At 45.9% G+C, this 121896-nt stretch overlaps 1 protein-coding gene and 1 long non-coding RNA gene across 2 annotated transcripts; both read left to right on the top strand.

Moving 5' to 3' along the window:
• Positions 1–26818: 26818 nt before the first annotated feature.
• On the top strand, positions 26819–33599 carry LOC138747688 (uncharacterized). Its single transcript, XR_011347615.1, has 2 exons — positions 26819–27040; positions 28564–33599. It is a non-coding gene; the product is annotated as an uncharacterized lncRNA (long non-coding RNA).
• A 5056-nt stretch (positions 33600–38655) lies between these two features.
• On the top strand, positions 38656–121268 carry LOC138746668 (growth factor receptor-bound protein 7-like). The gene is made up of 20 exons (XM_069904959.1): positions 38656–38685; positions 39187–39316; positions 39445–39548; positions 39675–39827; positions 41058–41178; positions 43270–43377; positions 86163–86337; positions 88931–89054; positions 100252–100408; positions 102205–102326; positions 105699–105773; positions 105927–106064; positions 108761–108868; positions 112300–112398; positions 112745–112825; positions 115064–115180; positions 116335–116395; positions 117486–117573; positions 119145–119238; positions 119954–121268. Exons 1-20 carry the CDS (start codon positions 38656–38658, stop codon positions 120098–120100), a joined length of 2232 nt encoding a protein of 743 aa, XP_069761060.1. The 3' UTR covers positions 120101–121268.
• Positions 121269–121896: the final 628 nt, after the last annotated feature.

The raw sequence follows: 121896 nt of genomic DNA on the forward strand, positions 1-121896 counted from the left end.
ACAAGGAATATAAAATCAGTTTATTTGCAGATGACGTTATAGTATACTTAACAGAACCAGAAATATCAATAAAAGAATTACATAAGAAATTGAAGGAATATGGAGAAGTGTCGGAATACAAGATTAACGCAAATAAAAGTGAAGCAATGCCAATGAATAATGCGGATTTCTCAAAATTTAAGAAAGAATCACCATTCTGATGGCAAATGCAAGCAATACGATACCTAGGTATACAAATAAGTAAAAACCTCGGCCATCTATATAAACTCAATTATTATCCACTAATGAAAAAATTACAAGACGACTTAGAGCATTGGAAAGATTTACCACTAACACTAATAGGAAGGATAAACTGTATTAAAATGAACATTTTCCCAAGGATACAATACCTATTTCAGGCAATGCCAATACACTTGACAGAGAAATTCTTCAAGGAGTTAAAGAAAATAATAAGGAAATTTTTATGGAAGGGGGGGAAACCGAGGATAGCACTAGATAAATTAACAGAATGGTGTAAACAAGGAGGCTTACAACTGCCAAACTTTAAAAATTATTATAGAGCCGCACAATTAAGATACCTATCAGATTTTTATCAAACAAGGGAAAAGCCAGATTGGACTAAATTAGAACTAGATAAAATAGGAGAGAAGATACCCGAACATATATTATATAAATGGGATGAAAAATTGGTACAACGTAGGAATTCTCCAGTATTACATCATCTGCTCAATATATGGAAGAAGATTCATGTAGAAAGGAATAAAACAAATTACCAACTTCCAAAACTAATACTGACGCAAAATCAGCTAATCCCTTTTACAATAGATAACCTTTCCTTCAGAGAATGGGAGAAAAAAGGGATCAAAAGAATAGAAAATTGCTTTTCAGGAAATAAATTATTATCCTTTGAACAAATGAAGGATAAATATAATATAAATCATGATACAGTGTTGGCATACTACCAACTGAAATCCTACTTGAAGGACAAATTGGGAAGCAGTCTGAGGTTACCAGAGGGAAGTAATTTTGAATATGTGATTACAGACTCAATGATAATCAAAAAATTTATAACAAACATGTATATTAAACTACAAGAAAAGGAGAATGAGGAAACAAATGGTAAAACTAAACAAAAATGGGAACAAGATCTAAACATAAAGATAAAGAAGGAAACATGGGAGAAGTTATGCTCAGGAACTATGAGAAATACAATTAATACGAGGTTACATTTGATACAATATAACTGGATACACAGGCTATATATTATACCTCAAAAGTTAAATAAATGTGACCCAACAGTATCTGACAGATGTTTTCGCTGTAAAAAGGAAATGGGAACAACAATTCATGCAATCTGGACATGTGAGAAAGTGAAAAAATTTTGGGAAGATCTAAACCAGATATTAAATAAAATCACAAAAAGCAATATACCAAAAAACCCAGAGATCTTCCTCCTAAGTAATATAAAAAACAAAGAATTTGGACTTGATTTGGATGGTGCACAAAAAAGATTTGTTAGGATAGCCCTAGCTGTAGCAAAAAAATGTATTATGTCAGCCTGGAAATTAGCAGATAATTTGAGAATACAACAATGGTATATAGAAATGAATAAATGTATTCCATTAGAAAAAATAATGTATAATTTAAGAAATAATATTACAATATTTGAACAAATATGGGAGCCATACATGAAACACAATAGAGCAACCTACCGGGGACATCTACCACCTAAAATGACAGAAGGAGAAGGGAATGAAAAGAATTGACTCAGTGGAATTTCTTGTTTATATTTATTGAGTGACAACATTGTTTGACGGGTTTAATGTATCTTAGATTCTGAACTTTAAATGAATGGGAGGGGAGGTAGGGAGGGTGGGATGGGAAGAGGGAGGGGGGGAGAAAACGACACTGTATATATTTGAAAAGGAAAATATGTATCTTGATCAATGTGGTTTATAGTGTGAAAGAAAATTTTTAAAAAAAATCAGGTTTATTGCCATGAACATATCTTGAAATTTGTTGCAGCAGTAGTATGCTTTACAGGTGCAAAAATTGCTATAAATTATGGTTCTGTAAATACAATATTTAAAAAATAAATAATTTGTGCAAAAAGAGAAAAAAGTGAAGTAGTGTTTGTAGTTTCCTAAGCTGTTCAGAAATCTGATGATGGAGGGGAAGAACAGAGAAACACAGAAGTCTGCAGACACTGACTATAGTAAAAACACCGAAATGCTGGAGGAACTCAGCTAGTTTATTCGCCATCTCGGATCTTTTTGACAAAGATATATTGCCAACATTTCAGATTTGAGCCCTTCTTCAAGGAAAATTCAGGAGGGGAAGAAGCTGTTTCTGTAACTTTGGCTGTGTGTCCAGACTCCTGTAGCTCCTTCCTGATGGTAACTGAGAAGAGGGCATGGCCTAGGCGGTGAGGGTCTTTGATTATAGAGGAGCAGTCCTTAATGGAGTGAAGACTAATGCCTATAATGGCACTGGCCGAATTCACAACACTCTGTAGCCTTTTATTGTCCTGTGCACCTCCACACCAGACAGTAGCCCCTTTTACACTTGCATCTCACTAAGTTGTTCGGTGGCCTGGGATAAGAATGGAGGTTTGGCATTTCAAACTTGACCACTCCTAACTGGGTCACTGAACACTTTCATACTTGCAAGGAGCTATCCCCGGGGTTAGGACTGTTCTATCTTCTACCAGTGATGTCATGATGCATCGAGTGATGGTGGACCTGCCCTAAATCCTGATCAATGTATTATGATCTATTATGATGTATTTGAACAAAATTAATTATGCCTAATTATAACATAGTTAAGCTTTATGTACAGTACACGCCCTTCAGCCCATATTGTTGTGTCGATCTATATAAACCTTTCAAGGGACCATGGGAAAGTGCTAGCAATAAATAGTAATAGTGGACAATTTTCATACAGGGTGGGAAAGTTTGTAGCACTATAGCACGCAATTTATATAGCATGGGAAGTTGGTAGCACTATCATGTACAATTTATAAATACCGTGGGGAAAAAGTGATGAGGATCTGCTCTCCCAGAACGCCATATGGCAGAAAAAGGGCTGTATGCCCAGCTTCATGCTCGAAGCATTCATGGAGGGGTTTCTCTGGCGCTTGGCATTCTGGGAAGTCAGGTCTGCCATTGCTTTTTCCCATGGTCTTTATAAATTGTGCACTAAAGCACTACCAACTTTCACACACTGTTTAAAAATTGTCCACTATTGCTATTTATTTCCTCTCTCTCTCTCCTATTGCGACTTTCCCACAGCAAAGTTTAAATCTTAATTTTAATCTTTTCTTCCTTCAAGTTCCTGCACACACTTAGGGTCATTTCATTCCCACAATGCAATTTCCCATTTGCCTGATTGCAACGCCAGCATCTGCAGACGCCGAGAATTATACTAGGGGTTGAGGCCGTCAATCCCCGGCGTGATATGCTGTTATCTGATTCCAGTGTTTTTTTTTGTAATTCTTTATTTATTGCACAATGAACCATATCAACCAATATATTTGCAGATGCATCTCTGGATGCATTTTCTCTTTTTTTCCCCATCCCTCCCTTCCCCCTTCCCACCCCCCTCCAAAAACAGTAAATACTGAACATATAAAATACAATAAAACAATATCTTTATACAAAAGGAAAACAAACAAAAAAGACGTATCATCTACTTATATACATTAAATCTCATCGTGTTTATCTTCTTATCATTTTAGGTGGTGGTGGTCTGAGGCCTGCTCTTTCTGTTATGTTCCATATATGGTTCCCAGGTTTTTTCAAAAATTGTAACTTTTTCTTTTAAATTATATGTGATTTTTTTTTCTAACGGGATACACTTAAACTTGGTTATATATTCCATTTATGTTTATAGTCATATAGTCCAACGTGCCTATCTTATATCTTTATTTTCACTTCTTTTCCACCTCTTCACCACCTCCATCCCCTTTTTTTCCATTACTGTTTTTTTAAATTTTCCTTTTTAATCTCAATATATGACAACGCACTTAAGACATGAAATACCCCAACAATCCCCACAAGCAATAACCCTTTAACCCCAAATGAGCCTCTCTCCTTGGATTGCCCCTTGTCCCTTGACGGCATTTATAAAGGAAAAAAACCTTCATTTAAAAGGAACTGCTGGAGCTGCTCTCACAATATAGATAACATTAATGTTTAGAGCCAGATGCTTTGCTCAGCTGTAATTGTGCTTTAGTACTCCTTTAAAAACTCAGATCGACAATGAGATAGACAACAGACTCGCCAAGGCAAATAGCGCCTTTGGAAGACTACACAAAAGAGTCTGGAAAAACAACCAACTGAAAAACCTCACAAAGATAAGCGTATACAGAGCCGTTGTCATACCCACACTCCTGTTCGGCTCCGAATCATGGGTCCTCTACCGGCACCACCTACGGCTCCTAGAACGCTTCCACCAGCGTTGTCTCCGCTCCATCCTCAACATCTATTGGAGCGCTCACACCCCTAACGTCGAGGTACTCGAGATGGCAGAGGTCGACAGCATCGAGTCCACGCTGCTGAAGATCCAGCTGCGCTGGATGGGTCACGTCTCCAGAATGGAGGACCATCGCCTTCCCAAGATCGTATTATATGGCGAGCTCTCCACTGGCCACCGTGACAGAGGTGCACCAAAGAAAAGGTACAAGGACTGCCTAAAGAAATCTCTTGGTGCCTGCCACATTGACCACCGCCAGTGGGCTGATAACGCCTCAAACCGTGCATCTTGGCGCCTCACAGTTTGGCGGGCAGCAGCCTCCTTTGAAGAAGACCGCAGAGCCTACCTCACTGACAAAAGGCAAAGGAGGAAAAACCCAACACCCAACCCCAACCAACCAATTTTCCCTTGCAACCGCTGCAATCGTGTCTGCCTGTCCCGCATCGGACTGGTCAGCCACAAACGAGCCTGCAGCTGACGTGGACTTTTTACCCCCTCCATAAATCTTCGTCCGCGAAGCCAAGCCAAAGAAGAAAGAAAGAAAAGAAAGAAAAACTCAGAGTCAGTATTTTTCACAACTCCCCTTTCCATTTGGTTTGCGAACTCACTCGCAAGCGTCAATCGATTTCGCAGTGACCATTATTCTACCCCCCCAGAGAACACTATTTTCCTAAACATATAATAAAGCTCTCTCTTTTTTTTTCCCTTTCTTCCCCTTCTCTTATCCATCTTTAAATCTTTATGTATACATTATCTTTACTTTATATTTTTACATATTTTCGTATATTTTCTTGCCGGTCTTCCTTCTTGTCACTCCTCCTCCTCTCTTCTCCTTTCCTGCAAATATTCAGCAAATTCTTGGGCTTTCTTTGGGTCCGAAAACAGTCTATTCCGTTTCCCAGGAATAATTACTTTGAGTACTGCTGGATGTCTTAATATAAAGTTATAACCTTTCTTCCATAAGATTGTTTTCACTGTGTTGAATTCCTTCCTCTTCTTGAAAAGTTCGAAGCTTATGTCCGGGTAAAAAATATTTTTTGTCCCTTATATTCCAAAGACTTATTGTCTTCTCTAACCTTCTTTCTTGCCTGCTCCAGTATGTTCTCTCTTGTCGTATATCTTAGAAGTTTTACCAATATGGATCTTGGTTTTTGATGTGGTGGCGGTTTCGGTACTAGTGCTCTATGCACCCTTTCGATTTCATTTTGTTCATGTGAATCTGTCGTTCCCAACACTTTCGGGATCCATCCTTTTATAAATTCCTTCATATCTGACCCTTCTTTGCCTTCTTTCAGGCCCACTATTTTTATGTTGTTTCGCCTACTGTAGTTTTCCAATAAGTCAATTTTTTGTGACAATAAATCTTGTGTCTCTTTAATTTTTTTTCACTTTCTTCCAATTTCCCTCTTAAATCATTTATCTCCATTTCTACAGCAGCTTCTTGTTCCTCCACATTTTCTACTCTTTTCCCTAGTTCAGTCATGACCAACTCTAAGCTTTGCATTCTGTCTTCAGCTCAAAAATTTTCCTTCGCGCATGCGCAGTTGTGCACCTCTTCTTGGCTCTGAGAGCCATTTTTGAAGTCCGCCGGTCGGGAGGACACCGCTCCTCTGGGGACTCACCAACATCGGAGATCGGCCGCTCCTCTCCACGGGGGCTCTCTGCTCCGACGTGCAGATAAGGCCTTCTTTCTTCTCCAGTGATTTTCCTTCTTCCCTTTTCTCTGTTATTCTTACTTTCTCTTTTGGGTGCCATCTTCTGTCTCTTCTCTGTAACTTTATCTTTCTCTTCCTGTATATGTTCCCCTGACTTCCTCCTGAGATCAACAATCATGTTGGTTTTGCTGATGTTGAGCGCAAGGTTGTTGATGTGACACCATTCAACAAGCTGATCTATCTCCCTCCTGTTCGCTTCCTCATTGCCATTTGTGATTCTGTCAACAACTGTGGTGATGTTGGCAAACTTGTAGATGGCATTGGAATTGTGTCTGGCCACACGGTCATGGGTGGATTATAAGTAGACCAGTAGGTTAAGCACGCATTCTTGGGGTGTGCCTGTGTTGATAATCAGTGAGGAGGAGATGTTCTTTCCAGTTTGTACTGACTGTGGTCTTCCAATGAGAAAGTCAAGGATCCAGTTGCAGAGAGAGGTACAGAAGCCTAGAGTTTGTAGCTTCTTGACCAGGACTGAGGAAATAATGGAATTGAAGGCCTAGCTGAAGTCAATGAAGAGCAGCTGTATGTATGAATTGCTTTTTTTTCGAGCTGATTCAGAGCTGAGTGGAGATCCAGTGATATTGCATCTGCTGTGGAGCGATTGTGACGCTAGAAGAATTGCAATGGGTCCAGTTCTTTCCTTAGGTACATGTTAATTCTGGCCATGACCAGCCTCTCAAAGCATTTCATCACAGTAGAAGTTAGTGCTACTGGGCGATAGTTGTTGAGGCAGCTCACACTACTCTTCTTGGGCACCAGGTTGATTGACGCCCTTTTGAAGCCGGTGGGAACCTCTGACAGCTGCAATGAGAGGTTGAAAATGTCCGTGAACACTCCTGCTAGTTGGTTGGTGCAGATTTTCAGTACCCTGTCAGGAGGATGGAAGGGAGTGGAAGCCTCAGGTTCCACTGTCTCAATCTAACCTGTCACACCCCCTCCCCCCCTGTATTCACATGGTTGGGTTTTCTTTACCTGGCTCATGAGTCCGCTGCTGGTAGTTTCCATGGTGTTTAAATTGTCCGTGCACTGTCCCTTTATATCCTCAGCAATGTTTAAATGTGCTGACTCCCACGAAGTTTAAATGGCCTGATCCCTGGCTGTTTAAAACTCCTGCGGTGTTGTTGTTCTATTTGTGCGAGCTGTTTAAAGGTCCCTCCCGATGGAGATTACTGATTTTGCTGATTCCAAGGTCTGCTAGCGATCTTAGTAAGTTGATGTTGTTGGGTGATTTTATGTTTCTCGTTTTTTGTTTGATTTTTTAGAAGTCCTGAACAGGAATTTTTGATTATTCCCATCAGAGCTGTACACAAAGGATCGCTGCTGAGAGGCGCCATCTTGTCACACTTCATGCACTTCAACCCACCACATTTATGTGGTCAATCATGCCTATCTATTCTAACTCCATGCCTGCATTAACTCCATCTACTTCTGTCTCAAACTCATTCAAGGACTTGTCCAGGTGTCTCTTCAATGTTGTTCATCATCCTGCCTCCACAACATGCTTCTGCAGTTCATCCCAAATACCAGCCACTCTGTATGTGAAAAATGTACCCCTCAAATCCTTTTTAAACCTTCCTCTCGTTTTAAACCTATGTCCTTCCAACTGTTATGACTACCATCAAAATGATTCTTCTCTTTGGCACTTTAACTCGCGAACCAATCCTATTATATATCATGGTATCATGAACTGAAAAAATTAAGTTCACTGGTTAAAAGTACTCCCTCACATACACTTCAGACACATCCTGCCTTATATTCTCAGAAGAACTTGTAGCCTCTTCTCTCGTGGGACCAGCTATATTGTTTCAAAAAGTTCTGGAATGACAATATTAATACCAGTCAATATTAAGGAAGTTAAACCTGCTCCAACCCTATTATTCATCTACCTTTGATCTCCTGATATATTTTCCCCCCTGATCAGTAACTTGGGTATGCAGAGGAAATCGTGGGGTTTGGGCCCCGGTCCCAAGGCTCCAGGCCCACACATAGCCAATAGTGGTGGAGAGGAGAAGCCAGGGACCAGCAGAAGGTCAGTCCAGAGTGGAAAGACGCAGAGGTAAACGGTTTAAAAATAGGTCGAAGCCTATTTTTCAAACCACTCGGTGCGATAATGGCTAGCCGAGTATTTCAATACGAAATTCCTGCTCCCTCCCCAATGTGTCCTGAAATCAATGTATCTTTCCCTTAAATATGTTCAGCAACTTGGCCTCCACAACCATCTGAGGTGGAGAATTCCAGTGGTTCCTCATCCTTTGCATGAGGACATCTCTCTGATGAGAGCAGGGCACAGATGTTGTCCACAAGGCCTTTGACAAGGTTCTGCAATGATATGTTGGTCTGGAAGATTAGATCACCTGAATGGGACCCAAGGTGAGTAAACGAAGAGCGTTGTGGAAGAGAGAGGCCTAGGACCACAGATACATAGTTTCCTGAAAGTTGCAACTCAGGTGGGAAGAGTGGTGGTGTTTGGTACACTTAGTTTCATTTGGCTGTGGTACTGAGTACAAAAGCTGGACATCATGAGACCATCTGGAGCACTGTATGAAATTCTGGTTACTCAATTATTGAAAGGCTGTCGTAGATGAAAAGAGTGGAGAAGAGATTCATTAGGATGTTATTGAGACAGAAGGCTTTGAGTTAGAGGGAAAAGTTGTACAGGCTGGGTCTTTATTCCCTGGAATGTAGGAGATGGAGGGATATAAAATCATGAGAGACACAGTTAAGTGAATGTTCAGATCTTTTCCTCGGGTAGATGATTCTAGAACTAGAACGCATAAGTTAAGGTGAGAGGGGACAGATTTAGGAGGGAGCTGAAGGGAACAAGCTGCCAGAGGGGACTGTCGAAGTGGGTATGAAAACAACATTCAAAAGCTATTTGGACAGATAGGAAAGGTTTAGAACAGTGGTCCTCAACCTCTTCCACTCACATAGGATGCCATAGGTGCTCAGTGATTAGTAAGGGATTACTTAAAGTCATATGTGACTGAAAAAAAGGTTGAGAACCACTGGTTTAGAAGGATTTAGATCAAATTCAGGCAACTTGCTCAGATGCAGCTTGGACTATAAGATGTAGGACCATTCAGCCCAACAAATCTGTCCCACTATTTGAATCACGGCTGATGTACTTTTCTTCCCAACCTCATCCTTCTGCCTTTTCTCCATAACATGACACCTTTTCTAATCAACCTCTGCTTTAAATATAACCAATGATGGCCATCTCTGACAACGAATTCCCCAGATTCAGAACCGTCTGGCTGAAGAAATTTCTCCCTTTTTATTCTGAGGCTGTGCCCTCTGGTCCTTGACCCTCCCATGACTGGAAAGGCCTGTTCTGCGCTGTATTTCTCTACTCCTCCCTATGACTCCATATACCTGACCCTTGCTTTGACCAGCCAAGAGAACACCCGATATCAGAATTGTGTACATTTCAGTGAGATCTCCTCTCAGGGGTCAAAGCTTGAGTCAATACAGTTGTGCGCTAGTCTCTCCTCATGCTACCCTCTCGCCACCGCCTGTGGATCCCAGCAAATGGAAGTTCAGGACAGTCACAGCAAGGTGTCACTGGCACATCAAACTCCATGAAGGAGCTGGTGTCAGCACCCATGGCAAGCTGCTCTCTGAATTTCTGAGTTCACACATGTGTAGAAGTTTGAGTTACAGAGTGGGTCAACAAACATCAGTAGTTTTTCCCACAATCCATGCTGTGTATCAGCATCAGATTTGCAGCCAGAGGCAGATGATCCAGCCTGTGATGTTGAAGTTGTGGCCACACAACCTCAGATGGAGATTAGCATTTGTGTGTAGTGGAGGGGGTTTATATCAACACTGTGGAAAATGGATGCAACACTGAGAAGAAAATGACTGTAGGGGGAACTTGCATTTCCAGAGAATGTTCCTCTTCATGATTTTATTTTACGTGGACCAGCATGTGTCAACTAATGTGAGTTGTAAGAATGTTTGTTGATTTTTTTTTCATACAAATTGTATGAGAGCAAATTTTATTCCATATCTCAACTTTTTGGATAGTGATTTGTGAATTCTGGAAGAGTGAATTTCCCAAACCTGACTAGCCGTAACACAAGGTTAAACAGGAAAGTCTTAATGGATTATAATGCAATACACAAACCTGCTAGAGAAGTGAAGGGTAACCGATCGACATTTCGGGCCTAAGCCCTTCGTCAAGCCCTAACCTGCCTGCTCATTCAAAGCCAGGAGATGGCAGTGCTGTACTGCAGTTTGAAATTGGGTAGTGCTTTTTATTTAGTTTTGGTGATATACATCTCACAGGTTGTATATTTATTCCATAGTATGTACAACTTTCAGAACCCATGGCATCACCCTGAAGAGTTCTTGTCTCCCTGGTGGTTCAGTCCTACATTGTAGTGGTTTGATTTTTTTTCTCTCAGGAATATTTTTGCTTCTACTGTGACAGGCAAACACATGAACTGTCAATTAAGGATATATTTCTAATGCAGCCCAAAGTAGCAGGGGCTCCAAATGACCCCTGAGTAGCGCGAGAAGCCACAGGTTTTAATGCTGACAGGATTCAATAGACACTGTGCTTGCAGCATGTTTGAATGGAAGGAGAGTCCCAGGCCCCAAGCTTAGACTGTACCCTGAAACCTGGCAAATGAAGCCCAGAGCATAAAGTCAAGCAGACACCCTGAGCTTTGGTGTGCTGGTTGATTTCAATGGCCTGCTGTCAGCTAAGAGGAGAGGTACACCAGTAAGGGGGGAACACAAGAATGAGCTTATCTGAGGTGCTGGGCAGTGAGACTCAGACCCCAAAGGTTCAGCCTCAGCACAGTTAGGGACCGATGAATGGAGACTCAGGCGACTTGGGAGAGGAGGGGAGGCAAACGACAGGGTATTAAATGAACAAGGAAATTACCATATTAAATAGGCTTGATTTTATTTTAAAATTAAAGCAGCCCTGAGTAGACTGCAGTGTCACACTGGGCTGATCACAGAGTTGTCACATTGTGTGTTAAATTCAGAGGTGATTTGCATACAACAGCAAGGTCATGCTTTCACCTTGTGATCTACCTTGGGGAAGGGCAGAACACTGGAAACATTTCAAAATTAACTGGAATTTCCTGCAGAGATACCTGATCTTGAAATAAATCTAACCAGAACCGGAGTTCGGGAGGCATTTGCTTAATTTAGAATTTTGCATGTTTCCATGCAACATTCCAGGCTCATTTTGCGGTAAATCTGGAGTAAAATGTGCACTCCCGTGGTTTCTATTTTCCCTGAGTATTCGAAACGGAGTGTATTTGCATTACAGAGTAGTGAGAGGTTGAATGGGTCATTTCTGGGCAACCCCCAACCTTTTCTTCATCTCTCTCACCTCAGGCAACCCTGTACATAAACTGATGAGTAATTTGAGCTGATATCCACACCTGTGTTCCTGGGAATATTTTGTAGCTTTGTTCATTTTGAAGTACCAAAACTTGTAAGAGGAAATCATGATCGGACACTCAGCGATTGACCAGGATATTGATTCAAATCACTGCCCATCCTACCAATCACCAAAGTTAGTTGTAAAACTGTACAATTATTTATAAAGTTGTTGCGATTTCTCAACAAAAAACTTATTGATAAGTTAAACTTGAGAAAGAAAACTTCTGTGTAACCTCTTGGGCCTTTCATGTGACCTCTTCTTGAAGGTTATTCAGGAAATCCAAAGATACTGCATTATATCCCCATTACTCACCCTATTTGTTGCATCCTCTGGACATTAACAAATAGGTCACACATTATTTCTTTTCAAAAGATCCTTAATTTACATGTCTTGTGATCAGTTCGATGCTGTTGCGGAGTCCAGCATTTGCCAATGAGTAATGTGAGATAACCGGCCAGTGGGTTTCTGCTGTCAGAAAATGGATCAGCTCACGATTGAATGGCAAGGCAGACTGAATAGCCTATTTCTTCTCAAATGTCTTATGATCTTATTCCTTGAGCACCATCCACATGAGAAAAGCAGAGCTTTAGATATAAAAAAAAGTCTATTAATACCTGAGCCATTTGCAAGTATGATGAGATCAATCAGATCATAGCATTGACATGGAAGGTTGATGGGAGAGAATGGGATTCAGTTCAGAAGTTAGTGCCACCAGAAGGGTGAAAAAAATGTGTGTTCCTTTGGGATAAGCTTGACTTGAATTAGACAGGAGCTGGTATCTGATGAACTGGATGACTGGGCTGAATGTGGGACTTCAGGCTTCAGATATTTTTGTTATGTATGTCATCATATACAACCCTGAGATTCTTTTTTTTCCTGTAGGCGAGGCAGAATTACCACTTACTGGTAGTCCAATAAGGCTGTACTCAACATGCGTGCACATGTAAACAAATGAAGAAATGTAAACAAACTGACTGTGCAATGAGAAAATAAATCAATAAAGTGCAAAAGTAAAAGTCCTTAAGTAGGTCCCTGATTGAGTTTGTGGTTGATGAGTCTGATGACGGAGGGGTAGCAGCTGTTCCTGAACCTAGTGATGTGAGTCTTGTGGTACCTCTACCTCTTTCTTAATGGTAGCAGCGAGAACAGAGTGTGTGCTGGGTGGTGTGGATTCTTGATGATTCTGTTCTCGCTGCTGCCATCAGGAAAGTGGTAGAGGTGCCACAAGACTCCCACCACCAGGTTCAGGAACAGCTGCTACTCCTCTACCATCAGACTCCTCAACATCCAACTCAATCAGAGACTCATTTATTATTGAATATTTATTTTCTGTATTGCACAGTTTGTTTGCACTTCCTTCTTGTTTGCACTTCCTTCTTGTTTGCATTTCTCGCTTTTGTAGACGTATCTTTTCTTGAGTTCAGTTTTTAACCCTACTGCAAAATACAAATTCTGCCTGGCCTGCCAGAAAAAGAATCTCAGGGTTGTATGTGATGTCATGTATGTCCTCTGACAATAAATTTGAACTTTAAATAATAAAGAAGCAGAATCTTAACTTGGCATATCGAGAAACACTGCTTATGAAGAAGCCAAGAAACCATTGGTAGGAGTTTGTGGAAAACATTGGGAGGAGTTGTCCATGTGTCCCCGAACAGTGGTGATAATGTAGGAAGTAGTGTACATCAGGGAGTTAGAGGTGCTTTCCAACAAAAGAATAAATAGTCATCACAGAGAACAATAAGCAAATAAGCAGTATAAACATGAAAGGCTAACTCTTAGGGCATAAGACTCTTTGCCTTTAGGGGTTAGTTATATAATATGGAATCTTACTCAGAAACTATGGTCTCAATATGCAGGTATTGATCACTCAGCACTGGTGCATCTCAAGGCTGTGAGCTGTTCAAGCTACTGACCCACAACTGCATCACCAGGCCCAGTTCCAACACCGTCATCGAGTTTGCAGATGACACAGCAGTCGTCGGCCTCATCAGCAAAAACAGAGTGGCACTACAGAGAAGAGGTGGAAGATCTCGTGATATGGTGCAAGAGTAACAACCCAAGTCTCAATGCAGTCAAGATGAAGGAGATGATCGTTGTCTTCAGGTGGAGCAAGAACGACCACCCTCCACTACACATCAACAACTCTGTAGTAGAGAGAGTGGAGAGCACCAAGTTCCTTTGGAGTTCACTTAACTAGTGACCTATCGTGGACACTCAACATCTCCTCACTTGTCATGAAGCCACAATACTGGCTGCACTTGCTGAGAAGACTGAAGCAGGCAAGGCTACCAGCCACAACTGGGTCAACCTTCTATAAGAGCTCTATCCTGGCTGGCTGCATCACAGTGTGATATGGTTGCTGCAGAGAAATGGATCAGAGGTCAATCCACAGGACCATAACAATGGCAGAGAGGATCACTGGAGTCTTGATTTGACTTGGTCTCAAATCTGAATAAAAGCAAGAGGCCTGAGTTGGCTCTGGAGTATGGGGAATGCACATTAAAAGGTATGTGATATGCTATCAATAATATCAAAAGACTTGAGTTATTAGATGATAGGCTTTTATTACCATTTATGTCCATAAAGGACATGCTCCTGTTGCTGGCCCGATTCCAGGATTCGTATTGAGGGAGGGACTTGGGCGTAATCACCTTTATTGGGGAATTCCAGGGGGAAGAGTTACAGAGAGGAGGTGGGCCAGTCATTTTACAGGGATCCAGTACCAATAGCACCACAGCAATCACGAAGCAATAGCTATCATAGAAAAAAAAATTAAGTAATCTGTGAGGGAACTATAGTAAACATCCAGCAACGATTATCAAGAATGCTATTAAATTGAAGGGACATAAATAAAACATTGTCAAAAGACACACAGGCATGAGAATCCTGGAGATTTTGGAATTCAGCACAAGACCACGGCATTGAAAATGAAAGGGGAGGCAGTTAATGAGAACAGACAGTCAGGGATCAAGATACGGTGAAAACTTTGGTTTGTGTTCTACCCAAGAAAATCTGACAGTAAAGGCTCCTGTATACATATACAAAGTAAGAGGTTTACTAAAGTAATTGTGGTAAAGTGAATGGAAAAGCAAATTATGCAGAGGTTACGGAAAGTCTGCAGAGAGATAGAGATACTTAAAGTGAGCGAGGAAGAGTCTGGGAAATGGAGTGCAATGTTGGCAAATGTGAAGTTATCCACTTGGGAAAGAAAATGGAAAGTCAGATTATTACTTAAATGGCAAGCAATTGAAGCAGTATGCTGCTGTGTAGAAGGACATTGGAATGCTGGTGCATGAATCGCAAAAGGTTAGTTTGCAGGCTACCATGAAGGCAAATGGAACGCTGGCCTTCATTGCTGGAGGGATTGAATTTAGGACCAGGGAGGTCATTCTGCAAATGTACAAGGTACTGGTGAGGCCACATCTAGTGTAGTGCATGCAGTTCTGGTCTTACTTGAGGAAGGATATATTGGCCTTGAAGGCAGAGTAGAGGAGGTTCATTAAATTGATTCCAGAGATAAGGGGGTTAGCCTATGAGGAGAAGTTGTCGTCTAGGATTGTACTCAATGGAATTCAGAAGAATGAGAGGGGATCTTATAGAAATGTATAAAATTATGAGAGGAATAGATAAGATAGAGGTAGGTAAGTTTTGCTGCACTGGTAGGTGTGATGAGAACTAGGGACATAGCCTCGAGATTCAGGGAATGAATGATTCAGGGTAGAATGGAGATGAGGAGGAACTGCGTTTCCCAAAGGATGGTGAATCTATGGAATTCTCTGCCCATGGAGGCTACCTCAGCAAACATACTTAAGACGATTGGATAGATTTTTGCATAGTAGGGCAATTAAGGGATATGGGGGGAAAGGCAGGTAGTCAAAGATGAACCTCTCATCAGATAAGCTATGATCTCATTAAATGGTGGAGCAGGCTCAATGGGCCGGATGGCTGACTCCTCCTATTTCTTATGTTCTTACGCTCTAATACTTGGATTAAGGTGGTTCATGAACAGAAACTAAAATGTCAAAATAATTGCTTCATTTTCAGACTGCTAGGAAATGATTAGTAGATGCCACCGGGATCAAAGCAGAGGACCAATTGATCATCTATAAATCTATAAATTCTAAACCAATGATTTGAATAAGGAAATGAAGTTTATTAAATTCAAGCCTTCGGCTTCTACAAACCCAGGTGACAGTGGGCTATCAACAGGATATCAACAGGCTGAGTGAATGGACAAGGATGTGACAGATGCAATGTGATATGAAAATTGTGAGGTCATCCATTTTGGTAGAAAAGATAGAAGAGTGGACTCCTTCCCATTAACCTATGAAAAGATTGTCAAACTTTGCTGATGTTCATGTGTTTGAAACCCAGTGTCCAAATGTATTCCCTACCCTTCACTAGTTTGTGAAAGCTTGGTTAATGATGAGTTAAATTACACCCTTTGTTGTAATGAAATTTGTGAATGTTCTTTTGCATCACTACAAACTTTTCCATCTGCTACTTGCTTGACTGTTTAGCAAGCCTATCTGTGTCTCTTTGTTGTCCAACACTATTCTCCTCATTATTAACTAAACTTCTAAACTGTTGTTTGCAGATTTGGAAATCCTTCCCACCCACCCATCCATATCTGCCAACCTCATGCCCATACAGCCGCTCTTACCTCTGCTGTAGTTTCTTACTTGAAATCCATTTCCTATCCATCCTACCACTGAACCTTGTATGGTGGAGTTTGCACCTTATGGAGCTACAGTATGCTTGAGTTTCACTCTGCATCTGCACCACATTGTATGTGCTCTGGTAGTATTTGATGGGACACTCTTGGGAGGGAGAGATTTACTCTGAATCCATGTCAAAACTGTCCTTGGCTTGAAGTGATACTTGCAGAACAAAGTCTCATGCTGAATCACTGCATTAGAGAGAACAGTTAAAAGAAAATGGAAAACAGCCAGTGATTGTAATAAAAGTTCACTAGTTCCCATGGTATGATCTCATTGTTTATTTAATAGTTTCTTTCTCAGTTTTGTTTATATTTTTATTAATGATTACCTGTCTATTAACTAATTGGAAGTGTGGCCTTCGGAATGTTATCTGTGTGGTGTTGGAATGTCATGGGTGATGTGACACGGTCACATTCTTCACTCGACTACTGTCAGGCCAAATGTTTAGCATCAAGGAATCTGCTCTGGAGATTTCAGGGAGTGTCCAACACACCATCTCCTTTCCAAACCCCTGTCCTAAACTCACAGTCATCCAACCAGCAAGGTTTCACATGACAAACTCATTTTTCAGATGTTCCTGTTCAGTTTATTGCTTTTTCTGGACCAGACACATCCTTCATTTCTAAGAATGTCTCTTTAATGAAAGAAACCATCATAATTGTCGTATCTTGTCCATAAAAGTATTTCCTGTTATCCCTCAAACAGTGAGGCAGAAACTATGAGTGGAAAAGCCCGCAAGTTTTAGTAGAATATTGCTGTGTCTGCATTTTTGATCCGCGGTATCGTGGTTGAATTGTTAATGATCTGGATACTTGTATTTGCACTTAGCCATGAGAGTGGGGAAATCATTAGCCATGTGTTTTTATGAAGCAGTTTCGATAAAGGTAATCTACAAACTGAACCAGATCCAACATATTTGTGATTCCAAATCCACTTTACCATCAACTGCTTGAATAATCAACAGGGCACTCAATTGTACCAGTGAAACACGAAAGTCTGCAGACAATGGGAACTCAACTGGTTTCGCAGCATCCATAGGGGGTAAAAAAATACTGACATTTCAGGCCTGAGCCCTCCCTGGGCAATAAACGTATGTGTGAAAATATATGTTACGTCTAACACAGCCCTGTTTGTGAGCACACTGATTGCAGGGTTTGGCATTGGTTCAAGTCAAGGTTTCCTGCACTGTGAGCTTCATGTTAATGAGTTGAGGAAAGGTGGGTTTTGCACCCTCCCTCGGCCTGTCACGATGACAAGCCCGCCTTGATTAAAGTTGTACACAACTTTCTACTACAGGAATAATGCTTAAATGAAATTGTTCACCTTCTGCATAATAGAGTGAAATGAAATAGAGTGCCATCCTGTTGTGAGTCAAGTAAACATGTAGATCAACGTCACAGGATTCCTACACTAGCTCAGAGGTGTGTAAAATTCCCCTGCCCTAACACTGATAAATCTGATTTCAAAACTCCCTACGCTCCAAGGCCCTGGCCATTTTTTTTTGTTTAAAAGGGGATATTGCAGTTATAGAGAGAGAGTGACAGCCTAGGATCAGATCTCTCAGCTCCGCTCTCACCATCAACCACACCTTCACACTCATCAACATTAATATGATTTTTTATTTTCTTCATATTCCCATCATCTCCACCCAGGTTCCACTATTCCTCAACTGTAGTATGGAATGCCATGCGACCCCTCCGGCAGGAACCTGGTTGGAAGCCACCACATCTGTCAAGGTCACGACCACCCACAGCGAGAACACACCTTCCCATTGGACTCGTTAAAGGAATTCACACCTCACTACTGGGTCCTTTAATCACCTGCCCTATTTTGGACATATGTACTTGTGCTGGTTCCAACTGGCCAGCTGGGGGTATAAAGCCCAACACATAGAGCTGCTGGGTCTCTTTTCCCCTGAGGACGAACCCAAGCTTCACTCCAGGCCATGAGCCAAACAATGTTGGAGAGTCAATTACAAGGTGTGTGCCAGTGATGGGTTGGGGGGCTTATTGTGGTGCACCCGTGCTAATCAATCTTTGTAACTTCTTTCTTTCCAACTCATTGAGGTGCTGTACCGAAGGGTGGCAAGTACTCTTGTGGTGTCTTTCTGCTAGATTCTTTAGATCTTGGTGTTTTGTCGCAATCAACTTGTGGTCAGAATTTTTGCTTCTCACACCCGCTGACCTTGTTTCTCACACTGACACACTAGGGGCAATCCACAGTGGCCATTTACCGATCCATATTTCTTTGTGATGTTCTAGGGAGACCGGAGCAGCCGGGGAAACCCTTGCGGTTAGGAGGAGAATGCATAAATTCCACACAGGTATCATCGGAGGTCTAGGTTTAACCCCGATCTTTGGCTCTGTGAGACAGCAACTCTACCAGCTGCACCACTCTGTTTGCTGGATGTTAAAGCATTTGATTGAATGCACGTTGCTTCAGAGAACCAATGAATCTGTTAGTTGTATTTAAATCTGTGAGGTCCTTGGAATTAGAAAAGTTATGGCATTTCATTTAGATGTTCATTTTTTCATCCATTCAATTCATTTAGACCTATCCTGGACACACAGCATCTCCTCACTTGTCAGGAAGGTGCGACAGCAACTGCACTTCATGAGAAGATTGAGGCGGACAAGGCTACTGGCCACCATCTTGTCAACTTTCTACAGGAACTCTATCGAGAGCATTCTGGCTGTATCACAGTGTGGTACGATTGTTAGAGAGCATTGGATCAGACGTCAATCTACAGGAATATAAGAGCAGCAGAGAGGATCACTGGGGTCTCCCTCCCACCTCCTCCCCCCATCGATGTGATCTATCAAGACCATTATCTGAAGAGGGCTTGCACGATCAATAAGGGCCCCTACCACTCCACACATAGTATCTGTCAGCGATTCCCATCAGGAAAGAGATACAGAAGTATGAGTCAAAACCACCAAGCTGAGAAACAGCTTTTTCCCACAGGCAGTGAGACAACTGAATGACTGAAGAACTGCTCATACAATCCATAAGAGACTCTACTATTATTTAACCAATTTATTAATTTTTATATACATACTGCTTATCACTGTAAATCGCTTGTAAATATACTTTTTACACAGAGGACTGAAGAACACTGTTTTTCCCAGTTGTACTTTACAATTGTTTGATAATAATAAACTTAGATTACCATGAGACCAAAAGACAGAGGAGCAGAAATAAGTCATTCAGCCCATAGAGTCTGTGTCATCATTTAATCATGAACGGATCCATTTTCCCACTCAGCCCCACTGCCCAATCTTATCTCCATAACCTTTGATGCTCTAGCTAATCAAGAATCTATCAATCTTCCCTTTAAATACATACAATGACCTGGCTTCCACAACCACCTGTGGTAACACATTCCACAAATTCACCACCCTCTGGCTAAAGATACTTCTCCGCATCTCTATTCTAAGCAGACGCCCTTCAATCCTGACGTTGTGCCCTCTTATCCTAGGCTCTCCCACCATTGGAAACATCCTTTCTACATCTACTTCTGTCCATATCTTTCAGCATTTGAGATGTTTCAATGAGATTCCCACCTCATTATCCTAAATTCCAATGAGTACAAGCCAAGAGCCATTAAACACTCCTCATATGATAACCATTTAATTCCTGGAATCATCCTTGCAAACCTGTTCTGAGGTCTCTCCTTGATTTCTGATTACTGCCCCACATTTAAATGACATATTTTATCACTATGCATTCTCTCCACGGCCTGTAACATTCTTGAACCATTACCATTCACCCAATTGGTCTTCACCTATTCTCTGTTTAACCAGTTTGCCTTCAACTTCTCGTTGTCGGCACATTGCCCTGTTATGGTTTCTGAAACATACATCTCATCCCTTCCGACAGGACTTAATCTGGAGAGTGACAGAGATGATCTTGTTGGTCATGAAAGAGTTAAGGTAGCTATGGCTGGAGTTTGGAAACGTGCGCGGTGGGTGAGCGGAATTTGGCAGAGGGGCCGATTGTGGCAGATGTGGAACATTATGGAAGAATATCCAATAGCGAAGGCATGTGCCCTCGTTACACTGTGTGGCTTTCAAGCAGTCTGTAACTTTCTTTGTAGTTGTGTTTCTTCCAGCATTTAGAGTGAGAGAGAAGGATTAAATCAACTTGAAGGACTGGTTTTATGGTCAAGGGAATTTTATTTTTCCATTGAGGTTTTGACCCCACAGTAGTTTTCAATAAAACTGATGGTTGGGGATAATTGAATAACAGACACTCAGTCAATTCCTAGAAAGCGTTCCTGTTTCTTGGTACAATTAGATAATACACACGTGGGTGTGGGAGGAGACTGCCACTACCGTAATTTGCAAGTTATAAGGCTCTGCAAATATACTAAATTCATTGGATTTAATGTGCACTTCCTGTGACTTTTGTAAATGATGATCTTCATTTACATATTTACCAAGTTAGAAATATATATGAGGATTTAATGGGAGCCAATATAATGTAGGCTGATTATAGTGCCCTGGTTCTTGTCGATTCAGAATGACAGGTTAATGTGCATGTAGGGCGACTGGTTATTATACAGTCCAGGTGCTTGGTTACCATTGATAGGGTGATCCCAGTGGATATGCAGAGTGCCCTAAAATCTACTGCCCCATCTGTAACTCCTTTGTCCTCTCCTGCATTCTTCACTTTCACTTCTCAAATCCTTTTCTTCTCTTGCTGTAATTGGGTCTGTGGTTACTGGATACACCAACCATCTTTCCATGTTTCTCTTCTATTTTTAATCTACACACTGAATCTTGGCAACATTGCCTGAAGTACAACAGCACATTCAGGATGACCCTGATCATCTGATCTCTGATTGTTTGGCAACCCAGATGATTCAGCATGAGACTCATCAGGTAGAGCTTATTACATTCCCTTTAAACTCACCAGGAGCCGGATCTGATCTCCCTTTAAACTCAACAGGACCTGGATCCTGATCTTCCTTTAAACCCACCAGGCCCCAAGTTCATTCGTTATTCATCAACCGATTGTTCAAGTACAACCCGACGAAAGATCACATCAATGGAGGGAAGAGAGACCCCAGTGATCCTCTTTGCTGCTTTCATGGTCTTGTGGATTAACCTTCCAATCCATTTCTCTGCAGCAACTGTATCACACTGTGATGCTACTGGCCAGGACACTCTCCATAAAGCTGTAGAAAGTTGACATGCTGGTGGCCGGTAGCTGTGCCTGCTTCAGTCTTCTCAGAAAGTGCAGTCACTGTTGGTGCCTTCCTGAGAAGCAAGGAGATGATATGTGTGTCCAGGATAGGTCACTTCTTAAGTGGACACCAACAAACTTGGTGCTCTCTACTCTCTCCACTACCAAGCTATTAATGTGCAGTGGAGGGTGATTGTTGTCCCTGGTCCTCCTGAAGTTCACGATCATCTCCTTTGTCTTGTCCACTTTGTGACTCAGGTTGGTACTCTCGCACCATTTCACAGGACTTTCTACCTCTTCTCTGTAGTGTGACACTTCATTGTTGAGGACAACTACTGTTGTGTCATCTGAAAACTTGATGACACTGTTGGAGCTGGATCTAGCATTGCAGTTGTGGGTCAGTAGTGTGAACATAAGTAGGGTGAGCACACAGCCCTGAGGTGCATCAGTGCTCAGCGTGACGGAGCATGACGTTCTGCAGCCGACCTGGACAGACTGTCGACTTTCCATTTTTCATCCATTTTTTATGACCAGACAGTTATTCTAATGCTCTCTCCACCAACCTTGCAGCTGACCCCATCACAAACTCATGCTGCATCTGAGCCCTCAATCGCACCAACTGTTCATCCTTCACCCTTATGCTTCCTGACCTATGCTTTTTGTCAGAATCTCACCAGTCATCCGAAAATCTTCTGGCACTATTTCATTTTCTAATGAAATTTTGCAAACGTAAATGTTGCCCCTTCTCTCTTTATGCTAGCTTTTTATTAAGCTATACAGAGCAATCCATCTGGGGTAAAACACTAAAGTCCGAGGCATCACAATTAAAGTAAAAACACAAAGCTGGAGAAACTCAGCAGGTCAAACAGTGCACTAAATATAGCAAAGAAAAAGATACATAACCAACGTATTGGGCTTAAGCCTTTCATCAAACTATGAGCAAAATGTAGGCAGGGACCCGAACAAGATGGGGAGAGGAGGGCAGGGAGGAGGAGCACAGTCCCACAGCAAGAGGTAATAGGTGGATAAGGGAGGCAGGGCACACCAGCAAACACGGGGAGGGGGATGGCTCTGTGAATGGAGAGGGAAAGGGATGGAAACCTGGAGGAAAGATGACAGAGGGAAGGGAATGGAGAGGAGGCTAGCAAAATGGGAGAAGTCGACTTTAATGCCCAGATGGAAGATTAAATGTTGCTTCTCCAATTTAGGGTGGTCAATCCATCTGGACCAGGACTTTTTTTTTAAGTTTGTCTTTACTGACAACTACCAGTTGTAAAAGTCCTTTTTTTTATCTATTCTAATTCGTCCAACCTTGTGGTTGATACTGAGGCAAGTTCATTGCTCAGTAATTCTCTGTTTCGTTGTCCTAACTGAACATTTATATCTTGGAGTCACCCTATCCTTATCTTGGTTTTTCCTTTCATTGCCCTTAGTACTGTAGTAGATGTATTTTATACATTGATTGCTGACCTACATTCCTAATGTTTCTGTCTTTTCTAATCTTGTATTCCCTTTTCTCATTTTACTCTTCTTATTAATACAGATAGTGTTTACTGTTTTTTAGGTAAATTTTTGCCTTATTTTTATCATATGGACTAATCCTGTCTTTTACAACCCATCTCTTCTCATTATTGACATTTTAAATATTTCTCATTGCTGCTCCAATCCTTCTCTTAAAGTCAGTATGCGCTGCAAAACAGACAGCAAAAGACACCACAAAACCAAGTAAACAGATAGCAGCTTCTTTATTAATCCTTTGTTATACTAGCGGGGGTGAGGGGAATTCGAGAGAGAGTTCAGTGGGAAGAGGTCTTGTATGAGACCCGAACAAGTTTCACACCAGCTGCACTCTGTTTACCATTACATGTTATTACTGTCACCTTGTAATGTCCAGAATTGTCTGAGAAGATCCTTATCCTGAGCATATTGACATTCTTGTGGATAATACTATCTCACTTCAGCACAGATGTTAAAAAGCAATTATATTCCCTATATTCCCACATTTGTAGTAGCTGAAAGCCTTACCTAATGCATTAACCCTTTATTAGTGCATTCATTAAACGTCTTCTTCCACATTTCTCTTGCTTAATTTTAATTTTTTCACTGGATTCATTTTAATTCTGTGAACTGCAGCTATTTTGTCTTATCAATCTCTTGTTCACTGTCTCAGATTTCATGTATTGTGACTAATCTTTCTTGCCTTGAACACAAGTCCTTATTTGCTCTAGTTCTTGCCATGTGTGGATCCAGGTAATTATTCCCTTGCCATGGTACCAGAGTCATCAGTGAAAAGTGAAACCTTTGCACACTGTAAAAACCTCTCCCAATCACTCCACTTGCCATTTATTTTGGGGGATGGTTGTACTTGTCCGTCCTCTTGCCTTCTACTCTTCAGCAGGATTATTGATTTTTCCGATTTCAGATATATTGTTAGAGTACATATATGACATCACATACAACCCTGAGATTTCTTTTCCTGTGGGCAAGGTAGAATTTAAAAAAATATTTTATTTTGATTTCATAAGATTCAAACAAACAATATAATCTTTATTTCTTCTTTCTTTGGCTTGGCTTCGCGGACGAAGATTTATGGAGGGGTATGTCCACGTCTGCTGCAGGCTCGTTGGTGACTGACAAGTCCGATGCGGGACAGGCAGGCACACTCGGTTGCAGCGGTTGCAGTCATGTAACATACAGAGTCTGTATTTATCCCTGGTGGGGTCAAAGACCCCTATAGAAACCTAGGGAAAAAAAACCAATTAGAAAGGCTAAGTAACAAAGGATAAGAAATTAAAAAGAACTTAAATTAAATTAAAATAATTTAAATTAAAAAGAAATTTTAAAAACTTAAAACGAAACAGAAAAAACACGTCACCCGCATCATGTCCCACTTCCTTGATCACATTCATTTCCTTGCTGGGATGGATTGCTACATTACACCTATTTCGAGGGGGGGGGACTAATCAATCTGTGTGCCAATATATTTAAAGTAAGGTTGCCATACCTTAACAAATGTGTTGTGTTTCTTCCTTAGATTGTATGTGGTTTTCTCCAGGGGAATGCAACTCTGGATTTCCATATTCCATCGTGTGGTATTTAGATGGGAGTCCATCTTCCACGAAACTGCTATATACTTCCTGGCTATCACCAAGACGACCTTCACAAACAAAATTTGGGCATTCTAAAACTCAAGTCCCGTTGTCTGTGGGTGCGGCAGAAATACCACTTAATGGTAGTGCAAAAAAAACCGTACACAGCATAAACATGTAAACAAATAAAGAACTGCAAACAGATAATGAATGTAAACAAACTGACTGCAATACAGAGAGAATAAAAAAGAAAATCAATGAAGTGCACAAGTCAGAGTCCTTAAATGAGTCCCTGATTGAGTTTGTGTTGAAGAGTCTGATGGTGGAGGGGGAGCAGCTATTCCTGAACCTGGTGGTGCGAGTCTTGTGGCACCTGTACCTTTTTCCTGATGGTAGCAGCGAGAACAGAGCATGTGCTGGGTGGTGTGGGTCTTTGATGATTGCCGCTGCTCTCTGACGGTAGCGTTCCCTGTTGATGTACTCAATAGTGGGGAGGGTTTAGCCCGTGGTGTCATGGGCTGTTTCCACTACCTCTTGCAGGGCTTTTCACTTGGGTATTGGTGATCCCATACCAGACCATGATGCACACCTTCGACCACATCTTTAGTCTCAATAAATGTGGATTTTATTTCTTACTTAATATTCATTGTGTCACTTTCGGCTACTGTCTCCACCACAGCTCCCCATCCCCCCTCCCAACGGCCTAAACATTCACTTGCTTAGGTCTTTTTTTCTCAGTGTACCTTATCCCATAACATATATTGTTCTGTTTTAGTTTTGTTTTTAGTGTATTTTGGTTCTTTAATCACAAATTATTCCCTTTAGTTCCCAGATTTTGTTTCAGGTGCTATATTCACTGGCGTGCAGGCTGTTTTCAGAATGTATTAATTGTTCCTTTTAGTTTAATTCTCCAAAACGAATCGCATCAACCTACCCTCCAAGAATTTGTATGTTTTATTGAGGTCATCTCTCATTCTAATCGCTAGACCAGTGTTTTTTTTTTCCATGTAGTCGGTAGTAGAGAAGCTCACGAGAAATCAAATGGGGGAGGGGAATAATCAAAGGGTGAGAATGGCTGCTTTGGAGGGCGGAGATCTAGTCTACTCTCAATATGATGGAATTCCAGCCCTGAAACCACTCTTCTATCCATAGTGGATCGTCCTTTAGATGTAGTGCTCCCTCTGTGTCTCTACAAGGTCCCATCTTGTAATTCAGTAAGCCAGATTTACTCTGTACTCAAACGTTTTTGCAGTAAATACATCATATTATAATATATGCCTTCTTCATCTGCATGTTGGCTTTTAGTAACATATGAACAAAAACATTAGGAACAGAAATAAGCCATTCAGTCAAAAGCTGATAGTCCTCTGACAGAGAATGTTAGCATTTGATTATCAACACCTCCCATTTTCTTGCCATTTAAAAAATGCTCTGGCTTTCTGAGTTTTGATGTGAATAACCTCACGTTTTTCCATATTGTACTCCATCCGCCATCTTATTGGCCACTGGATTAACGATGATATTCCCATGTACCACTCACCAAGTCCTACTGCACCACACACCTCCCACTGAGTTTCACCAGCAAATGGCGTGTTACCTTGGATCCTTTGACCAAACAGTGGATTAAGATTATGAACAATTGAGAGACAAGGACCAATCCCTGTCATGTGCCACTGGTCACAGCCTGCCAAGTTGACAAGGCCTTATTTACACCTTTTTGTTGTTTCCTCTCTGTTAACCAGTCCTCAGTCCACGCCAGAATATTAATTCCAATTCTCTCTTCTCCAACCTGTTGAAACAATCCACTTTCCAAGATTCAGTGTTCAGATTTATTATCAGAGTACATACATTAAATCACAAACCGTGAGATCCTTTTTCCTGTGGGCCAGTCAGAGTTTCTACCTTTCTGTTCTGGGATATATTATTGGAAAATCTTCTCAAAATCCAAAAACACCATATCTTCTTGACCAGGTATGTATTTAAAGAACTCAAATAATATCATCAAATGTGTCTTTTCTTTCATAAATCCTTCACAATCAACAACTCACCAAGGTTACGAACAGTCATAGCATGATGTATCAACTTCTGGACTCGGTGATCTGCTGTCGATGGCAAGCGAGCCCTGTGCAGCTAAATTCAGGAAACAGTATATCTGCACCCCTAGACTCGTCTGTTTTGCAGTACTCTCCGAGGCCTTGCCATTTACTGTGTCTGTCCTGTTCCTTTAACTTCCCAAAATGCCACATCTCATACTTGTTCAAGCTAATGTCCTGATATTATACAGGCGATCGACTTGTAACCATGAAGTTACAGCACTCCCTTTACATGGAGATGCTGCCAAGTGCTGTTTACTGTAGAGAGCGAGTGAAGTGGCTGAGAGGTGGATGAGCTTCCCCGCACAAGTATCAAAGTCTGAGAACAAACTTCTTCAGTGACGTCCAGATGCATGAGGTATTCTCATTCACTCTCTGAAAATCTGTGAATCCTGGCCTTGTTAAATATTTAAATTGTAGGGTTCACTAGCTTTGCTGTTTTGGTGAATAACTGATAGCGCATTGCCTCAGTATTAAACAAGCCAGTAAGGCAAGGTTCTGCTGGCAATAAGTGAAATAGATCAGCAGGATTAACTGTACGACTGGAACAGTGGGTTTGGCTTAGTTTGTTGGAGATGATGGAAAAAATGGAAAATATCAAACTTGATATTATTTCTGGATGGTGCTCAAAAAAAAAGTTCTTAAAGGGTCAGGCTTTTAATTTATGAAGCTTTAAGGGAGTACATTTCCAGAGGCTGGTTGCAGATCTTCACCTCCGAGGCCCTCACTAAGATTATATTCCTCATTAATTGATCAATGACCTGCAATTAGTCCGTCGGTGTCAAAATACTTTTGCAGCAACCTGCAGAGCTCTCATGTCATATGAGCCACAAGTCGCCAACCTTTCTGCTTGACGTTGCCCAGAACCCCTTGCGTCGGTGGGTTGGAATAGCGACTTCAGCTGTTGAAGCTTCAGTGTGGCACACTGATTTGCCCACGGTATTAATGTTCAGGCATTGGGTGCCCTCAGGGTTCAGGGTTGGGGGGGGTGGGGGGGGGGGGGGGTGGAGGGGAGGAGGTTAAAGGAGTTGAACTGGAAAACGGAGATTGGAACACCTCACCCCATGTCCTTTCCCACTAGCAGAGGCAGAAACAAAGAGCCAGAGATGGCGATCTCTCCAGAAAGGGCCAGTTCATTCGTTAGAATACAGCCTTGGGATTGTCAACAACGCAAAAACAACAAAATGCAGCCACAAATAGAATCGGACAGAGTTCAAATACAGTCTAAAATTATAAATGCACTAGAGAGCAGCTGTGATGCCAATGGTTACAGCAAAGATTGAAAGTTACACAAGTGGTCAGGATGGGTGATCTCCCAGGACGAGGCTATCCCATTGCACTTTGGGTGTGCAGATACCTGTGATGTCCCAAGGTGCGGGATGCTCGACTGCCAAAATTTGTTGTGGGGGACTGTGTTCGCGCTCTCTTTTTTTGGGGGGCATGGTTGGTGAAGCGGTTAGCGCAACGCCTTTACAGCACCAGCGATTGGGAATGGGGTTTGAATCCTGCACTGTCCGTAAGGAGTTTGTATGCTTTGTTTTTCCCAGGGGTTTCCAGTTTCCTCCCACTGTACAAAACATAGTAGGTCAATTGGGTGTAAATTGGACAGCACAGACTCATGGGCCAAAATGGTCTGTAACTGTGCTGCATGTCTAAATTTTTTTTTAAATCAAAAAGAAAGTTACATTTCTAAAGCATCTTATCAGAATATCCCAACTTAATTCAGTATTTTAGAAATTAATGTTATACTTTAGGGAACAATGTGGCTTGTTTGCTTACACCAATATTAATGTTATAGTGACCAGATCATGAGTGTTAGTGATATTATTTGAAGGGTGAATAGAGGTGGATTCTAAGAATAACTACCTTGCTCTTCCTCAGAATCGTGTACCTGGAGATTTTCCCTGCACCTGAAAGACAAGAGCTCAACATCTTGTTTAAAAGGAACAATCCTGCATTGGAATATCAGTGTCAATGTGGTGCTGAGCCCCAAACCTGACAAAGAGGTGAGAGCGTCGTTCGTTGAGCCAGGGTGCAACTAACCCAACCTTGTGTGAACACATGGAAGACAGCCCATTCAACTCCAGATGGAACGATACAGAAAAATTCTATGGGATCCTACAACTCAACCAGCTTAGGGAAATGGCTTAACCTCTTGTAGCCTCTAGATGCAAAGGCCCCGGTGGCAAAACCCTTTCCATTGGAATTGTACAGAAAACGATGCAGCAAGATGGAATGCATTACCTTGGAGCAAACAAAGAGAAGCTCTGTTTGGGTAACACCGTAGGCATAGCAGTTAACGTAGCGCTGTTGCAGCGTCAGCGACCGGCGTTCAAATCCATAAGGAGTTTGTGCATTCTCCATTTGTCTGTGTAGGTTTCCTCCAGGCACTCTGGTTTCCTCCCACCATTCAAACCATACCGGAGTTGTAGATTAATGGGTATAACTAGGTGGCATGGGCTTGTGGGCTAAAAGGGCCTGTTACTGTGCTCATGACAAATTTTTTTTGAATTTAAAAGCTGGAGGGGTTCTGTGGGTCAGGCAGCATACATGAAGAGAAATAGACAGTCAACATTTTGAGACAGAACCCTTTATCTCAACTTGGAACCTTGATTCTCATTCTCTGCGTGTTTGTTGATCCATCATATGTTATTTACATGAGTACAATGTTCAGATGCACCAGACTCTTTTTTTGCTGCAGCCACACACTTACATAAAATGCAATAGAATATATATTAAATTACAACAAAATGCCACAGCAGAAAAAGAGTATAAATGAATTGCCCCCTAAACTCACATTCTACCTTAAACAATCCCTATGCCTTAAGTGCTCTGTTAATAGTAAAGGATGGCTTAAGGTAGTATGTGGGTGGGAAGGGAAGGTTGAGAATCACTGCTCTAGACCCAATTGTTACTGAAATATTGTGGTTGAGAAAATTGTCATTGGCCCATTTCCTTTGGAGTTATGAAACCGTGCACATAAAGAGTCAATGAGGTACGATTAAAACAGTGGTTTTCAAACCTTTTTCTTCCCACTCACACACCACCTTAAGCCATCCCTTACTAATCACAGAGCACTAAATGGAATGTGAGTTTAGGGGGGCAGTTTGAAAACCACTGGTATAAAAGAAGAGATAAATATTCACCAGAGTTGGGGCCAGAACGTATGTTAGAGGGGGGGCATTAGCCAGTTAAGTGAAATAGAAGGGCTCTCCCCTCCCCTATCTTTTGTTTGGATGCCTGCTGGCATTCTCTCATGCCTTGATAAAGGGCTCAAGCCTGAAACGTCGATTATGAATTTTTCCCAGAGGTGTATCTGCGAATTTTGTTTCCCGTTGAAGCAGTGGAGGTGACCTCCGTAAAAATATTTAAGACAAGGTTGGATGGATTTTTGCAGTAGGGAAATTAAGGGATTATGGGGAAAAGGCAGGTGGGTGATGACCCTGTCATCAGATCAGCCATGATCTGATTGAGTGGCAGAGCAGGCTCGATGGGCTGGATGGCCGACTCCTGCTCATTTTTATTATGATGGGGGTCCTCCATGATTTTAGCTGCCTTTCTAAGATAGTGCCTTACCTAGATGTCTGCATTGGATGGGAAGTCTGAGCCCATGATGGCCTTGTCTTGGCATGCTGCTTTCTGTGGCCCTGCATTCCTGAATGCTTGAGTCACTTGCATCCTCAGACTTTTCATCTCTTTAAATAAGTTTTGAATTTGCAGGCGGGTGACTCCTCAGGATTTGGATAATTAATTATAATTAAACAGTCATACTTCACCATAATCTTGCAAACAGAAAGTAGTTCAAAGCAGGCTATATACATTCTTTACCCCCTATTTACAGGTACTTGTGTTAGTACTTTCAGGGAGCTGTGGACTTACACCCATGATCCCTCTGTATGTCGATTCTCTGAAGGGTTCCATCATGAAAGGATTAGCGTATGAGGAGCGTTTGTCAGTTCTTGGATTGTACTCTTGGAGTTTAGAAGAATGAGGGGAACCTCATCAAAGCATTTCGAACATTTAAAGGCCTGGACAGAGTAGATGTGGCAAAGTTGTTTCTCCATGGTGGGGGAGACAAGGGCACAACTTCAGGATTCAGAAAGGTGCCCATTTAAAACAACAATGTGGAGGGATTTCTTTAGCCAGAAAGGGGTGAACCTCTAGAATTTGGTGTCACAGGCAGCTGTGGAAGTCAGGTTGTTGGGTGCATTTAGTCAGGGATTCATAAGTATCTGAAAAGCCAGGACATTAAAGGTTAAAGGTAGAAGGCCAGGAAGTGGGACTGAGTGGGAAAATGGATCAGTGTACCAGATACTTTACTAATGTACACAACAGTCACTATCCTACCTTCATTAATCATCTTCATCACCCCCTCAAAATACTCAGTCCAGTTGGTAATGCATAACCGTCCCCACACAAAACAATGCTGACCATCCCTAACAGGTCTACGGTTTTCCAAATGCAAGTAGATCCTATCCCTAAGAATCTTCTCCAACCACCTCTGTATGGATTACTGGCCTGTAATTTCCTGGGTCATCCCTATTGCCCTTCTGAAACATTGTCAAGCAATCTTTTCTCTTGAACTCTCAATAACCTTGCACAGATCCCAGACACGTAAGATTTATCTTCCTTAATATTTTTCAAGGAACCCAGCACCTGTTCCTTCTTGATATCACCATACCCTAGACTCTCAATATATCTCAGGGATAGGATCTACTTGCATTTGGAAAACCATAGACTTGATGTCACTATCCTCCATGTCCTTTTACTCATTTAGTACCTCATCCATTTCCTTCTTTGTCCTTGAATGGTCCACCCTCTTCTTGTTTTAATGTCCATATAAAATGCCTAGGGATTCTCCTTAATCATACTCTCCAAAGGACACTTTGTGGAACCCTCCCAATTCCTTGTTAATGTTAGTAATGTTAGTGTTAGTTCCTGCTTCTCAAGAGCCTTGTCTGATTTTTAGCTCCCCAAACTTATGTAGGCTTCCTTTTCCTTTTTAACTACATTTACAAAATTTCTTGTCATCCAGAGATTGTGCAACTTACCATCTTGGTCTCTCTTTCTTATGGGAACATGCTGGTCCTGAATTCTGACCAGTTGGCCATTAAACAACTCCTGCATGTCAGATGTAGATGTGCCCAACAACACCTGCTCCTGATCTACTCCTGCCAGCTCCTGCCTAATACTGTTGGAATTAGCCTTCCCCGTATTTCCTCAAGGTCCTGTCTCATCTATAGCCATTACTACCTGAAAACAGTTGGAGTAAAAGAAAGCTGCATATATGTATACTGGGCAATGCAGAGATGGGCAGCATATAACCTGGACAAATCCAAATTGTTGTCATACTCTGGAGGGCAAGTTCATGTAAGGAACTTCAGATAGCCTTCTGGATCAGTCGGTTAAAAATAACCAGAAAATAGGCTGTGATAGATATAGAGTTGTGCAAGTATGCAAAATTGACACTAATGGGGTTTCTGTAGATAAGTGATTTTAATCTCATGTTGAGTTTGGGAGTACCTTGGTTATCAGAAATTCAGATCTAAAATCTAAACAGAACAAACTACAAAATATGAGAAACATTGGCAGAGGAAGGTAGGGAAACTAGATTAAAAGTTAAGTTCCCAAGTTATTCCCCCTCAGGTTAATTGGTCAGTCAAGATTGACAAGAAGGTTTGACCACAGGTGAGGCAGGCCCAGGGTTTCAATGAGATTGAAGAGCTGGATGTGTGGCTCACAGATTGTGTAGGAACACAGGGTTTCAGCTCATGGGTCCTGGCAGCAGTACTGGAGAATGAACAGTTCAGCCAGGCCTCACCTGAGTGCTACTGTGAAATGGAATGATTAGGGACGTGGATAAGGTGATCAAATTAAATACTTGGGGTGAAGGGAACTGGTGTTCTAGCGCCATCATATGGGGCAGAGCAGCAAAACAATATGGAGGTTGTCAATCTTTTTTCTGCAGTTTGCCAGCCGTTAAATTTGTTTAATGTACACAGACATTTTCATTCATATAATCGCAAAAGGAGTCAGCCATCCAGAGCTGGGATGAGGAGAAATGTCTTCACACAATAAATTCCAGGGGTTGTCTCCACCAGATAGTGGTGGATGCCCAGTCATTGACATTGAAAGTGAGAGTCTGAGGCATTTTTGACTAACAAGGACTGTGTGGGAAGGGGGAAGTTGAGAGAGCAGATCACAAAGATCTCTTTAAAGAGGGTCCAGGGGGACCATGCTCTACTGACCATTGACAGCTCCACAGTTGAGGTTGTCAAGAGAATCAAGTTCCTTGGAGTGCACTTGGTGGAGAATCTCACCTGGTCCCTTAACACTTGCATCTCAGCCAAAAAAGCCCAGCAGCTCTTTAATTTCCTGTGAAGGCTGATGAAAGTCCATCTCCCACCCTCCATCCTCACTATATTCTACAGAGGATGTACCAAGAGCATCCTGCGTAACTGCATCACAGCCTGGTTTGGAAGCTGTACTTCCTCGGAGCGCAAGACCCTGCAGAGGAGAGTGAGGTCAGCTGAAAAGACCATGGGGGCTCAATCCCTACTGTGAAGGACATCTACATCACTCAATGCAGGTGAAAGGCAATAAGCATTGTGAAGGACTCCACACACCCCTCATGTAAACTGTTCTCTTTTCTGCCATCTGGTATGAGGTACTGCAGCTCTCAGGCCCTTATGTCCAGATTGGTAACAGCTTCCCCCCCACCAAGCCATCAGACTCCTGAACTCCCAGAACATTTGTGGATAGGGTACCATGGACTGTTAATGTATAAGTCTTAATACTTCAATGTGTTCAACTTATATTGATGTAAATCTGCTCCGTGGCCCTGGAGAAATGCTATCTTGTCTTTACCGTGTTAGCATGGTACGAACGATAAATAAAGGTGACTTGATGACTTGAAATAGCAGACAGTTTCTCTAAGCCAAATGGTCAACCCTTTATGTTTCCTAATCTTTCTTCTGAACCCTCCAACCCTTTTTATTCAGACCGAATCAGGTCCACTATTGGCACACCATTAATCCTTGATACAACCAATGATCAAGGATCTGTGGTCTAAAATGGAATAGGGTTCTCATGTTAGTCATTCTACGTCAGAGATCTTAGCTCCAGCATGTTTCCTTTCGCATCTCACTCACTGCTTTATCTGGCTGATCATAGCCTCTAGTCAGGAATGAATGATGTCAAAGGCTGGTAAGCTTGAGAGTTCATTGACGGGCAGATGCTCAGTGAAGATAATATGACTGTAGATGCTGAGGATCTAAAATAAAGCAGTAAATACAAAAATAATCAGTATTAGGCTCATCTGGACCTCAGCTTTTGTAGACCTTGTTAACCTACAGGGGATGAGACCAGTGGAGGGATAGGTTCAAGGAAAGGAAAGTGATATTAGGAAATCCTTGTCGGGATTGAGGAGCTTCAGTTGCAGAGCTTTCTCATCTCATTACCTGTATTACTCGGGGAGAAAGCATACACTGGTGTGGGGAATGGAATGGGTGAATTAATGAGGTGACCAGGCTTCCATAAGGAAACATCACTTACTCATTCACTTTAAGAATGTTTAAGGCAGGTGGGGACTGATAACTTTCACTGGACCTAATCTCAGGAGTTGCCTGTTAGCCAACAGTTCATGAGATCTCCTACTTCTATTTGATTCTTTGAATTTGCAATGACACTTGCTTCATATTGAAACATTTGGGCCTTTATTTTGCCAGTCTGGCCATCCTTTCATTGATATTTTATCCACTTGTTCTGAATTCTCTTGAGATCCTAATTCATTAGAATTAATCAAATGCATGCTCATTGCTATATTGAATTATTGCTCATTATTCCATCCTATCTAGTTCAATGTTCCCCAACCTTGATCTCAATCCATTTTAGCTCCTTTCTAAAATCTGCAGATTTGTGAAACCCACATTAGCTATTACTGGCTGTGATGTTTAATCATACTCTCCTGACCTTCTCAGTAAGAAAATCTAATTTTAAATTTAAATTCAGACACATAGCACAGTAACAGGCCATTTCAGCCCATAAGCCTGCGCCCCCCAAATACCCTAATTGACCCTACAACCCCCATATGTTTTGAAGGGTGGGAGGAAACCGGAGCACCAAGAGGAAACCCACGCAGGCACAGGGAGAATGTATAAACTCCTTACAGATAGTGCCAGATTCGAACCTGGTCCCTGGCACTGTAACAGTGCCACACTAACTGCTACACAAACCGAGCTGCTCTAATTATTGCATAAAATTCAGCAAGCAAGGGTCAGGGGCACATCAGGATAGAATTTCCCCCCTGGTAGAATGACGGCAGCAAGTGTCAGGAACATATCAAGAAGAACCCCCCCACCACCGATAGAGTGTTGACTGCAAGTCGCAGGGACACATCAGGATAGAACCCCCCGGAAGAGTGTTGGCTGCAAGTCACTTTCATGGACACATCAGGATGGAACCCACCTGTCAGAGTGTTGGCAACCAGGTTCAAGCTGGACCACAGCCCAGCAGCATGAATGCTTGTACATTGAGTAAGGTTGTTCTGAATGCATCAACGTCAGTATTTTTGATTTTTTTTTTTGTTTGCAGGAGAATGTGGACATGAGGTCTATCTGCAGGTTGTGGGAGTGGATCAGGGGTCATTCTCAGGTATTTTCCAATGATTCTACAACCAGACACCAAGGTAAGAGGTCCCTAATAGTAACATCAACTATTGTGTTATTCTCTTCCTTTGATATTTTAGCCTGGGCAGAGTTTTGGTCCCTTGATGTCGATTTAAGGGGTGGCATGGTTAGTGTAGCGTTAGTGCAATGCTGTTATGGCGCCAGTGATCGGGACTGGGGTTCGAATCCGGAGCTGTCTGTAAGGAATTTGTACGTTCTCCCTATGCCTGCTTGTGTTTCCTCCAGGAGCTCCAGTTTCCTCCCACTGTTCGAAACGTACTGGGGGTTGTAGGTTAATGGGGTGTTACTGGGCACCTCAGGCTAATGGGATACTTTAAAAATTTAAAGATGGGATTAGCTGTGGGATAAGACTGGCACTTATCTCAGGTAAACATTTCTGCACCAACAACACCAATCAGTCTAGCCAACATGCATACCAATACATCAAATACATCACAGTTTACAGATAGAATAACAGATGCCTAGGCTCTTGTTCTCCTGGCTGGAACCTAATTGAGGAGTCAATGGGAGAAATGTTTACTGGTAGGATCTGTATAAGGGAGGAGGATTGTCCAACGTTGGGCACGATAACAGTGGAGGCGCAGTAAGCTGTCAGCATTCATCACACAGAGGTGCCCTCCTCAGCTGGCATGATCACCCATATATCTGCTGTGGGGCACTATCACACGCATGAGACACATTCTGTGCTCTTTCCCCGGAGTATTGGCTTCTCTGGATGTAGTTACCTTGGCAGTGTTCAAGTTCCTCACCCTGTGATCATGGGAGCTCTTGTACCGAGGGCTGCTGTCACCAACAGGATGGAACCTTGTCACAGTTCTCACCTTAGCCTTTTATAATTCTGATGTTCTCCAGGTTTCTGCTTCGTTCAGGGGGAGCCGGCCGTCACAGAGATCCCTTTAACAACATGTGTGTGGCACATTGCTGTTGAAAGACATCTCTGAGATGGGTGGCCACATTACCGTGGAAACAAGAGTTAATTAACTGCTGACATGTCCACAGTGAATGACTGCCACTGTTCTAGAAGCTGACTTGAGTTAATGCAAACATTTACAAGGAGGAAACTGATAGTCAGATTCAGGAACTAATTTTAAAAAAGGTTGATTCCTTTCAAACAATGCATGTTGACATATTAGACTTGCTTAAAATTGGTGGGGAGGGGGGGTGCTTTGGGATGGCAGTACTGACAAACCTTGGTGGGGAGCACCTTGGGATGGGAGCACTCTCTGCATTAACTTTGGAGTTAGGCTCAGGCAGTCTGAGGTTGCTACATCTCCCTTCCTTTAGAGATTAAGAGCTGCACTGGGCGATTGTGGAATGTAGGGAATTTATAAATGAGGCAGGTATTTCATTTTTTTTAGCAAAAATATACTTTATTCATAATAAATTATTTACAAAGAGGAAAACCAAAATCTTTTTACTCCCATAGTGTCAGTCATATCTATACATTCTCATCAATGAACATTGTTACATTTGTTCTTTACATACACCACTACCACCCCAGTGGTGCATTGTTGCTTCTCCCCTCCTCTGTTGGTTGAGGGGCTTCCCCTGAGTCTCATCCCTTTAATGCACGGTAATGGGAGGACTCTAGACTGTGGTCCTTCCCCACAGGCCCTTGCACCAAGCCTCAGTGTATCCCTCAGCATATACTCCTGCACCCTGGAACGTGCCAGTCGGCAGCATTTCCGCCCCGACATCTCTTTCCAACAGGTTTCGGGCAGACCAAGGTGAGTCTTTCACAGAGTTTATGGACTTCCAGCAGTTCTGGATTTCGGACTCTATAGCTGCCGCTGGGGATGAACCCTTGCATCCTTCTCCACACACTCTTAGCGAATTTTCATTCAGGGTCGGCACCAAGGGGGGAATCCGCGGACATTGCCCCTCTAAAAGAGGTGCTGTGCCCCCTCCCCTGAATGGTTGCCCCCACTCCTTCCCACGTCAGTAGCGTCTAGGTTGACACATGTTAGCGACTCTCCACCCACTCCCAGCTGCGTCACTAGTGTGTGTCAAGTGTCAGTAGTGTGTAGTGACGCTTGATGCAATAAAAAGAGTGCCCTTGCATCCCACGTCAGAGGGGCGGATGGATTTAATAACAGCAACCCCAACCCCTTCCCTCCCCCCGTGTCCCTGTCAGTCTGCCACCCTCCCCGTCGACTGTATTCAGCAAAGAGGCCAACTCCAAGCCAGTTTCATTGACTATTTGGAATAAGAGCAGAAGGAGTCTGCTGGAACTCTTGAGCCTGCTTCACTATTCAGTAAGGTCATGATTTCCCACAATCCTCTTGTCCCTCAGTTTCACAGAGTGTCCAGAAATTTCCTGGTCTCCACCTTGAGTATACTCCACCACTGTTGGGGAGAGTATACCATCAATTCACAGCCTGACTGAATGGGTAAAGTTCTAGTCTTCCTAGTTTTAATGGTTCTCCCTTTATACTGACATTGTGCTCTTATTCTGGCCTTTCAGCCTCCCACCATCTCTCCTGAAAACTCCTCCCACCATCATATTGCCCAGAAATTTGCTCGTACCTTCCTTATTGAACCAAACCAAGGCTGGGTATAGTAATAAATCACAAAATTCTGTAGACACTGTGGTTGAAGTAAAAATACTAAATGCTGGAGAAGCTCAGCAGGTCACACAGGGTCCTTTAGGTGGCAAAGGTAAATATATATAACCAACGTTTTGGGCTTGAGCCCTTCATTAAAGTATGAGAGAATGCCGACAGGCGTCTGAACAAAAGATGAGGGGGTTGCGGTAAAGGCAGGAGATGATAAGGCCGCAGATTGGGGCTAATGCTTCACTCAGCACCTCTGTCCACAACAACAGCACCTCCCAAAAGCCAACCGTTTCAATTCTGAGTCACACTTCCACATGCACACGTCTATCCATGGCCTTATGTACTATCCCACCCTGACCACCCGCAGATTGGAGAAACGATACCTTATTTTCTGTCTGGGCACTCTCCACCCAAATGGGATTAACATTTATGTTCTTTTTACACAGCCACTGTGTTGCAGGAAATTATTGTCATTTTCCCGGAACGCAGCTGTGTAAAAAGGTCAGAACAGGAATGAAGGGGCCATTCCTGTTCTGATATTTTACCTCCTAGACCCCCTAGTAAATTTCCTGGAATGCCCGCAGTCTAAACTGAATTGCAGGTTTTCTATGAACAATGGGCTAATGAATAGCAAGTCCCATCTCTTTAATTACCGCACTTCCAGTATGCTGTCTAAACTCGCATAAGGAAACGGAAATTTCGAGTTTTGGTCGCTCGTGTGTGAACGATCAATGCCGAGACGTCAGACATTCTTCAGACTGGTAAAATCACTCAAATTCTATCTGAAAAACATAATCGACTTCTCTGCTTTCTGCTAAACTTTCTCACCTTCTTTCCCCTCCCCTTTCCAGTCTTTCCAGTTCTCCCTGCCCTTCCCCCTTACCCACCCAGCCATCCCTCCTCCCCCATCGCTGCTGTCCCCTCCCTCCCTTCTCCACCTATCATCTCCTGCCATTTACCACACACCCCCCCCTTCTTTTGTTTGAACATCTGCCAGCATTCTCTCACACCTTGATGAAGGGCTCAAGCCCGAAACGTCGTTTATGTATTTTTACCTTTGTTGCATAAAGGAGACTGACCTGCTGCGCTACTCCAGCATTTTGTGTTTTTACCACTAGGCTTGTAAACTGGTTTATAATTCTCTAATTTCTCCTCCATTCCTGTTCTTCTGGTGGAGTGACATATTTTTTTTATTTTAAAGTATTGCCAGTTCTCTGCCACACTTCTTTATTCCCTGATGTAATTTCCCTTGTTTCTCTCAGCAACAGACCCACATTAAGTTGAGCCGATTTCCCATTTCAAGGATGCACTGGCGAGTGATGGGGAATGATCACTGTTGTACATCTGCCATGTTCTTCCCAGTAGTCAGAATAGCCGTCATAACCCCCAAAGGTCAGGCACTATAAGCACACAGGTTGCTGGGTGGAGGGCAAAGCTATAGGTGGGAGGATCTTTACAATTGTGACCATCAAGCCACCTCTCTAAAAGGACCTATGCTTCTAGGCTCTGGCCACACCTAGCTCCACACTGGTGTTACCATGGGATGATTAATGAACCAAACAAAGCATCCGCCGCTTATAAAGCAGATTGTAACTTTGCACTCAGACTAAACCCTCTGGAATGTGTATGAAGAGTCCCAGGAATTTTGGAACTGCCCTGGGCAGGGTCCAATGTCAGCAGTTTAGTCCTTTAAATGTCACCAAGGTGAAAAATTCTCCCAGTTGCGTTCTGCGTTTTTGTGACTGACCAGTGCCGTGATCATCTGGAGATGGTTGACGTGGAAACAATCAAGCAGCTTGTCAGAACCCTCAGCACATCCTTCCCACTGAGAGGGGAGACCCACAGGGATGCAGGAGGAAGAGCTACCACTAGGAGTCTACAAAGAAGCCAGACTGGGTCTGTGGTTGGCAAAATGTAAACTGACAAGGCCATCTTCACCAATCGTCTGTAGCTGCATTGGCTGGATGAGAGCCATGCAAAATGGGATGGACTCAGAACATATCTGAGTAACATAGTGTCCCAGCCAGTAAAACATTGCTGTCTCATATCTCCAGTCACCTGACCCAGACCCAGTTTTGCCTGTGTGTATGTTTGGACCAAGTTTCCTCTGGTTGCTCTGGTCTCTTCCCACATCCCATAGCACCTTATTTCTTCACTGAATGTGCACTGGACTAAACTCTCTGTTCCTTTGCTCTGTGGGACTGAGGCCTGCCAATATTCATCAGGTGCTTTGGATCGCTAACAGCTTCCACTGCGATCTGCAATTTCACTATCACTGGGGTCATCTATAGTTCAATGAGAAGTCTGGAAGGGCCTGCTTGAAGCTGCATTGGTCATGATCAGACATACACTGCCAACTTGGCAAAGGTAACAGAGGACAATTTGTAAGGACAGAACTAAGCAATCATGTGGCCAATGGACTAGGCCAAAGCTCCACTCACTTACTACATCACTTGGACAATTAAACAGCAAATAGATTTCAGATTTATTGTCAAAGTTCAAACATGACATCACACAGAACCCTAAAATTCCTTTTTCCTGCAGGTACGGCAGAATTACCATTAATTGGTAGTGCAAAAATAAACTGTTCACAGCGTAAACAAATGTAAACAAACTAGACTGTGCAATAGAGAGAATAAAAAAAATAATGAAGTGCACAAGTTAGAGTCTTTAAATGAGTCCTTGATTGAGTTTGTTGTTGAGGAGTCTGATGGTGGAGGGGGAGCAGCTGTTCCTGAACCTGGTGGTGCGAGTCTTGTGGCACCTAGACCTCTTTCCTGACGGCAGCGGTAAGAACAGAGCATGTTCTGAGTGGTGTGGGTCTTTGATGGTTGCTGCTGCTCTCCGACTGCAGCGTTCTCTGTAGATGTACTCAATAGTGAAGAGTTTTTGCGTGTGATGTCCTTGGCTGTGTCCACTACCTTTTGCAGGGCTTTACATTCATACCAGACCATGATGCAGCTGGTCAGTGCACTCTTCACCACACCTCTGTAGAAATTTGCAGGGTCTCTGATGTCATACCAAATCTCTGCAAACTCCTGAGGAAACAGAAACACTGACGTGCTTTCTTCATGAGGCCATTGGTGTGTTTGGTCCAGGAAAGATCCTCCAAGATTCTGACTCCCAAGAATAGGATGATGAGGTTCCAATGACATCCTCACCCTATGTGAGAGCTAAAGACAAGGCCAGAGCCGTCTTGAGCCAGAAAGGCAGAGTACAGGAAGAAACCACATGGAACATTCAACAGGCCCCAGGTAAGAGATGGGGCCCCCGTGGTTCCTGGGGACTGAATCATAAGTCACTAATTTACTCCACTTCGTGCCAAGAAATATTTGAGACAACTGGAGCTAGACAACATTGTATCGTGACCATTGGCTCACTGGAGAGTTTATCACTATGAGGGACATTAACGGCAAAGGAGGCAGAAACAAACACTCAGTGTGGGCACTGGGAGTTGCTGTTGATCACAGGAGATGAGACTGTTTCACACTGAGCTCACTGTTCAATCTAGTAGTTCAACATTCCAGTTCAGCAATGTATTTATTATCTGTTCTGTAACAAGCATTGAGGTGGAGTTTCTCTCTCTGGATATTCGTGTTTCGGAAAAGATCAACTCCATGTAGTCTGCATTAGCTTCTCAGTGCTGCTGGTTTCATGGTCAGAATCTGAAAGGGGTATTTGCCACATTTTCTTTGGCTTGGCTTCGCGGACGAAGATTTATGGAGGGGGTAAAAAGTCCACGTCAGCTGCAGGCTCGTTTGTGGCTGACCAGTCCGATGCGGGACAGGCAGACACGATTGCAGCGGTTGCAAGGGAAAATTGGTTGGTTGGGGTTGGGTGTTGGGTTTTTCCTCCTTTGCCTTTTGTCAGTGAGGTGGGCTCTGCGGTCTTCTTCAAAGGGGGCTGCTGCCCGCCAAACTGTGAGGCGCCAAGATGCACGGTTTGAGGCGTTATCAGCCCACTGGCGGTGGTCAATGTGGCAGGCACCAAGAGATTTCTTTAGGCAGTCCTTGTACCTTTTCTTTGGTGCACCTCTGTCACGGTGGCCAGTGGAGAGCTCGCCATATAATACGATCTTGGGAAGGCGATGGTCCTCCATTCTGGAGACGTGACCCATCCAGCGCAGCTGGATCTTCAGCAGCGTGGACTCGATGCTGTCGACCTCTGCCATCTCGAGTACCTCGACGTTAGGGGTGTGAGCGCTCCAATGGATGTTGAGGATGGAGCGGAGACAACGCTGGTGGAAGCGTTCTAGGAGCCGTAGGTGGTGCCGGTAGAGGACCCATGATTCGGAGCCGAACAGGAGTGTGGGTATGACAACGGCTCTGTATACGCTTATCTTTGTGAGGTTTTTCAGTTGGTTGTTTTTCCAGACTCTTTTGTGTAGTCTTCCAAAGGCGCTATTTGCCTTGGCGAGTCTGTTGTCTATCTCATTGTCGATCCTTGCATCTGATGAAATGGTGCAGCCGAGATAGGTAAACTGGTTGACCGTTTTGAGTTTTGTGTGCCCGATGGAGATGTGGGGGGGCTGGTAGTCATGGTGGGGAGCTGGCTGATGGAGGACCTCAGTTTTCTTCAGGCTGACTTCCAGGCCAAACATTTTGGCAGTTTCCGCAAAGCAGGACGTCAAGCGCTGAAGAGCTGGCTCTGAATGGGCAACTAAAGCGGCATCATCTGCAAAGAGTAGTTCACGGACAAGTTTCTAGAGCGCAAATACTAGAGCGCATCGGATGTCCCCCAAAGTTCCTCAACATGATTATCCAACTGCACGAAAACCAACAAGGTCGGGTCAGATACAGCAATGAGCTCTCTGAACCCTTCTCCATTAACAATGGCGTGAAGCAAGGCTGTGTTCTCGCACCAACCCTCTTTTCAATCTTCTTCAGCATGATGCTGAACCAAGCCATGAAAGACCCCAACAATGAAGACGCTGTTTACATCCGGTACCGCACGGATGGCAGTCTCTTCAATCTGAGGCGCCTGCAAGCTCACACCAAGACACAAGAGAAACTTGCCACATTGTAAGGATGACGTAACCACACAGTGTTGGGAATCAGGGCAGGGTTGGCTGCAGGAGCAGGCGTGATGCTTGGGATTAATTCAGTGCAAGGCCAGGGCAGGTGGCTTCCTGCGGATTCATCTGTTCCAGGCCCCTCAATGTCAATCCACTGAGATTGAGGGGAGCTGTCGATTCTCCACTGTAGACCGTGTTTCAGATTCACTGTAATTTGCCAATGCACGGCAGCCCTTCCGTTCCCCAGGATTGTGACCCAGGCTGAACACATACCTTGAAAGAGACACAGAGACTTTAACCCTGGTGACTGATCTGGATTGCAACTTGAAAGGTCAGTCTATAACTATATTTCCAGTGAGTGAACACATCACGTGGCTTCCCAGAGAGAACTGTGACCTTGGCCTTATGGGAAGTGATTTTAACTGCTCCCAAGTTACAGGTAGGTACAGAGTGGTTTCAAAGCGAAAGATATGTGCTATTTCATTGGTCCGTTCAGCATTCAGTGAGTTGAAAGAGATCTAGCTTCCTTTAATTTAATGTCGTTGTGACGAAAGAGAGAAGCACTTTGGAGGAAGACTGTACATTTGTGTTAAACTGCCTAAACTCTGGGTTGGGGGGCAGACCCATCCCTGCCTTGTGTGGAACAGGACACATAGTGCAGAGACAACACCACTATTACCAGCATGTTCCCCCACCTTCAGTAAAACAGAGCTTCAGGAGCCAGACATCAGCCTGGGGAAGAGGAGTTTCATGAACAGTATTGGTCTGTCTCAGAGAGGATTAACATCTCACCCACCTGTGAGGGGCTGTGTCCTAGGATGTAAGTGACCCAGTCCAAACCAACATTCCCCTTCCTCACTGACCCAGCCCCCACCAACATTCCCCTCCCTCAGTGATCCGGCCCCCACCAATATATCCCCTCCCTCAGTGACCCAGCCCTCACCAACATTCCCATCCTTTTATTCTCCCAGAATCAGAATCAAGTTTATTGACATGAGCATGTTTTGTTGCAGTTGTATTGTGCATTACAGGTGCAAAAATTGCAAAGAATTATGGTTATGTAAGTACAATATTTAAAGTAAACAATTAGTGCATAAAGAGAAAATTCTATGAAAGAATGGTCACGATACAATAGTTCATAGTCTATAGTTTCATTGTTCAGTCAGAAATCTGATGGTGGAGGTGAAGAAACTGTTTATGTAATGTTGGGTGTGTGTCTTCAGGCTCCTGTACCCCCTCACTGATGGTCAGTGAGTAAAGGGTGTGGCCTGGATGGTGAGGGTCTTTCATGATGGAAGCTGCCTTCTTATGACACCGCCTCTTAAAGATGTCCTTAATGGATTGAGGACTGATGCCCATGATGGTGCTGGTTGAGCTCACAACCCTTTGTAACCTTTTCCTGTCCTATGGAATCCCGGTGATCTGCGGACGTCTGGTTGAAAAATACTGATCTGGAGGCACTGAGGTCACAGCTGAAATCTCAGACTTGCCCCACTGGCAATTGGATGCAGGAACTCCTGGTCACCTGGCCAGACTGAATCATCAGGTAAGTGTCCTGCCAGAGGACTCCTCTCGATCCACTGAGCAAAGATTAACTAGTGTGAGAGTCGACGTGTCCCAAGCTATGAAGTGCATATGTAAGAAGGGAAGAGAATATTTCCTTATCACCGTTGTCAGCTCATAACCTCCTGAGGGTCTTTACAGCTGAAAAAATACTTCTGAAGTGATTGATGTATCTGACATGCCATAGGAAAGGTGATGCAGCAGTACATTAAAAGATGTTAACAAGTTTGCTTACTTTGTTATAGGTGTATCAGGGTCACACATCAACCATTTTTCTGTATGTATGAATTATTACATAAAAACAATAAAAATATTGAAAAGTGGAAAAATGGGTTAAAAAATGGCAGATGGAATTTAATGCAGACAAGTGTGAGATGCTGCACTTTGGACAAACCAAACCAGGACATACATGTTAAATAGTAGGGTGCTGAGAAATGCAATAGACCAGAGAGATCGAGGAATACAGATACACAGTTCCCCGAAAGTGGCGTCACGGGTAGATAGGATGGCAAAGAGAGCTTCTGGTATATTGGCCTTCATAAATCAAAGCATTGAGTATAGGAGTTGGGATGTCATAGTAAAGTTGTTTAAGACATTGGCGAGGCCAAATTTGGAGTATTCTGTGCAATTTTAGTCACCTAACTACAGGAAATATATCAATAAGATTGAAAGAGTGGAGAGAAGATTTCCTAGGGTTTTGCCAGGAACTGAATACAGGGAAAGGTTAACCAGATGAGGACTTTATTCCCTGGAGCATAGAAGAAAGGTAGATTTAATAGAGGTCTTCAAAATTATGAGGGGTATAGATAGAGTAAATGCAAGTGAACAGTTTATTTTTTAAAGTACCCTAATTAGTGGTAATTCTGCCTTGCCCACAGGAAAAAAGGAATCTCAGGGTTGTATGTGATGTCATATATGTACTCAGGCAATAAATCTGAAATCTGAATTTTAACATTTAAGAAAAATTTGGTCAGTACATGGATGGGAGGGGTATGAAGGGCTATGGATTGGGTGCAGATCAGTGGGACCAGGCACAGTAATAGTTTGGCACAGACTAGAAGGGTCGAAGGGCCAGTTTTCTGTACTGTAATATTCTATGGAAAGCTGGAGTCTAATTTTTTGGCCATTTTCTTCAAGAATATATCAGAGGTGATATGAATGTCGTTTCACCACTGAGTTGTGGCCTGGAAGGCCAGTGGAAGCAGGAATATCAGGACAGAGTGAGATAGTTTATCTAAAGAATCAACACCGACACAAAGGCAGTCACTGCAAGATTTCACTTGGTTTTAGGCAAATAAACTTTTTCTTATGGTAGGAATGTAACTGACTCAAATCTCGCTCTCCAGATGTCACTCTGATAGATGGACATATTGGTTGATACAGTAAGGCCATAAAACATGGGATCAGAAATAGGCTATACAGCCTGAGTGTACCCCACCATTTAACCCTGAGTTGATCTGTTCTCTCACTCAGCCCCACTGCCTGGCCTTCTCCCCATAATCTTTGATGACCTCTCTAATCAAGAGCCTATTAATCTCTGCCTTAAATACACCCAACGACCTGGCTGCCATAACTGCTTGTGTCAACAAATTCCACAGATTTACCACCCTGCGACTTGATACACTAAATCAAAATTGTTAATTAATTCTGTAATTAACATGATTAAATGATCACCCATCCAGCTTGTCTTCTTCATTTAAAGATCCCAGAGGATAAGTGCATGCACAAGGAGGTGTCAGTGCAGACAGGATCTTTAATGGCTACCATGATCCCACAGTTGTATAGTCTACCTGAGCATTAGGTGTTGACAGAATCTCTGGAATTTGCACCTCAGCTCTCTCTGTAGGAGTGGAAGGGTGAGAATTGACAGAGAGAAGAAAATAGATTGAAGGGCAGATCACCAGTGTTCACAACTCCAGTGTTGATGGAGTTAAGTGTTTCTGAAGAATTTGAGAATAATGTAAAACAGGTAACAACTAAGCAACTTCAGAAAGCCAGAAGTATCACATGCTCTTGGTTACTTTGTAAAGATTTATAAGGGATGGGCAGTCCATAAACAATATGAAATCAGTATGATGTAATTGTATAATTATGGGCTGCAGTAGGGTTGATGTTACTAGCTGCCTGGAGCATTGAACATGTATACTGAGACCTTGTTCAGCCCCAGGGTAAGTTTGTCAACAGTCAGAAAACTGGAATCTGTGAAGAGAAAGTCACACCATTGGTGCAACTTATCAAGGAACAACTGTATATCTTCAGAGTCAAACACGAAAGTTTTCAGACAGACTGTGATTGAAGGACTTTGAAGGTTTGATCAGAGGAAAGGAGTCGGAGAGAGCACAGGTGTTTAAAAAGGCAAGTCTCTTGCTGAGCTAACTGGCTAATTACCAGATGCCAATAGTAGAAGGTGAGGGTAGTGTGGTACAATTAGTGAAGGGATGGTCAGTGCATGGGGGTAAATGTGGGGTGGTCAGTGTGGGAGGGGTAAATGTGAGTTGGTCAGTGTGGGAGGGGTAAATGTGAGGTGGTCAGTGTGGGGGTGGGGTTTTGGCATATTAGCCTTCATAAATGAAAATATTAAGTATAGGAGTTGGGATGTTATGGTGAAGTTGTAGAAGATATTGGTGAGGCCAAAATGCAGTTTTGGTCACCTAACTACAGGAAAGATATCAATAACATTGAAAGAGTGCAGCAGGGATGTTGCCCAGACTTCAGGAACTGAGTTACAGGGAATGGTTAAACAGGTTAGGATTTATTCCCTGGAGTGTAGAAGAATGAGGGGAGATTGGAAAGAGGTATTATAAGGAGTCTTTACAGAATAAATGTGGATAGGCTTTTTCCACTGAGGTTAGGGGAGATATAAACCAAAGGATATGCGTTGTGTGAAAGGGAAAAAGTTCAAGGGGACATTGTGGGGAATTTCTTCTCACACAGTGTGAGTGTGGAACAAGCTGCCAGCTGAAGTGGTGAATGAGGGCTCAATTTTAACATTTAAGAAGAATTTGGACAGGTACATGGATGGGAGGGATATGGAGGGCGATGGACTGGGTGCAGGTCAGTGGGACTAGGAAAAAAATGGTTCAGCACAGACGAGAAGGGCCAAAGGGCCTCTTTTTGTGCTGCAATTTTATATGGTTCTATGGTTCTGATAGCATAAGCAATGCCCATCAACTCCTCACTAACCAGCAGGCACAGCACCCACATTGGTTACAGATGTATTACAATAATGAACAAGTTACAATAGTCCTTCTTAAGCTACACCACTATAGGCCCCCACCCACATCTTACAATGACCAGACTTGTGATTCACCACCTGGAGTGGAGCTAGGGTTTGTTACCAGAGGAAAAGAGAAAGAGGCTTTATACTACAGCTGGCTGGAGGGACAGCTCAGATGTGCCCAAATGAGGCAAGGTGTGACTCACTTGTGGGTGGGCTAGGCCTTGATTATCAGGTGAGGATCACTTGTGTCTAGCCTCCTGCTGAAGAGGTCATGTGACTCTCCTCATTACACATATGTGATGGGAACAGTTGGGGGGAGGGGAAGATGGTGAAGGGTATGGGTTATAATATTAGTCAAAGAAGATTTTGCAGTGGATGGAAATCAGGAGTCATGTCGGTGTGTTCATCTTGATGGGTGCGTACAATAGCCCACCAAAGATTCACTGGGTAAGAGGATCAAATATGTAGTATGACTGCTGAGGTCTGTAAAAATAGCAAACCTATTATTGTTAGTGATTTCAACTTGACTAGAATGCCATTGTTGGGGAATTAGATGGGATGAACTTTGTTAGGTGTGTTCAGGAAAACTTTTTCCACCAACATGTGGACAGGCTGTCAAGGGAAGGGGAAATATTGGAAAGTACATTGAGGAATGAAGCTGCAATTAAGTCAGGTACTGGGATTTACTCTTAACAGCAGTGCCCTAAACAGTGTATAGGGCAGAAGAACCCAGGGGTGCAGGTAAACTGATTAGTTATCAGTCAGGGTATTGCATATATGTACAGGGGCATGGTGTTGAAGTTACACAAGACATTGGTGAGGCCACATGTGGAAGGTTGTGTGCAGTTTTGTGACAAAGTTGGAAATGTTATGGAAGAGCTTTATGAAGCTGTTGCCAGGATTCAGGAAATTGAATTATTGTGAGAGACTGGAAAAACCAGGCCTGTTTTCCATGGAACTTGGGAGGATGAGAGGGGATCTTATCGAGGTCTATAAAATCATAATGGGCATAGATAAGATGAATAATGATGGTGTGTTTCCAAGAGTGGAAGAATATAAGATGAGAGGGTATAACTCTAAGGTGATGGGGTGGGATTTAGAAGGGAGTTGAAGGGACATTTCTTCACTCAGAGGACGATGGGCCCATGGAACGAGATGAAAGATCATGTGATGGAGGCAGGTACGTTAGTTTCCTTTGTGAAACACTTATTGTGCTCCATGGGTGGGAAGGGATTAGAAGGGGAATGGGCCTAAATGGGCAAGTGGGACTAAAGCAGAAGAGCACATTGTTCAGCGCAGACAAGCTGGGCCTGTGGGCCTGTTTCCATGCTGTGTGACTCTATGATCCTAAGGAAGCAATGTCAAATATAGGTATTTGGTTTGAAGTGAGGCCTTTGAAGTTTACAAGCCATGTCGGAGAGAACTTGAGAAAGAAAATAAGAGTCAATTAAGAGAGAGTGAGATAAAGATCAACTGGAAAGTTGGCAGATTGGTGGCTAGTGGAATTTAATGCAGACAAGTGTGATGTCATGATTTTGGGACTGGCCATAACCAGTCAATGGCAGGGACCTTGGAAGTGTTGCTGTGCAGAGGGGTTAAGGCTAGATCACTCTCTGAACACAGCGACGCAGGAGGATGGGTAAGTGAAGACAGTACGTTTGTCCTCATTTATCGAGACATGGAGTTGGGATGTCATGTTGCTGCTTCAGTTAATGTTGGTTCAGCTGCACTCAGAGCATTGTGTGCAATTATGGTCACCACACTGCAGGAAGGATGTGGTGGCTTTAGAAAGACTCGCCAGGGAGTCGCCTGGAGTGGAGGGCTGCAGTTAAAGGGCGAGATTGGATAGGCGTGTTTATTTTCACCAGAATTTAGTTAGCTGAGGGATTAGAGAGATTTATAAGGTCATGAGGGACAAGGAGAGGGAACAATCAGTCGTTTTCCAATGGTGGGGGAGTTTAAAACAAGAGGGTCACAGATTCAATGTTAACAAATAAAGAACTGTAAACAAACTGTGCAAGAGAGAGAAAAAATCAAATTTCAAAAGTAAATCCTTAAATGAGTCCCTGATTGAGTTTTTCGTTGAGGAGTCTGATGGTGGAGGGGTAGCAGCTGTTCCTGAACCTGGTGGTGTGTGTCTTATGGCACCTATTACCTCTTTCCTGATGGCAGCAGCGAGAACAGAAAGTGCGCTGGGTATTGTGGATCCTTGATGATTGCTGCTGCTATCCAACGGCAGCGTTCCCTGCAGATGTTCTCAATAGTGAGGAGCGTTTTACCCATGAGGTCCTGGGCTGTGTGCACTTACTTTTGCAGGGCTTTCTCAGGGATATTGGTGCCCCTATACAAGACGGTGTTGCAGCCAGTCAGCTCGCTTTCCACCACATATCTGTAGAAATTTGCCAAGGTTTCCAATGTCATTGCGAAACCTCCGCAAACTCCTGAGGAAGTAGAGGTGCTGACGTGCTTTCTTCACAACGACAATTGTGTGTTGGGTCCAGGAAAGATCCTCTTACTCCCAAGAATTTAAATTTGTTCACCCTCTCCACCCCCTGATTTTCCCCAATGATCACTGGATTGCATACCTCTGGTTTTCCCTTCTTGAAGTCAACAATCAGTTCCTTGGTTTTGGTGACATTAAGTGTGAGGTTGTTGTTGGTCCACCATTCAACCAAGGTTTCAATGTCCCTCCTGTAAGCTGACTCATTGCTCCTTTTATACAACCCACGACTGTGGTATTGTCAGTGGGTGTTGGAACAAGTGTCAGAGGAGGTGCTGGTGGCAGGGACAGTGCCAATGTTTAAAGGGCAGATACCCTGACAGGAACAGGATCGATGCAGGACAAATGGGAATGCCACCAGGGGTTAAAATGGTCAAGTGGGGCCAAAGGGCCTTATTCTGGTGCTGCACCATTCTTTGGCTTTGTAGTGATGGACCGATTTGACTACTCCTTGCTGACTTGGCAATCCAATTAATAAGTAATAGATTGGAAAATAAATATTCTGTTTGGGTTAAGCTTGATGATAAAAATAGCTCCTTCACAAATCTCTGAACCAGATCTTGTTTAATCATTCATTCATTCAGCCTGAGCCGGCTGCTAGTTGAGGTTTGTCCCTCAAGCTGAAGGAAGGAGCAGGTGTGTATCAGACCCCTGGATCTGACCCCTTCAGGTTAAGGGGTCAGAGTGGGGGCTTGCTGTAACTCTCTGCTGACTAGCTGTAGGTTGATGTGGAGTTGATCTTAATGGTGGCGTTGGTTCAGTGTTAATAATTAAAAAGTAGGAGAAAATGTTTCTCACAGTGAGAGTGTTCCTCGTGGACAGTGAAAGGCCGTTGAGTGCAAAAGTCATGATGTGGCCCTTTGATTGCAGGTTGCTCTCAGTAAGGGGTGAAATTCAAGAAGCCTTTATTGTCATGTAATAAATAAGTGTAACATTACACAAAATCTGCTTTAGTCTGCATACAAATTCGCCATCAGCAGAAGTTGCCCGGCGCCTCTTGCAGTCAGAGAGGGAGAAGCATAAGAGAGTCCACGGATTTGTCTCCAGCACTCCGGTAGACTCCACAGCCACACAGTCCAGTTCAAACCGTCAGCAGCCTGAGTTCCAGATCCTCTTGACCACAGTCACCTGCAGCCTGCATGGGCTGTTCACCTCGAGTCACCAGCAGCCCACCACCTGTGTGTTCTTCAGCCACGGAGCCCACCACCATGGTCACTGTCTCTTGTGCTTCTCCTTAAGGTTGGTCTCCCAATTTTCTGGGGCTCTGTGCCAGTCCTCCACTTCCACAGAGTCTGCAGGCCCTCGGGCCACTGCCAAACATAGGCACTGCCATCTTGGGCCCAAACCCCAGGATTTTAAAATAAACTACCATCAGGTCCTTTAACGGGCCGTTTAAAGCCTCTATGCAGCTGTTGGTAGTCGGACCCTGCAGAGGAGCAATCTGTCTCCTCTCCTTGCTCTTTGCGTGTCTGTCCCAGTGGCGACGCTGCCATTACTTTTTCAAGGCCCTTCCCTTCCTCACTCTGAGGAGTGAAACACAGACCCCCCCCTCTTTCCTCTTCACTGTGAGAGGTAAAACTGGGCCCCCTTCCTTCCTCAATGTGAGGGGGGTGTAGAGCTCGTTGAAAGAATCAAAGACTTGTTGATCCAAACCAAGGCTTTTATTAGCAAAAGACAGGAGCTCTTCGCAGGTGGCCGACCAGTCCGAATGATCCGACCTGGCTAGGGACACAACCCTTTAAGTCCCAGACAATAGCTCTCAGCCAATCGCTGTAAGCACAGTCTAGATACAGTAACTATATACACTTTGTACATTGGTGATAGATCTGTACTATCACAGGGGGGAAACTCAGGACCCCTTCCTTTGGCACCTTATTTTAAATTTTAAATTAAAAAAAATTTAGACATATAGTACAATAACAGGCCCTTTCGGCCCACAATCCTGTGCCACCCGATCATACACAATTGACCTACAACCCCCAGTACGTTTTGGAGGGTGGGTGTAAACCAGAACCCCCGGGGAAAACCAATGCAGGTGTAGAGAAAACACGCAAACTCCTTGCAGACAGTGTGGGATTTGAGCTCCGCTCCTGTTCGCTGGCGCTGTAATGCTAACAGTGTCACCCATATGGTGGGTGCTGCCAATTACCAGGGCTGTTATTGGGTTGGTGGGGGGGGTGGGGTGGGCCTGAAGTAAAGGCAAGGTTAATCTCGGTAATGATTCTAGCCACAGACTGGAATAAAAATCTCAGAATCTTAAATTTAAAAGTAAGGAGGAGATTGGCAGACTGAGGTGGCTAAAGTAGAATCAGAAAGTGGGTTGGTACATAAGTACAATAAAGAACATAACAGCACAAAACAGGCCATTCGTGGCTGACCCCTATAAACCCTCCCTACCTCACATCCATAATAATGGAAGGAATTTAAAGAAATATTTAATAATGTCACACACATGACAGCAGTGATAAAGATGAGCCCAGAGTTGTATTTAAAATAATATTTTACAATATTAAGCAACAATTATATAACACCTACTCTAATTCAACTAACTTATCTCAACATAACTAAATTTATATACAATTATCCAACTTAAACTCTAAGTATGCGTGAATACATTGATGTGGGCGGAATAGCCCAAGCAACTGCAGCTCAAGGTTCAATTCTTATAAGCCAGTTCCAAGTTTAGAAATTAGGTGATTACACATGGGCTTAAGATTGATGCGACACGCAGGTTTTAACTGGTTGATGCACGCAAGCCTTAGATGATAAGACACGCAGGCTTTAAGATGGTGGAGACACATAGGCCTTAAATGGTTTAGGCACACAGGCCTTAGATGAAGTTAGCAGTGCCTGAAGTGGGTGAAAGAAGGTTGATTAATTCATGAAAACCCTAGTTTCAGGTGCTTCAGAGAAATGCAGGCAGGTGGGACAAATGTGGTCAGGATAGGCAAGTTGGGCCAAAGGGCCTGTTTGCTTACTGTTGGACTCTGTGACTCTGGGCCAGGCAGAGTTTTCATTTCAGATGTTCTTTTTGCACCGACCGGATTTTCCTTATTTTCATTTCTAGTTGGTGCTGACTTTGCTCTGTGAGTGTATGGAGGTGGGTCAGTGTTGAAGGAGCTTTATTCTGCTTCCCATCTGCTAGAGGGGGTCAATGCAGCCAGTGTGTGTGTGGCCCGACAATGCTGAGGCAGCCTTGCAAGTGGCACCGGTTTCTCTGCACGCACTTTTTCACACAAAATTCATCATATTATAGACCTTGTTCAGGTCTTTGTTTTCTGGGGTGGATTTATTGCACATTCGTTGGATTGTTTACAGTATCCTCTTGCTCTAATGGCTGTTGATGGCCTTGACGGTCACTGAAACCAGCCTTACCGGTAGAACTGGATCCTTGTCAAGTCCTGCCATCCTGTCTACCTATCAACACCCGCAGAAAGGAGTAAAACACAGAACTCTGCAGACACTGGTTGAAGAAAAAACACAATGCTGGAGAAACTCAGCTGGTCAAACGGTGTACTTTATATGGCAAAAGTAAAACTATATAATCATAATTTCAGGCTTGAACCCTTCATCAAGGAATATAAAGAACTGTGCTTTGGTGAAATAGGAACAAGAACACACAGATGGGGCAGGTGGAGGCCACTTGCTGCCTCAAGGCCACACTACCACGGCTTCTCTCAACTCCTCCTCATTGCCATCTCTCCATTCCTCTCTCTTCCTCAGACTACCAAATATTTATCCGTCTTCACTTTAAACACTGCCACAACCCACCAGGGCAGAGATCCAGGGATTCACCACAGGTATGCAAAGAACTGTCTCTGAACATAGAACAATACAGTACATTATAGGCCTTTCAGCCATTAATGCTGTTCTGACCATATATCCCTTCCTAAAAAAAAGTACTAAACCCATGTGCCTGTCTAAGAGTCTCTTAAATGCCCCCAATGTTTCAGTTTACACCACCTCTCCCGACAAGGCATTCCAGGCACCCAGAATTCTCTGTGTTTATAAAAAAAAAAAGGTACCCCTGATGTCTCCCTTAAACTTCCCTACCTTAATTTTGTGCACATGCCCTGTGGTGTTTGGTGATCCTGCCCTAGGAAACAGGTGCTGGCTGTCCACTCTATCTGTGCCTCTCATAATCTTGTAGACCTCTTTCAAGTCTCCTCTCATCCTTCTACGTGAAAAGTCTCAGCTCTGCTAATCTTGCCTCATAAGACTTGTTTCCCCAATCCAAGCAACATCCTGGTAAATGTCCTCTGCACCCTCTCCATAGCTTCCACATCCTTCCTATAATGGGGTGACCAGAACTGAATACAAGTGTGGTCTTAGCAAAGATTTGTAGAGTTGTAACATGACCCTTCTACTCCTGAATTCAATCTACCTATTAATGAATCCCAGCATCCCATAGGCCTTCTTAACTATTCTATCAAACTGTGCGGTGACCTTGAGGGATGTATGGATTTGCACCCAAAGGTTCCTCTGCTCATCCACACTCTGAAGTAACCAACCTTTAACCCTGTACTCAGCCTTCTGGTTAGTCCTTCCAAAATGCTTCACCTCATACTTTTCCCGATTGAAATCCATCTGCCACTTTCTGCCCAAATCTACATCCTGTCTATATCCTCCTGTAATCTTCAACAACCTTCAGCTCCATCCACAACTCCTCCAACCTTCATGTCATCCACAACATCTTTCCGCTTCTTCATCCAGGTTATTTATAAAAATCACAAAGAGCAAGGGTCCGAGAACAGATCCTTGCAACACTCCACTAATCACCAACCTCCAGACAGAATATTTTCCTTCCACTACTACTCCCTGCTTTCTTCCTAGCCAATTATTTATCCATACAGCCAATTTTTCATAACTTTCTGGATGAGTCTCTCGTGGGGGACCTTCTCAAATGCCTTGCAAAAATCCATGTAGACCATATCTATCACCCTGCTCTCATCAATTTCCTTTGTTTTCTCCTCAAAAAACTCAATTAGACTCGTGAGGCATGACCTTCCCTTCATAAAGCCATGGTGACTATCTGTAGTTCAGTTTTAAATGACCTGGCTACTATCTAGTTGTTATGTCTCTTTGTTTGAGACTCTCCCATGTTTCAGTAACTGAGCTTCCGTCAGATCTGCAGTGCCTCTATTGTATCAGTGACCACCGATAATGATCATGTTGTTCCTTATACTGTTCGTGGACAGTTGGAATATTTGTAGGGACTACATACACACTCTTAGATATGGCATATTGCAGGAAGGATTCAGAGGTGCCAGAACGCTGTTTTGTAAGGTTATACTTGAGCAGTCAGATGACAATAAACTTGACTTAATTAGAAAACGGACAAAGAGATATTTGCAAAGATGTTTCCAAGGGCAGCACAGTTGACGTCGTGGTTAGAACAATGCCTTTACAGCGCCAGTGATTGGGACCGGAATGGGGTTCGAATCCCACGTTGTCTGCAAGGAATTTGTGAATTCTCCCTGTGTCAGCATAGGTTTTCTCCAGGTGCTCTGGTTTCCTCCCACGTACATACCGCAGGTATAGGTTAATGGGGTGTAAATTGGATGGCATGGACTTGTGGGCCAAAATGGCCTGTTTAAATTTTTTTTTAATTAAATTTAGATGTCAGAAGATGCTTCTTGGTCTGGGACTGCCTTCCCTAGAAAATAAAGGCAGGACATCTTTAAATGATGAAAATTTTGGATATGTTGGGCTGTTGCAAATATTCCACATGTAGGTGAGATCAGGACCCCAGTGAATGAATTAATCCAGAAAGAAGCTTTGTTGTGCATGCTATCCAGAACAAAGCCACTCATAAGCCCATTTGAAAATTGAGAATAAACACCTTTGTGCAGACCGGAGTTTGCTCCTCCAGGGAGGGGCTATAGTGAACAGCGAAGGACACATGGATAAATATTGGAGAGAGGAAGTGATGGGGAGGGTTTGGTGCTAGAGATACAATGCAATCTTTGGATCAGAGTTTTCTAATTGATCAGTAACGTGTTTTAATCTGTCTATCCAAGGCACCAGCACTATCCACAGGAATGCAGTCACATGCTCCCAGCACATCAGAGAGCATTCCAAAGCCTCACTATAACAATAGCACAGTGAATTGTTGGCAGAATGAGCTCAGTTGACTTTTGCAGGTGATTCAATAGTGACAACAGAAACCTTGAAGAAACAGCTGTTGGCGTCAGCTGTTTACTAGTAGAATCCATGCCTGTACGAATGCACTCAACACCCTCCCATTAATACCCAGGTGATTATGTGATTGCCATTGTGACTCACCCCGATAACTTGGCTCCTTGCCATTTTTACTGCTCCTGCACTTTGCCTGAGAAACAGTTGAATGTTCAGAAAGGACAGGGATGCCAGTTTCATCTCCTCACACAGCATTTGCCAACGAAAAGGTAAATAAACCTCCAGTCGATTCTCTGCTCTGCCTTTTAACAAAGTACTTGAGTCTCAACTCTATCAAAAACCAAAGTGTGCTGGAAAATTTTCAGATCAGTTTGTCTGAATCTAAGCTTTAATCTATGAAACTCTTCACTTTCTTGTTGTCCGTTCAACTAAATTATGGTAGATAGATCCCTCAAAGTTGCCTTGCAAGTTGATAGGGTGGTGAAGAATATCGTGAGCTGGCCTTCGTTAGTCAGGGGATTGAGTTCAAGAACCGTGAGGTAATGTATAAAACTGGTCAGACCTCATTTGGAGTATTGCGTTCAGTTCTGGTCACCTCATTAGAGGAAGAATGTGGAAGCTATGGAGAGGGTGCAGAGGAGATTTACCAGGATGTTGCCTGGATTGGAGCATCTGTCTTATGAAGCAAGGTTGACTGAGCTAGGATTTTCTCTTTGGAGCATCAAAGGATGAGAAGTGACTTAATAGATGTATAAAAGATTCTAGGAGTGAAACTCAAAAGTCTCCAAATACAGTGGTTGAAGTAAAAACACAACGCTGGAGAAACTCAGTTCTATAGGCAAGAGGTAATAGTTGGATAGGGAGGGAGGGCACACCAGCAAATAGGGGGAAAGGGGATGGTTCAGTGAATGGAGAAGGAAGGGGAGGAGAGCTGGAGGAAAGAGAAGGAGAATGAGGAGTGGGTTAGCAGAAACCAGAGAATGGGATGTTAATGCCATCTGGTTGGAGAGTGCCCAGGCAGAAAATTAGATGTTGCTCATCTAATTTATGGGTGGTCTTGGCTTTACAGTACATGAGGCCATGGACAGACCTGTTTTCATGGGAGTCGGGCACAGAATTGAAATGGGTGGTCACTGAGAGATCCCTGTCACTGAGGCAGACAGAGTGAAGGTGCTCAGTGAAGTGATCTCCCAGTCTGTGTCCGATCTCTCTGATGTAAAGAAAGCCACAATAGGAGCACCAGATTTAGTAGATGACTCCTGCATGGCTTCTGTTGGAAGGTCTGTTTTGGGGCCCGAAAGGTGGTGAGGGAGGAGGTGTGGGTACGTGTGACACTTCCAGTAGCTGCAGGGGAAGGTGCCAAGGGGGTGACTAATAGAAGAGGATGAGTGGAGGAGGGAGACACAAAAGGTGGAGCGAGGAGGAGAGGGGAAAATGTGACTGGTGGTGGGATCATTTTGAAGGCAGCGGAAATTGCAGAGGATAAAATGTTGGATGCGGAAGCTGGTGGGGTGATAGGTGAAGACAAGGAGAATCCTGATTTTGTTGGGGGCAGAGGGGGCCAGGGCAGATGAGTGAGAAATGGAGGAGATCCGGGTAAGGGGTGAGTTGATGGTGATGGAGGGGAAGAAGGAGGGCATTTTGGATGATCTGGACTGGAAAACCTCATCTTGGGAACACATACGACAGAGTTGGAGAAATTGAGAGAAAGCAATGGAATCCATGGAGGGGACTGTGTGTGAAGATTTGTAGTCAAAGTAGCTGTGGGAGTTAGTGGGAGTAAAAAAATATCTGAGGAAAGTTTGTCTCTCAAGATGGTGACAGAGAGATCAAGAAAGGGGAGAATGTTGCTGGAGATGGACCAGGTGAATTTGAGGTTGGGGTGAAAGTTAGCAGCAAAGCAAATGAAGTTGACGAGTTCATCACAGGGGCATAAGGCAGCCCCGATGTAGTCGTCCATGTAGCGGAGGAAGAGTTGAGGGGCCATGCCTGTGTAGCCTTGCAGCATGGATTGCCCCGTAAATCCCACAAACAAACTGGCAGAGCTGGAACCAAGATTATGAGGGGTTTAGATCAGGGGTGGGGTAGCCAGCACCTTCTTCCTGCGGCGACAATAGCAAACACTAGAGAACATTTGTTTAAAGTGAGTTGAGGAAAGTTCTGGGGAGGTTTCAGGGTTAAGTTTTTTTACTCAGAGAGCAGTGGGTGCCTGGAATTCATCGCCAGTGATGCTGGTGGAGGCTGGTATAAGGGATATTTAAAAGATTCTGAAACAGGCACAAGGAGGTAAGGAAAATAGGGTTATGGGAAAAATTAGATTGTTGTGGAGTAGGTTTCCGTAGGCCAGCACAACATCGTGAGCTGAAGGGACTGTACTACGCTGGAATGTTCTATGTATAGCTGTCTTGAAAGTTTGGGGACATTTTATAACATGCCAGGATAGGTTTAGTTAGTTCGGGATCAGAAATGGTATCATAATGCATCCCAAATTGTTGAAGCATCACCATCCATCTCTCAGAATACCAGCGGAACACTACAGCATTTAATTTAGTTATACAGGTCTTTCTGGCCCATGAGCCCTGCGCTGCCCAATTATGCCCACGTGACTATCTAACTGACTAAACCCTTTCGTCTTTGGAATGTGGGAAGAAATCAAATCACCTGGAGGAAACTCATGCAGACAAGCTCCTTACAGATAGCGGGTGTTTCGAACCCAGGTTGCTGGCAATGTCACAGCACAGTCTCAGACCCGCATTGTATCAGACTAGAATCTGTATTCTTACATCACTGCTCAAGTGACTGTGAACTCATCGTGGGACAGCAGTGTCTCCCTGATTTATTTCTTGGAGCAGTGTGCAAGGCTGCTACGTACGACCCTTGGAGCTGCACAAAATAAAGCAGCACAAGATGTCCACATTCCAGTAATCGTTCTGACCTCTACAGTGGTGCAATATGGAAGAAACTCAGCAGGTCCTTGGACAGATATGATCTGTGGAGTTTGCTGCCTCTCCGTGATGATGCTGGTTAAGCCTTTGTTGTATGTTCCATTCCTGCACACTTTCCCTTCCAATGACTGTTTGTGATACATTCTCCTGTTTCAAGGGTACTGACTGTAGATACCTTGTGTATAATTAAGAACAGTAATTCAGGTCTTTGGAGAATAAAGCCAATGGAGTGACCTACAGGAGAGTATAGAGGGGTTAGATGCCGTTCCTCTCAGCCTGCAGGAGCGGAGAAGAGTGTGAATCCACTCTACTATTTCCCTAATCCAAAGCTCTGATATTATGTGGTGCCATCTGGAAACGCCATTGCCAGGATCCACCAGCAGCCTCCTTGATCAAGAGGGATAAAGAGACTGGGAAAGTGAATAAAAGAGACAGAGAAAGCTGGGCAGAGAGAGAGAGTCAGTGAAGGAGCAAGGGATAGAATGATGCAGAGATGGAGCAGCTAACAAGATGTGCTTTCTCCGTACTGAAGGGATCCACAGGGCCATCTGAGGAAGAGGCGAGGTTAAACGAACAATGCTGGAGAGGAAAGCTGTTGGAAACCACTGCCACTTTCCAGAGGGAGTTGTCTGGAATTGCACTGTTATGTGGTATTTCCAGAACCACCAACCAGAACCTACCCCAGATCCAGAGGGCCACACCACAGCGATATAGATATGAAATTGGGTCAACTGGTTGTGGATGAAATCTTTCTTCTGGGAGTTTGGAGAGGACTGTTTGATACAGGCATTTAAGACCAACTCCAAACCAATCCCTCAACTATCTCCTCACCAACAGCTTGTGTATGATTTTGGATGTCTTCTGTTCATTGAAAGACAATCCCTGTTTGAATTAAAATAAGCCTTTTTTTGCTTACATTCTTTGATTGGAACTGTGCCAATGGTCTGCTCCAGACACTTGATCACAATTCAGACCAGCATCCCACTGCCTTACTAAGGTGCTCCTGCACTCTCAGAGATGCTGACTGGTTTCCAGGTGAAATCTGGTCCTCTATATCATAGCCTAATGATGTCACCAACCTAGTAATCCAGAGACAAACATTCAGAGCAGCTGACAGCAATAGGGAAATCTGAATTCTGTTCATCAGAAAAGCAGGAGGCTGATGGGTGGCATGGTTAACATAGTGGCTAACGCAACACTATTACAGCGCCAGCAATTGGGACCGGAGTTCAAATCCCATACTGTCTGTTAGGAGTTTGCACGTTCTCCCCTATCTGCATGGGTTTTCCCCAGGGGCTCTGGTTTCTTCCCACCCTTCAAAAACATACCAGAGATGTAGGTCAATTGGGTTTAATTGGGCGGCACGTGCTCGTGGGCCGAAAGGGCCTGTTACCATGCTGTTGGCCTAAATCTAAAATCTAAATTTAAAAAATGTGGAACAATGGCACAGGGCTGGTTGAATCAGGCTCCCTGCATGGGGTACAACATCTCCATGTTTGTGGCTCCCACATGGTGTCATTCTGTGCTCCAAGCCTTGCTCTGGGTGACCTGAGATTTTTACTTTTACACTTGCATGTCACATATCTACATGGATCACAGGTCTTCAACCACATTTAGTGCTGCCCAGGAATATCAGACAATTATAAGATGGACCCATCTCAAGATCTTATTTGGAATTGCCATCTGTTTTTTTCTAATTCCATCGAGGTTAACTTAAAAAGGTTAAAGATATCATGACGTGTGTCCAGATTATCGTAAGAACCCACCAGGTTCACTAATGTGGAGCCTAAGCCTGATCTATCATTCAGTAACCATATGGCCAAACAAACCATTCAGTTGAAGAGCCATGAGGAACAGCAATAATAATCCACAACAATTTTTTTTTCAAAATGTTTGCTTCCTGGAAACAAATGAGGAATTATGATTGGCACTTTCAAGCTGAACACAAAGATAATTTCAGATTTGCTGTACGTAGGAAGTTGGAGTTACATTAAATTAACTTTTATTGAATTTAGCCTGTTTAATCACATAACGACGCCGACACATTACGTTAGATCAACTGACCTAAAAATGTTTTATCGCTGATTTTTGTTTGTACTCAGCATCTGATGCCTCCTGTTTCAGTGTCCGTTAGTAGTCAGCCAGCATTGATGGATTCCAGTTATCCTGATATGTCTTTTCAATGTCCTGGTGTAACCTTTCACCATGTTCATCAATGACTGCACCAAGATCAGCAGGGAAGACGTCCAAATGCAAATGCAGAAAATGAATTTTCAATGATGCGTTGCCCTTCATGGTTTTGTATGCTTGAAGTAGACTTAAGATATGACAGGGAATCACAAAAATAGGTTACTGGTATATCTAAAAAACAATACGTGATAGGAAATTTTTAAGGTGATTTTCATGATCACCACCCAAAATCCACCCAAAAGTGTTCAGGAAGCAAAATCGTAGTTATTGGCATCCTGGTCAATGATATCAGTCCCATTGAGAGATAAATCTGGGGTGTTGTCAGGTGAATAGGTGAAATATTCCATGGCATTTTCACTGAGGAATAGGATGTGTTTCTGCTCTCCTCTCTGCTACTTAATTTTAAAAAATTTTTCACACTGTGAACCATTTCAACCAAAATATGTACAAACGTATCTCATTAAATTTACACAGTGGTCTTTTCTCCCCTTCCCTCCCTTCCCCTCTACCCACCCCCTCCACCCACCCCCTCCAATACCCATAAATATTCAACATATACAATACAATAAAACCATAAAACAATATTTTCACAAGGGAAAATAAACAAGAAAAATGCGTCATCTATTTATTACACACAATCTAGTCGTTTTGTCTTCTTATCATTTTCATTCTCATTTTAGGGGATGGAGGTCGTAGGTAAGCTCTCTCTGATATGTTCCATGTATGGTTCCCAAATTTGTTCAAACATTGTGACTTTTTTAAAAATTATGCGTTATTTTTTCCAATGGAATACATTTATTCATTTCCATGTACCATTGCTGTACACTCATGCTCTCTTCCATTTTCCAAGTTGACATTATACATTTTTTTGCTATCGCAAAGGCAATCATAATGAATTTTTTTGGCACTTTATCCAATTTGAGGCCTAATTCTCTACTTCTTATGTTACTTCAAAGAAATATCTCTTTTTTTTTGGTATGTTATTTGTTGTAATTTTATTCACTATCTGATTTAATTCTTCCAAAATCTTATTTACTTTCGTACATGCCCAAATTGCACGTAATGTTGTTCCCATTTTCTTCTTACAGCGAAAACATCTACCCGATAATGTTGAATCCCATTTTTTTAATTTTTGAGGAGTGGTATATACCCTGTGTAATCAATTATACTGTATCATGCGTAACCTTGTGTTTATTGTATTCTTCATAGTTCCAGAACATAACTTTACCCATGCCTCAGTTTTTATCTTTATGTTTAGATCCTTTTCCCACTTCTGCTTGGGTTTATAGTTTATTTCATTTTCCTGATCTTGCATCTTAATGTGCATGTTGGTTATAAATCTTTTGATTCTCATTGTGTCTGTAATCATATATTCAAAGCTGCTTCCTTCAGGTAATCTCAAGCTATTTCCCAATTTATCCTTTAAATAAGCTTTCAATTGATGATATGCAAACATTGTATCGTGAATTATTCCATATTTGTACTTCAACTGTTCAAATGTTAATAAATTATTTCCCAAAGAACAGTTCTCTATTCTTTTGATTCCTTTTCTCTCCCATTCTCTAAAGGAAAGGTTGTCTATTGTAAAAGGGATTAACGGATTTTGTGTCAATAGTTTTGGTATTTGATAATTCATTTTTTTCCTTTCTAAGAGGATCTTCTTCCATGTATTAAGTAAATGATACAGTATTGGTGAGTTTTTATATTGCACCAGCTTTTCATTCCACTTATAAAGTATATGTTCCGGTACCTTTTCCCCTATTTTATCTAGCTCTATCTTAGTCCAGACTGGTTTTTCCCTTGTCTGGTAAAAATCTGATAAATACCTCAATTGTGCAGCTCTATAATAATTTCTAAAATATAGTAACTGTAAACCACCTTGATTATACCTCTCTGTTAATTTATCTATCACTACCCTTGGATTCCTCCCTTTCCACAAGAATTTCCTTATTATTCTCTTTAGTTCCTTAAAGAATTTTTCTATGAAGAGAATTGGGAATGTTTGAAATAAGTATTGTATCCTTGGGAACACGTTCATTTTAATGCAGTTTACCATCCCTATCACGTTAGTGGTAATTCTTTCCATTGTTCTAAGTCTTCCTGCAATTTCTTTATTAGTGGCTGATAATTTAGTTTGTACAAGTGGGTTAAGTTATTATCTAACCTGATCCCAAGGTATCGGATTGCTTGTTCTTGCCATTTAAATGGTGATTCTTTTTTAAATTCTGTATAGTCTGTGTTACTCATTGGCATCGCTTCACTTTTATTTGCATTGATCTTGTACCCTGATACTTCTCCATATTACTTCAATTTCTTATGTAATTCTTTTACTGTACCTCTGGTTCTTTTAGGTATAGTATGATGTCATCTACAAATAAACTGATTTTATACTCCTTTTTTTATCCCTTTTATTTTATTTTCTATTCTTAGCAGTTCTCCCAAAGATTCTATTGCTAAGGTGAACAGTGAGGGGGATAGTGAACATCCCAGTCTAGTTGACCTACTTAATTTAAAGTGACTCGATACATATCCATTTACCGTTACCTTCATCAATGGTCCACTCTACAATGCTTTAATCCAATTTATATATTGTTCTGGGAGATTGAACTTCTGTAATACTTTAAATAAGTAATTCCACTCTACTCTGTCAAAGGCTTTTTCTGCATCTAGAGCAACAGCCACTGTTGGTTTCTTATTTCCTTGAACTGCGTGAATTAGATTAATAAGTTTGCAGACATTGTCCGCTGTTCACCTTTTCTTAATAAATCCAGTTTGATCTTGTTTTACTATTTTAGGTACACAATCGGCCAATCTTTATGCTAATAATTTCGCTATTATCTTATAGTTTGAGTTAAGTGGAGATATTGGTCTATATGATGCTGGTGTTAGTGGATCCTTCCCCATCTTTGGTATTACTGTAATTATTGCTGTCTTACATGAATCTGGCCAGTTTTGTGTTTCTTCTATCTGGTTCATTACTTCCAGGAGAGGAGGAATTAATAACTCTTTAAATGTTTTATAAAATTCTATTGGAAATCCATCCTCTCCTGGTGTTGTATTGTTTGGTAGCATTTTTAAATATATCTTGTAACTTCCTCTATTTCAAATGGTTTTATTAGTTTGTTTTGTTCCTCTTCTTGCAATTTCGGCAGTTCAATTTTCGCTAAAAATTCCTCGATTTTATCATCTTTCCCCTCGTTCTCAGTTTGATACAATTGTTCATAAAATTCCTTAAAATTTTGTTTAATCTCTGTTGGATTATATATAATTTGATTGTCCTTTTTCCTTGATGCCAGTATCGTTCTTTTAGCTTGTTCTGTTTTAAGTTGCCAGGCTAATATTTTATGTATTTTTTCTCCCAGTTCGTAATACTTTTGCTTTATTTTCATTATGTTCTTCTCCATCTTGTACATTTGTAATGTTTCATTTTAATTTTTTTGTCCGCCAGTTTTCTCCTTTTCATTATATCATCCCTTTTTACTAGTTCCTTTTTTGTACTTAGTATCTCCCTTTCCAACTGCTCTATTTCCCGATTGTAATCCTTTTTCATCTTAGTTACATAACTTATTATCTGTCCTCTAATGAAGGCTTTCATTGCATCCCATAATATAAATTTGTCTTTCACTGATTCTGTGTTTATTTCAAAATATGTTTTAATTTGGCGTTCAATAAATTCCCTAATTTCCTATCTTTTAAGTAGCATGGAGTTTAACCTCCGTCTATATGTTCTTGGTGGGGTGTCCTCCAGTTCTATTGCTAATAATAGGGGTGAATGATCTGATACTAGTCTAGCTTTGTATTCAGTTTTCCTAAATCTCCCTTGAATATGGGCTGTCAACAAAAACATATCAATCCTTGAGTAAGTTTTGTGCCTACACAAATAATATGCAAATTCCTTCTCTCTTGGGTGTTGCCTCCTCCATATATCCATAAGTTTCATTTCCTGCATTGATTTAACCGCAAATTTGGCTACTTTATTCTTTTTACTTGTCTTTTGTCCAGTTTTATCTAACATTGGGTCCAAATTAAGGTTAAAATCCCCTCCTATCAATATATTTCCTTGTGTGTCTGCAATCTTCAAAAAAATATCCTGCATAAACTTTTGATCCTCCTCGTTAGGTGCGAATACATTGAGCAAATTCCAAAATTCTGAGTATATCTGACACTTTATCATTGCATACTCCCTGCCGGATCTATTATTTCCTCCTCTATTTTGATTGGTACATTTTTGTAAACTAGTAAGGCTACACCTTTAGCTTTTGAATTATGCCGTTACGTGTCCTACGCAGTCTCTCTTTAGTTTGTTATGTTCCGCTTCAGTTAGATGTGTTTCCTGCACAAATGCTATATCTATTTTTTCCTCCTTCAATAAATTTAGTAGCCTCTTCCTTTTAATTTGGTTATGTATTCCGTTAATGTTTATAGCCATATAGTTCAACATGGCCATCTTATATCTTGCATACATCTCTTTTCCACTTCTTTGCCACCTCCATCCTCCTTTTCCCATTTTTATCTCTTAGTTTTCTCTTATTACACTTAATGTACGACAACACATTTAAGACATAAAGTACCCCCGCAGTTCACACATCCACTAATACCTTAACCCCAAAAGTTCCCCCGCTCTCTGAGTTGCCCCATACCCCTTGCCGGGCAACCACAACTCCCCTTTTCATTTGGATTGCGATCTTGTTCACAGATTCAACTGATTTTGCAGTGAAAGTTATTCCCCCTCCACCCAGCCCTCTCCAGAAAACACTTTTTTTAATACATATAACAAAAGTCTCTCTTTTTTTCCCCCTTACTCCCTTCCTTCCCTTCTCTTTACCCTCTTTAGTTCTTTACATATACATTGTTTTTACATCTTAATATATACTTTATCACCGTTCTTCATTCTTGTAACATCTCTTCACCTCTTCTCCTGTCCTGAAAACGTTCTGCAAATTCTTGCGCTTTCTCCGGATCCGAGAACAGTCTGTTTTGCTCCACGGGTATAAATATTTTAAGCACGGCGGGGGGAGGAGGAGGAGGGCCGGGGGGGGGGAGGAGGAGGAGGGCTGGGGGGAGGAGGAGGGCCGGGGGGAGGAGGAGGGCCGGGGGGAGGAGGAGGGCCGGGGGGAGGAGGAGGGCCGGGGGGAGGAGGAGGGCCGGGGGGAGGAGGAGGGCCGGGGGGAGGAGGAGGGCCGGGGGGAGGAGGAGGGCCGGGGGGGAGGAGGAGGAGGGCCGGGGGGGAGGAGGAGGAGGGCCGGGGGGGAGGAGGAGGAGGGCCGGGGGGGGAGGAGGAGGGCCGGGGGGGAGGAGGAGGAGGGCCGGGGGGGGAGGAGGAGGGCCGGGGGGGGAGGAGGAGGAGGGGGGGAGGAGGAGGAGGGGAGGAGGAGGGCCGGGGGGAGGAGGAGGGCCGGGGGGAGGAGGAGGGCCGGGGGAGGAGGAGGGCCGGGGGGAGGAGGAGGGCCGGGGGGAGGAGGAGGAGGGCCGGGGGGGAGGAGGGCTGGGGGGGGAGGAGGAGGGCCGGGGGGGGAGGAGGAGGAGGGCCGGGGGGGGAGGAGGAGGAGGGCCGGGGGGGAGGAGGAGGAGGGCCGGGGGGGAGGAGGAGGAGGGCCGGGGGGGAGGAGGAGGAGGGCCGAGGGGAGGAGGAGGGCCGAGGGGAGGAGGAGGGCCGAGGGGAGGAGGAGGGCCGAGGGGAGGAGGAGGGCCGGGGGGAGGAGGAGGAGGAGGGCCGGGGGGAGGAGGAGGGCCGGGGGGGAGGAGGAGGGCCGGGGGGGAGGAGGAGGGCCGGGGGGAGGAGGAGGGCCGGGGGGGGGAGGAGGAGGAGGGCCGGGGGGGGGAGGAGGAGGAGGGCCGGGGGGAGGAGGAGGGGCCGGGGGGAGGAGGAGGGCCGGGGGGAGGAGGAGGGCCGGGGGGAGGAGGAGGGCCGGGGGGAGGAGGAGGGCCGGGGGGAGGAGGAGGGCCGGGGGGAGGAGGAGGGCCGGGGGGAGGAGGAGGGCCGGGGGGGGAGGAGGAGGAGGGCCGGGGGGGAGGAGGAGGAGGGCCGGGGGGGGAGGAGGAGGGCCGGGGGGGGAGGAGGAGGGCCGGGGGGGGAGGAGGAGGGCCGGGGGGGGAGGAGGAGGGCCGGGGGGGGAGGAGGAGGGCCGGGGGGGAGGAGGAGGAGGGCCGGGGGGGGAGGAGGAGGGCCGGGGGGGGAGGGGGAGGGCCGGGGGGGGAGGGGGAGGGCCGGGGGGGGAGGGGGAGGGCCGGGGGGGGAGGGGGAGGGCCGGGGGGGGAGGGGGAGGGCCGGGGGGGGAGGGGGAGGGCCGGGGGGGGAGGAGGAGGGCCGGGGGGGGAGGAGGAGGGCCGGGGGGGAGGAGGAGGGCCGGGGGGGGAGGAGGAGGGCCGGGGGGGGAGGAGGAGGGCCGGGGGGGGAGGAGGAGGGCCGGGGGGGGAGGAGGAGGGCCGGGGGGGGAGGAGGAGGGCCGGGGGGGGAGGAGGAGGAGGGCCGGGGGGGGAGGAGGGCCGGGGGGGGAGGAGGGCCGGGGGGGGAGGAGGGCCGGGGGGGGAGGAGGGGGGAGGAGGAGGAGGGCCGGGGGGGAGGAGGGCCGGGGGGGAGGAGGGCCGGGGGGGAGGAGGGCCGGGGGGGAGGAGGAGGGCCGGGGGGGAGGAGGAGGGCCGGAGGGGAGGAGGAGGGCTGAGGGGAGGAGGAGGGCCGAGGGGAGGAGGAGGGCCGGGGGGAGGAGGAGGGCCGGGGGGGGGGAGGGCCGGGGGGGGGAGGAGGAGGAGGAGGGCCGGGGGGGAGGGGGAGGGCCGGGGGGAGGAGGAGGAGGGCCGGGGGGGAGGGGGAGGGCCGGGGGGAGGAGGAGGGGCGGGGGGGAGGAGGAGGGGCGGGGGGGAGGAGGAGGGGCGGTGGGGAGGAGGAGGGGCGGGGGGGAGGAGGAGGGGTGGGGGGGAGGAGGGGCAGGGGGCAGAGGAGAGTCCCACAGGCAGGAGAAAATAGGAGGATAAGGGAGGGAGGGAGAGAGGGCACATCAGCAAATGGGGGGGAGGGGGATGGCTCTGTGAATGGAGAGGGAAGGGGGATGGAGAGCTGGAGGGAGAAGTCAGACAGATGGAGAAGAGAGTGGAAGAACGGGGAGTAGGCTAGCAGAAACTGGAGATGTTAATGACATCTGGCTTGAGAATGCCGAGACGGTGTTACAAGTTCAGTAGCGAGTGTTGTGTAATGCCGTTGAACAATGTATTAATATCATCATTGCTTGAATTTATCTTCCACTTTGTTTTTGCAGTGGAAAAATGTCAAATTCAGGCATATGACAAAAGATATCAATCTCAGAACAGTCTCACTGACTGCAGAATTGGGTGGCTGCCTCTGCCGAGGAGAAGCAGCTTCTCACAACTAGAACCTTGACTTGAAAGTGATATCTCTCTTCAGTGAACAAAGCTGGATGTGTTTGTGCATGTGTCACAGGCATATAACCAGTGTGATATCTTTGAAGATAAGACATGCTTTCCTCTCATCCATTCATTTTTCTGGCAAGAAGTCCCTGGTGATGCATGGATGGACATGACTGAAATAACTAGCGGAGAGAAACGTAACCATTCAGACACCAGGTGGGCTGACACAGCCGAGTTTCCTCCCATGAACATACTTCTGCCTAAGGCGTATGTGGACAAACCAGGTGAGAGGGGAGTATATACAGGTGAACAGGGTTAGAGTGGACAGAGTGGGAGGGGCTGTGTACAGGTGGACGTTAGGAAGTGGTGTGTACAGGTTTGAGATGTGGGCAGGTTTGGAGGGGATATGTATAGGGTTAGGAGAACAGGGTTGGTGTACAGGTGTACAGGGCTTAGAGAGGTAGGCACAGATGGATAAGACTAGAAAGGGAGATGGACAGGCAGACAATTGGTGGACAGACAGAAAGCTGTGAGGCGGACAGGATAATGTAAAGGTGGATGGGGCTGAGGGGGAGAGTGCAGGTGGACCTGGAATGTTGTTGAGAGTACAATTTCCAGATCTGGCTGGCTCGGTTAGCTTAGCGGGTTACTTGGCACTTACAGTTTTAATCCGGCGCAGTCTGTAAGGAGTCTGTACTCTCTCCTCATGACCTGTGTGGGTTTTTCCTGGGTGCTCCAGTTTCCTTCCAACCTCCAAAAATGTTTGTGGTTGTCGATTAATTGGGTGGAATTGGGCAGGACAGGTCTCAACCAGTGGTGTTACTATGGTTGGTGTCACCCAGTGCGGTAACTCATGGTGTCACCATCCCCGCGCACCCCCCCCCCCCATGGACCTCCTCCCGTACCAGACCATACAGAATCCTTCGTAATGTTTTTAGTACTAATGTTACTTGTAAATCGTAATTCCCATATATCACTGAATGTAACGGCAATAGTAGTGAGATAAACAGCTAACAAAATTAAAATTACATCTTTACATCACAATATCATACACACAGCCTAAATGTATTTACATTTACAGTTTCTTTTAATTACTACTTCCTTCTCAAAAATGTTATTGATGTCAGTTATTAAATATTAATGACCACAATATTGTAGTTAAAACAGAAAATTTGACAAAAGCAGCGACTGTAAAAACTCCAGCAGCAACGTAAACAACAGCGCATGCTTATAGTGCATGAAGACGGAACCACGTGAGTCGAGGCGTCATTGTAATCGGGTAATAACGACAGATCTGACCGGAGCACATTACAAGTAAATTAGCCGAGTTTAGGTATATTTATTCATGTCACCTGGGCTTGCGAAAATTAAAAAAAAATTATAACTAACTACAGGGATATTTTTATAAAAAATAATACATTTCTGCCAAAACACTGCACAAAAATTTTACAGACAGTCATTTTGGTGTCATCCCCTCTGATGGTGTCACCCGATGCGGTCTGAACCCCCCTCACCCCACTAATGATGCCAGTGGTCTCAATGGCTGGATTAGCCTTACTACCGTGTTGTGAGTGAAATGTAAAATTTAATTTATATCTGCAGATCGAGGGCTGGTGGAGTGAGTGGACAGGTGAACTTTTACATGTTGGTCAGAAGAATGAGGAAAGGTGATGTTAGCTGGAGGATGCAATCCTAAAAGACCTGCTGGGAGATCTCTGTTACAGAACCAAACGGAACAGTGTGTGTGGAATTCATTAAAATTAAGTTGAGAAGGAGGTTTAAGAAAGCAAACAGGATCCAGGGTGCAAGAGTGAAAAAGTGTCTTAGTAAGTAAAAACACAATGCTGGTGGTTCGCTGGTGGTGTAGGGGCTAGGCTTTGACCCTCTCACTGCCGCGGCCCGGATTCAATTCCCAGGCAGGGAAGTGTGTTTTGACAGCACAATCAATATAAGGCTTCAAGTTTACTTGTACTCAACGGGCTGCAGGTCCATCAACGCATTTGCTCTTGCAGCAAATTTAGGAAGGGCATACTTCAATCTCGTTTCTCCAGCATTGTGTGTTTACTTCAATCATGGTGTCTGCAGGCCTTCATGATTTACAAGTGTCTCTATAAACCTTTTGGCTGGTCTGCTTAGGGAGAGCCTGAATCAGTGTGGTCCCATCTCTGGGGAAATCTGAGAAAGAACAGCTGAAGGTTGTCCTCGGTCATCCTTCCACCACAGGATCAATTAGGAGAAGCTCTCGAGGGAGCAGAACTTCATCTTGTCTTCAGCACGTTCAGTTAACTTGGCGACCTCTCCAGTGTGGGCTTTGCAGTGTAAACCAGTAACAATGTGGTCACCTGGTGGCTGTAAATATCAGCAGGTTTCCTGGATTGACAACAAGTTGGCATGGGGGATTCTGTCATCAGAATCCAACACTGGGAGGTGATGGATTGGTTGCCTTTTGCCAATTAGCTGGTTCCTTGGAACAAGCGGACACCCTATAGTCATGATTTACAACTGCACAAACTCCAAAAGCACAGCGGGTTCAGAAACACCCGTGCTTCCACCATGCCAGTTATGTTGGAAAGAAACCTGATGATGTATGAGACATTTCCAAGATCGCTTACATCTCACCTTCCTCAGTGCACCAGCCCCTCATGCCCAATCCCAGTGCTGGCCTCCCACCAGAGAGTGTGAGACAGACCATAGAACACACAGAGTACTCATCCACACACTGGGGGCAGTCTGCTAGAACACCAAACCGCACATCTTTGAAATGTGGGAGGAAGCCAGGCAAAACCCATCTGCCACTGGGTGTGTGTGCAAACTCCACATAGACAACACAGAAGTGAGGAGTGAGCCCAGGTCTGCGGTAAAGAGTGGGGCACAGGACCAAGGCCTTCCACACTCCTGGCTGGATCATTTGTGGAATGGGGCGGCAGTATTCTCAAAACTAAGCTCTTCAGAGGTCCATGTCCAAGATGGCGGTGCCCATATCTGCAGCCCAGACCAAGGGAAGCACAGGATTTGGATAGGGCACCAGAGTGGGAGGAGACCCCTTCCCCTCGCTGGGACCAGACCCTGGAGGGCAGGACTACCACAGCAGCACCGCCTCCAGTGCAGGCCTTGGTGGACGAAGGCCTCACACCAGGCCTTTGGCTCCTAGCGATCGACTTCTGGGAACTGGAATCAGGATCAGATAAGAGTTCCTGAAGGGCTTCGGGTGCTGATGGCTTCTTAGGGGGAGCAGTGGCCGAGGAGGGGGACTCCTGCCTGGAGCTTGGATTCACCGCTGGACCGGACGTGCAGCTACGGAGGTTACCAAGACAGAGGAGGCAGCAGTGTTGGAGGAGATGGCAAGATCCAGGAACATGATGTCTCTGAAGGGACTCCCTTCTGCCTTTCTTATCCTTCTGGTGATGCTGGCTGTGATAGTACAGATCTATCACCAATGTACATAGTGTATATAGTTACTGTATCTAGACTGTGCTTACAGCGATTGGCTGAGAGCTAAGCCACGCCTATTGTCTGGACCTTAAAGGGTTGTGTCCCTAGCCAGGTCGGATCATTCCGGACTGGTCGGCCACCTGTGAAGAGCTCCTGTCTTTTGCTAATAAAAGCCAGGTCGGATCATTCAGGACTGGTCGGCCACCTGTGAAGAGCTCCTGTCTTTTGCTAATAAAAGCCTTCTTTCGACGAGCTCTACACTGGATTAGTGGTGCCTCTGTGTGTACTTTGACAGGAAAACAAAGCAAGGATTTTGTGTCCGTGACAATAAAAGGGATCTTGAATCTATTAGCTGTTTCATTGTCCTGCTCAAAGGTAATAAGAGAGACTTGAGGCCACTTACACTCTTGATGTATTTTCCCAGTTATTGGTGTTCTCTGATAAGCTGTTTGGTAGAGGGACATGGGCTTACCTAGACAGTATTTATAAACTTCATTTTCAGACCAGAGGCCAGACAGACACCTTCACAGTCTGTTTACACCAGTGGTTCTCAACCTTTTTCGGTCTAAGGCCCACCTGGCTGCCTGCCTAACGTGCCATGGGCCATCAGTGGCAATGTCTGAGCAATATTTTCAAGTCAAAGGCAGCTCTGTAAGAAGCACACCTTTATCAAATTTGAATTATTTGATTTAACATCTTTAAAGAACAAAAAAACACTGCAAGCCTACATTAATTCAGGTGACTTGCTGTTCGGCGTGCACCATCATGTCTTTCCATCCGTCACGAGCTCTGACCCTTCGAATTGTAGTTGTTGCCTCCCCTGTTCTTCTTCGGTGAAGGCTCCATCTTTGAGCTGAGACCGTAATCCAGGGGTGTCAAACTCAAATTCACGGAGGGCCAAAATTAAAAACTTGGACTAAGTCGAGGGCCGAACTAAATATTTATTGAAAATTTTCAACAACATCTGCATGTTTTCTCTTCTTTCAACATATGTAATGTTAAACTTTTTCTTATTAAAATAAATGTTTAATAATAGTTTTGGATAAACTCTTTCATTGTCATTGGCCCATTTCCTTTTGCGATCTGAAACCGTGCACATGACGAGTCAATGAGGGATGATTAAAGCAGTGGTCTTCAAACTTTTTCTTCCCACCCACAGACCACCTTAAGCAATCCCTTACTAATCACAGAGCACCAATGGCACAGGGACGCGAGTGGAAAGAAAAAGGTTGAGAACTGTTGTATTGTGGTAACTCCACATCTGATTAGGTTAATTGTTAGGCAAGTGGTCAGAGAAGGACCCCCCCCCCCCACCCCAAGAAAGGCTTAAATCACAGGAACAAAATAAGCTTCCGTCTCACTGCTCCCAATCTTACACACAGTCCTGATGTGGAATGTGGGGTCGCAGCTCCACGTTCACCCGAGTTCAGGTGCTGTCTGTGTGGAGTTTGTACGCTCTCCCCTTGTCTTGGACCAACAGGTCGGTCGCCTGACGAAGGCACCTGAACCCCCCGTTGAAACGCCGGCGTCCGGGGCGGTGGAGGAATTGGCTGAGAAGAGCGCGTTGCTCCCACCCCCCTCCCATGGTTGGAGAGGGATTAAACTGCGATCTCACGGCGCCAGGCTCGTCTCCAACAAAAGGAGCGGGACGCAGGGTCTGTCGCGCACGGAGCGAGGGGGAAGGCATCGCCAACGAGACGTTCGGTCCGGCGTCGCCGCTGAAGCGCAGACCCAGCGAGGATGGCCCCCATCTCCAGCCACATCTGTGTGTCTGGGAGCCGGGCGGGCTGAGTGCGGCGCTCCGATCCCCAGGATTCGGGACTCTGAGATCCCTCCACACCTCCGGCGTCTTCATTTTCACCTTCAGTGTGCATGCGCTATACTGGCGCGGCGGCCAGCAGACCAACTCTAATATATATTTAATATTATCTTGCGGGCCAAATATAATTATATCGCGGGCCAAATTTGGCCCGCGGGCCAGAGTTTGACATGTGTGCCGTAGTCGATGTTGAGTTCATGATTATCCAAAGGAAAAAAAACTTTAGTGGTTTCCCGTTGCCTTCTTTAGTTGCAGTGTTCATACTGGACGGGTAACCCTGACCATTGATCAGCAGATTCATCTGCCCAGTGTTTTTAGTTTTACAACCATCAATTCCAATTTGTAGAATCTGCTTGTAAAATCCATCCACCATCTGCAATCCATGGCTTCACGTGACCCTGATTGGAAGGCTAAACAGTTACTACACCTTGCCCAGGGTGGCCTGCTGGACAGAGGGAGCACCTTACACCTCCTTTCATAACCATATAACAATTACAGCATTGTTCAGCAATTGTGCAGCACTGACACCATGCAAGCCTACACTGAACATAAAAACTCCCAATCAAAATCAAAACTCAAGCTACTTTAATGTGACCCCTGTTCCAGAGGTTTCTTTACCAGTTTCCACATCCTTGGTTCTGTTGTAGATGAGCACACATGACATCTGATTCTACTTCAATGCAGTTTTGGCCTTTATCGTCAACTGCAACGTCATTGAAAAGCTTGATTCAAAAGTGGACATGAAAATAATTTACATCCACTTTTCGAGGAGAAATATATTATGTGTCTTACCTTATGAACAGGATCCTCGAGTCATGACTAAAATGAAGAACAACAAGCAATAAGAAGATAGAATACACTCTTCTGAATCTGTTTTGTGTAGAGGCCTGATAGGAATTGTGACTGAGTGCTGAGCGCCAAGCTGCTTATATTGAGAGACGGCCAGATTACCTCACTGACCTCAGTGGCAGATTGGTCTCCACCCCACCCAAGGTCACCCAGGAGGTCCAAGACATGACCTCAGACCCACACTGACCTGAGGGTTGGGAAGTGTTCGTAGTCCACAAGGAAACACGCTATGGCCCACTGCTTGAGAGCCACAGTATTACACCCTTCATCAACTACTCTCCGCATCACGATTCTGTTGTACTATCCCTCATTCAGAGCCGAAGGAAGCCCTCCAGACTTATTCTGATCAAGTGGATGAACATCTCCTGGCCTCTGATGGTCCAGGCTGACGAACCCATCCTAATTTATCTTTGGAAATGAGAGACAGGTGGTCTGTGCTTGTCAACTAACCTGGGATTACAGAGAATCTTAGTGAAAAAGGTGCTAAGAATTGTTTTAATAAAGAAAGTAGAATTTGTCACCAGATGCAGCACTTGAAAGGATCTAGATTAAAAATACTTAGGAAAATATAAAGAACTCAGGGAAATTTAATTCAGCTGATTATTTTGACACACTTCTGCTATTGCAATTGTTTTTCAGGCAAAATCTTGAGGGGTTATACAGATTTGAGGCATTTGGAAAGTTGACACCCTTCTCCTTGACTCTGTGCCATGAACACTATTGGACACACCCTAATATGTTTCCTGACAGCACATCTGACATATTGGGAAAGATATTTTGCATGATATTTCCTCATATTTTCTAATTATAAAGATGGAGGTCATTCTGTCCATCAAATCTCTGACAAGCTGCAGAACAGTTCTCCCAATCTCATTCCTTTTTTGAAAATTTTACTTCTCAATTTTTCCAAAACAAACAGTATCACTTCTGAAAAAAAAATCTTTTTTAACATATTTACACTTTCTTTTAGTATAATTCACTTTCAATCTCATTCCTTATTCTCTCTCACGGGTCCTGAACTCCTCTTTTTTACCCCCCCCACCCCCATTATTCGCTGCCACTGGAAGTAATTTACAACTCCCACTAAATGACCAACCGGCATTTCTTTGGGATGCGGAAGGTAACTGGAGCTCCCAGGGCAAAATCCACTCAGCCACAGGGAGAATGCGCAGATTCCACACACAGTTCGCCATAGAAGCATAGAACACTACAGCACAGAAAACAGGCCATTCAGTCCTTCTAGTCTCTGTCAACCAGCATTCCACTAGTCCCATTGACCTGCTCCCATTCCATGACTCTCCAGACCTATCCCATCCATGTGTCTATCCTTTCCCCTTTCAGCTTAAAACTATGACCTCTCGAATTTATCTCCCCCAATCTAAGTGGGAAAAGTTGACTCACATCCACTCTGTCTATACCTCTCATAATCTTGTAAACCTCTATCAAATCTCCCCTCATACTTCTTCATTCCGAGGAATAAAGTCATAACCTGCTTAATCTTTCCCTGTAACTCAACTCCAGAAGAACCAGCAACATCCTAGTAAATCTCAGCTCTCTTTCAATTTTTTTATACATCTTTCCTGTAGTTAGGTGACCAAAGCTGTGCAAAATGATCCAAATTTGGCCTCACCGATGTCTTGTGCAACTTTACTATAACATCCCAACCCCTATACTCAATACTTTGATTTATAAAGGCTAAGATGCCAAAAGCTTTCTTTACAGCCCCATCCACCTGCCACACCATCTCCAGGAAATTATGTATCTGTATTCCCAGATCTCATTGCCCTACCATTTACTATGTATGTTTTACCTTGGTTTGCCCTTCCAAAATGCAACACCTCACACTTGCCTGCATTAAACTCCATCTGCCATTTTTTGGCCCATTCTTTCAGTTGGTCCAGATCCATCTGTAAGCTTTGAAAATCTTCCTCGTTGTCCACAACACCTCCGATCTTTGTGTGATCAGCAAACTTGCTCATCCAGTTTACCTTATTATCATCTAGATCATTGATATAGGCAGCAAACAATAATGATCCCAACACAGATCCCTGAGGCCCACCACTAGTCACAGGCCTCCAGTCTGTGAAGCAACCATTCACTACCACACAGCCAATTTTGAATCCAATTTACAACCTCTTAGTCTCTTAACCTTCTGAAGTAGGGACTGACAAGTGGGTGGGTAAGCAGGGGTGGGCAGAAGGTGTAGGTGAGGAGTAATGGGCAGAGGAAGTTATGGTGGTGCGAGGGGCAGTTAGAGGGAGGGATGAGTAGAAAGAGGGGTGGATAGGGAAGAGGTAAAAGGGGAGGGGCAGGGTGAGTAGGGGAGGGGTGATTAGAGGGTGAGAGACGGGTAGAGGGAGGAACAGGTTGAGGGGAGAGGCAGTAGAGGGGTGTGTATAGGATGGGTGAGAGGCAGAGTGAGTGGAGTGAGGGGTGAGTAGAGGTTGGGTAAAGGACTGGTCAGGTAGAGGGATGGTGGGTCGAGGGTGAATAGAGGCCTAGAGCCTGAGGAGTGAGCAGGAAATGCTGAGTCCTGATGCAGGCCAAAATGGACACAGCCTGTGAATGCTGACTACATCTCCACAGGGACCAAATAGGTTTCCCTCAGGTCAAGCAAAGGGTGAACTTGAGCTACCTACTCCTGACCTGTAACATTATCCTCCTAAAGTTATATCCTAAAGTTTAACATTACATATGTTGAAAGAAGAGAAAACATCCAGATGTTGAAAATTTTCAATAAATATTTAGTTCGGCCCTCGACTTAGTCCAAGTTTTTAATTTTGGCCCTCCGTGAATTTGAGTTTGACACCCCTGCTCTAGGGGACCAATTTTGTCCCTTATTATCCTTTTACTCTTAATATACTTGTAGAAACCCTTTAGATTTACCTTCACATTATCTGTCAGAGCCACCCCATGTCTTCTTTTTGCCTTTCTGATTTCCTTCTTGAGTATTTTCTTGCATTTTCTGTACTCTTCATGTACCTAATTAGCTCCTTGTTGCCCATACTTGCTGAACACCTCCCTCTTCTACTTAACCAGATCGCCAATATCCCTTGAAAACCAGGGTTCTCTACACCTGTTAACTTTGCCTTGAATCCTGTCAGGAACATGCAAACTCTGCCCTCTCAAAATTTTGCTTTTGAAGGCCTTCCACTTTCTGATCACATCCTTGCCAGAAAACAACATAATTCACTCTTCCTAGATCTTTTCTCATTTCCACAAAATTTTCCTTCCTCCAATTTAGCATCCTAACATGAGGATTAGACTTATCCTTTTCCATAATTAACTTGAAGCTAATGACATTATGGTCACTGGACTCAAAATGTTTGCCTACACATACATCTGTCACCTGATCTGTCTGGTTCCCTAATTGGAGATCAATTATTGCATCCTCTCTCATTGGTACCTCTATATATTGGTGTAGAAAATTTTCCTGAACACATTTCACAAACTCCAAACTATCCAGCCCTTTCACGATATGGAAGTCCCTGTCAATATTCTTGTTGGAATTTAGGAGAATGGCATTGGGGGGAAATCTCATTGAAACATTTAGAATGTTGAAAGAGTAGATGTAGAAGGGTTGTTTCCCATGGTGGGAGAGTCTAGAACAAGAGGTCACAACTTCTGGATTGAAGGATACACAGAGATGCAGAAGAACTTCTTCAGTCAGAGGGTGGTAAATCTGTGGAATTTGTTGCCACATGTGGTTGTGGAGGCTAGGTCATTGAAGCAGAGATTGACAGGTTTTTGATTAGAAAAGGCATCAAAGGTTATGGGGAGAAGGCGGGGCAGTGGGCCTGAGTGGGAAAGGGATCAGCACTTGATTAAGTGGTGGAGCAGACTCAATGGGCAGCCCATTTCTGCTCCTATGTCTTATGGTCTATGGACAGCGCTGATAGTCAGGTCTCTGGACCTGTGGGGCTGTATCACTCTGACAGCGTTCTGGATGAGTAAAGAGTATCACTGAATCTTCACCCAATCTTCACTGCACAATAAACACAAACGTGTAGCCTTCTGAGATCTGATAGTGCGGCTGTGTGGGCCTGTTGCCACATTTCCCCCTCCCCTCCACATCAACCCCAACATTGTCACAGGGGAGGGAGCAGATGCATGGATGCACTTGGTGTCTGTTGCCCCTGACTCCTGAACCCCAGCACACTGACAGAGAATAACACCTCTTGTGATGTGGAAGGGAGAGGGAAAAAGGACAGAGAAGAGGCTGGGAAGGAGAGGGGGAAAGAGGGAAGGAGAATGGAGAGGGTGGGAGTAAAGGTATGCTCACTTTGTACCACACTCGCCTCAGCGTTCCTCATTACTGGCTCAGCACACAGCAGCTGTGGCTCAGCTGCCCGGTGTGGGTGCGCACCACAGGGACTGACACTAGCCCGTTGACTGCCTGGCTCATTGCCTCACACTGCATGCTCAGTAACCCACACTGTGCCCTCTCCCAAGCCGAGAGATTGCACCGGTGCCTCATTTGAAAAATTAAAAGAGAAATCTGCAGAAAATAATCAACGATGCCTTCCCTAGGATGCTTGTGGGTTGTTGTACATTCCCCGACCTATTTGTTTTCCAGATGCTTCCGTGTTAATGTAGTAAGTTCAGGCATTGAGGATAAATTGGTAAAAATGTTCATTTGATTCATAGAAGACAGAACAGTCCACCAAAGGAACAAGCCCTTCGGCTTACGTCTGTGCAACCGTGATGTCCACATCAAACAAAAACTCTTCTGCCTCCACCCACTTCATGATCAATGCATATTTACTTCCTGTGCAACTCTCCAGTGCAGTGCCTATGCATTCCCCATGTCGTATCTGCATTTTCCCATGCAGCTCCAATGCGGAGACCCACTACATTTTCAATACATCTGTGCAGTCCCGTATTGCAGTTCCTCAGTGCATTGTCAGAGTCCTTATTTAAATTCCCAGTGCTGTTCCCATGCACCTCTTCAGCGGAACACCAATGCAGCCTGTTTATTTTCCAGTGCAGCTGCACAGTTCCCCACTGCTGATCCTTCATTCAAATCCCCCATACAGCGTCTGTTCAGTTTCCCTTCAGCAGCTCCTGCCCAATTCCCCCGTGTAGCCTCAGTGCAGTTCCCCATTGCAGCTCAAGTCCAATTATCTGAAGCAATTCTTGTGGGTTCCCAGTGAAATTTTCCAATGCAATCCTGTTGCATCTCTTAGCACACAATGCTCTCAGACACAGGCACTGATTTATTCCCTTTCTCCCTGAATGCAATGCTTTCTGCTGGGATATAACTGCACCTCTACCCACAGGGGTCCCATGTGACCGAGTGTCAAACCCCAATAAGAGGCTCAGCAAACTGAATGTCCTCCTTCCCAGCGAGAGAGCTAATTGAGATACAGTCACAATTACAACTGGAAACCTCTCAGTTTCCTGCATTTTGCCTTTGTGACATGGAAAGTTAGGAACCAAATACTATGTCCCATCAGCCACATACCCAGTTAAGTCAGAGGTCTGGTTGACGTATGGTGAAGCTATCAAAAGTTGAGATGATAAACACACTGTAAGGCTCCGAGTCTTCTCCACCATACTGAAATTATTGACTGTAGGAGGGATGCCCTGTAACGTTGTAGTGTACACATATTGTATTGTGTGTGTTGATTGTGGCTGGGATGCTCCACATTGTACTGTGTACACATTGTATTGTGTGTGTTGGTTGTTGCTGGGATGCTCTGTGACGTACGGTGTACACACATTGTACCATGTACGGATATTGTATTGTGTGCATTGATTGTTGCTGGGGTGCTCTGCAACGTTGTACAGTGTACACACATTGTACCATGTACGGACATTGTATTGTGTGCACTGATTGTTGCTGGGGTGCTCTGCAACGTTGTACGGTGTACACACATTGTACCATGTACGGATATTGTATTGTGTGCATTGATTGTTGCTGGGGTGCTCTGCAACGTTGTACGGTGTACACACATTGTACCATGTACGGATATTGTATTGTGTGCATTGATTGTTGCTGAGGTGCTCTGCAACATTGTACGGTGTACACACATTGTACCATGTACGGATATCGTATTGTGTGCATTGATTGTTGCTGGGGTGCTCTGCAACGTTGTACGGTGTACACTCATTGTACCGAGTATGCATATTGTATTGTGCACTTCTATTGTATTATGTGTTGACTATGGCTCTGTGACATTGTATGGATGAATGGCCTCTTCCTGTTTTAATTCAGGTACTTTGTGTGAAACAGTCAGTTATTTTAGCTGCAAAGCCAAATCTTGTTTGTTTCCAACTTTTACCGGGGGGAAAAACCATTTCTATGCTGGTATTCTCTATATACTGGCAATTTAAACTATTATCGAAGGACAGCTCACTTCTAAGATGCATTCTCACAACATTACGATGATGGCATTAACCCTGGGTCTTTGCTGCTATCCCATTGAATAGAATGGCCCGTTGAAGGGGGAGTTTCAACAATACCTACCCAGAGAGATGGCATTTTTCTGCCAGAGACTATGCCTATCAGTGAGTTGTAGCTCTGGTGTATGTTCTCACAACATGGCACACATGAGCATCCATTCTGAACGCACCCTCGTCTGGCAAGATTCCAATTCCTTCAGGCAGTCTCAAAGGCATGTTCTTAAAAACCCATGAAGAGTGTCCATGGCGCCAAGCTGACTGATACATTTGGGCATCAAATATTTCTGTCGCATTTTCAACCCCACCTGATCCTCCAATAGCTGTGACAAAGTTCAACGATATCTATGCCAGCCTGCCTCACCACCCCACACACGGGCAGCTCGGCACCAGAATTTGACTGTGTCAAATTCACATTCATTGCCAAATCATAGCAGAGCATCTTAACCAACACCAGACTCCTGCCATCTGACCCTGGTCCCTGAACTAAGAACGTGTGCAGCTCCCAGCTCCAACTCAGAGCAGAGCAGGCAAAACCAAAGGGTGGTCTCCAAATCTGGCAGTAACAACGTGTCACCTCCTAGGATGGTTTTTACTCTCCAAAGTTCTTGCAGAATGCTAATGCGATTTTATTTTAGGGTAGGTGCCAGGCTAACACTGAAGCTCGAAAAAGACTCCTCATCACAGATATGCCCAATGATTCACTTACATAGTCAGGGACAGACTCTTATTATTGTACATTCAAACTCACTCCAGAACATCAAGAATATGCCTTTCTGCAAGGTTAAATTCTTACATGCAGCCCCTGCTGACTTCCAGTGTCTACCTTTGTCTTTGAACACCTAGTGTTTACAGACATCTTACGGAGGCCTCTCTGACCCTCTCCCAAGGAGCGGGGAGCAGAATTCCTGAAGTTCAGTGGGCTATCAGGTGTTTATTGAGTACTGAGACATTGGTTATTTCCCCATTGTTTGTTATTTACTGAACAATGGGGAAATAACATCAATCAACTCATAATTGAATAAAAAGTGCATACACATTGTATTGTGTGTGTTGGTTGTTGCTTTCAAACATAACATTTAAAATCACCATTTAAATGCTTGCTGTGGAAAATTGGTCTCTAAATTGCACATGTGCAGAGGCTTGCAATAGATAGGATGTGGATTCACTGATACTCCCCATCCCTGCTCCCTCTTTAAGATCTTCATAATCTTCCCTCTTTGTGATCAAGCCTGTGATCACACTGCAATCTCTGTCTCTCTCTCTCTCCCTCTCCCAATATCTATATAAATGATATTGTTTCTATCCCACCAACAACACAGCAATAAACACCTTTTAATTCCCTCCTCCTCTTCCTTCTATCCACTCAGTCTCCCATTCGAATTTCTCTCCATCCGGCCCGAGGTTTTCTGAGACTGCTCTAAACTTGGACATCTTTAATATCAGACTGGCCAATCTTTATCTGGTAGAATGGCTGGTCTTGTAACTCCTTTGCCACCACCCAATCCAGCCATTGATGTTTTGCTGGCACCGTGCCTGCTTCAGAGGCTCCGTGCTCCCCAAGGCTTTCTACTCAGCATTTCAAAAGGATCACAGACCCTTCCTTCCCCCTTCCTGTTTGGGGGTTCTTAATTGCCTGGATTCTTTCTCTCAATTACAGTCAAACTGCCAAAGCAAGCAGCAAAGTATCTGCTCTCAATAGTTTATGCAGAATGTGAAATATCGTAGTGATAAGAACAATGTATGGATTTTTATACCCATATGTTTATTCACATAAACTCATTCGCTTGAACTGTAAGATAAAAAAGCTCTTTGTTTGCAGTCAGTCTAACAAGGAATAATTGGGCTAATTGGAATGTTACTGGGACAGTGTCATGTTATAGAGTTACATTCAGAGAGGTGAACAGCATAGAAACAGGCCTTTCAGCCCACCATTATCATGACCATCTCTACCAATCCCACGCGACTGCATTAATTCCAACGCCCTCTCTGCGCTGCTCGTTCAAGAACCTGTCCAGATGCCTCTTCAAGTTGCAGATGACACAAAGATTGGAGGTGTAGTGGACAGTGAGGAAGTGTTTCAAAGCTTGCAGATGGATCTGGACCAGCTAGAAAAATGGGCTGCAAAGTGGTAGATGAAATTTAAGCTGTTGCATTCTGGAAAGACAAACCAAGAAAGGACATGCATTGTAAATGGTAGGATACTGAGGAATTTGAGAATTCCCTGAAAGTGGCATCACAGGGAGATAGGGTCATAAAGAAAGCTTTTGGCACATTGGCCTTCATAAATCAAAGCAGTGAGTACAGGAGTTATGATGTTATGGTGAAGTTGTAGAAGACATTGATGAGGCCAAATTACAGTTTTAGTCATGCAGTGGAGGAAGCCTATGAACGCAAAAAACTGAGGTGCGCTGGGCTTGCAGCTGATGTGCAGCAACGTGGCTGGAAGGCAAGGGTCTGACTGGTTGTAGTCCCACCTGGGCACCCAAGTGAGTGAATGGTATCTAGGGAATGAGCCCAGGATGTCGGGATTCACTGCTGAACTCTCCGGAGGTGTTGTGGGTCTATCAGCGAAACACTGAGGAAGGAGGGCGCCCACTTGATAATCCAGAAAATGCCACCATTCTCTTGGCCACTCCGCAGAGTCTAGGGAGCAAGTCTCACGTGTACAGTAAGAGATATTAACACCTAGTCCTACATAACATAGCATACATCTGACTACAGGAGGGATATCAAGATTGAACGAATCCAGAGAAAGATTTACAAGGATGTTGTCAGGACTTGAAGAACTAAGTTCAGGGAAAGGTTAAAGACTTTATTCCCCAGAGCACAGAAGAATGAGGGGAGATTTAATGGAGGTTGTGAAATTATGAGGGGTATAGACAGAGTAAATGCAACCAGTTTTTCTCCACTGAGGCTGAGAGATAAAAACTAGAAGACATGGGTTAAGGGTGGAAGGGAAATGTTTAAAGGGAACATTGGTGTAACTTCCTCATGCAGAGGGTGGTGGGAGTGTGGAACGAGCTGCCAGCTGAAGTGGTACCTGGAGACTCAATTTTAACATTCAAGAAAAATTTGGACAGGCACGTGGGTGGGTGGGTTATGGGGGTATATGGTCTGGGTGCAGGCCTGTGGGACTAGGCAGAATAATAGTTTGGCACTGAGTAGAAGGGGCAAAGGGCCTGTTTCTGTGCTGTAGTATTCTATAGTTCCTGTTCCTGCCTCTTCCTCTTCTGGAGGTTCATCCCAGACACTCACAACTCTGTGTGTGAACAATCTACCCAAGATCCCCTTTAAACTCTCTCCCTCTCACCTTAAGCCTATGTCCTGCAGTTTTCGACTCCCCTAAACATAGGAAACAAAGGTATGGCTCTCTACCCTATTGATGCATCTCACAATGTTATACACCTCTCAGCCTCCTTTGCTGCAAGAACAAAGCAGCCCAGCTATTCCAATCTTTTCTGATAGCTAGGAGGTGCAGAGAGTGGTGAATACAGCTCAGAACATCACACAAACCTCCCTTCTCTCCCTGGATTCTATCCATATCTCGCGGTACCAAGGAAAGGCAGCCATCTTACTGAAGGCCCCATCACAACCTGGACTCACTTTCATCTCCTTCCACACGTCAGGGGAGATGCCTTCAGAGTGCGAAACCAACGGACTTATAAGGACATTCTCAACCACACAACTCTCAGGCTCCTGAATGACCTCTGCCAAACCTCTTGCAAATGACGCAAAGATAGGAGAGACTGTGAACAGCAAGGAATGTTTTCTACGCTTGCAGAGGGATCTGGATTAGCTGGGCTGAAAAAATGGCAGATGAAATTTAATGCAGACAGGTGATGAGATGTTGAATTTTGTAAGGACAAACCAAGAAAGGACGAACATGGTAAATGGTAGAGCACTGAGGAGTGCGGTAGAACAGAAGGATCTGGGAATACAGGTACATAATTCCCTTAAAGTGGCATCACAGGTGGATAGGGCTGTAAAGAGAGCTTTTGGCATATTGGCTTTCATAAATCAAAGTACTGAGTATAGGAGTCAGGATGTTATGGTAAAGTTGTATAAGACATTGGTGAGGCCAAATTTGGAGAATTGTGTGTAGTTTTGGTCACCTAACTACAGGAAAACTATCAATAAGATTGAAAGAGTAAAGAGAAGAAGAACCAGAATGTTTCTGGGTCTTTAGGAGCTGAGTTACAGGGAAAGGTTAAACAGGTTAAGACCTTAATAGAAGAATGAGGGACATTTGATAGAGGAACATAAAATTATCAGGGGTATAGACAATAAATGTAGATAGGCTTTTTTTTCACTGAGGATAGGTGAGATACAAACCAGAGGACATGGATTGAGTGAAAGGGGAGAAGGTTAGGGGGAACATGATGGGGAACTTCTTCAAAAAGGGAGTGGTGGGAGTGTGGAATGAGCTCCCATCTGAAGTGTTGAATGTGGGCTCAATATTAACATTTAAGAAGAATTTGAAGAGGTACACGGATGGGCGGGGAATGGAAGGCTATGAACTGGGTGCTGGTCAGTCGGACTAAGCAGAAAAAAAGATCAGCACAGACTAGGAGGGCTGAAGGTCCTTTTTCTGTGCTATAATGTTCCATGGTTCTAAGTTCTTGAGACTTGATTTCCCAGGCACCAGGCCTGCTTCTGTGGCCAACCCTCCCCTGGTGGATCTAATCCTCCCATAGGTGGAGCTACCTGCTCTGTGTACGACATCTGCCAGGAGACGGTGGGTCAGAGAGTGCCCCTCTGGCTTCTGGAGACGTAACTCATCCTCCATCATTGCCTCCTTCAGATGCTGACGTGGAGTTTGTGGCTCTGGAACACAGTGTGAACACCAAGCTGGACAACTTGTACCAGAAGGAAGTGGCATCGATGCTGCCCAATGCTCACATGACCTCCAGTCGAACTGGAGCACAGTCAGCATTGCTGCGTCAGAGGTCACAGTCAGTTCACATTCAAGTCGAAAGGTAAGCATATTACAGAAAGAGTCAGTAAAAAACACAACACTGGAGAAATTCAGCTGGTCAGACAGTGACCTTTATCTAGCAAAGATAAAGATACATAACCAACATTTCAGTACCTTGTTGAAAGCTCAGGTCTGAAATGCTGGTTATGTATCTTTATCTTTGCCATATAAAGGACACTGTTTGACCAGCTGAGTTTCTCCAGCGTTGTGTTTTTATTTCAACCACGGTGTCTGCGGAGTTTCATGTTTTACTTACAGAAAGAGTCAGTCAGGTGACTGGATGATCTGGCAATCTATAGCATTCAGGTCTTACTTAAAATATTTCCAGTCAAGACAATGGGAACTTGGGACCATATCAGCCTGGGTGGGTTGTGGGGCAGGGGATTAGAGGGGAGGGGCACAAATCGAGAAGGTAGAGATGTAGAGGTGGGTGATAGGAATGGGAGGGGGTGTGTGAATGGGATGGATGGGGGGTGGGGAAGGGGAGAAGTTGAGAGGAGGGGAGGGATGGATGAAGGTGGAGGGGTGGTGGGGTTGGGCGGAGGAGAGGTGAGAAAGGAAAAGAATGGGTCGAGGAGAGAGGGAGAAGAAGTGCAGGGAGGAGAGCTGGAGGAAGGTCGAGGTAATAGAGGACAGGGGAGGGAGGAGAGCTGGAAGAAAGAGGAGAGAGGTGGAGGAAGAGGAGATGGGGAACAAGGAATTAGAGGGAAAGGAAAAATAAAGGGAGAGGAGGTGAAGGGGAGAATGAGGTGGATGAAGAGTGGAGGAGGCAGGAAGTTGGTTGGGTGGTGGGAAAGGAGGACAGAACAATATTGGAGGGAAGGAGAGATGGAAAGAGAAGTGCAGGGTGGGGAATTGGGAGGAGGGGGGCAAGAGATGGAGGAATGTGTGACGGTTAAATATTCTCAAAACGCATAATTTAGGACCAGCAATCAATGAGAACCAGAATTTATTGTCACGAACACATCACAAAATTCATTGTTTTGATGCAGCATTACACAGTGCCAATATTGTTATAAAATTGCATCAAAAGTAAATGAATAGTGCAAGAAAATAGGAGAAAGTGAGGTAGTGACTGTGGTTCATTGTCCATTCAGAAATCTGATGGCAGAAGGGAAGAAGCTGTCCTTGTGCCACTGGGTGTTCATCTTAAGCCCCCTCTACCTCTTTTCTGAAGGTAACAGTGTGAAGAGGGCATGGCCTAGGTTGTTGGGGTCTTTGAGAATAGAGGCTGCTTTCTTAAGACACCGCCTCTTGCAGATCTCCTCGATGGAGTAAAGTCTGGTTTCTGTGATGGCACTGGTAAAGTTCAGAACTCTCTGTAGATTTTTCCTGTCTTTGCGTTGGCACCTGCATACCAGACAGTGAACCAACCAGTCAGAATGCCCTCCATTGTCAGCTCGACTGATGAGGTCATCAAGAGAATCAAGTTCCTTGGAGTGCACTTGGCGGAGAATCTCACCTGGTCCCTTAACACCAGCTTCACAGCCAAGAAAGCCCAGCAGTGCCTCTACTTCCTGCAAAGGCTGAGGAAAGTCCATCCAGTCCTCTTCTGCAGGTACACAGGTTGCCCCCTGCAGTAGGCTAGTGATGTATCACCACACACACGCTCTGTTCTCACTGCTGCTATCAGGAAAGAGGTAGAGGTGCCACAAGACTCACACCCACCAGGTTCAGGAACAGCTGCTATCCCTCCACCATTGACTCCTCAATGACAAACTCAATCAGAAGCCCCTTTTCCGCTGGCATCCCTATTAATTGGCTGTGGAGTGTCCTGGGATAGGAAGCCCTTTGTGCTGTTTCCACTAGGCCACCCTTAACTGGAACATTAATTGCTTTTCCACCGAACACAACTCATCCCCGGGGATCGGAGTGTTTTACCTTCAACTGGAAATGGGTGACTTTCTGCTGTCCCTTTTCCACTGATTTTATCAGCCTGTTGGTGTCAGCAAACGTCAGGGATATGAGTAGGGGGTGGAGGTGGTTAATCCCCAGCATGAAATGATGTAATTTGACACCAGTGTTCGGTCAGTGTTCCTTTACCACTGGCCCCTGTCCCAGTAAATTCCCAGTTAATTCCTGGGACAGGGTGGCAATGGAAAAGGGGCTAGAGACTCATTTAAGGACTCTTATTTTTGCACTTCATTGATTTTTAAAAAAATCTCTCTGTATTGTACAATCAGTTTGTTTACATGTGTTTACATGTGTACGTTGAGTACAGTTTTTTTGCATGACCAATAAGTGGTAATTCTCCCTCGCCCACAGGAAAAAGAATCCCGGGGTTGTATGTGATGTCATGAATGTACTCTGACAATAAATCTGATATTTGGATCTGGATCAACTCTCCTCTCCCTCAATGGGGACAAACTGCCTAATTGTTCCTTATCAGACAACCCTTTCATCAAGTGAAGGAGCTTGATACGGTGTCACAGCAGGTAGTGCTGCTACCTGATTGTTACACTTTGAGATGGTTACCCCTCAATCAGTTTCATTCACCTCATATAAAGGAGTTGATGTTTGAACTCAGTATTGTGCTGTTCTGTTCATTGAATTGTGTGCTGCAGGACGCTTACGGTAGTTCTGATATATTATAGGCAACTGAAGGAGGAAGTAATGCAGACTTCATCACTCCCCAACCCGTTCTCGGAACTCTCACACCAGCCCAGGACCCCTACTCTCAGCAACAGTTCCAAACCACCAGCCACCAGAGGCACACACGTGAGTTCTTAAGCTGGAAGAGAAATTTGCCCATGATATTCTCCATCAAAGCATCTAGGCCTCAGGACAGAGTCGGAGGAAGAAAATAAGTGTGAGAGGAGGGCTGGGGGGAACGAGGTGTGGAGGGGAAGGAGAGGCCAGTTAGAGAAGAGAAGTAAAGAGGATTAGAGGCAGACGAGTAAAGGAGGGTGAAGCTCCAACATTCCGAAGGTTCTTCATCCAGGACAGAGAGAGGCTGGAGGTCACAGTTGGGGAGGTGGTGTCAGAGTTGCTGATATGAATGCGTCCTTGGTGTACACTGCAGCCAGGGGAGGTGGGGGGGGGACTGCTGGTGGAGGGAGGGAGGGATAGTTTCGGTACTGGACGCACAGCAGTCCCTTTGGGATGGTGGTGAGTTTTTGGTGTCGTTGGGACTGCACTGACCAGGTAAGTGGAGAGTCTTCCCTCACATTCCTCATGAGCATCGTAGCTGATGGAAGGAAGGTTATTGATGAAGCAGCTGGAGTGGTTTGCCCCAGAGGCCGTGCTGATGTCCTAGACTGGGATAACTGACTTCCAACCATCTTCTGTTGCACAGAACTGTGACTCCAACCATTGGTGTTGTGTTCTGACGAAAGCTGCACAATGCCAGTCTGCTGCCTGGATGTGAAGGCCAGTTGCTCCCTCCTCATCTCTGGAGTTGTTCTTTGCTCCATGTTTAGATCAGAATCAGAATTTATTGAAATGAACATATTTTGTGGCAGAATTACAATGCAAATATTGCTATAAATTACATTTCAAATAAATAAATAGTGCAAAAAAAAGAAGGAGAAAGTGAGGTGGTGGCTATGGTTCATTGTCCATTCAGAAATCCAATGGCAGAGGGGAAGAAGCTGTTCCTGTACTATGGAATGTTCATCTTCAGGGTCCTGGACCTCCTTCCTGATGGTAGCAGTGAGAAGAGGACATGGCCTTGGTAGTGATGGTCCTTGAGGATAGAGGCTGCTTTCTTGAGACACCGCCTCTTATAGATGTCCTCAATGAAGTGAAGACTGATGCCCATGATGGCGCTGGCCAGGTTCTCAACTTTCTGTAGTATTTTCTTGTACTGTGCATTGGCATCTCCGTACCAGACACTGATGCAACAGTCAGAGTGCTTTCAATGACATACCAAATCTCCTCAAAGTACAGTCGATGGTGAGCCTTCTTCATGATTGCATAGACATGGAGGCCCCAGGACAGATCCTTGGAGATCTTGACACCTAAGAACTTGAAGTTCTTGACACTCTTCACTGCTGACCCCTTGATGAGGACTGATTTGTGTTCTCCTTAAGTCCACAATCTGCTCCTTAGTTTCTCCAACATTCAGTGCAAGGTACCATTCACCTGGCTGATCTATCTCTGTCCTGTACACTTTCTCATTCCCTGATGTTCTAAAGCCCAGGTCAGGTACTGGTGAGCAGGCTGTTAACCATCAGTGATGACTCCCAACACTTGGCTGATGATTGATGACCATCTGTCGTACTGCACTTGTCCTCTGTGAACGGAATGGACGGACACTTTTCATGGCCTTGGCGCAGTTCATGTGTAGTTGAAACTCTCCCAGTCCTGGCCAGCCACCACCATTCCAATCTCACTGACCCTGAGGCCCAAACAAAGATTGCTGCCTCCATCCGATCACACTTTGTGGACATCAGGAAAGGGAAACTAGGAGAACGCAAACCAGTTTTCATGGAGGTGTCAGCAGTGAAAAGAAAGGGTAATGAATTTCAAATTCATATTCAGGTAGAGATGTCAACATCTCTAAAGATCTATCCTGGGGCCATCATGTCAATACAATCATGAAAAAGGCTCGCCAGCGGCTATATTTCATTGAGTTTGAGGAGATTTGGAATGTCGCCAAATTTTTACGGGTGTAGAGTGGAAAGCATTCTGACTGGTTGCATCACTGTCTGGTATGGAGGTGTCAGTGCTCAGGACAGGAAAAGCCTACAGACGGTTGTGAACTCAGCTAGCACTCATTAAGAAGTGGCATCTCAAGAAAGCAGCCTCTATCGTCAAGGACCCTCACCTCCCTGGCCATGCCCTCTTCTCACTGCTACCAACAGGAAGGAGGTACAGGAGCCTGAAGACAAACACCCAATGGCACAAAAACAGCTTCTTCCCCTCCGCCATCAGATTTCTGAATGGACAATGAACCATAGACACTTTTGGTTCTTTTGCACTACTTTATTCATTTTTAAATAGTATATTTAAGTAATTATAATTTGTAGCAATTTTTGCATCTGTAATGCCCAGTACACCTGCTGCAAATTTTATGACACATGTTCATGACGATAAATCTGATTCTGACTTTATCCTTTGCTCATCCAATCGCACATGCTCCTCCCCCAGCAATGGTTTGGTTTTAAGATGTTAATTAATACATTCTTTTCAAATCTCCCCATGTCCTTGGCATTCCTTGAAAATCACCTCCAGCTGTAGACACTCCAACAGATGACACCTCTAATGTGGCCACTTCACTTGCCCCAGGAACAGGAAGAAGAAAAGCCCTGGAACTATTTGGGAGAAAGCAATTAATATTTTAAAAGTGATCCTGCTGAACTGGCAGATGTGTGATTCAGGGCCGATGGCAAAAGAGGACATGGCTTAGAGGGGTGGACGTACCCCACTGCTGTCATATGCTTTATATCATGTCCCTGATATTCAAAGGCCTTACCATCACTGAATCCTCAACAATACCCCAGGATGGGTTACCAGTTACCAAGGCAGTTGGACCAGACATCAAAAGCGAGAAGGTCACAATGTAGGTCTCCCATCATGAACTTACCCCGAGGCCTTTCCACCATCTGCAGAGTATGTCAGGAGTGTGATGGGTCACTCTCCACTTGCCTAGATGAGTGCAGCTCAAACAAACCTCAGGAATTCCAACACCATCCAGGACATAGCAGCCCACTTGATCAGCACCCCATCCACCCACTAAGTATTCTCCCGTCTACCACCAACACAGTTCTGACTCCTCCTGCAAACTCTGGGACTTCTACCACTAACAAGGACAAGAGCAGCAGACATAGTGGCATTACCGCCTGCAGGTAACCCTCTAATTGGACCACTACTCCTTCTTCTTCTTCTTTGGCTTGGCTTCGCGGACGAAGATTTATGGAGGGGGTAAAAAGTCCACGTCAGCTGCAGGCTCGTTTGTGGCTGACCAGTCCGATGCGGGACAGGCAGACACGATTGCAGCGGTTGCAAGGGAAAATTGGTTGGTTGGGGTTGGGTGTTGGGTTTTTCCTCCTTTGCCTTTTGTCAGTGAGGTGGGCTCTGCGGTCTTCTTCAAAGGAGGCTGCTGCCCGCCAAACTGTGAGGCGCCAAGATGCACGGTTTGAGGCGTTATCAGCCCACTGGCGGTGGTCAATGTGGCAGGCACCAAGAGATTTCTTTAGGCAGTCCTTGTACCTTTTCTTTGGTGCACCTCTGTCACGGTGGCCAGTGGAGAGCTCGCCATATAATACGATCTTGGGAAGGCGATGGTCCTCCATTCTGGAGACGTGACCCATCCAGCGCAGCTGGATCTTCAGCAGCGTGGACTCGATGCTGTCGACCTCTGCCATCTCGAGTACCTCGACGTTAGGGGTGTGAGCGCTCCAATGGATGTTGAGGATGGAGCGGAGACAACGCTGGTGGAAGCGTTCTAGGAGCCGTAGGTGGTGCCGGTAGAGGACCCATGATTCGGAGCCGAACAGGAGTGTGGGTATGACAACGGCTCTGTATACGCTTATCTTTGTGAGGTTTTTCAGTTGGTTGTTTTTCCAGACTCTTTTGTGTAGTCTTCCAAAGGCGCTATTTGCCTTGGCGAGTCTGTTGTCTATCTCATTGTCGATCCTTGCATCTGATGAAATGGTGCAGCCGAGATAGGTAAACTGGTTGACCGTTTTGAGTTTTGTGTGCCCGATGGAGATGTGGGGGGGCTGGTAGTCATGGTGGGGAGCTGGCTGATGGAGGACCTCAGTTTTCTTCAGGCTGACTTCCAGGCCAAACATTTTGGCAGTTTCCGCAAAGCAGTACGTCAAGCGCTGAAGAGCTGGCTCTGATGGGCAACTAAAGCGGCATCATCTGCAAAGAGTAGTTCACGGACAAGTTTCTCTTGTGTCTTGGTGTGAGCTTGCAGGCGCCTCAGATTGAAGAGACTGCCATCCGTGCGGTACCGGATGTAAACAGCGTCTTCATTGTTGGGGTCTTTCATGGCTTGGTTCAGCATCATGCTGAAGAAGATTGAAAAGAGGGTTGGTGCGAGAACACAGCCTTGCTTCACGCCATTGTTAATGGAGAAGGGTTCAGAGAGCTCATTGCTGTATCTGACCCGACCTTGTTGGTTTTCGTGCAGTTGGATAATCATGTTGAGGAACTTTGGGGGACATCCGATGCGCTCTAGTATTTGCCAAAGCCCTTTCCTGCTCACGGTGTCGAAGGCTTTGGTGAGGTCAACAAAGGTGATGTAGAGTCCTTTGTTTTGTTCTCTGCACTTTTATTGGAGCTGTCTGAGGGCAAAGACCATGTCAGTGGTTCCTCTGTTTGCGCGAAAGCCGCACTGTGATTCTGGGAGAATATTCTCAGCGACACTAGGTATTATTCTATTTAGTAGAATCCTAGCGAAGATTTTGCCTGCAATGGAGAGCAACGTGATTCCCCTGTAGTTTGAGCAGTCTGATTTCTCGCCTTTGTTTTTGTACAGGGTGATGATGGTGGCATCACGAAGATCCTGAGGCAGTTTACCTTGGTCCCAACAAAGCTTGAAAAACTCATGCAGTTTGGCATGCAGAGTTTTGCCGCCAGCCTTCCAGACTTCTGGGGGGATTCCATCCATACCTGCTGCTTTGCCACTTTTAAGTTGTTCGATTGCCTTATATGTCTCATCCAGGGTGGGAACCTCATCCAGCTCTAGCCTTAGGGGCTGTTGAGGGAGCTGGAGCAGGGCGGAATCTTGGACTGAGCGGTTGGTACTGAAAAGAGATTGGAAGTGTTCTGACCATCGGTTGAGGATGGAGATCTTGTCGCTGAGGAGGACTTTGCCGTCTGAGCTGCGCAGCGGGCTTTGGACTTGGGGTGAGGGGCCGTACACAGCCTTTAGAGCCTCGTAGAAACCCCTGAAGTCGCCAATGTCCGCGCTGAGCTGTGTTCGTTTGGCGAGGCTAGTCCACCACTCATTTTGGATCTCCCGGAGTTTGCGCTGAAGATGGCTGCATGCGCGACGGAAGGCTTGTTTCTTCTCTGGACAGGACGGCTTTGTAAGGTGAGCCTGGTGGGCAGCTCGCTTCTTTGCCAGCAGCTCCTGGATTTCCTGGCTGTTTTCGTCAAACCAGTCCTTGTTTTTCCTGGAGGAGAAGCCCAGTACCTCTTCAGTGGATTGCAGTATGGTAGCCTTCAACTGATCCCAGAGGGTTTCAGGGGACGGGTCCGTGAGGCGGGTTGCAACGTCGAGCTTTGCTTTGAGGTTTGCCTGGAAGTTTCCTCTCGCTTCGTCTGACTGCAGTTTTCCAACATTGAACCTCTTTCTGGGGGCTTTATTGTTCCTGGGCTTTGGCTTGAAGTGAAGGTTGAGCTTGCAGCGAACCAGCCGGTGGTCAGTGTGGCATTCCGCGCTAGGCATGACCCTGGTGTGGAGCACATCTTGTTTGTCACTTTCTCGCACCAGGATGTAGTCCAGGAGGTGCCAGTGTTTGGATCGGGGATGCATCCAGGTGGTCTTAAGGCTGTCCCTCTGCTGAAAAAAGGTGTTTGTAATGACAAGCCGCTGTTCTGCGCAGAGCTCCAACAGGAGGCGCCCATTGTCGTTGCACTTGCCGACGCCATGCTTGCCCAGGATTCCTGGCCAGGTTTCTGAGTCTTTGCCGACACGAGCGTTGAAGTCGCCCAGGATGACAACCTTGTCGGCTGTAGGGGTACGTTGGATGAGGTTGCGCAGGTCGGTGTAGAACTTGTTCTTTTCTGCTGGTTCCGCCTGGAGGGTTGGAGCATAGACACTGATGAGGGTGATGTGACGCTTGTTTTGAAGTGGGAGTCGCATGGACATGATTCGGTCCGAGAGGCCTGTCGGAAGGTTTTCGAGTTTGGAGGCAATGAAGCTCTTGACCATGAAGCCTACACCAGATAGGCGTCGTTCATCCGAAGGCTTGCCAGACCAGTAGAGTGTGTAGCCCGCGCCGCGTTCTTGGAGGCTGCCTACATCTGCCAGGCGGACTTCACTGAGAGCGGCTATGTCGATGTCAAGTCTGAGGAGTTCATGTGCAATGAGGGCAGACCGACGTTCAGGTCGATGGCTGTCAGTCTTATCTAGCATGGTTCTGATGTTCCAGCATGCTAGCTTGAGTTTGTGAGCATCTTTTGAGGGGGAGGACGTGGAGGGGGAGGACGTGGAGGGGGAGGACGTGGAGGGGGAGGACGTGGACCTGTCCTCGGGCCTGCGCAAAGGAGCTTTTAGGTGGAGTGCAGTGCGCGCAGTACTGGCCCCACCCTTTACACCCATGGTTCGTGTGCCGTGGCCAAGCAAGCTGGGACGTGGCAGCGAGGTCCTTGGGTCGTAGGTTTTATATCGGAGTGGCCTTCTCCTATGCAGGTTTCTTACCCGGGCTGGAGGGGCCTGCCTCCCCTCCTAGGTCGGTCCATACTGCCCGGACCGGGACCACTACTCCAACATGGAAGCATAACCCCATATCCTGAATTCCCCCTCCCCAAAAATTCTGTAAGATAGCTTCACCAAATGACTGCAGCAGTTCAAGAAGCTTGGTCACCACCACCTTCTCGAGGGTGTGTGGGAATATGTATTAAATGTTGGCCCTGCCAGTGATGCCGAGATCTCAGATGTGTGGCTGTACTTGACATCTTAGCCCCACTCCTGCTCTCACCCATCCTGCCAGGAGGCATGGCAAGACAGATTCCTGTCATTAGTAAAACATGAAAGTCTGCAGGACCATGTTGAAATAAAAACACTGGTAAACCACCGTAATGTACAATTATCTGGTCGAGCATATCTATTGGCCGGTTGTACCTGTGGCCCCTCCCCACAACCCCCCCTACAACTCTGTGCAGGACAGCCGAACAGTAGGGATATGCTATGTTCTCAAGGTAATAGGGAGAATCCTGGGAATTATAGCCCCCTGAGTCTTACATCAATGGAGAGGATTCTTAAGGGCAGGACTTATGAGGATTTACAGTCTTCTCAGGGATAGTCAGCATGGCTTTGTGAGGGGAAGGCTGTGCCTCACAAATTGAATTTTTTGAGGTTACAAAAGAAATTGATGACTGTAGGGCAGCAGATGTGGTAAGGCATTTGACAAGGTCCCTCATGAGAGACTCGTTCAGAATGTCATGAGGCATGGGATCCATGGAACCCTGGCTGTGTGGATTCAGAATTGACTTGCTTGTAGGAAGCAGAGAGTAGTAGTGGACGGAAAGTATTCTGCCTGGAGTTCCACGGGGATCTGTTTTGAGACCCCTGCTCTTTGTGATTGTTTTAAATGACCTGGTCTAAGTAGAGGGATGGGTCGGTAAGTTTGTGGATGATAAGAAGGTTGGAGGAGTTGTGGATAGTGTTGAAGGTTATCCTAGGTCACAAGAGGATATAGACAGGATGTAGATTTGGGTGGAAAAATGGCAGATGGAATTCAGTCTGGATGCGTGTGAAATGATGCATTTTGGAAGGACAAACTTGAAGGCAGAGAACTTGGTTAATGGTCGGATACTTAATAGAGTGGAAGAATAGTGGGAACTTGGAGTTCAAATCCACACATCTCCCAAGGTTGTCACTCAGGTTGCTAGCATAGTGAAGAAGGTCTATGGTATGCTGGGCTTCATTAGTCAGGGGATTGAGTTCAGGAGTCGAGAGGTAATTTTGCAGCTCTATAAATCTCTGGTGAGACCACTCTTAGAATATTGTGTTCAATTCTGACCACCTCATTACAAGAAGGATGTGGAAGCTATGGAGAGGGTGCAGAGGAAATTTACCAGGATGTTGCCAGGATTAGAAAATTATGTCTTCTGAGGCAAGGTTAGCGGAGCTGGGGCTTTTCTCTTTGGAGCAAAAGCGTATGAGGGGTGAATTAATAGAGGTCTATAAGATTCTGAGAGGCATAAATAAGGTAGACACCAGTAGCCTTTTCCCAGGGCAGGAGTAGCAAACATCAGAAGAAATCTGCACAGGGTTATGGGAGACATCAGGGATACATTTTTATGTAGTTGTGGATGCCTGGAATGCATTTCCAGGGGTGGTGGTGGTGGAGACTAGAACAATTATTTTTTTGCTAGGGGCATTTAAGAGACTCTTAGATATGCACATGGATGAAAGAAAAATAGAGGGTCCTGAGGTAGAGAGAGTTTTGGTTTTTTTATGTCGGCACAACATCGTGGGCTGAAGGGCCTGTGCTGTGCTGCAATGTTCTGTGTTCACCAGGAAGACAGCTGCAAATCCAGAAGGTGGTTCACCATTGCCTCCTCAAGGGGCATGTAGAGGCCTTGCCAACAAAGTCTAGGTTGCAAGAAAATGTTGATCAAGTCTGTCTTGTGCGCCTTGGAGCTACGTAGAAGTTGTAGTTCAGGCTTTGGAAGGTGGCTGGAAGGTGGTTGGAAAGTTCCCCTCGTCCAACGTACTGCCAAGGGTTATCTGGGCAGGAGGGCAAGGGCCATGCATCATGCACCATTGTTAAGGAGGAGAAATTTGCAGGAAGAGGGCCATTGGAGTGGTTATTGTGTTGCTGTGGGACAGAGTGGCACATCACTGAGGAGGCAGTGGGTGACTGGAGAGTATCGTATCTTTTTGGCCGCTGGTTAGTGACTGGAGAATTGGGGGTGGGGTGGGTAGCAGGAGGGGCGGACCACCAGTCAGGGGAAGGCTGGTAAAAACTAGGCCCGGCCCATGAACCAGCACCTAACACAGTGGTTCTCAACCTTTCTTTATCCACTCGCATACCACCTTAAGTATCTCTTTACTAACCACAGAGCATCTGTGGCAGGGGGTGGCCAAACTTGCTTGACGTAAGAGCCACATACAATAAACTTCAGATGTTTGAGAGCCACAAGACATGAAAAAAGATTACATGCACATTTTGACCGTGATAAATACCTGCACCGTTCGAGGCATTGGGAGCTCGGATGGGTGGGCAGTGGGGACCGGGTGGTAAGTCCACAGTCAGGATGTCGGGAGCTCAGATGGGTGGGCAGCCAGGATTGAGTGGAGAGTCCATGTTTTGAGTGCCAGGAGCTTGGATGGGTGAGCAGCCGGGGCCCAGGTGAGAGTCTGTTGGGGCAATGGGACTCCGGTGGGTAGGAGGTTGGGTCTGTGCAAGAGATGGCGGTCTTAGCATCAGGCAGCCAGGTCTGGGTGGTAAGTCCACGGTCGGGACGTTGCGAAGTCGGATGGGCAGGCGGCCAGGACCTAGGCGAGAGTCCATGGTCGGAGTGTCGGGAGCTCAGATGGGAGAGGGGCCGGGGTCTGGGTGAGAGTCTGAGGTTGGGGTGACTGGAGCTCCAGTGGGTGGTCAGCCGAGGCCTGTGCAAGAGTCAGCGGTCTCGGCATTGGGAACTCGGATGGGCGGGCGACCATAGTCAAAAATAGGTGGTTGACTTTTATAGGTGTATATATGTTATACATATCAAATTTTTTAAACACCCACTAGAACTACCATTGTAAGCACCAGGTCATACAACTTATTTCCCGCTCCGCTAACATATTTCCCCAAACCACACTTCATATGTCAAAGAGCCATGTTTGGCTACCTCTGACCTATGGCATAGGATGCTGTAGGTGCTCCGTGGTTAGAAAGGGATTACCTAAGGTGGTGTGAGAGTGGAAAGAGAAAGGTTGAAAACCACTGGCCCATGGTGTGGAGTGTAGGCCCACAGATGGTGAAGCTGAACAGAAGTGCTGTGCCTCTCAGTGGTAGGTATCCTAGGGCAGCTGATCATGGCACACTGTAAACACAGTGATTGCAGGAACAGGGAGTGGTGTGTGATCTCACATCTCACCTTCTGCTTCCTTTGTTCTGGGCAGATGAACTTCTGGCTCAACATCTGTTTAAACTTCAAAGGTCAGACCCCACACCCGCTCCTATCCTTTTTCAGTTTGATCCGTGTTTCCTAGTGACATTAAATATGCTGTCTAGACACCCATCATGCTTCATGGTTTATGGCTACTATAAATAGGCTTAGTGCTGAGTTAAGGGAACTCAATACCCACCGCCCAAGTGCCTTAAAGTGACAGGCCATTCTCATTGAAACAGCCTTGGTCTTGAGGAATGAGAGGAGACGCAACTCTAGGCACCATAGACTCAGTGGACGTGGAGGCCCATAGGTCTCGCACTGTCGGAGTGGGGCATTTCTGACACTACCTGAGCTCTCACAGTAGCATTGTAGAAAGCCTGACATAAGGCCATTCAGCTCATCGAGCTCAGGACCGAAACATTGGCTACTCTTTATGTTCAATTGCCTCATTCAGGTGGAGGTGAAGAAGCTGTTGTCCCAGGCGAGAGAGTCAGTCAAAGGCAGAAACTCTCCCCCAGAGAGCTCAGGTCAAGGACAGTGTGAGGGACAGAGGCTGTGAGGGGAGGGCATGTGGGGAAGAGGGGGTGAGGGGAGAGGATGTGGTGGAGAGGGGCTGTGAGGGGAGAGGGGCTGTAGGGGGAAGGAATGAAGGGGGGGCTGTGGGGGAAGGAATGAGGATGTGGTGAAATATGTAAGGGATGGGGCAGGTGTGGGGTAGAAATGCTTGCTGGAGGCTGAGGGACCAAATGGCCTGGATTGGATGGGTCTGGTGCTCGGCGGGGCTCTGCAGTGGGGCTGTCACCAAACTGTGAATGAAGGCAGTGGGGCAGCCATAGCTCTCTGTTCCACAGCTCGGTAAAGGTACACCAGCACAATCCATTCCGTCTGTCAGTGGACACCTACATGTGGCAACCCCATGATTATTCACGACATCCTGATAACAGTCAGTGCGGATAATGGACGGATAATGGATAGGGAGACCAGGCTGTCTCGTTGCCCCAGTGACACTGATGCTCTGGATTCTTCCTTGCCTAGACAGAGCTTCCTCAGAACGAATGAAACATTATCTGTGCTGAGGAGATGAAAGGAAAGCAGATCCTTGCTCTCCCTGGGGGCAAGACTCCACCGAAACCTGGGAGGGCACGGCAACGACTGAGGCTCTTACACCTCTCCTTGTTTCCCGCAGGTTGTTACCATCTTCAGTGAAGATGGAATGGGGAGATCATTGGAAGTCATGGCCACAGTGACAGCTCAGGATGTTTGTGGCCTACTCCTGGAGAAGAATCGTTGTGTTGATGAGGAGAGCTGCGTTCTGGTGGAGACCCACCCCGAATTTGCACTGGGTGACTGCACAGTGGCCCCCTGCACCCTCACCCCTTCCCATCCCCTCCCTCCCACTCCCATCCCACACATCCCTCACCCTTCACCACACCATGAGCCAGGGCTGTCTGACTAAGTTGTTTCAGGAGAAGGGGACTCAGACAAGGCCCAGGATCTCTCCAAGTGGCCAGTGAGCAACCCTGAATCATGTCCGTCAGACGGGATCGGTCAATAGCAGCCCCTCCTGTATCTCATCAGGACTGGGAGTTGGGGAGCGGCGGATTTTGCTCTGAGCCTTTGGCCAGGGATCTGACGAGCTGCTGTTCTCCTGCACAGTGACCAGACCAGTGGATCTACCCCTTCGTGGAATAAGTGGGAGATGGAGCATCGATCTGCCAGGTTCCCAACATGACTCCTTTTCTCAGCCACGCCATATGATCTCATGGTGGCAGATGTCCTCTCCACTTCCACCCCATTTCCCAGTTCCTCTAGCACCATGCCCCCAACCCAAACTCCTCCCCATGATCACCCCACCAACAAATACATTCACCATCGCTAAACATTCCCCCATTTTCACCACTGCTTAATGCCCCTTCTACCCCGACCTCACCCATCCACCCCGACCCCACCCATCCACCCCAACTCCACCCTTCCTCCTCAACCCCACCCTTCCACCCCAGAACACCTTTCCAAGCTGGCGCACCTTTCCACCCCAACCCCACCCCTCCACCCCAATCTCACTCTTGCTTCCCAGCTCCTCCCCACCCTAATCTCACTCTTGCTTCCCAACCCCACCCCATCCTTCCACCCCAAACCCACCTTTCTACCACAACCCACCCTTCCATCCCAACCCCACCCTTCCATGCCGACCCATCTTTTCACCCCAACCCCACCCTTCCTTCCCAACCCAAACCCAAACCCAAACAACCTCAACCTCACCCCATCCCCACCCTCACCCCCAAACTTCATCTTCAATCTACCTCCAACTCACCCTTACTCCAACCACCCCAACCTTACCTGCACCCACACCCCCACCCACAATCTCACTGCCACCCTCACCAACACCCCCACTCCCATCTCATCTCACCCCACCACCACACCCAACATCACCCATGTCCCCACCCCAACATAACCCCTTCACCCTCAAACCCAACCCCTCTCAACCCCAATATCATCCCCAGCCTCACCCCCAACCCTGCACCACTCCCAGCTCCATCCTCAACCCCAACCTCACACCCAAAAATTAACCTACCCTTTAACAGCCCCTCCACCCCATTTGCCAACGCCACATCCATCTGCCACTACATTGTGCTGCATATATTCCCAGAACGAGAAATGGTTCAGATGATGTTTTGAACATCCACAGATTGAACTTCCAATATCTGAGATTCTTTGGTCTGAAATGGGATACATATTTGTTTTGGCTGTGAATGAGCAGAAACTGTGGAGATTTAAAGGGATGGAACTTTGCATTGAGAGAGCTCGAACCCAGGAGGGCACAGACGATGGGGTGGTGTCAGAGCACCCTAACCAACAGGGAGTGTTCAATGATCAGGAGGTTTGAGGTTAAATCCCTGGGAACCCAATTATTAAAAGATGATTTGGCCAATTTGCAAGACATTCGGGATGTAATTAGTTAGACTGTCTGAGTAGTCAAATCACTTAGATACAGCAGTATATCTGGTCAGGAGTACGGAAAGTTCGAACACAGATCAGCCAGAACCTCACTAACAGGTGGAACGGGCATAAGGGACGATCCTGCTTCCTCTCCTGTTCATCCCAAACTCCTCTAACTCGCTTCTCTGTGTGTCTGCCCCAGAAAGGTGTTTGGAGGATCACGAGTTGTTGGTGGAGCTACAGGCAAACTGGCCAATCAACACCAGCAGCAAATTCATCTTCAGGAAGTACTACGCAAAATATGAGTTTTTCAGGAATCCTGAGGTAGGATCCATCGGGAGTATGGGAACTTTGACCTAGAACCCAAGAAAGATACAGCCCAGAAAACAAACCATTCGTCCCTTCTAGTCTGTGCCAAACTATTATTATGCCTAGTCCCACTGACCAGCACCCAGTCCATCCATGTATCTGTCCAAATTCACCTTCAATGTTAAAATTGAGCCCGCATTCACCACTTCAGCTGGCAGCTCATTCCACACTCCCATCACTCTCTGTGTGAATATTCCCCTAATGTTCCTCCTAAACTTTTCCCTTTCACCTTAATCCACGCTCTCTGGTTTGTATTTCACTTCTTCTTTCTTTGGCTTGGCTTCGCGGACGAAGATTTATGGAGGGGTAATGTCCACGTCAACTGCAGGCTCGCTTGTGGCTGACAGGTCCGATACGGGACAGGCAGACACAGTTGCAGCGGTTGCAAGGGAAAATTGGTGGGTTGGGTGTTGGGTTTTTCCTCCTTTGTCTTTTGTCAGTGAGGAGGGCTCTGCGGTCTTCTTCAAAGGAGGTTGCTGCCCGCAGAACTGTGAGGCGCCAAGATGCACGGTTGGAGGCGATATCAACCCACTGGCGATGGTCAATGTGGCAGGCACCAAGAGATTTCTTTAGGCAGTCCTTGTACCTTTTCTTTGGTGCACCTCTGTCACAGTGGCCAGTGGAGAGCTCGCCATATAGCACGATCTTGGGAAGGCGATGGTCCTCCATTCTGGAGACGTGACCTACCCAGCGCAGTTGGATCTTCAGCAGCGTGGATTCGATGCTGTTGGCCTCTGCCATATCGAGTACTTCGATGTTGGAGATGAAGTCGCTCCAATGAATGTTGAGGATGGAGCGGAGACAACACTGGTGGAAGCGTTCTAGGAGCCGTAGGTGATGCCGGTAGAGGACCCATGATTCAGAGCCGAACAAGAGTGTGCGTATGACAACAGCTCTGTATACGCTAATCTTTGTGATGTTTTTCAGTTGGTTGTTTTTCCAGACTCTTTTGTGTAGTCTTCCAAAGGCGCTATTTGCCTTGGCGAGTCTGTTGTCTATCTCGTTGTCGATCCTTGCATCCGATGAAATGGTGCAGCCAAGATAGGTAAACTGATTGACTGTTTTGAGTTTTGTGTGCCCGATGGAGATGTGGGGGGGCTGGTAGTCATGGTGGGGAGCTGGCTGATGGAAGACCTCAGTTTTCTTCAGGCTGACTTCCAGGCCAAACATTTTGGCAGTTTCCGCAAAACAGGACTTGTATTTACTTTGCCTAGATCCTTATAATTATATACTGTAAACCTCTATCAAATCTCCCCTCATTCTTCTCTGCTCCAGGGACTAAAATCCTACAGTAGTTCTCAACCTTTTTCTTTCCACTCACATACCACCTTAAGTAATTCCTATGCCATCGGTCTTCTGTATTTAGTGAGGGATTGCTTAAGGTGGTATGTGAGTGGGAATAGGAGGTTGAGAATCACTGCTCTAGACCCAATTTTTACTGAAATATTTTGCTTGAGAACATTTGAATTGACCATTTCCTTTGGAGTTATGAAACTGCACATAAAGAGCCAATTAGGTACGATTAAAACAGTGGTTTTCAAATTTTTTCTTTCTACCCGCATACCACCTTAAGCAATCCCTTACTAATCACAGAGCACCTATGGTATAGGGATTACTTAAATTGGTATGTGAGTGGAGGTCTTTATTGGCTTTCTTGGCCCCCTCCCACATCTCCATCAAGCACACTGAACTCAAAACGGTCAACCAGTTTACCTACCTCGGCTGCACCATTTCGTCTGATGCAAGGATTGACAAAGAGATAGACAACAGACTCGCCAAGGCAAATAGCGCCTTTGGAAGACTATACAAAAGAGTCTGGAAAAACAACCACCTGAAGAAACACACAAAGATCAGCGTGTACAGAGCCGTTGTCATACCCACACTCCTGTTCGGCTCCGAATCATGGGTCCTCTACCGGCATCACCTACGGCTCCTAGAACGCTTCCATCAGCGCTGTCTCCGCTCCATCCTCAACATTCATTGGAATGACTTCATCACCAACATCGAAGTACTCGAGCTGGCAGAGTTCGCAAGCATCGAATCCATGCTGCTGAAGACCCAATTGTGCTGGGTGGGTCACGTCTCCAGAATGAAGGACCATCGCCTTCCCAAGATCATGTTCTATGGCGAGCTCTCCACTGGCCACCGAGACAGAGGTGCACCAAAGAAGAGGTACAAGGACTGCTTAAAGAAATCTCTTGGTGCCTGCCACATTGACCACCGCCAGTGGGCTAAGCGCCTCCATCCGTGCATCTTGGTGCCTCAAAGTTCGGCGGGCAGCAACCTCCTTTGAAGAAGACCGCAGAGCCCACCTCACTGACAAAAGACAAAGGAGGAAAAACCCAACACCCAACCCCAACCAACCAATTTTCCATTGCAAACGCTGCAACCGTGCCTGCCTGTCTCGCATCGGACTTGTCAGTCACCAACGAGCCTGCAGCAGATGTGGACATACCCCTCCATAAATCTTCGTCCGCAAAGCCAAGCCAAAGAAAGAAAGAAAAAGAAGTGAGTGGAAATCTTCAACTGAGTGTAAAACAAAGTTGACCTCCTTCATAATGTAGTGTAATATTTTAACCAAATGGCTTTGTACAGGGAATGGTGGTAGGGTTAGCCAGGAGGAGTCTTGTATGATTGGAGCCCACACTCTTTGCTGTAAGTGTGTTTTAATTATGTTGGTTTCACACTGTTGACCCTTCTCTGTGCCAAACCCTGACTGCACATTCAGTACCCTTGGCTGCCTCATACACAAGTCCTCAAACCCTTTGTGGTAATGTTCTGATCTTGATGGATAGGAGTTTACGTTGCCGTTTATTGTCATGTGTACCGAGATTCAATGAAAAGCTTGATTTGGTGTGCCATCCAGACAGCTCTGACACAGAAATGACAGGAAGCAAACAACGGGTAAAAAGGAGAGAGGGAGAGTGAGGGAGGGACGGTGCAGCAATGAGGAAGGGAGGGAGCAGGAGTGTGGGAAGGAGGGAGTGAGGGAGCAGTGGTGAGGGAGGGTACTGTGGGAGGGAGAGAGGGAGCAGGAGTGTGGGAGGGAGCAGTGATGAGGACTTTAGAGCATCAATTCACCCTCCTCACAGACAATGATTAGGTGCCACTGTTCAGCATGAGTATGTGCCTGATAGGGGTGGATGACAAAGAATCCAGACCCACAACAAAGGAAACCAATGAGAACAAATCACAGGGTGGCATCTTCCCATCGTGTTTTTCAGCAGGAGGTGACTGGGATATATCCGAATGGGAACTTGAAATCCCTGTGACAGGACTTGAGTAAGAGAGAGTCTTCCAGTCAGATCACATTTATCTTTCCGACAGGCATTTTTCCCGACGCACATGCTGGCAGAAACTATGGAAGCTGATGAAGGGATTCCACTAGCACAGCTGGCACAGGTGAGACACCTGTGGCAAACTGCCCCAGAATGACATGACACGGGGGATAGAGAGCCCAGTGGAGGCTACTCTTGATTTCTTTACATTTTTAAAGAGATGGGGAGGTTCCTCTGTTTTCCAAACATTCAAAGAAAGCCTTTTTCTTTCTTCAAGAATTTCCTAAATGCCAGGAACTGTCCTGAGGTACAGGGGTTTCTTCACCTGAAAGAGAAAGGAAAGAAAACTTGGAAGCGGTTGTACTTCTTCCTGAGACGATCGGGATTCTACTACTCAACCAAAGGCACGTCCAAGGTGAGTGAATGCCCAAGCACAATGGACCTGGGGCACATCATTAGGGCAAGGTGCCACATGTCAGCTTCATCTGAAGCGAGATCTCAGCAACACATTGCAAGACACTCATCTAATTGTAGAAACATCGTGTGATGCTGTGGATCCATACATTGAGGTTAATAAAATGATAACGTGATGCTCAGGTTCTCTGCCATCCAAATCTTTCATGATGTTACATCCCCGGAAGGGGTGTAATCCCTTTGTTAGGCAGGCAACTCTGCAGGGAGTGTTTTTACATAGATAGGTTAGAAAGAATAGGTCATGCAGCCAAATGGGTGGTGCCAGAATCGATGTTCCACACCAGCTTCACCGAGAAACACATCTCTGCTCCTTCCTTGCTTTGGTGTTTGGCCAACACCCTCTAGCTGGCATTCTCCTGATAGCACATGGTTCCATCTGAGTATGAACAACCTCACACCAACTCCAGTTTGTCCCTGCTCCACGCTTTTTCTTAGTTCTTCAAAGTACACAATTAATGTTAGTCAACCGGGACCAATGCCTGAAGAGGGCGCACAAAATCAATGAACCGGTGCGGACTCGAAAGGCCAACATGGCCTGTTTCCGCTCCGTAAATGGTTATATGGTTATGAAACACCGAAGATGGAAACGCAGGAGATGTGGGAACGTACTCTGGGTGTGGAAACATACTCTGGGTACTCCTCCTGACACTAAGCTTTAAGTTACAGTGAATGATAGGCTGCATCATGTAAACATGTACATGGACCTTTAGTGAGTTCCTGAAAAAATCCTATAATGAGTTAATGCCCACAAGTACCTTCCAAGTATTCAAAAAAATAAGGAGACAGATTTATTACAGAGTCAGGGTTTGGAAGACTCACAAATTAGTTTGAGGGATTAAAGGATTGTTGAACTAGTGAAATGCAATCAAGGCGCAGCAGTGAAATACGAATTGTGGCTGATTGCACAGAGCATTCAAACACTGGTTCATTCAGCCTGTGCTAAACAAAGCTTTTAGACATCACAGAAACAATGGGAGAGGAAATACAACATTTACCAGAAACTAGACAGGTGTGTTGAAAGGGAATGCTTACAGTAATACAGCCCATTCAGAGCCAGCTCTTCAGCGCTTGACGTCCTGCTTTGCGGAAACTGCCAAAATGTTTGGCCTGGAAGTCAGCCTGAAGAAAACTGAGGTCCTCCATCAGCCAGCTCCCCACCATGACTACCAGCCCCCCCACATCTCCATCGGGCACACAAAACTCAAAACGGTCAACCAGTTTACCTATCTCGGCTGCACCATTTCATCAGATGCAAGGATCGACAATGAGATAGACAACAGACTCGCCAAGGCAAATAGCGCCTTTGGAAGACTACACAAAAGAGTCTGGAAAAACAACCAACTGAAAAACCTCACAAAGATAAGCGTATACAGAGCCGTTGTCATACCCACACTCCTGTTCGGCTCCGAATCATGGGTCCTCTACCGGCACCACCTACGGCTCCTAGAACGCTTCCACCAGCGTTGTCTCCGCTCCATCCTCAACATCCATTGGAGCGCTCACACCCCTAACGTCGAGGTACTCGAGATGGCAGAGGTCGACAGCATCGAGTCCACGCTGCTGAAGATCCAGCTGCGCTGGATGGGTCACGTCTCCAGAATGGAGGACCATCGCCTTCCCAAGATCGTATTATATGGCGAGCTCTCCACTGGCCACCGTGACAGAGGTGCACCAAAGAAAAGGTACAAGGACTGCCTAAAGAAATCTCTTGGTGCCTGCCACATTGACCACCGCCAGTGGGCTGATAACGCCTCAAACCGTGCATCTTGGCGCCTCACAGTTTGGCGGGCAGCAGCCTCCTTTGAAGAAGACCGCAGAGCCCACCTCACTGACAAAAGGCAAAGGAGGAAAAACCCAACACCCAACCCCAACCAACCAATTTTCCCTTGCAACCGCTGCAATCGTGTCTGCCTGTCCCGCATCGGACTGGTCAGCCACAAACGAGCCTGCAGCTGACGTGGACTTTTTACCCCCTCCATAAATCTTCGTCCGCGAAGCCAAGCCAAAGAAAGAAAGAAGAAGACAGTAATATTGAACAAATAAATGTAAAAGGGACCAACTCACATAAGTACAGGCTAACATGGATGAGCTGGGCTGAAGGGCCTGTTTACCACTCCATGTATCATCTGGCAGAGAGGGAGGCCATTTGCAACATTGTACCTATGCTGGTTCTGTGATGACCCTTGGCCCCTGTTCTTCTCCAAAGAGACAATCTTCTTTTTTCTTCTTCTTCTTTGGCTTGGCTTCACGGACAAAGATTTATGGAGGGGTAATGTGTGAAAGTTTGTCCTCAGCCCTTTAACACAACTTACTTGAGAGCAACACAATGTCGTTTGGCCATGTTTTGAATTGGTCACCTGTCTTCCTGCCAGTGGAAGCAGTTTCTGGTTGCTTTCCCTGACAAAGCACCTCTATTAAATCTCCTTCAAACATTTCTGCTCAAAGGAGGCCAACCTCATCTTCTCCAGTCGCTCAACACAGCTGAAGTTGCTCTCCCTGGATGGTAAGCACACACACCTCACTGACCGATTCCTTCAGGATCTCTCATAGCCCCTCCGTCAGGACTCTGTGCTCCCAACACCCCAAAACCTCACTTACACATTCCATTCCAGATGTTCACTTGCATTTTCTCCACAGGAACCGAGGCACCTTCAGTATTTTGCTGATGTGAATGAAAGCAACATTTACACAGTAACAAACAGGAAGATGTACAACACACCAACAGATTACGCCTTCTGCCTCAAGGTAGATGTTCAACAGCACATAGGTGTGTAAGTGTGTGTGTGTTGTGTTGTTACAGATCATGGCCATAGGATGGCAGTATTCACCACCGGTGACCATATTGGAGGCCATTTGTCAGCGGGAACCTGTGATAAATGTGCTGTCACTTCCCGCTGCACTTTCTCCAACTGAAGTGCTCCACAGCCCAGCCTGGGGTAATGAACCATGCTGGTCAGCATCGTGTGACTGGCCCAGCACAGCCCAATGCGGTCAAAGATGTGGCAGCAGGAGCAAACTCCTTAGATTCCCCCACTCCCACCCCCCTAGCTTGCCCCACTGCTCATGAAGATCATACTGATCAGGTTTTGTCCCTATCCTGCACTCCCACCTATCCATCCCATCCTCTCACCACTTTTCTTCTGATCTACATACCCATGCCTCATCAATAAAGGCTCTGAATCCACCCCACTGAGATTGTTTGAAGCCTTACCATCCTGTGAGAGAATATGGCCCGGGATGATCATTTTCCCCAAAATTCCTGTCTCTGCCATGTCGGAGCATCATCCCCCATCCACCTGTCAACACCCATCAGGATCTGATGTTTCAACCAAGCCCCCCCACCCTGCTCACCTCCAGAAGATTCAAGATTCTTTTTATTGCCATGTAATAAAACAGTGTATAATTACTTACATCAAATTGCCTTTAGTCTGCTGTAAGACAGACAAAGATGCACCACCAGCAGAAATTGCCTGGTGTCCCTTCAGCAAAAGAGAGTCCCTTCAGAGTCACTGAGTGTCCATGGATTCGCCTCCAAAGCTCCCGCAGCCTTTGGACCAGTCCAAACCATCTGCAACCCAAGCCCAGCTCTAAACCTACGACATGATCAGGAAGCCCTCAGCACCCTCGGTACCCTCTCGCATCCTGGTTCCAATAACCTCTACCTCTTCAGCCAGTCTCAGGCCAGTCTGCAGCTTGGTGTGAGTCACCAACAGCCTGAAGCCTATGTGGGTTCCTCGCCTCAGGTTATCAACAGCCCACTTGCCTGTGTGCTCTTCAGCCGCAGAGCCCCTTGCCGGTCAGCCAGTGTGGTCACCGTCACATAGGGTCGTCTCCTCTGCTTCTTCTCAAAACCAGGGGTGTACTCCCTGTTTTCTGGTGCCCTGCGCCAGTTCTCTGCTTCCCCCAGATTCTGGAACCCCTCGTGGGCTGATGATCACAGGCACCGTCATCTTGGGCCCCAGACCCTGCGGTCACAGGATTTTAAAATAAACCACCATCGACCCCGTTAACAGGCCGTTTAAAGCTTGTACAGAGCCGATAACAGTCACACTGGGAGGAAGGACCTGTAGGGGAGTGCTGTGTCTCCACTCCCTGCTCTCCACCAGCAGCAGTGCTGCCATTACAGCTGCTCTGGGCAGTGCTGCCATTTTTATACAAGCCCAGCCTTTCCAATTTTTCCAGGTGCATTAAGTTGGCCTTCTCTGAAATGCTTCCAATGTATCAGCATAGTTTCTGATTCAGGAGACCAACGCTCTACACCAGATTTGTTCTCACCGTTACCTTGTACCATTAAAGTGCAACCACACTCTAGCAGGGGTGCAGGGGTGCCGGAGCCGCACCAGCACCTCAAGGGCCCACTTAAGACAGCAGTGTTGCCCCCTCCCCCACCACCCCTGCTGAGCGCTATTCTCTATTATGGACATGCTAGTTTCTTCCACGACTGGTCAACCTACTTCGTAGTGCTACAGTTCGCTATCAATTATACAACGCCAAATGCAACATGGTGGCCACCAAGGCCATGTCTCATGAGAGCTTCTTGTCACTGTTTTTGGTGAGCTCCAGCGCCTAAAAACTTAGCACTGCACCCCTGCACACTCGGGCATCCAACTCACCTTACAGTAAATGCCCACATTATTAGCTTTCCTCCTCATTTGCTGTCCCACTGTGCACCCAGATCTGGGACACCCAGATCCCTCTACAATCTCCCACCATTCAGATCATAAACCCTTTCACCTTTCTCTGCCAGAATGGTCAACCTCACCATGTTCCCACATTGGCCAGATCTTAGCCCACTCACCATCCTTTCCATCTCCCCCTGTAAGACATAGGAGCAGCATCACGCCATTCAGCCCATCGAATCTGCTCTGCCATTGGAATCATGGCTGACGTACAAAGGATACGGGAGTATCAGAGCTAGCTGAGGAACAGCTTCTACCCACGGGCAGTGAGAATGCTGAACGACCAAAGGAACTGCTCACACTGACCATCCAAGACTCTCATATTCATGAAACAATGTTTATTTATTCATTCATTTGTATAGATGAAACACTTGCCCTGTATATCTATTGTTTGTCTGCACGTGTGTTATGTCTGGTTGTGTGCCTGCGTGTTTTGTACTGAGCAGTGGAGAACGTTGTTTTGTCAGTTTGTACATGTACAATCAGATGATGATAAGCTTGACGACTTGATGTATTTTTCCTCTAAACCCCATTCTCCTGCCTTCTCCCCATTACCTTTGATGCCCTCGCTAATCAACAACCTATCAATTTCTGCTTTAAATTTACCCAATGATTTGGCCTCCACAGCCTTCTGTGGCAACAGATTCCCCAGATTCCCCAGCCTCTGGCAAAAGAAGTTTCCCCTCTAAAGGGATGCTCTCTCGAATGACTGGAGACACCTTCTTCTCTCTCTCCAGTCTCCTTATCTCCTCTTCACAACTTCCTTTCCCTCTTCTCTGTGTGTTTTCAGAATATTTAGTGTCCATACCTCTGAGATTTTATCAAGTCGATTGTGACCGTGGATGGTAAGAGCTGAGATCCTAGACCTAGTCCCTGTGGTACACCACTCATTACAACTTGCCAACCAGTAAAAGGTCCATTTACACCACCCTGTTTCCAATTTACTTTGCACGAAAACACAATGAACATGTGTCATGTTGTCAGGGGCCCCACTGTAGCCTGCCATACCTCATGTCTCTGTGGTACAGGGAGAGGCAAGGCCAGCCTGCAATGACTACTGTGGTCAGTGTTCCGGTGTTGCACAGAATGGCTCAAAGTGTCAGTGTCACCCAGAGGCCAATACTAGCTAGGACGTAGAGTGATCACTGTCGCCCGACACCCCATGTTGGTCTCGGTGAGGCCCTCAGGACCATTCCTATCTCAGCATACTAGTCCGTCTCAGAGGGCCTCTGGGTCATGCATCCCAGTTCCCAGAGTAACCGTTAACTCCTTAATCCTATCTCATCCTTCCTCCAACCAAATGTTACCTCTCCCATATACCTCTCCCCAGCTCTCAGAGTCACCGTACCCCCACAGAATTAATCTCCCTCCCTCACACCGTCCCTCAGTGACCCTTCTCCCCATACCCAGGGTTCCTGACTGCACCCCCACCGACGTTAATCCTCCTCCCTCATCACCTTCGTGCTTCTAGCTGACAGTGAACCTCCGTGTCCGCAGCTCGCTGGGGCGAGGAGTGGGCGGGGGTATTTGGGGGTCCTGTGCTCCGAGGATGAGCAAGGTCGAACGTGCTGGATGACAGCTTTCCGCATGCACAAGGTGAGACGACACAAAACCAATGGGGTCCTAGGGTGCAGAGAAGGAGCTGGAAAGGGGAAAGGGAGCATGGGGGAATGGTGATGGAGGAGGGTGGGAGGGAGTGGGGGGGTGGGGAGAGAATGGGGTGGGTGAGGGGGAGGGAGTGTGGAGTATGGGGGAGGGAGTGGGGAGGTGGTGGAGCGTTGTGATTTGGGGACAATTGGGGTGGGGAAGAGTGGTTCCTGGAGGGAGTATACTGAAGAAGGTGTGTGAGGGGCTGGATGGTGACTGCCTAGTGAATGGGGGCATAATGAACTGAGAATCCTGGGTGCAATTCTCCAGCTGTAATGATCTCTTGGCTCCTCAGCTGGGTCCACAACTCTGCCTCAACTACCGAGTGATGCAGCAGAGAAAGAACCTGAAATCTTCCCTCAAACCGGGTGCTGTGGTGAGTTAGTTCGGTCTCCACCACACCACCACCTCAGCGCATTCCTTGCTACAGGCCAAACCCCAGCAACAGGCCAAACCCCGGCAACAGGCCAAACCCCGGCAATAGGACAAACCCCGGGCCAGAGGACAAATCCTGGCACTAGACCCAAACCCCAGGAACAGGACAAACCCCAGCTACAACAGGCAAATCCATAGGAACAGGCCAAACCCCGGCAACAGGCCAAACCCCAGCAACAGGACAAACCCCGGGCCAGAGGACAAATCCTGGCACTAGGCCCAAACCCCACGAAGAGGACAAACTCCACGAACTGGACAAACCCCAGCAAAAGGACAAACCCCAGCTACAACAGGCAAATCCATAGGAACAGGACAAATCCTGGCAACAATCCCAAATCCCAGCAACAGGCTGGGGATTCCTTGTTCAGGAATCCCTGGCGCAGATCACACACATTGTGGTGAATGCAAAGACATACTCTAACTCTAATCCCTAGACACATCACCGATTTCCCCTGGCAGTTTACAAGCTGAACTGAGACCCTGAGCCCCAAAATGAACTCCCTAAATCCAGTCAAACAGTGCCAGCAGTAACCCATTTCCGTTTATACTTCACTCACCAGTGTGAATTCAACTTATCTCACAGTTTGTAACTCTGGCTCCGGACCTTCTGTCCTGGCCTCTCCAGGATGGACAGCTCGGTGGATCTTGCCGTCCATCAGGGGGCCATGATCCCAGACCAGTTGGTGGGAAAGGGAAGGACTGCCAGTGCTAAGGGCTTCCATGCTCAGCGAGCCAGCTGGGAGGTGTCCTGGGCTTCTGGGAGTTGGAGCAGAAGTAGCTGCTGATCAGGGCATGAATCAGGGACAGGAGCAGGACGACCTGTGGCCAGTGCTTATTAGCACTATGTGCTTATTAGGCAATATCATTGGTTGGTATAAACAGCTGGGGTAAATCGAACAATGAGGCCCAGGAAACAAATGTCTGCACTGACCATGATGCCAAGCTAATAGGGTAGGAGGGGTGAGCTTCAGGAATTAGCAGGTCAGCGACATGTAAAATGGGCAGGGTTGATTTCAGCCCAGAGGTTTAAACAAAATTTACATCGCGGTAGAAGCCATTTAAATCCCTGCCGTTCAATGGCCCCCAAATTCACCAGTAACCTGGTACATTTTGAAGGGAGGGAGGAAACCTTCAGACATGGGGAGAACGTACAAACTCCTTACAGACGGCACTAGATTCGAACCCGAGTCACTGGCGCTGCAACAGTATTGCGCTCACCACTACATAAACCATGCTGCCCCACACTTTGTGCAGAGCTGCTGGCCAGAAACACAGGATGGACCAGTGTCCTTGGAGTCATGATTCAGTTTATTCTCACGTAATAAAAGCAGTGTCATATGACAAGAAATTGCTTTTGTCTGCTCTAAGGCAGACAGATTCGCCATCGGCAGTAATTGCCTGAAGTGCTTCTTACAGTCAGAGAAAGAAAAGCAAAAGAGAGTCCCCCAGAGTCACCGGATGTCCCACAGCCTCCTCAATCACGCAGAGTCCAGTCCAAACCAACAGCAGCCTGAGCTCCAGATCCGAACCTCTGGTACAATCAGGAACCCTTCAGCGCTCACGGCACCTTCTCACATCCTGGTTCCGATACCTGGTACCCCTTCAGCCAGTTTCGAGACAGTCTCCAGCAGTCCTCAGCCTGGTACGAGTCCCTTGAATGGTCTCCAGCAGTCCACAGCCTGGTACGAGTCCCTTGAATGAAGTCTCCAGCAGTCCACAGCCTGATACGAGTCCCTTGAATGAAGTCTCCAGCCTGTGGTGGGTCCTTCAGCCGCAGAACCTCTCTCTGGTCCTCTGTGTGGTCACCATCCCGGGGTTATCTCCTCAGTTTCTCCTTCTCAGATGGGGGGGTGGACTCATCGTTTTCTTGTGCCCTGTGCCAGTCCTCTGCTTCCCTGAGTGTGCAACCCCCTCGAGTCTGTTGCCGATTATAGGCGCTACCATCATGGGTCCGGACCCCGCAGTCACGGGATTTTAAATAAAACTACTGACGGCTCCTTTAACAGGCCCTTAAAGCCAGTGCGGAGTTGACGGCAATTGGCCTGGGTGGATGGACCCCTCCCCTCCCTGCTCTCCCTGGATCTGCACCAATGGCAACATTGCCATTACAGCAGCTCTGGCAGCACCCTCCATTTGTCTGGATGCTCACTGACACAACTCTTGTTCTCTTTCCACTCAGGGAAACGTTTCAGAGAACTGCCTGGTCCCCATGGATTTCTCGGGATGTAAGGGGAGAGTGATCGAGAACCCCAAGGAGGCTTCACTGGTAGCCGAAGAGGAAGCTTATGCCTGGAGGGTACGAGTTTGCGCACAGGAGGCGCTCCCTCCACCCAGGTGGGACTACAGAGTTCCATTTGGTGTGGGTGTCGGGGGTTTCTGAACAACCTGAAGGACCCTGCTGGAGGTTATTTGGATGCCGCTGCCATGAGAGGTTTCCAAACACTGAACAATAGTGAGAGTGCGGAGAAGTCCGTCTTCAGCCATTAGGACGCTGGCTCTTCGAAGGCATCAGTACCACCCCCCACCACTGCTCCACTCCACCGCTCTGAGTTGCTTTTAAATGCTCCCATCAGCGACAGATGTCCTTACTGTACGCTTCTCAGACTTCCTTTGCCTGTCACTCTCCACTATTGTCTCCTGGTGACCAGTCTTCCTGCCACCCAAAACTACATCCTCTCTGCTTCATGCTCCAAAAGTAACATTGACTTTCCAGTCTCCCCAGGCTCTCTTCTCCTAATGGCTGAAGACGGACTTCTCCGCACTCTCACTATTGTTCAGTGTCTGGAAACCTCTCACGGCAGCGGCATCCAAATAACTTCTGGGAGGGTCCTTCAAGTTGTTCAGAAACCCCTGACACCACCCACCCCCAGTGGAACCCGATAGTCCCCACCCCCAGTGGAACCCGGTGGTCCCCACACCCAGTGGAACACTGTGGTTCATCGCTCAGTGAAACATTGTGGTCACCATACCCAGTGGAACACTGTAGACCACTACCCATGAAACACTGTAGACCTCCACCCAGTGGAACTCTGTCGTCCTCACATTCTATGGATCACCACTGTCTCCACACCCTGTGGAATACCGTCGTCTCCACACCCAGTGGAGCATCGACATCTCCACACCCAGTGGAACACCGTTGTCCCCACACCCAGTGGAACACTGTCGTCCCTGCATCCTGAAACACTTGTCTTTATTCACTCAATGTTTGAGGAAGGGCTGAGGCCTGAACAGTCCGTAAAATATCTTGGCCTCCTGTGCATGCTGCTGTAGTTCCACCAGCATCTCTGTGTAATGATCGTGGTGTTGAGTTGTACGCGGAGAGGTATTGGAGTCAGCAGTGTTGGGACCCGACAGGGTTACAGGGCACAAATCCTGAGGACCCCCACAGCTGTGTTCCAGGTCACAAATCCTTTGTTATGATCCACTGACATTGTCTCTTGGTTTCTGCAGAAGAAGGGTTGGCAACGCCACAGCCTTCCCGGTGCCGGACAGGGCAGCAGCCTCTGCACAGGTGGGTCCATGGTCAAAGAACAGGCAAAGAAATGACAGCCAGAGCAGAGCTCATCTGGGCAGCACAGTGCCAAAGACAGGGGTTGTCCCACTGTCTTTGTGGAGTTTGCATGTTCACCCTATGACCAGATCAGTTTGCTTCACTTGCCATTGCATGTGAGTATGTGGGTCACTGGTCACTGTAAGTTGCCCTCAAGGTGTGGGTGAAGAAGAGTATCGGGGAGGGGGGGGGGGCGTGTAGATGGGACTATGGTGATCATAAGGTCACGATATAGGAGCAGAAGTCGGCCCATTGGCCCATCGAGTCTGCTCCACCATTCTAACCATGAGCTGTTCCATCCTCCCACTCAGCCCCACTCTCCATCTTTCTCCCTGTAACCTTTCATGCCCTGACTAATCAAATACTTGTCAATCTCTGCCATAAATACACCCAATGACCACACTTCCACAGTCACCTGTAACAATAAGTTCCACAGACTCATGATCCTCTGGCTAAAGGAAAGTTTCCACTCCTCTGTTTTAAATTGATGCCCTTTTATCCTGAAGTTGTGCCCCCTTGTCCCACACTCCCCTACCATCCTTGCCACATCTGCTCTGTCCAGGCCTTTCACCATTCAAAATGCCTGTATGAGATTCCCCCCTCATCCTTCTGTTCTCCAATGAGAACAACCTAAGAGATGACAAAGGGATGAGTGTAATAGGATGTGAGCTGCTCAGGGTAGGAACAGCGAATGAAGGGTCCGCAGTATCACTCCTCACCTCCCTCCCTCACCGCGGTATCACTCCTCACTGCGGTATTACTCCTCACCTCCCTCCCTCACCGTAGTATCACTGCTCACCTCCTTAATTCCTTTTTTACTGCGATAAATTTACAAGTAAACTCAGCTATAATCTGGGTCCCAAAAGAAGCATAGGAGGATTTGAACCCTCACGTTGTGGTGTAATCATCTTGCGAGCTCTGACCTGCCCTGTTGCAGTCACAGAGAAGGGTGGGTTTTGTGTAGGAGTAATCTGTAGATCGGTCTCTGGCCGAATGATGAAAGCAGAGCTGTGCCCTGCTCCAGTAACACTTTGATTTCTTGTGTCTCCAGCAATTCACAAGTGCCAGCCTTGGTTTCATGGACGAATCTCGAGAGAAGAGGCTCACAGACTGATCGTACAACATGGCCACACAGATGGGTAAGGAGGCAGCAGTGGGTACTAACCGCTGGGCAGTAGAGGGGCAGATCATTCCACTCACACTGATATGTGAGCTGAGAGGCAGCGGGAATTTCACCAATCCCAGGTACGGTCAGGGCGGGACAGGAACAGGAGCTGTGATAAACCAGGCCATAAGTCCACAGGACTCAACACTGATACTGCCAGAGTAAATCGCTCACACTAACCAGTATCATCTGCTTCATCTACCCAGTACCTCCCTGCTCCCTGGTTTCACCTATCGTCTGACAGCCCTGATAGGCCCAGTGATAAACAGTATCTCAAAGTCAGGTAGTTTGCACCTTGGGGAACCTGGAAGCGGTGGTGTTGCCATATGCCTGTGGCTCTTCTCCTTCTTGGTGATATGGGTAGTATGTTTGGGAGTGTCCTGAGCACTCCGTCCCTCACCACAGTGTCACTCCTCACCTCAGTGTGTCCTCTTAGTGAAGGTGTCCACGATTTTGTCCTCGATGCCGCGGCTGCTCTGCTGCATTGGTCCTTGGTGTTGCAGCAGGTTTTGCAGCATTATGTCCTCATACTGGAGCAGTGCTCAGTGGCCTGAGCTATTTCTTGACGTTATGACTTCTGTCCCAGTCTGGATCTTGGGCAGAAGCCAGATGGGAATTTCACATAATTTATGCACATATGACCTTCATCCACCCATGTCTATCACTGTTCCTGATCATGAGCCCCTGTGCAGAGACATTCACTTCAGTCTCCCATGAATCCTGTACCGTGGTCGAAAAACCTTTCGCAGAGCCATTTCTATCATGTGCCTGGGTGCATTGATAATAATGTCTCTGCTTTTCTTTTTTTTCCAGATATTTATGTAGAATCTCCTTGGAGTGAGTCATCGTATACCGAGTGATGTTATCCTGGGTCTGAAACTGCTTAAGGGACTTGGAGAGGGTGATTAGTGCAGGTGTAGGAAGAGGTCAATGGGTATTCAGACCCAGGGCCATTGTAAGCTTGTGGCAGAACTGGAATGGGATCCAGAAGGATCTGTCCCTCACCGATATGTCTGTTAACCCCCACAGTCAGTGTGTGTGGGATCCGTCCCCCAATGAGGGTCAGTGTGTGTGGGACCCATCCCCCAGTGAGGGTCGGTGTGTGTGGGACCCGTCCCCCAGTGAGGGTCGGTGTGTGTGGGACACACTCCCCCAGTGAGGGTCCATGTGTGTGGGACCATCCCCCAGTGAAGGTCAGTGTGTGTGGGCCCCATCCCCAGTGATGGTTCGGTAACTGTCCCCAGTGAGGATCAGTGTGTGTGTGGGACTATACCCCCAGTGAGGGTCGGTGTGTGGGGAACTATCCCCCAGTGAGGATCAGTGTGTGTGGGACCATCCCCCCAGTGAGGGTCAGTGTACAGATCTCCACATACCTACGCTGCATTCAAGCAGTCCCTGGTACTCTGCACCACAGCCACGTTAGGACAGGCCTAGGTTTTGCAGGAAAGCAGAGACAGTGACCAAACTGGGAAGAGAATTTGGTGAGGACTACCGAGGACAGAACTAGTGTGCCACCAGCTCCTTGTTCTGCTTTGTGTGTTACAGAGTTTTTCTGATCAGAGAGAGCCAGCGGACACCAGAAAGCTTTGTGCTGACACTCAGTCACCATCACAAGACCAAGCACTTCCTGGTTGCTCCGGTAAGACCCCTCTGCTCACTTACCCAATGATGCAAATGTTACAGGAAGACTCCTCTGTAACTGAACACAGAGACTCTGCCAGAGATGACTCCACACAAAACCCATCTGACAGCTCACTCACCACCAAGCCTTCACTGAAATATGGAACATTAACACTCATGGGCAGGAAAACTGGTGCCCAATTCCAATCTGTGACCTGTCCCAGTGAGGGTCAATTTGTGGGGAACCGTCCCCCAGTGAGGGTCAGTGTGTGTGGGACCATCCCCCAGTGAAGGTCCGTGTGTGTGTGGGACCATCCCCCAGTGAGGGTCCTTGTGTGTGTGGGACCATCCCCCAGTGAGGGTCCGCGTGTTGGGACCATCCCCCTGTGAGGGTCCGTGTATGTGGGACCGTCCTCCTGTAAGCGTCCATGTATGTGGGCCATCCCGGTGTGTGAGCGATGGGGTGGGTGAAATCGGGATGGTGTAGGGTGACAGTGGGTTTTGCCTGCGCCTTACACAAATGTGCTGGAGAAACTCAGCAAGTTACACACCATCCAAGGGAACTGGGCCTGGGTCCTATGTCAGGCGTAATGAACATAGCCTTTACTTGGGGAACTTTATTCCCAACAGATGGTATGTGACCTGCTGTGATTCTCCAGTACCTTTGGGTGTTGCCCCCATCACCAGCATCTGTTGTCATTCCTGTTTACCTCTGTCTTCTCTTTCTGCCACAGTGTGAGGATGACGGACAAACATACCTCTCGGTGGACACCGGGCAGACCAAGTTCAGCGACCTGACCCAGCTGGTGGACTTTTATCAGATGAACAGAGGCGTCCTCCCCTGCAGTCTGAAGCACAGCTGCAGCCATGTGTCTCTGTAGATGCACACTCACCTCCAGCCAAAGCCTCTCGCTGCCTGGGAGGTGCTGAGTGCTGTCTGGATCTCCTGCAACTCTCGCATCGAGCAGGCCCTCCCTCCCTCACAGCCCTTCCTGTGGAGTTGAAGGCAAATCTCCTTCGATTTTCAAACCACCTCCGGCTGAGGTTCACTGTTTTCCCAATCAGTTATGGAGGTGAAACCAGGACTGTGTCGTAGTGTGTGTGTGAGAGAGAGAATTTGTGTATGTATGTGAGAGAGTGTGTGAATGACCATCACTGTGAGTGAGTTCTGGGGGAGGGGGAGAGGGAGTGACAGGGGAATAAGTGCAGGACACAAAACCCAGCATCGATAGAACTTTAAAGGCAGTCGTCGTTTTGGCCCAGCCCTTTTTCAGGAGTGCCGTAAAACAGGCAACACCTGAATCAGGTTGGGGGTGGGGGTGTAGGGGAAGGAGAGGAGCACAGGTTAGCAGGTGATAGGTGGAAGCAGGTGGGAGAGCTAGAAGAGGGAGGAGCTGAGGGGTGATTGGAGGAGAGGGTAGAAAGCTGAGAGCAATAGCTCTGATTGGAGGAGCAAGGGGAGCATGGGGAGCTGGAGGAAAAAAGACAGAGGGATGGGGAAAGTGAGAGGCAGGGGAGGGAGTTACCCAGAATTGATGCCTTCTGGTTGGAGACTGCTGGGACCTCATCGTGGCCATCGACAGCCACATCAGTGTGGCAATGGTACGTGGAAGTAAAATGGGTGGCCACTGGGAGGTCTTTGCTGTTGCAGTGGACAGAACGAAGGTGCTCCCAGTCTGCATCCAGTTTCTCCGATGTAGAAGGGGCTCCATCTGGAGTGCCGGATGCAGCCAATGACCCTGCAGATTCACAAGTGAAGTTTGGAGCCCTGAATGGTGGTGAGGGAGAGTGCTGGCAGAGATGTGGGGGAGAGTGAACATGGGGCTGGAGATTGGGAGTAAAGTGAGCACCAAGAACATGGAGTGATGGGACAGAGTGAGTGGGAGACTGTTCACAGAGTGTTTGACAGGCTGCAATGTGTTCTCTGCTGTCTGGGGTTTAAATTGAACCCGGTTTACAAAATCACAAAACTCCCAAATATACTGTCTTCTATTTTTATACGTACACTGAACATGAATCTTCAAGCATAAAATGATTTAAATTTCTGCACATGTGCTGTTTGGAGCACTTACTGCTTTTTGAGAGGTGTTACTTGTGTGTGTACCTTTCCTCGAGGACTGGGGATCTCTGGAGAAGGGTCTCCATGTTCCAACAGTTGGAATGGCTGCACTCACCAAGTTCCAATCACCCCACATCTGCAAAAACTCCACCAGCTTTGTTCATGAGATCTTTTATTTGCCGATTCTGTTCATTGCTAGCTTCCTGCTTTGGCTTAACTGCGGGGGGTGGGGGGTGGGCATGAAACAACAATCCCAAGGATAACACGCAAGAGTAAATAAGGTGATTGCAGGACAGAGGGTGGAAAGGTTTCAGGAAAGATGTGTGGATCTCGGGACTGAGGGAGTGTTCTGGGCTGGAAGTGGAGAACAACCATATCCCACATCCTGCTGGGGTCAAAGGTCTCTGTGAGAGGGGGCGTTAGTGAGGGGGGGGTCAGTAAGAGGTGTGAGAGGGGGATCAGTGAGGGGGATTGATAGTGAAGGGGTGTCAGTTGGGAGAATCAGTGAGGGGGGTGTCAGGTGTAGGGGAGGGTCAGACTTCATGTATTCAGGGTATTTGCTACACTAAAGCTCATTGTCAAATCCACCTGGGGCAAGGGTTCTGTGAGGGACCTGCT

The sequence above is a fragment of the Narcine bancroftii genome, chromosome 12 (assembly GCF_036971445.1).
Source record: "Narcine bancroftii isolate sNarBan1 chromosome 12, sNarBan1.hap1, whole genome shotgun sequence".
In the NCBI taxonomy this organism is placed as follows: Eukaryota; Metazoa; Chordata; class Chondrichthyes; order Torpediniformes; family Narcinidae; genus Narcine; species Narcine bancroftii.

What these genes read in the sequence shown, in the direction of transcription:
- LOC138746668 (XM_069904959.1), top strand. Translation starts at nt 38,656, where the DNA reads ATGCCGAGACGTCAGACATTCTTCAGACTG. An exon ending in GAACATTCAACAGGCCCCAG is followed by an intron (nt 41,179 to 43,269) that starts GTAAGAGATGGG and finishes GCAACTTGAAAG; the next exon opens with GTCAGTCTATAACTATATTT. An exon ending in ATTACGCCTTCTGCCTCAAG is followed by an intron (nt 108,869 to 112,299) that starts GTAGATGTTCAA and finishes CCGTGTCCGCAG; the next exon opens with CTCGCTGGGGCGAGGAGTGG.